General features: G+C 45.7%; 3 protein-coding genes and 1 long non-coding RNA gene across 4 annotated transcripts; 2 read left to right on the top strand and 2 right to left on the bottom strand.

Moving 5' to 3' along the window:
• Positions 1 to 14302: 14302 nt before the first annotated feature.
• LOC125747939 (nucleolar protein 4-like) lies at positions 14303 to 71951 on the top strand. Its single transcript, XM_049023601.1, has 11 exons — positions 14303 to 15192; positions 28816 to 28971; positions 32692 to 32803; positions 39025 to 39134; positions 54855 to 54999; positions 61973 to 62241; positions 62616 to 62801; positions 63207 to 63395; positions 64001 to 64120; positions 66300 to 66489; positions 66707 to 71951. The coding sequence occupies exons 1-11, from the start codon at positions 14854 to 14856 to the stop codon at positions 66910 to 66912; spliced, it is 2022 nt and encodes a 673-aa protein (XP_048879558.1). The 5' UTR covers positions 14303 to 14853; the 3' UTR covers positions 66913 to 71951.
• A 2265-nt stretch (positions 71952 to 74216) lies between these two features.
• LOC125747103 (tyrosine-protein kinase SRK3-like) lies at positions 74217 to 86567 on the top strand. Its single transcript, XM_049021861.1, has 8 exons — positions 74217 to 74893; positions 78668 to 78777; positions 79279 to 79442; positions 80139 to 80307; positions 83646 to 83804; positions 84294 to 84475; positions 85426 to 85579; positions 85690 to 86567. The coding sequence occupies exons 1-8, from the start codon at positions 74502 to 74504 to the stop codon at positions 85872 to 85874; spliced, it is 1515 nt and encodes a 504-aa protein (XP_048877818.1). The 5' UTR covers positions 74217 to 74501; the 3' UTR covers positions 85875 to 86567.
• On the bottom strand, positions 84386 to 93081 carry LOC125747114 (uncharacterized). Its single transcript, XR_007399174.1, has 3 exons — positions 93002 to 93081; positions 92646 to 92722; positions 84386 to 84514 (listed from the first exon to the last, which is right to left on the bottom strand). It is a non-coding gene; the product is annotated as an uncharacterized LOC125747114 (long non-coding RNA).
• Positions 93082 to 95246: 2165 nt separating this feature from the next.
• On the bottom strand, positions 95247 to 100328 carry LOC125747109 (leucine-rich repeat-containing protein 15-like). Its single transcript, XM_049021876.1, has one exon. The coding sequence runs from the start codon at positions 98515 to 98517 to the stop codon at positions 97282 to 97284; it is 1236 nt and encodes a 411-aa protein (XP_048877833.1). The 5' UTR covers positions 98518 to 100328; the 3' UTR covers positions 95247 to 97281.
• Positions 100329 to 102708: the final 2380 nt, after the last annotated feature.

Below are 102708 nucleotides of genomic sequence, written 5' to 3'. Positions count from 1 at the left end.
AAACTGTGTGGGCTTTCCTCACTACAGTGCAGTGTGTGGCACACTTCCTCCGCGCGAGCGTGTTTCCGTAGGCCGTTTCCTCATCCCCGATGGCTGCGCCCCCATCCAGGCCTGTGTGGGGACTGGGTGGTGGGGGTGCATGCTCCAACGCGGCTTCCTGCCATATTTCAGGCCTTGGCACCCGGCTGTTGGCTAATCTAAGGCAGGCAGGCTATGTGGCTTGCGCTCAGGAAGTTCCCCATCACCCGCTGTAGTAATGCTAACTGTTAATGTGGTTACCGTGGGGGGGCGGGGGATGTATGTGCGGTGAGGATTGTTGATCAATTTGTTGACCCCCCCCCATGTGTGGGAGCTGGAGGGGATTTATCTCCCTGTCACACACGGAGCTGTGAAGTCCTGGTGTGGTTGAACCTACACTGCAGGGGGAATAAGGATGTGACCTTTCACACACACACACACACGTACAGACACGCACACAGGTATTCATATCGTTATGGGGACTCTCCAATCATTTCTATGGACATAATACTAATCCCAGCGATGACAATCTTAACCCCTGCCAGTCATAACTTTAAGTAATCAAACAAAATACAAGAGTTTTGGCATTTTTAGTTGCATTCACAGATTTTTATTAAATTGAGAAAAAGTTCCCAAGACAACAAAATAATAGGGTTTTATCACGTTCTGGGGAAATTTGGTCCCCACAATGTAATAATTACAAAAACTGCACACACACACACACACACAAAGATGGACACAGATACACCCACAGACACACTCTCATTGACACACAGTTATATAGACTCATTCACACCAATACACACACACAAATACTCACAGACACACACACAAACACACACATATACAGAGACACACACTGACAAACACACAGATGCTCTGTGCGCATGTTCACATGCAAATAACACAACAATGCATTGATTATTAACCACATTAGTGGATGCCACACAATGAGAACTGCTGTTTCTCAAGCAGCGCCATCTCTTGGCCATTGATAACACTGGCTCAATACACCTGGACGCCTTGATCCTCTCAATGATTTACCAGCTGAGTGGACTCTGATCTCCGTCCACTGCCTGCTTCAGTTACTTAGTTACGAATCCCCTCTATAAGACTGAGCCCCTTGTGTTTCCGTGGCAACCACATCGCATTCTTCCTAAAGCTCAGCCTCTCTGTTAGTCCAAGCCTCCGCTGCCCCTCTGTCCCACTGCGGGGGAGGGGGACTTGGGTTTCAGCGAGAGCTGATTACGTCCCTCCCCTGTTGCCGCAACCTATTAATTAAACTCCCGTAGGGGGTGGTCCCTGTCCTATGAAAAGGGGAATCTATAGTCCTTATACTGCGTTCCTTTTGAACTCGGAAATCAGAAATTCCGAGATCCAGGTTGGAAATTTCAACCAGAACTCTCCCTGAAGTCGGAATTTCGACTCGGAAAGTTGAAGCATCCTCTGCAACCCTGACCTCAGAAGTCAAGTGCATACAGCATATACTGTTTTTTAGCACTTACATCTTTACATCTTACGTGCAAATGACCATGTAATATGTTGTTATCAGCTGATATTACTAACGATGGCTGACGATGAACCTGGCTAGAACTAGGGCCAGTTTTAGAAAGCAGGATATGTTGCTTAACCGGATAACTAGTCGGATTTAAGTGCTGGAAACTCCAGTGTTCGCCATGTTATTTCTTGCAAATTGAAATTTTGCATATGATTTTCCTGCAGTTAGGGGTGTCCCATGACATAGAATAATGTATATCAGCCATGTGTATGCTTATTTAAGCAAATGTTGATATCATTCAAATAAAGTGTCTTGAACTGAAGAAAAATCAGTCACCCTGGGCCTTCTACGTCCCCTGGAAATGTATACTCATCCCAAACCTGACTAGAGACATTTTACACAAACTGCCATTAAAACTCATCTCTGATATTATGACAAAATTGTATTTGAGCACTTTAATCAAAGGAAGTGAGAAAATGATCAACGTTCCACCACTGAAGCACAGCCCTTCAGTCACAACACTAGGTGGCAGTAGTGGACAAATGTTCCCGTCCAGCTATGTCCTCTGATAGGATAGCAGAGTGATGTGGTGACTACTTAACTGATTCAGTCATACTTTTTGTGTTGGTGTGAAGCTATAATGAATTCCTGAACATCTGTGTTATTTTCAAGCTGGTACTTACTGGTGCTTGCAAAACAGCCTTTTTCTTGGTTTCCTACAGACTGTGTCTCTAATTGGGAGATGTGCTGTTATTCTGGTGGGTTAAGCAAGGCAAGATGGCATCTGATCAAGAACAGAACAAAGTGCAGTTTATTGGAGGTTCGGTTTCAAACAGGATGGGTGGATGCAGAAGGGAACTTGTTTTGACTTCAGACTCCTGGCTCAGAATCAAGAGAGTCACAGAGCAGACAAGGAAATGGGAACCATCCTTCAAGTATTTAACAGAGGCTGAATTTTAGGTGAAATATGTACATATGCACCCATCTCAGATAGAATTCCTCAAATGGTAAGGCTGAAAGAAACGCCATAGTGATTTGTCAAGATACAGGCACGTTAAAATCTATTCACATTCAAACAACACAACTCACACTGTTAGCCAGACCCCAGTGGAAATGCTTTGCTATAGACATGCCTGGTGCACCATGGGTACTTGACCTGGTTCTGGTATGGCTGAATTTATTGTTCTGTACTGTTGCCGGCCCTGGTTGTGGTACTGCTCCTGTTTTGGTTACCACTGGAATTCGTTCAGGGGTATTGGTGATGCTGGATCTGATAAAGCTAATGCTAACCTGGGGCTGCATGTGATATCAGTTCTGCTGAATCTAATGCTAACCTGGGGCTGCTTGTGATATCAGTTCTGGTGAATCTAATGCTAACCTGGGGCTGCTTGCGATATCAGTTCTGCTGAATCTAATGCTAACCTGGGGCTGCTTGTGATATCAGTTCTGCTGAATCTAATGCTAACCTGGGGCTGCTTGTGATATCAGTTCTGGTGAATCTAATGCTAACCTGGGGCTGCTTGTGATATCAGTTTTGGTGAATCTAATGCTAACCTGTGGCTGCTTGTGATATCAGTTCTGGTGAATCTAATGCTAACCTGGGGCTGCTTGTGATATCAGTTCTGGTGAATCTAATGCTAACCTGGGGCTGCTTGTGATATCAGTTCTGGTGAATCTAATGCTAACCTGGGGCTGCTTGTGATATGAGTTCTGCGGAATCTAATGCTAACCTGGGGCTGCTTGTGATATCAGTTCTGGTGAATCTAATGCTAACCTGGGGCTGCCGGTTATGGTAAAGCTGGCGTAATAAAAAGAGTTATATCAATAAAACAACAAAACACAGCAATATAATAGATTTGCAATAAATAAGGAAGAGAAAGTTTACTGTAAAAGAAAAGATAAAAGAAAAACAGGTTTGAAACATGGCTCAAATAAATTGTGTGGTGCATATGCAAGGAGCAGGTGTCAAACTGTTATAGACGCATTTATTAACCTGATGGCTTGAGGGTAAAAGCTCTTTCTGAGACTCTGCCTGGTAAAGAGGTATTTGTTAGGGTGGATTGTGTCCCTGCTGATTTTGACAACTCTTGTCCCTTTATCGTCTCGGGTAAATATCCTGCAGGAGGGACAGATGAGATTTGTTGATGCATTCACCTGAATGCACTACCCTCTGCAGAACTTTGTGGTCCATGGTGGAGCAAGTACCAAGCCAGACTATGATTCCCGTGGTGAGGATGCTTTCTAACGATCTCGAGTAGTAGGCTTCCGAGAGAAAATGCCTGGTGAGACATGGAACCTCCTCAGCTACCTAATGGTGATTTTCTGCTACCGCCAAGAGCCGAGTCCTACGCTAGCTGTACCACAAAGGGATGGTTCTGTTGTAAATTATGCAATTATGCATGACTAAACTGAGCTGATTGCATCACCACCACCAGATTGGTTGAAATGACCAGTGAGCTGCGTCAGTATGCATGGATTATCTGAAGAAAAAGTAGGCATATTCTATATATTATCCATTATTAGCAGCATCACACATTGTGATGTATTAATGTATTCCTGATAACTTAAATTTAAAATTTAGTACCTAAAAAGTACTAAAGAATGGCTGAACAGAATGGATTCACAAAGCAAGTTTAAGCAAGCTAATGCTAATTCCCCTAGTGTTTAATGCTAAAATAACATGGTGATTCTCACCTACTTGCTAGTCGAAATGAATACATAGTAAATCATGAAGTACACTGTTTGAATAGTAACTAAGTGTCTCCTCAGTTTTATGTCACTGTTGTTTTCCAAACCTGGCAAGGCGACCCTTCTGCAGTGGAAAATTGACTAGTATATCTATGTGGTACAAGTCGGATACAGCCTGGTTCTTATATGCCAGTAAACAAGCACCATAAGATGGTACAGCCAATGTCTGTCTTTAGATACCAGAGTCTATACATGACTGGACCAGGTGAGGTCATCAGAAGAACAGACTCCCAGATATCTAAGGCTAATCGCCCTATCAACTTTGATATTGAGAGGGCAAAGTACACGGCTTGACCAGAGAACTATGAACATTTCCATGTACACATACGCAGAGTAGATATGCGAGGGTTGCGCTTGTGCAGAAACGCATGAACCAGCCTTTAACCTGACACTATAGTGTGAAACTGTCCACCTTGTCCAGGTAGGCCTGCTCATTGTGGTTGGGGATCGCGCCAACTACTACTGTGTTGTCTACAAATTTGACTATTTTGTTTGTCATGTGTTTGGCCACGCAATTTTGTGCATACAAAGAGTACAGCAGTGGGCTCAGAACACACTTTCAAGCGAAGCCAATACTGAGGGTGAAGGGAGCCAAAATATGGGATCCCACCTACCCCATTTGGGGTCTCCCTGTGAGAAAATCAAGATCCAGTCACAGAGGGGTGCATTCAGACTCAGGTTCCTGAGTTTGGAGAACAATGTAAGGGGGGCCGTGGTGTTGAAAGCATAACTAAAATCTATGAGCAACACTCTCACATAGTTCCCCCTGTCACTGCCCAAGTGGGTGAGAACGGTATGCAGGACGCTGGAGATGTTTGGGCGACAGGCAAACTGAAGCGGATCAATGGTCATGGAGAGGGTGGAACAGATATAATCTTTGACCAGCCTCTCGAAGCACTTCATTAAGCGGAACAGGGCCATAATAATTTAGACAGGTGGGGTTGGAAATTAGGACAATTGTGGATTTTTTAAAACAGGGGGGAACCACGGTACTGGGCAAGAATAGACTGAAAATTTCTGTAAACACCCTAGCAAGATTAACAGTGCAGAACCGCTTCTGCATGCACTGTCCAGGCCAGCTGCTTTGCTGCTGCTCACTCGCCACAGGGACATGCGGACTTGGTGCTCAGTGACAGTGACCACAGACTGGATCTGAGCTTCACTGGTACATGCAGCCCCAGTATCACCATCACCGCTTGCATCAAGGCAAGCAAGAAAGAAGTTCAAGTTGCCTGCCTGCAAGAAGTCAGTCGATTTACAGGGAGGGGTTTAATCTGTAATTGGTGATTGTACCTGAGTCTTTGCCACAGGCGTCGAACGTCAACCAAATGAAAGTGGGATTACAGCTAGTGCTAACCTATGACTATTGGTGCTGCTAGTTCTGGTAAAGCTAATGCTAACTTGGAGCTACTGGCGCTGCTAGTTTTGGTAAAGCTAATGCTGACCTGGGGCTACTGGTGATACTAGGTCTGGTGTAAGACTAGTAACTCTGTAGTTATGGTTGAAGTGGTTTCCCCCTTTGGGTGTCCTGAAAAGCGCTATATAAATATAACATTCATTCATTTATTCTACTCGGGGAAGTTGATGACCTGTCTGCATGGTGGGGGCGGGGGGATTTGAGGAAAGGGCCTAAGACTTTGTCCACACATACACAGTGTTTTTCCTCCTCCGTTGTTAAAAAAAAGAGCCAGTCCACATGAAAACGCACTGTCAAGAGCATGCCAACCCAGCAGGCGGCAATATAACTCCAACCGTAAAGCCATGTTGGCCAATCAGAAGCCTTATTACCAGTTCTGCTAAGCTAATAACAGCTAATGTAAACAGCGACCACACATTCTGAAGTCAAACAAAGTGGACAACGGCACACACTCTGATGTTACAAGCCAAAACTGTCTTTCTCTGTCTACTAGTCAACGTAAAAATGCAGTTTCTGAAAATTTTCCCCCCAGGATGGGATTTTTACAAAAGCTCCATTTTCAGTCGCATAAAATGCTGTTTGCGCGTGGACAAAAGACCAAAAGGCATAAAACAGCTATATTTTTAAAAATATGTGTGGACAAGGCCTAAGATTGAGAAGGTAGGAGGGAGAGACGGCATGAAAGAAGGAGTGGAAAAGATGGGGAAAGTGGTAGAAAAATAGAGGGGATGGAAGGAAGATAAAGGGAGCAGATGAAAAAGAAAGGGTGAAAAAAGGCACTCAGAAATGAAGACAGAGGCCAGTGGACAATAATCTAATATAATCATCTGCTAAATTAATGAAGAGCTTGGAGACAGAGCAGGAAATCCAAATATGAGAAAGCTACCTCAGGAAGCTGAACCATCAGCCATGTTTCACAAGCAAGGGAAACCGAAAAAACCTACAAATGTGCCCAGTGGCTTGGCCACATCCCCCAGTGCAGCCACTTCTAGCAGGGCACCAGCTGTCTGCATGCTACTGTGTCCATGTTCATTGCTCCTCCACATGTATGTCTACTGATATATGACTTGTATATGAGCTGTGATTGCCATGGTTACTGAGAAAGTAAGTACACAGATTCACATTGTGGAAAAGTGGACTTCCTCTCACATCTGAAATCAAAGGCAATCTACAGTGTAAACCCACAGCCGATAGGGATTTTACACATTCAGCCACACATATACAGACAAATTTGTTATAACTGTGCACACAGTCTTATGCACACAGACACACACACAAACACACAGCCACACAGTTACACACATAGAGACACAAACGCACACATATTGGATCCATCCATCTATCCATTCTCTGCTGCTTATCCCAATTCGGGTTGTGGGGGCAGCAATCTAAGCAGGGATGCCCAGACCTCCCTTTCACCAGCCACCTCCTCCAGCTCCACCGGGGAAATGTTGCTCAGCCAGTCAAGAGATATAATCTCTCCAGCAATTTATAGATGTGTCCCAGGGTCTCCTCCAGGTTGGGTATACTCGAAGCACCTCCCCAGAGAAGCATCCAGGAGGCATCCAACATTAATGCCTGAACTACCTCAACTGGTTCCTTTCAGTACGGAGGACCAATGGCTCTACTTTGAGCCCCTCCCAAATGTATGAGCTCCTCACCCAATCACTAAGGCTGAGCCCAGACACTCTGTGAAGAAAACTCACTGAACTGATCCACTTGTTGATTTCCTACTCCCTTCCCTCACTTGTGAACAAGACCCCGAGATACTTAAGCTCCTCCTCTTGAGGCAGTAACTCATCCCCAACCTGGAAGGGGCTATTCACCCTTTTCTAGTTGAGATCCATGACCTCAGACTTGGAGGTGCTGATTCTAATTCTGGGCACCTCACACTCAGCTGCAAATCACTGCAGTGCAGGCTGCAGGTCACAGCCCGAAAACGCCAACAGGACCACATCATCTATAAAAAGCAAAGATGTGATCCTGAGGTCACCAAACCACTCCATCCTCCATAAATGTTATGACGAACACCCATTGGGAATAAGCCTGGCTTATCACTGGTCAGGTGAACCAAACTCCCGCTCCATTTTTACAGGGATTTGATAACAACAGTGGACTCCGTACCCCACAATCCTGAAGAACCCCACCCCCAAAGGCCACAATCATATGCCTTTTCCAAGTCCACAAAACACATGTAGACTCTTTGGGCAAGTTCACATAAACCCTGCAGTACTGCTGGGGGGTGAAGAGCTGGTCCAGCCTTCCGCGGACCGTCCTCTCCAGTACCCTGGCATAGACCATCCCGTGGAGGCTGTGGAGTGTGATCTCCTTAAGTTGAAATACATCTTCTAGTCCCCTTTCACCCCCCAAATCTGCCAATCCAATGGCACTGTCCCCAAAGTCAATGTTATAGAAGCATGTCAACTAATACAGCCCAACAACATGAAGAACATTCAAGAACTCGGGGCAAATCTCCCCTGTAGCCCTACCTCTGAAGAGTTTCTGGACTACTTCAGTGACCCCAGCCCCTGTGATGGATCAGTCCTCCTCTTAGTCTTCCAACTCTACTTTCTCCAAGGAGGGCATCATAGCGGGATTCAGGAGGTCCTTGAATTTCTCATTTCATCACCTGACTATATCTCCATTTGAGGTCAACAGTTCTCCATCCCTGCTGTAAACAGCATGTAAAAAGCCTTGCTTCCCCTCCACCTGCCAGACTCTTCTTGAGAAGCATAATCTCATGCACGCACACACACAGGTTTGTAATTATATCTTTGTGGGGACTCTTGATTCATTTCTATGGGGAAAACTCTAATCACAGCATGACGATCTTAACCCTTACCCAGCTCTTACCTTAACCATAAGTAACCAAATAAAATATGAGACTTTTGCCATTTTCACTTTTTCTTAGTGCATTCACTGATCTTTGTGGGGATCTGAAAATGGACATTTGCCCCCCACAGTGTAATACACACCTAATCCACACAGATATACACACACAGTCACACAGACAAAAATCCCACACAGAGATACACAGACACACTGACACACACACAGACACACAGTCACGCACAGATAGTCACAGACACACAGGCCTGTCGCCCCCCTTATCTCTCCCTTACTAGGACCCTGAGGTTGCATGTGCTGCATGTTACAGCTCCCAGCAACGGCCGTCTGCCTGCAACCTCCGGGCGACACGTTTCCCTGGCAACACAGAGCCCCCCGGTGACACTCGGCCTTGGTCTGCACCCCACTATTCAGCCTCGCACAGCACGCAGCAGGTACTTGTGACACAGAATGACACAGTCGCGTGCTGCTAAAAGCCAAAGCTCCTGAGCCTTTGCGGTGCCCCCCCCCCCCCCCCCCCACCAGATCGACTCGGCAGGAGGGGCACCGGGGTTCTGGCCACACCGGGAGAAGCCGAATTCTGAGGCAGGGCAGCCTTCCGCCTGCTTGAGCTGCTGAAATCCAGCTGTATACTTCAGCCCGCGGCTCCCAGAGAGGGAAAATGAAGCTCTTCCTGAATACAGAACATGTCACATGTCCTTAGCAAAGAAGCATCCGTGACTGACTCAAAGAGGGAGGAAACCACGAGGCACACGGCAGGACTGCCACACTCGCCCTGGACGGACGTGGCTGCACACGCTCCCCCCTCTACAGCGACATATTTTTGGCTGCATCCCTTCACCATTATCACCCAGATTTAGTTGCTGTCATGAAGTCTTCATTTTGGCTGACCACAGCACCACCCAGCCCATCAGCTATCTGAGACAGGAAGTGGGGGTGTTGGTGAGCTACTCATGTGCAATGAGTGTGCACTTGTATATGTGCCTTGTGATGGACTGGCGTCTCCCCCCTCGTGTCTTGAACTCCCTGGAATGGGCTTCATGGTCCCTGCGTCCTGGATGAGAGGTGAAAAAGTAGCATAGCTCTGAATGTTGTATCAAGGGTGGGGATGGGGGAGGGGTGTAGCCCACTTGTGCACCTTACAACTGCAAGCACACCTAATTAGCAGGGAAGAACACATGATGTCTTCTGAAATCTCTACTTCCACCTGTGACTATCCAGTGTCCCTGCACAAGTGTGAATATGGACTCTTCTCCCCCACCCAGAAAAGAGCTAGCTCGGGGGGGTGGGGGTTAGGGGGAGCTTTTAAACTCATCTATTTGAAGGTTATTCTATATGTAAAAATGATTCTCATCGCTTCTACGTGGATGATATTGTCCGTGCTGTGAGTGTGTTCCATGGATAGTCTTGTGTTTGTATGTGAGAGTGTGGTTTACAAACTTGCAGTCCTATGCAAACCCAGCCCGTGTGTGTGTGCGGGTGCGTGTGTGGGTTTGCATTTACCAAATGTCCCCACAATGTGATAAAAACGTGTTATATTGACATTGTAGGAACCACTCAATATTATAAAAATCTGTGACTGCAATCAAAAAACTAAAAATGCCTAAAGTCTTTTGTTTGGTTACTGGTGGTTAAGGTTGTGATGGGATTAGGGTTTTTCCCACAGAAATTAAAGGATGGTCCCCACAAAGATATGAATACAAACATGTATGTGTGTGTGTGTGTGTGTTCGTGTCTGCATGCACGTGGTCATATGTGATGTGTGCATGTGCCCTTCAGTCAGACTGTGTGCACTGACTGACATTTGCATGTACATAGCCCCCCTGCTTGAGTGTGAGATTTCTGTGTTTATCTGACAAGCACAAAATCTCTCCTTTGAACCCTAGTGCACCCCAAGGATTGTGGACACTCTCCCTCTCCTACCCTCCGCTCTGGTGCACTGCTGCCATAGCAACAGCAGACGGAGCTGGCACGTCCCAGTGAGGTTCTGCACCATAGGATAGGTCCTGTGAGGGTGAGTAGAGAATAACTCGCCACTAAAAGCGACCATGTGACCTGACACCTGCTCCTAGCCTGGATGGCCCCATTGAGAGTGATGCTCTGATGCTTGCCAGCCTGGGACTGTATGGCTGTTGGGGGTGGGGGACATTTAGCCCCAATGATGTTCATTTTTGCATCTCCACTAGTGCTGTGCAGGCACTGAGCATCAAGACGTCAGGAATGGGACACTAGCTTGAATGTCATTTCTGGACAAGAACAAAGCCTGAAAAGAAACATGGACAATGCTGAAGAAGGCAGACGCCATTTCTTTTTCCATTGACATCAGATGCCTGTTTCAAAACACTACTTGCTCATATGATCTGTTCTACTAACACAGTGAAGAGTCAAAATCCTGACAAATAAGAGAGCAAACTACTTTCATGCAAGACAATACAAAAATGCCTAAGAGATTTGCACATCAAATCAGATACAAACTGAAGCTAACCTATGCTAAACGGATACTAAACTGATCCTAACCTGATACTAGCCAGTGTTCCCCCGCATTCGCTCAAAAATGTTCGGTTTTTCAATCACAAACTATGTAGCACAGCTGGCTGTAAAGCATCACGGGCTGGACTCTGCAACAATGACACAGGTTTCCATACCGTCCCACTGGAGAAATACCTGTAAAACAAATTGGTCTTGTATAGTATATACTGTGTTTCAATTTTACAGTACTCACAGCAAACTGCTGTTCTAAAAATATATTTTAAACAACATTGGGGGTGGCATGGTGGTGCAGTGGTTAGCACTGTTGCCTCACACCTCTGGGACCCGGGTTCAAGTCTCCATCTGGGTCACGTGTGTGGAGTTTGCATGTTCTCCCCATGTCGCCGTGGGGTTTCCTCCGGGTACTCCGGTTTCCCCCCACGGTCCAAAAACATGCTGAGGCTAATTGGACTTGCTAAATTGCCCGTAGGTGTGCATGCATGAGTGAATGGTGTGTGAGTGTGCCCTGCGATGGACTGGCCCCCCATCCTGGGTTGTTCCCTGCCTCGTGCCCATTGCTTCCGGGTTAGGCTCCGGACCCCCCGCGACCCAGTAGGATATGAGGTTTGGAAAATTGATTGATTGATGAAACAACATTGTTGCATATGCTCATCCACAGTGGTATGATAAAATACTGTTTAACCAAACATGAGGGCACATTTGAAGATGGTCTGTTATGGAGCAAGACCAAACCCTTTACCGTTCATTGTTCGTTGTCACACCAAAGTAATGGACACACAAACCTTCACAGTATGGCTTGGTGTGGCCAGAGGATGGATACATGACAGATGAAGACTTTTGTCCCAGGCCACACAGAACTCAGGCTACTTTAAAGTGGAATTTTTGATGTAAGCTAATGTGCCCAAATGGTACATTTGTAAAAGAAAAATGGCAAACCGAGTGAGTCCAGGTTTGATCTCAGTGATGGCTGTTGCTGTCCCCCACATGGCTTAGTCTCACCTGTGATTCTTGTAGCCTTGGCTGAAAACGGCCTCAGTCTCAGTTAAAAAAAAAAATCAGAAACAGTCTAAACTAAACGCAGCCTCATTCGAAGGCTGGACACAGTGTGTCACATACAGTTTTTGTCAAATTGTGCTTTTCCACTGCCATACAGGAACCAGGCCGCACCTGACCCATACCGCGACGAGACACAGTCATACCGGGGAAGTTTAAGCGCGATTCCAGCTCGCTTCGATTTTCCACTGCAGAAAGGTCAGCAACAGGAACGTAAAACTGAAGAGATGCTTGTTTACTGTTCACACGTATGCATTACAATTTACTATGTGCTAACTTCCACTAGCATGTCTGTGAGAATCGTTGTGTTATATTAGCATCAAACACTAGCGGAATTAGCTTTAGCTTGTGTACTTTTACATTACAAATCCAATCAATTCAGACATTCTGTAATACTTTTTCAAGTATTAGGAGATTGGAAATTTTAAGGTTCCGATTTATCAGAAATGCATCAATGTAATACAATTTGCAATACAACTAATAATGAATATGCCCTTTATTCCTTCAAATAACTCATGCCTATTGACCAATCAGATGGTGGTGACACAGCCAACTCAGTTTAGTCATGCTTTCGAGTCTGTTAGTGTGGGGATAGGTTGGGTACGGCTCACATAGTTCACTATAGAAAACCGTCTCTTTATGGTTCAGCTCAGGTACGGCTCAGTTCCTGGTAGCAGTGGAAAAGCACCAAAAATCAGTCTTTGTCAAAGTGATCCTTCTGTGAGCTCAGTCTTGGTTGTAGACAGTCTATGTCAAACACAGCCTCCCCCCTGTGGTCTCTGTCATCCAGCTGTATGAGCTGATCGCTGGCTGTGCTGATGGACTCCCTGAAGAAGGTCCAACCAGGGCAAATCAATAAGGGAGTGGAGGCCCAGCAAGTAGCACCCAAAATGAGGACACCACCGGGTGCCAGAACCTTCTGGAGTGTCACTGCTTTCTGGAGACAGATAGTCTGGGGGAGATTCAGAATTAACAAACAGACAAAGAGCACAATGTACAGACAGAAGAGTTTGAACAGAATAGCGATACTATTAGTCCCCATGAGTAAATACTCTTTCTGCCTACCTAAATTTGCTCTCCATCAGATACACATACAGGTGAAAGCCAGCTTTGGGGGGAGGGGGGGGGGATCACAGTGCAGGGTCAGCTGGCATGCAGTGTCCCTGGAGCTGGAGGTTAAGGACCTTGCTCAAGGGCCCACAGACATGTGACTATTCTGCCAAGATTGGGGCTTCAACTGGCAACTGACCGATTAAAGGCACAGAGGCTTAATGCACTGAGCGGCACACCACCCCCGAGGTCTTCGGGGGATTCAGTCAGGTAGTAACAGAAGCTGCATTATGGAATTGTGTCAAATGTAATTATGCCCCTGTGTCCTGGAAGTCTGAGGTGGGACAGTATGTGTGTGTATGCATGCATATATACATACACACACACACACGTATATATATGTATGTGTGTGTGTGTGTGTAAACAATGGGCTATGCAAATATGTGTTCAACAATTTGTATATTTACATTTATTAATTTTGTAGGTAAAATTATAGTCAATGCAACTGAGCTTCCTACAACATGAACTCCAACCCGGACAATGCAGTAACAGCCGGGAAAAGATGGCTTTAATGTTCTCAGACTAAATTACAATGCACCAATAGACACGACATCATCCGTCTCCTTCACCACAGCGCTTTGCTGTCGTAGAGTAGAGCGAAGAAAGAGATGAACTGAGATGGGACAGTTTTTGAAATGAACATAGTTATCCAAGTAGAAGCACTGAAATTACACAAAGCTTTGTCCTTCACATAAACAATTATCTGCATTCAGGTGCCATAAAAAATAACAGCAGCTTTTAGAAAAGGCGTTAGCAAGTGGACGACAATCAGTCATGTAGTGAAATGGTCTACTTGGTGGAATATGTGTGATTCTGTTTGTAAGTGAACATTACTGTCTTTCTATACGGAGATTCATGGGGTTCATTAAAGACACGGCTGTACTGGCAGGAACGCACAAGCGACTCATATTACATATTATAAAACACAATAGTGTGTGCGTGCGTGTGTGTTTGTCTGTCTATCTGTGTGTATGACTGATTGACTGGCTATCGGTGTTTGTGAATCAATGTATGTTAAAATCGCCAGCAGCACAAGTTAATTTGAGGAAGGAACAAAAGGAGACGCTGTAAAACGCGTGTTTCCGTTTTTTTTATTCAGCTGCCTTTCGGCTTGTCCCAAACACGGATTGTCCTTTCCTATTGCATTATTCCCCGGTTTTATTTTACTAAAGACTCTTGATTATTTAATTTTGCATATTACGTTCCCATGTCAACAAAAATATTGTATTTTATATCTGACAACATTTTTTTGCGGTTCAAAAAAATCCCGTGAAAGCTGTCAGGGGCGCGGCGTTACAAAAGTCACATTAAAGGTGGCCGTCATTTGCCTTTTGTTGTTTGCAAAAGGCTGCGTTTAATATTTCGTTGCGGAGACCCTTTGCGCACAGGTGGGGGACCCGCCCGGTGGGACGGCCCCCTCTCCCGGCCCCTCGGCGGAGGATGCGAGCGGCTGACATTTGCTGCTGCGGTTCGGGACGGGAGGTGCAGCGTCTCTGCAAACAGGTGTGATCCAGCGCAGACAAGCCGGGTCCCCGGTCCGACAGCAGACTCGCTCGGTGCTTCTCCGCGCAGCGGGACCAGGACATCTGCCTCCTACACGCCTTTCCAGTTTTCACATTATATTACTGCCGTCGCCGGCCAGCTCGTCGGAGAAAGGAAAAGAAGCGAAGCCATGACAAGTAAAAAATGTGCGGATATAACAAAACGGAGCCGGAGCCCCGTGGTGCTGGATGCGGAGATGTTCGGCGGGTTTCAGGACTGGTGCCTAAGGACCTACGGGGATTCGGGCAAGACGAAGACGGTGACCCGGCGAAAATACAACAAAATCATGCAGACGTTGCTGCAGGGCGACGAGCCGGACGGCGTGTACGTGGAGAGCAGTACCATAAACGCCAAATTCAAATTCTGGGTGAAATCTAAAGGCTTCCAGGTCGGCAGTAGCGTGCTGAGCGGGCACAGCCAAAAAGGGGGCTCCGGGAAGCCCGTCCTCTACGTCCCGGTCAAGTCCACGGTGAGCTGCGCCTTATTCTGCCGAACCGCGGGGCTATGGGGCGGCGTGGGCTGTGCCCGGAGTGTGTGCCCGTCCACACCGGGACCCACTGTACCTGCCTCGCCGCCCCCCGCCGTCCCTCTCCTCGATCTGTCACATGTATATCATCGCAACTCTCCGTGTGCCGTAGCGACCTGGAAAGTGCGGCTCGGTCCGGAACCGCGGCCAGAACCGGGCTGAATGGCTGCCATGGCAACGCCAGTGCCCCTTTAACAATACGGACGGGACGGGACTGGCGTCGCGGTGAAGCTTTTCTCCAGAACTGTCCATCCCCGTAAACGGGTTGGTACATATAGCCTGTGTCCTGGCATTATATGTTCTTTTTTGGTGGTTCATTCGGGCGCCGTCGTCGTCCCGGGTGCGTGTGGCGGCTCCCAGTGCCAGCGCTATGCCCGGCTACCGGCGTGGGGGCAGCGGCGGAGGAGGGGGGCGGCTGTCGTCGCCGGTTCTCCCTAGTGAAGTGGCGGACATGCAGCGGGACGTTTTAGCTGTAAATGTCACGTTGGGCAGTTTGGCCCCGACATGCCGAGACGTCCCGTTTGCCGGCGGCACCGGGACGTTTTCGCCGTAAATGTCATATTAAGTCAGACAGCCTGGCCCCGACAGAGCCGGTCTGTATCTAGGCGACACCGGGACCCCATGGCACATCGATAAAAGGCATCTTAAAAAAAAAAAACTCGACATTTATCTCAATAACATCTCCTTTTTCACCATATATGTAGCTATGCAATGCATTTATCTTTTTAACAGAAAGCCGCCCGCGATATGTGCCTCGACTGACTCGTATACCGGACACCCCCCACACCGGACCGGGTTGTCTTTGCGATTCATTACTACAGTGTGACAGCTAGGCCTGCGTTAAAAAATTATTTAACCATATAATTTTGCCCATCCGTGTCTGTGAAAACGACCCCTCTCGAGCCGAAGGAGACAAATTAACTAATAGACAGGGGACAGTGCGCAGTGGTGGGGTGGTGGGTGACTGGGATGGGGCTCGGTCATGGGGTTCGGTCCTTATCTGCCCGCCAGTGCAAAACCCTTCAGCGACTTAATGTGACATTGTGAGAGAAGTTGATTCAAAACCTTGGGTTTTGTACGGATGCTGTTGTCCTCCCGCCAATGGCAATGTGCCGCTGGGATCAGGCTTGAGCGGTCTCTTATTCTTTGTGTAAAAGTGAAACCCATGGAGCCCCCCCCCCCAAAAAAAAAAACATGTATCTTATTGCTAAGCCAATCTGAGTGATAAACCTGTTAACCTTAATTTACAGGCCTGAATAGATTCTTCTTCTTTTTCTTCTTCTTATTATTATTAATAACAACAGCAATAATAATAATTGTTATTATCTGTGAGGCATAATTTATTATCTCTGGGCTATCAAGCTTGTTACGAGCGCTGTCTAAGTGCATGAGGAAGTATAAGGTAACCAGAGTGCTGTTTAAAAGCATGGGGAAGTGTGAGGTAACCAAAATACTAGTTAAGAGTGAAGGTAAGAAGTAGGTAGCCAGAGTGCTGGTTAAGAGCAGAGGGAAGTGTGAGGTTATCAGAACACTAGTTTAAAGTGTGGGAAAGTGTGAGGTCACCAAAGTGCTGGTTGAGAGTGTGAGGAAGTTTGTGGTTAACAGAATGCTGACTAAGAGCATGGGGAAGTGTGATGTAACCAGAGTACTGGTTAAGAGAGTGGGGAAGTGTGAGGTAACCAGAAAGTTGGTTGAGCATGGGTGAAGTATGTACAATGCTGATTAAGAGTGTCAGGATGTGTGAGGTAACCAGAATGCAAGTTAAGAGTGGGGAAAGTGTGAGGTTATCAGAGCACTGGTTTAGAGTGTGCGGAAGTGTGAGGTGAGATATCCACAGTGCTGGTTAAGATTATGAATGAAGTGTGAGGTAACCAGAGTACTGGTTAAGAATGTGGGGTATGGTGAGGTGACCAAAATACTAGTTAAGAGTATGGGGAAGTGTGAGGTGAGGCAACCAGAGCAGTGGTTGGGAGCATGGATGAAGTGTGGGGTAACTAGAATGCTGGGTAAGAGTGTGGGGAAGTGTGAGGTAGCCAGAACACCGGTTAATAGCATGGGGAAGTGTGAAGTTATCAGAACACTGGTTGAGAGCATGGATGAAGTATATGGTAACCAGAGTAATGTTTAAGAATGTGGGGTAATACAAGGTGACCAAAATACTAGTTAAGAGTATGGGGAAATGTGAAGTTATCAGAACACTGGTTGGGAGCATGGATGAAGTATATGGTAACCAGAGTAATGGTTAAGAATGTGGGGTAATACGAGGTGACCAAAATACTAGTTAAGAGTATGGGGAAATGTGAGGTTAACAGAACGCTGGTTAAGAATTTGGGGAAGTGTGAGGTAACCAAAATGCTGGTTAAGAGCATGGGGAAGTGTAACTGTATTACTGATGAATGCTTTGGTAATAAACACACAATTTACAAAAAAATATTAAGTTAAACGGTGCTTTTTTCAAACATAAACTCCAAAGTTCATTTAATTGTTACCAAAGGGCCAAGTGAAAGCGAGAGTCGTTATGGACCAGACGGTTAGGTGACATCCTGTGCAGAATCGTCCCCAACCCACATTGTTATGATGACGACAGCCTCGCGTTAGCTCTCCATTCTAATCACCCTTTATCTTCCTCAAACACACACACACACACACACACACACACACACATACACACACACACACACATATGCACCAATAGGGTTGGGTACCATTTAGATATTATTGATTCCAAACTTGATTCCAAATTTGCTCATCAAATCTGGTTTTTATTGATTTGTGATTCTGATTACAATATGGTAAAAATGTCAAAAGTTTCAATAACAAGATACTTATAAAACACATTTATTCTCTTTAAAGAGTTCAGCTTTACTTGAAGCAGTTATGTCATTCCCATATTTTGTCAAAACAAAAACTGGGTGTTTCAAGATAAAATAAATAAGGTTAACAACCACACTCTGAATATTGGATGTCATTTTATGATTTCTGTTTAATCTGACTAAACTGGATGGTATGCAGGTCCGGTTTAAATGATCAGTAAATGGTAATTAAGTCTGGCTTTATCCATAACGCAGCTTATTACCAGAAGGTACATAAAGCTAAATTAATGAAGCAATGGCTGAATGAATATATGTACATTCCCTCGCATGCCATGTGTTTAAAAATGCCCACTTAAACCATGGCTATTGCACATTTGGCTTACATGTTTGTACATAAAGACTGGCTTTTCAGTTTAGCAACAGGTAATATCCAAACTAATGACTGGTTTACTCTCTTAGCAACAGAGTATTTTTGAATTTAAGATGTTGGCTTGGGTGATGTATAATTGAAATATTTGGCGGTATCTAATTTTTGAAACTGCCCAAATATTTCAGTCAGATATACGGTATTTTGACTGTGTTTTAAAAATATTCGGATATTTTTAAAACCCCCAAGATTCAGTTTTGCCAAAAGGAAATACTGTGGTATGCTGTTCTTCCATTATACTACACAAACCTAAATAGAAGTTGTACTAATAAATGCATTTTCGGTTCGTAAATGTAAAAATAATTTCAGGCACCAACATATAAGCAGAGGTGTCATGCATTATCCCTTATATAGTTGATTCAAAATGCGCTTGTTGGAATCAATACATGGAACCGCAAATGTCTCACGGCATTACCAGTTTAAAAAATTCTTCGCTTCTTACTGGGGTTCATGCAAAAAAAAGGCAAAAATGCGACTAAATCCTCCCACTCTGGAGTCCCGCTTATTGCCCATGCTATCATAGGGACTAGGGTGATGGAGACGTGCACTAATATTTAATTTGGATTCATTCATTCCTCCCAATAAATATATGTTTGTATTTAAATCATGAATTCGTGCCCCTCCCCCCCTACACTTTCAAAGCTGCTTGTACGCTGTTGCACGTTCATGTCCGTGGCTGTGACATGCAACAAAAAGTCCGTTTCAGGCCCCAGGGTCTGTCCCTTACCTGCGGCTCCTGGCTGCGTCTCTGCCCTGCTGTGCTTCTGTTTGGCCCATGGCCACGTTAAGGTAGACGAAGGGTCCCCAGTCCCAGTGGAGCTGAGAAGGGCAGCTGCGATGAGCCGAGCAGTCATTCCTGTAGGGGTAGGTCGCTTCTCTCAGCAAGGGACACCCTCTGTTTCCCTCCTTAGAATTCCCCCAAAATCCAAGCTAGTCAGATTTGTGCCATTGTGTGGAAAATGAAAAAAAAAAATCAAGTAAATAAAATGTATATTGCACAGTTCTTGTTACTTGTCCATCCCACCACAATTGTCTGAACAAACTGCTGGATCAATCTGTGATTGTGCACCAGCTTTCACCAGTGGCTTGTTGGTTTGAGCCTTAATATCTGTTAGCCAATAGGCTCCAGGTTGAAATAGCAGGATGGTACAAATGGCTTTCGCCTTTTGCTTTAGGTGTGTGAGTTTACTGTCGAACTGTTTGGACTTGGTTCTCTGGCCTCCTCCCTTCATCCTGGTGGCTGTCCTACTCACTGTGCTGACGCCAGGGGCATGTGGGGACAGTGACACATCACCCTGAAGATCTTCTCCAGAAAAGGGCTCAGAGTTGCACCTCCAGGCAGAACCAATTTAGCCAGTGCTGTGACATGCCCCATGCCCCCTCACCAGCGTGAAGAAGTTTAATTTCTTAAAAATAGGTAGCATAAGCGTCGTCATATTCTAGAAAGTACAGTGTAATAGATAGTCAATAAGCTTGTTAGAGCTAAACCGGCAATTTGACAGGTCAACCTTTATTGAGATCCTCACCCAACATTAGCTTTCATACATCAATAACGAGAATGATTTTCTTTGCTTGGCGTTTTGTGTCGACACGTTCCACATGTTCCCAGAGGGAATCCTTGCTGATTGTTAACAGAAGAAGGGCTCTCTTTTCCTTTAGTCTACTTGGCACCTTGTTCTTTTCTCCCCATGTCTCTTTGCGGAAGAACAGAGGGACAAGGTGTGGAAGTGAAGACTTGTCTGTGAAGTATACGGAATATCTGAGAGTCACCATCTTGGAATCTGCATTTAAAACTTCAATAGGAAAAGCATTACTACACTTTCTAAGCTGTGAAGGGAGAGATTAGTGTTGTATAGTAAAGCTACTAGCATTTTCTGTTCCTATGTTTATCCTCTGTTTCTCAACTGCAGACACACAGACACACGCACACACACACACACACAGACCACACCAAGTCAGTTAGGAGGAAGTATCCCCTGAATGTGGCTTGGGCCCCTCGGGGAGGTGGGCTGACCGTGAATGCCTGGGGTCTTGGTGTTGGGGGGCGGAGGGTGAGATAGGAGCCCCTCGCAGCCTCTAGGCAAAGCCCACATGTTCACTATATGTTCCGAGATGCGCGTGAACCCTTGTGCGTAGCATCGTCAGTACTAACATGGAGCGGAATTTCCCAAACTCTTGTTTTGACTGAATAACGTTCTCTTGGTGTGTGGGGGTGGCTTACACCAGAGTGAATCCCAGCTGGCACTGAGGGACCACTTCCCACTGCCATGTGTGCCTGGTGAACTTCAGGCTTTCTGTGAGCCTTAACATAAAGATAAATATGCAGTGGGCTCCCAGATGAGTAGTAGCACTGCATGGACAGACAGCAAACGATCGTGTGTTTCTCTTGATAAATGAAAGTAAAGGCCCCAGCTTTGTGTTCAGCTTCCTCTGCTCATGTGCAGGCTGGACTGTAACTTCAGCCACAGGCTGCAGGAAGTGAGACGTTGGTCGACCCTGTGTGTGCGGGGGTCCATATTTTTTGTGCTGTGCTGGGCAGCCCGCAGGAGGTCGCACGAATGGTCCGGCACATCGCCGAATCGACCACCCCACGTTTGAGCTGTTGTGTAATTCACAGTATGCAGCACCTCCGGTTCACTGCTCAAGAGCGCCTCCGTCTGGAGTCCCGGGTCAGACACTCCTCTTGCTGGAATTCGCTGCACAGGTGTCAGGCTGAATTCGCTGGCTGTGACGAGAGCAGATCTGCGACTACCGGTTGCCATGCCAACAGGAGCCCATAATTGCCCCTCTGCTACACTCTGAGGACTCGTACAGAAATCACACCCCATCCAGCTGTCACATTCTTGGGGAGGGGGTGGGGGGATGCCAAGCTGGTCTGTCCAGTCATAACCCCGGTCATACCTCTGTCTCAGAGATCATTGGATTGGTGCATTTCTCAAAACCTTAGTATACACATTCATTAAAAAAAAATTCCAAAGTGTTGAAGAGGCATGTCAAATGTGACAATCAAGTCAGTGCAACATTAGGGCAGAGGAGTGTCCGTACATGGGCTGGGGGTTCCGCTGGGTCGTTAAGCGTGGGGCCACGCTGGCCGATCTGCACCAACGCGGCGACAGGTAGCCTATAGTGGCGGAGCGTGCCAACAGTTTGTCATACAGGGCAAGAGCGGCTCTCCATCAATTCCATCGGCCTGCAAACACTGTCAGCTGTCATTTCATGGCGATCGGTCTCCCCATGGCATGCCCCACCTCCCCTACATGCAGATGGGGCAAAGCGGGATTGCATATGCACGATGAGAAAGTCTGTGTTCCTTAAAGGGGCAGCGCAGGAGGTCTCGTGATTTCTGAGGAATGAATCGCGTAAATCTGAGATGGGGTTGGTCCCAATTATGGAATGCTCAGCGGTGATGAAAGGCTAACATAGAGAAGCTTAGTGCTGCAGCCAGGCCTGCCGCCTCCTGGAGGGCATCCCCAAAGCGCCAGGCCTTAATACCATCAGCCATTATGGGTCTTGACATCACACTTTCATCAGATGACCATTAACATTCATTAAGTCACCCGGGTCACCGATTCTGCAGTGCCGTGTTTAATGCTGCCCCCTCCCCCGGTGTTTATTTATAACCCAGCGGGATGCAGAACTGGAGCACAGGGTTGTTTCGGGACGAGGTGTGACATGGTTTCACTTCACGCTGCCCCATGACCAGGAAGTCAGCCTCAGGCTCAGCCCCCTCCCTCCCAGGAAGGGGAATTCCTGTCAGACCACTGAACTAGTTATTTGACCTAAATTGTAAATGAGATATGCAGGTATAACTCATTTAAGCTGGTTAGGGTTAGGGTTATGGTTAGGGCACATAGATGAGCAGACACTGAGATCTGAAGCTCTGCCCCCCTCCACCCCCAGTGCAGAGGTTATTTTTAGACAGCAGCGCTGTCTGAATGTACTTCCTCTTTTACTCTTTCTGTTTAATTTCTGTTTGTCTGCTCACATGTGCCATTTCACTTCCCATTTAAGAACTTCACTGTCATTTCCTGTCATGTGACCTGTCATGCCCGTTGGGGTAAGTTACTTGAGCTGTTGAATACATTGGCTGGCTGACTGATTGACAGGTACCCGGGCGCTGGGCTGCTTTCCCGCTATGCCGCTGGGGGGCGGGTTAAAGGAAGCCCACTCATCACAGTGAAAGCATTACTAGGACTGGGCTGGATCTTTATGGGGTCTGACAGAAAACCACCCCCCACTCTGTGTGTATGGAGTCTGTATGCTCTTTCTATGTTGTGGGGAGTCTGCATGTTCTCCCTGTGTTTGGGGAGTCTGCATGTTATCCCATGTGTAATTCTTTGTGTGTGTGTGTGTGTATGTTTTAGCTATGTGGAACAAAATTAGGGAAGGCGCTATATGAAAATAAAATAAAGTGAAACAACTGGAACACTGACAGGCCTACAGATGTGAACATGTCCAGCATGTAGAGACACACGCATGGTGCTCTCAGATTTTGTGGTGCACTGGGGGCCAGTCTGTCGGTTACAGATGCACAGGAAGCATCTTTTGGACTCACAGTGGAATCGGCGGCGATGTGAATGGCTGCTGTCATTCTGTCACATTACCACTTTGATAGAGCACCCCCGTAAAGGCGGGGCCTGACCACTCGGGCTTGGTGCCTGAACGCCAAGTGACTCGCCCCGCAGCCAAACGCACTGTTGCCATGGAGAGGCAGCTCCCTCTGCGCTCTCAGCACAAGTGGGAGGGTGCAGACTGTGAGTGCATGCAGCCGCACAGACTGCAAGTGTGGCCCCGGTCCTGAGCTGCACCTCTGCTCTTCCTGGTGATGACTTTAGTGACAGTTGGAGCTGTTAAACCCCACCCCCGAGACACACACACACACACACAGATACCCAGGGGCAGGGGGGGGGTCACGAGCTCCCGGGGGACCCAACCTCATATGCAGATATTCAGGGGCGGGGGGTGGGATTACATAAAAAGACCCCCCACACACGCATAGATACCCAGGGATGGGGGGTGTGACACAAAAAGACTGTCCCATACAGATACCCTGGGACAGAGTCGTACACAAAAAGCCACCCCCCCCCCAGGGAGAGGGGATGATACACAAAGACACCTCTACACAGATACCCAGTAAGGGGGTGTTACACAAAAGATCTTGCCCCCGCACACAAAAACCCGGGGGGAGGGGGGTGTTACACAACAAGGCCCCCCACCCCCACAAATACCCAGATGGGGGGGTGTTACGTAAAAAGACCCCCACCCCACACAGAGATCTGGTGGGGAGATTTACACAAAAGATCCCCCTGCATAGATACTCAGAGTGGGGGGTGTTACACAAACCCCCAACACACTACCCAGGGGGGAGCCGTGTTATACAAAAAGCCCCCCCCCCACACACACACAGATACGCAGGTAGGGGGGGTAACACATAAAAACCCCCCCTCCCTTCTCATTTCAAGGAAGATGGTACAGCGGGACAGAAGCAGGACCTCCCCCACCTCCACGCAGCCGACCGCACTGCCCCCCCCGGCCCAGCTGCTAACGCCGCAGCATAATTAGATACCACGGGTTCTCATTAGCGCCACCCGCCTGCCTGTGAGTTCGCGCGCGTGTGCGTGTGAGTCCGCGCGCGTGTACATGCGTGTGAGTCCGCGCGCGTGTACATTCGTGTGAGTCCGCGCGCATGTGAGTCCGCGCGCGTGTACATTCGTGTTAGCGCGCATGTGAGTCCGCGCGCGTGTACATTCGTGTTAGCGCGCATGACCTGAGGCCCCCCGGAGCACAGTGTGCATGCCGCAGCCGCGATCCTGCTGCCTTTCTACACACGTGCCTGTTATTTATGATGAAAGATGATGGTATTCCTGATGAGAGTACCATTCATAAGTAAGTAATGGTTGATGACAGGTGGAGTGTGAACGGCCTGGGGTCCCTGGGGGGTCCCTTGGGGGGTTCCTGAGCTGTGGTCTGCGTGGGACTCTACACTGCCGGACCTCAGCAGGCAGATCAGGAGCTGGGGATAATGTGAACGAAATGAAAGAGTCTCTGCCTCTCTCCCACTCCCCACAGTGCCCACCCCACCAGCTGGTGGGTCAGGGGACGGTAATGATGTGATGTTACGTTCACAAGGTGCTCTCCTCTCCTCAGGGCTGAGTGTACCTGACTGTGTGTGTGGCTGCCTCAGCTCCTGGGACGTGGAGAGTCAGCCCCCCTCCCCCAGTGAGATGGTGACAGGTTGGGGGGGGGAGGTGTCAGCAGGGCTCACTGCTGGGTACACAGTGTAGCCAGCAGGAGGCGATACACTAACCGTTGGGGATTCCGTAACGGTTCTGGGAGTGCCTGTCCGTCCTGAGGAAACTAAAACAGAAGGAGCAGGCAGTAACAGAGCCCCCCCTCCCCCACAGCACACTACGCCTCCGAGCTGCGTGTGTGTGTGTGTGTGTGTGTGTGTGTGGGGGGGGGGGGGGGGGGGTGCAGGGGGCGGCAACCGCAGGCAGGGAGGCAGGTGGGGGATGGTTTCCTAGCAACAGAGCTGCTTGGAGTGGGACAGGCTGAAAGTGCCAGAAGACTCTAAGAGATAATAATAATAACAGTAATAATAATAATAATGACCATCATCGTCGGGGAATAGCAGAGGCCTCCATGGTTTAAGACAGAGTGTGAAAGAAGGGGGATGGAAAATGAGGTCTGTATTATCATAATGATGCATAAAACGGAAATATTAATAATAATAGTGATGTCAGAGCAAAGAGGAGAAGCGTGGCTGGACTGGCCTGGACCAGGCTCCGCCCTATCCCTGCTGCCATGGCAACGATGACTGCCTGGTGTTGGGAGGAGGGGAAGGAATAGAGGAGGGAGAGAGAGAGAGAGGATGGGAGCTAAGTGAGGAAGAGGAGGAAGGCTTCTGAGTGTGCGGTGGCCTCCTATTGGGCAAACTGTACCCCCCATCACAGTGTCCTCTGGGTGGCGCTGTGTGGGACTCTCTGGCTTTAATCAGCACTGCCACTTTGTCCACTATGGCTTGGGTGGCATCACTGTGCCCATTTATCTGATCTACCCTGGCAGAACATGGCTGTGCCCGTTGATCAGTCATGCCTTGGTGGCCCTACAAAGCAGAAAAGGCTGCAGGCCAGGGGCCCCTTTATGCCCCCTCCCCCTAAGCCTGTTGCACAGATCCTACTTTCAGCTCCAAGTCATGCGACACACTGTCCCACACACCTGCCCGTGAGGAACAGTGACAGTTTCTATAGCAACAGGGTCAGCCAGATGGTGAATGGGGGCTGTATACAGCTGTTTTTGTTGACCATTAAAATATCCATAAAACGAATGAAATGTCGTCATCATTATGCTCTATAAACCATAGAATAAAGCTACCATAAGGAAATTTAGGTCGTGTTCCTTACAAAAAACAAGCTGGGCTTATTTCACTGTCAATGTCACACAATCATGTTCCTTCACAGAAGCCATCATGATCATGGTTACACTGATGGTGAATCAAGAGTCTTAGGGCACAGCTGAGTGATTCGTTTGAACGTACAAGGTCTGTCCTGCCCATTAAGTGATTGGTAATATCAGGGTTTGTCACTGAGGCCGCCCCACCAATCGGTATAAAAGCACATGTTGCTCTTCTTTGAACATGGCCATGCAACGGGTTCGAATAAAGGCCATTTGCGATGCTGGCTGGAGTTACCGCCGCATAGCCAAGGACCTGAGATTCAGTCCAAGCACTGTAAAGTACATTTTAGACCGCCATGATGCCACCAATTCACAGCAGAACCGAAAGGGAAGAGGTAGGAAATAGACACTTTTTTTGAGAGAGAACAATATAGTGAAACGCCTGAAATTTGGGAAAAACACAAGAAATGGACAAAGGAAGATTGGTATAAAGTGTTGCGGACTGATGAGTCCAAGTTTGAACAGTTCGGCGACAAGCGATGATTGCATGTTGACAGAGGAAGGGGGAGTGATATAAAAAGGAGTGTCTCTTGCCAACAATTAAACACGGAGGGGGTAGTATTATGGTGTGGGGTGCCACTTCAGCCTCAGGAACAGGAGACTTAGTGAAAACTGATGGCATCATGGATAAGAAAGTATACCGCAACATTCTGCTGAGGCATGGAGTACCATCTGGGAGTCATCTTATTGGGCCTGGGTTCATTTTCCAAGAGGACAATGACCCTAAATGATGGACCGGTCCCCTCAAAGTCCGGACCTCAACCCCATCGAGCAAATTTGGGGCGAGTCTATGTGTATACATACAATAATGATCAGAATTATAGAGCGAGTGTCATAACTCTCAATAAGAGTTATTGTAACAGAAATAGAACAGAATGATATGGAGACTGTCTGTGGATCAGTTCAATACCGCAACTGATTCAGTTCTGCACAGGGCAAGTATTTGTCTTGACAGGGTCTCGTCCTCTGGGACATTGTGGACTGAGAGTCGCTCTGCAGTGACAAAGCCGCTCATCAGCAAGAAGAATAAACAGGCTTGACTCGCCGTTTGCTGAGGAGCGTGTCGTGGGGACGGAGAACGAGTCCAAAGTTTAATTTAGTTGGTTCAGATGGGAAACCTTATGTGTGGCACTGAATTGGGGAAAGATACGTGTGAAAAAGTCAGTATAGTTCAGCTGGATACGTGTTAGGTGTTATGGTGTAGGGCAGAGATGTGCAGTCCTGCTCCTGGAGAGCTACCACCCTGCAGAACTTAGCTACAGCCCTAATTTAACACACCTGATGCAGATAATCAGGTCCTTCAGTTAGAGCTCAGTATAAGAACCAGCTTAACTTCAACATAGCTGACTCTAATACTGATTACTGATTATCTGTATCATGAGTGTTAAATTAGGGCTGTACCTAAACTCTGCAGGGTGGTAGCTCTCCAAGAGCAGGATTGGGCAGCCCTGGTGTAGGGTATGTTCTCTGCAGCAGGACTCCGCCCTCCGCTACACAGTATGGTGAATGCTAGTGTGTCTTAGAACCTCCTTCGGCAACATTGGGTTCCTTCCTTAAGAACATCACAAAATCAGCCAGTCATTTTTATCCAAGGCAATGCCTCTTACCACACCGCAAAATGGGTGAAGCCATTCCTCAGGGCTGAGAACATCAAGGTGATGAAATGGCCAGCCCAGAGTCCTAGATCTGAACTCTATCAAGAAGCTATGGACGGTAACTGGCGACAAAATGATGGCAAACAGACCCACTACAGTTACCGACATGTGAAAGATAACTGAAAGATGAGGGGAACAGAAGTCACAGCAGTATGAGAAGTACGTCCTGTGGCCACTGATATGCCAAAGTCAATGAAAGCAATTTATTTGTAGGATTCTTCTGCAATAACATTGTAATTGTTCTCAAATTTTGATTGCAGGCCTTCTTCGAATTTCTTGTTTAAACTTTTTATTTTGTGACCTGGGATAACTTCGGATAAGCAGCTACATTGTGAATTACAAAAGTGTCACTCGTTCCCTTATTTTGATCGATACTCTCTATATATACATTTGTAAATTTTGGTTTTGAAATGGTTAAGATAACACATTCTGACAGACATCTAATTTTTTTCACTTTCAACATCATGCACCTTATTGCCTCTGTATTTAAAGTCATTTATTATTGTTCATAGTTGATTGTGTGTTTATTGTGTGTCATCTGCTGCGTGAAATGTTGCAACTGTTATGTGTGTGCGCTGCTCCTCTCCTCTGTGCCTTTTTAAGTGCCTCTCGGGGACAAATAAAGTTTTTTTGATGAGCTGTGGTACAGCAGCAGGGCAGGCCAGAGAGAGGACACTGGCAGAAGGACTCCTTGCTAACAAAAAAATCCACTGATTATCATTGAATTCTGTGGCCACAAAGGAGGTTATGGTGTCTATTCAGGCTCCTGCAGGTTTGCCTGTGTGCTCAACATTACTGATGACAGTTACCAGGAATTTAGGTTAAATGCCCTGAAATTTCAGGTGAAAGATGACAAAAATGGATCAGTTCGTGTTTTTTGCCTATCAGCAATTAGTCTGTGTTTTGGGTATTTCACATGTGATTTTTAAAACAAAAGTTCATTCATTTAAAAAATTATATTGCATTTTTTGTATGCGCATAAACAGACTCTCACCCACACTTTTTCCAACACAGTGTTCTGGGCCACACAGACACTTACACCAATCAAACAGCAACATAGATGTACTCAGACACACTGTGACAGGCAACAGCCATAATACTATTAATCTGTACACACTCCCACTCCATCCTCTAAATAGCCCTGTGACTTAAACAGCATATAGGACCAAGGCTTGCAACACCAGTCACTAAAGTAACTTTCTATCCTGCCCTGCAGTGTGCTGATGGCGGCTCCAGCACGGACAGCTCATCCCTGAAGCGCGTGGCTGTGGTGGAGGACTTCTTTGACATCATCTATGCGATGCACGTGGAGATGGGCCCGGACGTAGGCCGTACACCCAAGCATGCAGGCCAAAAGAAGACATACAAGGCGGTAAGAGTGGTAAACACTGTATATCAAACTGTACCCTCACATCCTCTTATCATTGTATATTTCATTGTATCCTCACCTCGACTAAACACTGTATATCAGTCTGTACCCCGACCTCCTCTAATTACTTTGTATCACTCTGTTCCCCCAACTCCTGTGAATTCTGTATATTAGCCTGAACCCCCCCCCCCCCTTAACTAAACACTGTGCTCCACCTACTCTACACATTAGCGTTTAAGTTGACTTCCCTTTCAACTGTAGAGCAATTTCGCATAATGTGTGTGTGTCTGGGATGGGGGGGCAAGGGTCAGAGGTTGCTTTGGTCAGGTCCCAGGGGGCAAAAGTCATATAGAGGTCACAATCAGTAACACTGACACAAATTACAAGGAGTTTGAAGGAAGAAGGCACTGGGTTTGTAGATAGTGGGGGAAAACCTGCCAATAATACAGTATGTGCAGAGGGTGGAGCTGGTGGCATAAGCCTGGTCTGTGTAGGGACAGTCAGATTAGGAGAGCAGGCAAGGCAGCATCCCATCAAACTCCTGTGGCTAAATGTGAGGAGCTCACACTCAGGAGGTCTGTCACGATTGAATGGGGGAGTGTTAGTGTTAGGCTTAGGAGTAAGGTTAAGGTTAGGCAGCATCTTCTCAGGGCAGGGTTGGTGTTAGGGTTAGGGCTAGGATTAGGGTTAGGCACCATCTTCCTGGAAGGTTAGTGTTCTGTGAAAAATGAATACATCCTTTTGTCTAAAATAGGATAGATTACTGTAATGCACTCTTGTCTGTTCTACCTAAGCAGTCTATTTCTTCTCTGAAACTCTCTCCCAGAAAACCTCAGAGCTACTGATTGTCTTACTACTTTCAAAACTAAGTTGATACATATCATTTCACTACTGCATTTAATAATCTACAATAATAAGTTGTTTTATTATTTTCTGCACATATTATAATCAGTTATTATATTAATTTATTTTTGAGAATATGGATTGTCGCTCTCCCTAGAAGAGTTAGGGGCTAGAATCCTCTGTGAGGCAGGGACTACAGTCCTGCAGGAACTCAGCCCAATTGTAGTTCCTCGGAGGTTTTCCCAGAACCCTTTTTTAGTACCTACTTCAGACTAGGTCGTTTTCGTTCGAACACAAACTACTGGGGAGGCGCTTACAGCAATAACTTGTTCATTGGTTGGAAATTGGAAGTTATGCGGAATTGCAGAGATGAGATATAATTAGAAGAGCAACAACTGAGCAAATGGAGTATTTTTTTTCCTTCAGTTACATTTCATAAATAATTTTTTTTTGTAGTGTCCCCATATTTCTGTATTGGAAAATTCAATCGATAACCAGTATACTTTTGTCTAATCTGCCAATTCCAGCAGTGAAACTTGCCAGCACTTACTAGCAGGAGAACATTACATAGTTTATTATTCTTTGGAAAATGAAAGATCAATCTGCTGACCAGATTTAATAAGAATCATAAACATGTTGCTGGTCGTATAAGTAAAATATAAACAGGCTGTGTCTGGTTTTGATCGATCCCTCCAATAACTAACAAATATCTAAGAAAACAACTTATATATTCTCCATTGCTTTGGTTTGGTGGTGTAGTTTCATAAGAAATTATGCATGAAGTTCAATTGTGAGGCAGGGACTAGAGTCCCCTGTGAGGTAGGGGCTAGAGTCCCCTGTGAGGTAGGGGCTAGAGTCCCCTGTGAGGTAGGGGCTAGAGTCCCCTGTGAGGTAGGAGCTGCACTCCGCTGTGAGGTAGGGGCTAGAGTCCCCTGTGAGGTAGGAGCTAGAGTCCCCTGTGAGGTAGGGGCTAGAGTCCCCTGTGAGGTAGGGGCTAGAGTCCCCTGTGAGGTAGGGGCTAGAGTCCCCTGTGAGGTAGGGGCTAGAGTCCCCTGTGAGGTAGGAGCTGCACTCCGCTGTGAGGTAGGGGCTAGAGTCCCCTGTGAGGTAGGAGCTGCACTCCGCTGTGAGGTAGGGGCTAGAGTCCCCTGTGAGGTAGGGGCTAGAGTCCCCTGTAAGGTAAGGGCTAGAGTCCCTTGTGAGGTAGGGGCTAGAGTCCCCTGTGAGGTAGGGGCTAGAGTCCCCTGTGAGGTAATGGACAGAGACTGGAAACAAAGATGCTGCATGGATTTAACGTCCAGCCTCGAGAGCGGACTGCCATCAAAGCACCTCACGGACCACCCCTTATAGCCTGCTCTAGATAAAGATGTTGGGTAACTGGCTCTTCTCCCTGGGGGTAAAGGTGTGGCAGATGGAGGAGGGGCTATCAAGCAGGAGGAGGGGCTATCAGATAGGAGGGAAGAAGGACCATCAGGCAGGAAGAGGGCCATCATACAGGAGGAGAGGGCATCAGATAGGAGGGAGGAGGGGGCATTACATCATCAGATAGGAGGGAGGAGGGGCCATCGGGTAGGATAGGGTGTCGTCAGGCCACAAGAGGGGCCATCAGGTAGGAGGAGGGGCCGCCCTGTTTTCTCCACTCGATCACTGAAGTTCCGTCGATGTGTGCACTTTAATTAGGACACACATGGGCTACTCTTGACTGACATTTCAACCTGTAAAAATACATTTTCTTCCCATGTGCTACAAGTCCTTATGATTGAATTCTGTTATTGTGGTTTTCGGGCACTTCATTAATGAACATGCTATTAGGTGGGAGGGAAATAAACGGTGTGTTTTCCCAGGGAGTAGTACTGGATTGCTCCACTGATTAGTGAATAGCCTTGTTAATTTATCATACCTAAATGGGATCGTGCCTGTATGCTTGTGTCAAATTGATCAGTACTGGCACCACAGATATTGATCAGTGCCAGCACCACAGTTATTGATCGGTCCTGGCACTGCTGATATTGATAGGTGCTGGCGAGTTGGTAATTGATAGGTGCTGCCACCATGGAAATTGATCAGAGCCGGCACTCTGGGTATTGACCAGTGCCGCCACTGGGATTATTGAGGTTATTGACGGTGTTTCCATGGCAGTCCAGGTGTGCAACAAACAACTTATTTATATTAGCAGATCATGGCTGTTACTGAGATGAAGAGGAGAATCTGACCACTGCTTCTTCTCACCTTTATTTGCTTATCTACTTATTTATACCACATTGCTGTCTACGAATCTTCCCAGTGAGGCAGGGGCTAGAGTTCCCGGTGATGCGGGGGCTAGAGTTCTTGGTGAGGTAGGAACTAGAGTCCCCTCTGTGGCAGGGGCAAAAGTTGCTGGTGAGGTAGAGGCTACAGTCCAGTGTAAGGTATGGGCAAGAGTCCTCTGTGTGGTAGGGGTTAGAGTCCCCTATGGAGAACGTTTTTTGTGCTTATTGTTATTTTTTGTGTGCTTATTTTAATTTATGTGTTTTTCTTCTAAAATGTCTGTAAAGCATTTTGTAAACCTTCTGATCAAAACAGTGCTATATAAATAAAGATTGATCATTTTGGCTTAGGGTTAGGATTATGGTTAAGCATCATCTTTCCAGGGGGAGGTTTAGTGTTAGGCTTAAGGTTACGGTTAGGCAGCGTCTTGCCGGGGTTAGCCTACCTGTGATCACTATTTCCCAGTCATGCTCAATATAATTATTATCCATTCATCTTCCAAGTGCTTCTCCTGTCCAGCGGTACAGGGGGCCTGTGACTGTCCCATGCAGGAGGGCATCTCCTGGCCACGATTCCAGTCCATCACAGGGTGGCGCTAACCCCACTGCACTTCTGTGTGTGTTCCTCCTGCAGATCGCAGAGACATATGCCTTCCTGCCGCGGGAGGCTGTCACACGCTTCCTCATGAGCTGCGGAGAGTGCCAGAAGCGGATGCATATCAACCCCAGTACCGCTGAGTTTAAAGGTGACCCCCACCGCGCCCTTGGCTCGTCTGCTGCACGCATGCAGGATCACAATGCATTCCTGGTATTCCTGGCAAGCCGGGTAAGGGGATGCTGCTTCTTAAGCTCCGTGGTCCTATGGGTCTCAGACTTACCTCATATCCAACAACTGATTTACTCTTGAGGCAACAGGTGAGCTGAGCTGCCGTTAGAACACAGAACAGCAGGCACTGGCTTTCCTGGGACTGGAACCACGTCCACCTGGCTCTCCTAACAGTGCCAGCAAAGTATCCCTCTCTCCAGCAGAAGTGCACTGTAATAACAGACCTGACGCTCATCACTGAAACACGAGTACTCCAGTGCATCCCAGGAGTACACCAGTAATGCTTAACCTGGAAGCAGCTAGTAACTGCACATCTGTCCAGAAGTTATCAGATGCTTGAAAAAAGTCAGGGAGATGTCCAGCTGTGCAGATGATGAAAGTATAGCTGCAAGGGTGCAGCCTGTAGTACCTGCAGCGGTGCAGTGTGCAGCCCCTTCCGCGTGGAGTATATACAGCAAGCCAACAAGCAGGACAAACATTAAGTGACGTAACCCAAAAATAATAATGATCTGCTAATTTAAGAGCGACTGGCAAGCAAGGACGCTGCACGGTTTTAGCCTCGAGCCCTGATAGCAGAGTGCCATCAAAGCATCACACAGACGACTCTTTATTGTATGTTCTGGATAAAGATGTTGGGTAATTGGCTTCCCTCCCTGGGGGGTAAAGGTGCACCAGGGGCCGTCCCGCTTTCTCCACGCACTCACTGAAGTTCAGTCGATGTGTGCACTTTAATTAGAGCACACGTGAGCTACTCTTGACTGACATTTTCACAAGTAAATAGAAATTTTCTTCTCATGTGCCACAAGTCTACATGATCGAATGCTGTTATTATGGTTATTATGGTTTTTGCGCACTTACGCAATGAACAAGCTATTAAGCGGGAGGGAAATAAACAGTGTGTTTTCCCGGAGAAGGGTATGGGATTCCTCCACTAATAATTGTAGTTTTGTTAACTTATCATATCTACACGGGGTGGTGCCTGTATGCAGGTGTCAAATTGATCAGTACTGGTACCACGGTTATTGGTCGATGCCAGCACCACATTTATTGATCGGTGCTGACACTGCTGATATTGATAGGTGCTGGCATATTGGTAATTGATTGGTGCTGGCACCATGGATATTGATCAGTGCCACCACTGTAATTACCGAAGTTATTGACTCTGTTTCGCTGGCAGTCCAGCTGGGCAACAAACAACAAGATTATGTTAGTAGATCATGACTTGTTACTGAGATGAAGAGGAAAATCTAAGCACTGCTTATTCTCGCCTTTATTTGCTTATCTACTTATGTGCAACACATTTCTGTCTAAAGGCAGGGGCAAGAGTCCCCGTTGAGGTAGAGGCTAGAGTCCCCTGTGATTTTCAGGCAAGAGTCCCCAGTGAGGCAGAGGCAAGAGTCCCCTGTGATGTTAAGGCAAGAGTCCCCAGTGAGGCAGAGGCAAGAGCGAGACACAATTGACTCAATACTCTGGTAACAGAGACCTTACAAGTAGGTGTGGCTGAAGCACAGACTCACAGTCCAATCTCACAGTCCCCCCTACCCCACAGGTGACTCCCAGCGCCCGTTGCTGTCACTTCAGCAGTTGCCCTGTCCGATGTTATTATCAGGTCCAGAATGTCCATAGCAGGCACCCAGCTCTGTTCTTCTGTGCGGTAACCTTCCCTATCTACCAGACATTGCAGTTGACCACCACATCACCGGGAGTCCAAGATGCCTCAAACAGTGTATACCAGGGAGCCGATGATGTCAAGAGGAGGTGATGGCGAAGGATGGTCGATCTAGGGGAGCATCAGACTGTAATGCACAGGCTTGAGCAGAGATATATGGAACACTGTGGAAGAGTAGTGCAGAGAATTTTGGGCATACTCGGCCCAGGGCAAGACCTGGCTCCAACTGGTTTGATTATCAACACAGTGTGATCTCAGAAGCCTCCCAATGTCTTGGTTGAGCCTCTTACATTGCCTGTCTGTGTACGTGTGACACTAGAGTGATACTGAAGGAGAAACTGAGGGTGATGTCTATTTGACAGCAGAATGTTCTCCAGAAACAGGCAGAGAACTAGAGTCCCCAGGCACTCATGATGTCCTATGGCAGGACGGAAAACCTGAAAAACAATGTCTGTCAACTGAGCAGAAGCTTTGGAAGAGGCACAAACTAGCACATCTTCGAAAAACAGTCTATAATGACTAGGAATATGATAAATCCCAGTCACTTATGACTACCTTTCGCTGAAATAAATTTAATCAAAGAAAAATAGAAATAATAATTTTTTTAACAAACCCACAAATGCCACAATTATTGGCACCCGTAGAAAGTTGGATTTTTTCTGACCCTTTTTACAGTTCTTTACAAGGGGTGCCAATAATTGTGGAGGGCACTGTATATACACGATAAAGCACTGATCTATGAGGTCTTGAATGATATGGAGAGGGGGTGTTAGACAGCCCAAAAGGCATCACTAAATCCCCGCAGTGACCATGGGTCATGATGAACGCCGTCTTCTATTCATTCCCCTTGTGAGTTCAGATCAGGTTGAAAGTACTCCACAAGTACAACTTGGTAAAATACCATGCTGACCTCACCTGCTCCTGCGAAGCAGGAATCAGGGGCAGTGGAAAGCTGAACTTCATGGTGACCTTATTCAATGCTCGGTAGTCAACAGGGACGTAACCCCCCTGTCCTTCATTTCGACAAAGAAGCTGGATGCCATTGGTGACGTGGATTGTCAAATGAACCCAGAAGAAAGTGCCTCCTCCACTTACTGGGTCATGATGGAGATGGATGGATATAGTTCGCTGCTTCTATGTGACATCTAGGAACGCGGAGGTCCTGACCGGTACAGTATGGGAATGAGAATCAGGTTGAGGTGGATGGAATGGGCACAGGGTGATAATGTGTCTGGGCTTGGCCACAGTATGCAGTCTCTGAAGATTATGCCACTAATGCTCAGTGTTGGGGTCAGGGGAGCCCTGCCCATCTGCATGGGTTTGGCATGATCCGAGCTGGTGATGTGAGGAGAATCCTGAAGCCCCAGATGGAACTGTCTGGAGGTACTTGTGTCATCATTGGTCTCGCACCATGTTTTCTAAGCAAACAGATGGCTGGAAATACTCTTTGAGGCCGAGGTATTTCCACAGCATGCCTCGATCTGTAGGTCAGCATTTATCCACAACTGATTGCCAGTTTCCCTCCCCAGCAACAGGTGATCGAGGCGTGCAGCACTCGGCTATGCTGGTGGCACAGTACAGTAGCCTAGCCCCTCTCCCAGTCATAAGGGAGATGATGAAGTTGACCTGGCTGGAGTCAAAAGCAAACTGCTCAGCGTTGTGCCAGAGATACAGCTGGAACTGCATCAGCAGCCCCTGGCAGTGTTTGAGAGATCCATTATAATGCTCAGGCATCAGGTAATGCCAGGATGGAGCCAGATCTGGAGGCACAGAAGCGGCAGTAAGCAGGGGATTCAAGAACTGAGGCAAGGTGGTATAAGGGGGGGTCTTCCAGGTACTGATCCAGGTGAGTGAGGGAACCAGGCAACGCCGCTCGGTCCACGGGATGACGCAGAATTCTGTCAGGGAGTACCTCAGGGTTAGGGGACCCAAATACAGAGCGACATAGAGCCAATACACTGGATGGGAATCAGAGTCGTGGACATAAGTGAAGCTGGGGAGTCTGTCCTGGTGAGTGAAATAAAAGGCTGGCACATATGCAAAGGCAGGGAGATGGTACACACACTCACACCGAGAGAGGTGAGCAGGGGAATAGGAGCAGCATACGCATCAAATCATACAGGCGGGAGTGCAGGTACTCGTAAAAAAGCAGGGCAGAGAAGTGCTCACTAACTGGACATCTGTCAACAGCCATTCGGACTGAGGAAACTCGTTAGAGTGCTTAAGGGGGTAAGACAGTCAAGGGAAACTAGAAATAGGAGTGACTTACAGCTGTCTCAGTACTCTGGTGAAGGAGACCAGACGAGGGGGTGTGGCTGCAGCACAGGCTCAGAGTCCAGCCTCACCGTATGTCTCCTGTGTCAAACGTCACCACATGGAGCAATAAGGCCCAGAAGGTGTTATGTACTGCACTCAAGTTCTTCATGATGCAATGACACTGGATATCAGATTTGAACCCTTTGGTTCGTATACGAGGCGTAACATTTTAAATGTTGCATATCAGTTAAACTGGATAATATATAGAGCCTTTCTGAAACCAGATTATTAGCAAATAGATAACACCAAAACTGAAAAGTTATTTCATATTTGACTGAAACACGTGTTAAATAGTTAAATATAAAGAAAAAAAATCATTTATTTAGAAAGATAAATCAGAAGTCCAACTTCCCAGGCTTAATGTGTGACACCAGCCATCCATCTTCCTACTACTTGTCCTGGCTATAGTTATGGGGGGGGGGGGGCTTGGAGTCTATCCCAGGCAGCATAGGGTGCAAGGCAGGGGACATGCTGGATTGGAAGGTAACCCATTGCAGGAAAGATACACTGTGGGTATTACAGAGATGCTAGTTAGCCTAACTGCAGGTATTCCTGCTGCAGAAGGTAAAACATGCAAACTCCATTTGCATGGAGGCTTCAAACACCCACACCGGAAGAACTGAGATACAAGGCACAACGCTACTCACACACCAAGTAAGTTTTTAAGTAAGTTTCCATTAAATCAGACTGGTTTTCTTCCCAAACATTGATTAGTAGTGATGCTTGGCAGGGATATATCATAGCAAAAGCATGTAAAATCTGAAAATCATTCATTTAAACAATCATTAAGCATTTATTCTGGGGAAAAGAGCAAAGAAGTCCCTCTAGTGGAAAAATGTGGAAAATTCAAGATTTTTTATTTGTCACATGCATGAATGTAGCAGTACGCAAGCAGTGAAAGGAGATACGCCAGACTGTGCAATAAGCAAGGCTTAAGGATAATCAAATTAAATAACATAGATTAACAAAATAAGTATTGAAAATATAGAAACATATTAAAAGTATGTAGAAGTTAAAAGTTATAAGAAAATATGAGAAAATATCGAAAGTGCAGGTTACAGTCTTGGCTTATTTAACTTGGTGGTGTTAAGATCCTAATGACCAGCTTCTCCTCAGCCTCTCAGTCCCGGCCATTAGGCAGCTACCTAAACACAGCCAGTGGGACAGTGTATGGCATGGGTGCTGAGCGTGCCTGATGTCCAGGAGGGTGGGTAGTGCTGTCCTGATGGTTTTTGTCCTGACCAATCATACCATCCTGACCAGGTTTGTCGAAGATTATGCTGGCGATTCCAGAATCATACTGTCCAGTGTGTGTACAACCAGTGTACAAATGAGTTTTAGCATATAATGCAAAACAATACCAACAGTGCTAAACTGGACAATATGTAGTCAGTGGTCCAGGGACAGTACTTGACAGTGCAGATAAACTGATGGAGTTCATTTAGATTGGTAGTTACTGCTGCTGTTGCTTCCCTGTATCTAAGGTCTCATGCACTTCTCCAACTTCGCTATGAGTACGTTGTGTGCAGTTATGGTTGCCACTTCATGCTGGATTGATTTTCTGTCTTTCTTTTTTTGTATTATATGCACAATTATAGACATATTGTGTATTATGACTACTTTATTGCAAATACTCTGATGAAATATTACCACCTTTAATTCACTGCTATTCACACTTTGTCCAGCAATCTAACTTCCATTTTCAGGCTGCGACTTCATAATGTGTTTTTGTATTCCTGTATTTTTTTTTGTTTTAAATTCACCTAATTTCATTTTCTTTTTTTTTTTTGCTTCAAAGTTTTATTTGCTTTGTTTTGTTTAAATTATTTGTGATACACTTTCTTGGCTTTGTTAAATTTTTGTAGTTACTTTGAGCTCTGGGAAGGCACTGTAAAATTGTAACATTATTATTATTATTATTATTGGGGTACAAACCAAGAGGTTTCATTATGGAAAATGCCACAAACTCTCTCAATCAAGAGATATTTTTTCACCCTGTACTTACATTTTATCTCCCCCTGATATTTATTATGGTTCATACAGTTTCAAAGAGTTCACTTTATATTACATGGATGTGCTACATTGATAATTTTATTGGCTGTCTATTTGCAGAACAGTAATCACTGACAAGCTGATTGGCTGTGTGTTCGTTACAGAGAACGACAGGCCGGCCCCATTGGTTCCAGACCTCATTGACTACAACATGCCGCTCACCGCCACCTACTTGAAGCAGATGAAGCTGCAGTGTATGAACACCAACGAGCAGGTTGGGAGACGGTCGCCAGTGGACTGTGCATTTGTGTTTGTGTGCTATGTGTGTGTGCAGCGCAGTGCTCTGGTGTTTCACAGAGACTCAAAAGCACCATGCAGGTGTGTGTGTGGGTGGGTGTGGCTTTATCAGATTACATTTTTTATACTATACAGTGCTACACTGCAACACTACCCACGCTCCGGGCGCTCTGAGCAGGCAGTGGCGGCCATCTTGTTAACATGAGCAGTGGAAACCAAAACATGAACTGGGTGGGACCGGCACAGTAATGCTGTTACTTTTACTTATAGCTTTCGGAAAAGGTTTCTCATGTTATTCTTGCAGTACCTAAAGTTGGCATAATAACCGGCTTTGCTTCCGCCAGGGACTAGCCGTGCAACGTATGACCTTCACGTCTGTACGTATGTTGTATATAAAGGCAATTTTAAACTTTGGCATACATACAGTAGGTGAGCAAACTTATAACAAATTGCACAATACTGATCTAGCAGGTCTTTTTTGCATCAGAACCAGGATAATAATTTGCATTAACAATCCTACTGGATCCTGAGCATTATTAGGTGAAATAGCTAGTATTCCGGAAAAAAACAGAGCAGCTGGTGTTTGGTCGACCTCAGTATTTTACTGCAGTAACTACTAGGATAACTAGCCACCTTGCATGGTCCTTCAGATGCAAAACATGCATCAAATGCAATGTATAACCTCCGGCCCTGTAGATGTGATATGTATGAAACAATGGCGCATTTGTTGCTCTCCCTCACTCTGCCACCAGGGTGCAGTATACACTCATTCTAGTCAGGAGAAATGAATTGATATTTAATTGCTATTGGCACAAGCATGGGCACAAGTACACTGAAGTGCATCTTGATCAACTTTAGGATAAAGTGAAGTCTAAGTGTAAGACATATAAATATATATATATTCACCGAAGAGCCAAAACATTATGATCAGCTGCATAATATGCTGTTGGTCCCCTGTGTGCTGCCAGAACAGCTGTGACCCACCAAGGCATGAAGTTAACAAAACATCTGAAGGTTTTTTGTGGTATTTGGCACCGAGATGTCAGCAGAAGACTCTTTAAGTCTCTTAGGTTGTGAAGTGGAGCCACCACAGGTTGGACTTGAGGCTCCAGTACATTCCAGAGATGCTCTATAGGATTCAGGTGTGAGTAATTTGGAGGCCAGGGCAAACACCTTGAACTCTTCACTATGTTCTGCAGACCATTCCTGGACAGTCTGTGCAGTGTAGCAGAGCACATTATCCTGTGAAGATGTCACTGTCATCTGGGAAAACCACTGCCATGAACACATGGTCTGAAATGACGTCGCAATAGGCAGCACATCAAAGTACCCTCCACATGAATGGCCAGACCCAGGGATTCCCAGCAGAACACTGCCCAGAGCATCAGACTCCCTCCACCGTCTTGTCTCCTTCCTACAGTGCGTCTTTGTGCCATCCGTTTCCCAGGGAACTCATTGAACCATGCAGCCTTCTTACACTGGTCCAAGGGCCAGTCCCAATGATCGTGTGCCCATTGCAGACCCTTTTGCCAGTGGAGATGGGTAAGCAATGGCACTCTAACCGATCTACGCGGCCGCATACTCAGCAGGGTGCGATGCACTGTGTGTTCGCACACAGTCATTTTTTCATGTGTAGTATTCAATTTTTCCCATCAGTTGTGCCATAGTTGTCCTTCTGTTGCCTCCTTTGACCATTTTCTGTAGATGCTCACCCCTGTTGGCTGGGAGCACCCCACAAGGCTTGCGTGTCAAAGTCGCTTACATGTTTATGCTTGCCCTTATCTCCTGCATCCAACTCATCATCTATCAAAACCAGGTTTTGGCTTAATATATTCCAAATCTTGATTAGCATAGTTGTTCTGAGTTAATCACCGCTATTCGCATCAAATGTTAATGGTCATACTGTTTTGGGTCTTTGCTGTACATACAGTTCAAAGTAAGCTTGGGGACTGAGCGCAAGGTCAGGCCATTATTCCGGAGCCCCTTGAGGGGTTAAGGGCCTTGCTGAAGGGCACAATGGAGATGTGACTATTCTGCCAAGACTGGGACTCAAACCAGCAACCTTCTGATCACAGTCACATTGGCTTAACCCGCTGAGAGACACACCACTCCTTTCTGCCAGACTAACTAACATTCTCTAACAGGGTTTATATTTTCAGACCCTTCAGCTCCACCACCACTGGGAGAGATTGGTGAAATTCACCCTCCACCAGTTGAAAACGGAACTGGGCAATATTGGTTTACTGTAATTACCTTAAAGGCAATAGGCACCATGTACATGCTTGGGAACTTATAGGTTTGAAATGAGTAAGTGGGATTTGAACGCGCATACTGGCGTGAAAATGAGTTCAAATGCAGCACAGGTGCGCATGCTAACAAACACTGCTTTGCAAACCTGTCTTAGTACAAGTGATGCTGTGCTTATTTAGGACGCTTTCATTGATGTCCTTTGGTGCGGCAGCGCAGAATATGTCGACGTCTTTTTTAAGTCTTAGCTTCAAAAGGCACGTATTTATTAAATTTTGGCTGATTATACAAAACTTGCTGATTGACGTATACTGGTGACACTTAAATAATGGAAAAACATCCCAACTGCCTCTTAATTAACCAGCAATCTGCTATAAATTAATTTATATTAATTAAACTAATTAACTGTTTATCTATCCAAAACTTCTGTCAGGCTAGCTTACTGGAAAAGGACGTAAAATTAAAAGAAAAAAAATGCACGATAATTTCATCCATCTTCCATAATCGCTTAGCCAGTAGGCTTACAGCGTTGCTATGGACCTATCCCAGAAAGCACAGGGCACAAGGCAAAGGACACTTTGGGCGGGATGTCCTTATTCTAAATTATTTAAAGAAATTGCACACTATAGCTATTGCATTACCTTTACACATAAAAAGTTGATTATAAATCATATACATATAACTATAGCAAACAAGCATATTCTTTAGTATTACTGTGTCTTGTTATGATCAGGTGAGCTGAATTATAGCACCTGAGTGCGCAAACCAGCGTGTACCTGCAACAGTTTAGATAAGTGAAGAATGTTACTGCTAAAAGCAGATTGCCAGCTTGGCTGCTCGCTCCACCTCAAGGTTTCAAAAAGGTTTTTTTTTTCTTAGTGGCTGTAAATCGAACAATAGGTTCTCAATTAAGAGAAAGAGCGCGGAGGAAACAAAGACTGAGAGAGACGCGATCGGAGCCGGAGCCGCCAATCAAAATTTAAAGGGATTCGCAGAATCTGCAGCAGCGGCTCCGCCCCGGATTATGACGTCACGTCACTGGTCCCGCCCGCCTCCGTCCCCGGCTGCAGGTCCGTGCGGATCGGACAGCGTCCCGTTTGTCTCATCAGCGTTATATTGTTTTCTTATACTGTTAATGCTGAAAGGAGAGGCGAGCGAAGGGGACAGGCATAGACTGGGCTGTGACACGCTGCAGGGATAAATTAATACGGCCGGCATCACGAGGTGAGCAGCCTGCGCTCAATACCTTTTTTGTTTAAATGCGTTTTTATTTAGTTTATTCTTGTATTTTCCCTAGCTATGGAAGATAAAACTGGACTCTAAAATTGACCCCCCCCGCTCCCTCCGCGCTACACCCTGCTTCCTCAACCCGGAGATAAAAACAGGCATGCAATTTACTGCCACACAAAGGGATGATATAAGCTAAACCTTTCTGTTGCGTCTTTTTTTCCACATAGGAATAAAGGCGCTTAGGGCATCATTTATTTCCTGTTGTTAGCCAGGCTTTCGGTCCCTATTTTAAGGGGGGAGGCTGGGTGGGGGTGTACAGAAGGGTATTGTAGGAGCCTAGTGAATGGCATCACTCTGCGTTTTATATATCCGAGTAAGGTCGTTCTTACAATTATGAATTGCCTTGCCTTTTAAAGTGACATGCCTTGCTTTACATGAAAACTTTTTATTACTGCTACTAAGATCAACATTGTATATGCAATAACAAATAATAGTATCACTTTACTGTTGTGGACCTTTAATAACTGTGTCTAATGCAAGAGTCAATCGGATGGAATCTTGTCTGTTTCCGGAAGAGTGTGAAAGCGAAATCGCAGCTCTATAATGATCGGATCCCACCCGTAGTTCTGCACCTCATACACGTGGTCACGACAACACCGATCTCACGCTACGGTCGCATTAAGACAATGGCGTGGCTTCGTCAAATATTCACTGCAGCCATGAGCAAGTTCATGGCGGAGCACATGTTTTTACTCTGTCACCGATAGGGAATTGCATTTCTAGTTTAGCTAGAAATGTCAGCCGTTTTCCAGAGCTGTCAGTTCATCTAAATTCAGTTAATAGCACTTTAAAAATTTTAGCTTCTGTTACGCAACGGTCGTTTATGTATATATAAGTCTAAAGAGGTATGTATGTTCGTGATCTGCCCTTATACATCATATGACTCTAGTTTTAAAATGTACTTTTCAATTGACTATACGGAGGTGTTTTGTACATAATTGCATTTTGTAGCATATCTGTTTATGTCATTTGTACTAATTATTAAGTTTAATAGTGTCTGACAGTTACATTCGCTAAATTAAATGAAATATTTATTAGCAGTATGGCTTATTATAATTACAGTACTGCCCTTGATTTATGAATGACATTATATATTATATGTCACTATTTTGCTGGGGGGTTGGGCTTGGAGCCAGCGTAGGACACAAGACTGAGATACACCCTGGATGGGATGCCAGTCCATCACAGCCCATCAGGGTACACCCTGGGTGATATGCCAGTCCATCAATGGGCACCGGGGGACACTGCCAGTCTATCACATTGCACTGGGGGTACACTCTGGGTGGGATGCCAGTCTATCACAAGGCACCGGAGGACACACTTGATGGGATGCCAGTCTATCACAGGGCACCATGGGACACTCTGGGTGGGATGCCAGTCTATCACAGGGCACCGGAGGACACATTGGGTGGGATACCAGTCTATCACAGGGGACTGGGGGACACATTGGGTAGGATGCCAGTCTATCACAGGGCACCGGAGGACACATTGGGTGGGATGCCAATCTATCACAGGGGACTGGGGGACACTGGGTGGGATGCCAATCTATCACAGGGGACTGGGGGACACTGAGTGGATTGCCAATCTATCACAGGGTACCGGAGGACACATTGGGTGGGATGCCAGTCTATCACAGGGGACTGGGGGACACTGGGTGGGATGCCAGTCTATCACAGGGGACTGGGGGACACATTGGGTGGGATGCCAGTCTATCGCAGGGCCCCGAGGACATATTGGGTGGGATGCCAGTCTATCGCAGGGCCCCGAGGACATATTGGGTGGGATGCCAGTTTATCACAGGGCACCGGAGGACACATTGGGTGGGATGCCAGTCTATCACAGGGCACCGGAGGACACATTGGGTGGGATGCCAGTCTGTCGCAGGGCCCCGAGGACATATTGGGTGGGATGCCAGTCTATCACAGGGCACCGGAGGACACATTGGGAGGGATGCCAGTCTATCACATGGCACCGCAGGACACATTGGGTGGGATGCCAGTCTATCACAGGGCACCGGAGGACACATTGGGTGGGATGCCAGTCTATCGCAGGGCCCCGAGGACATATTGGGTGGGATGCCAGTCTATCACAGGGCACCGGAGGACACATTGGGTGGGATGCCAGTCTATCGCAGGGCCCCGAGGACATATTGGGTGGGATGCCAGTCTATCGCAGGGCCCCGAGGACATATTGGGTGGGATGCCAGTTTATCACAGGGGACTGGAGGACACATTGGGTGGGATGCCAGTTTATCACAGGGGACTGGAGGACACATTGGGTGGGATGCCAGTCTATCACAGGGCACCGGAGGACACATTGGGTGGGATGCCAGTTTATCACAGGGCACCGGAGGACACATTGGGTGGGATGCCAGTCTATCACAGGGCACCGGAGGACACATTGGGTGGGATGCCAGTCTATCACAGGGGACCGGAGGACACATTGGGTGGGATGCCAGTCTATCACAGGGCACCGGAGGACACATTGGGTGGGATGCCAGTCTATCACAGGGGACTGGAGGACACATTGGGTGGGATGCCAGTCTGTCGCAGGGCCCCGAGGACACATTGGGTGGGATGCCAGTTTATCACAGGGCACCGGAGGACACATTGGGTGGGATGCCAGTCTATCACAGGGCACCGGAGGACACATTGGGTGGGATGCCAGTCTATCACAGGGGACCGGAGGACACATTGGGTGGGATGCCAGTCTATCACAGGGGACCGGAGGACACATTGGGTGGGATGCCAGTCTATCACAGGGCACCGGAGGACACATTGGGTGGGATGCCAGTCTATCACAGGGGACTGGAGGACACATTGGGTGGGATGCCAGTCTGTCGCAGGGCCCCGAGGACACATTGGGTGGGATGCCAGTTTATCACAGGGCACCGGAGGACACATTGGGTGGGATGCCAGTCTATCACAGGGCACCGGAGGACACATTGGGTGGGATGCCAGTCTATCACAGGGGACCGGAGGACACATTGGGTGGGATGCCAGTCTATCACAGGGGACCGGAGGACACATTGGGTGGGATGCCAGTCTATCACAGGGCACCGGAGGACACATTGGGTGGGATGCCAGTCTATCACAGGGGACTGGAGGACACATTGGGTGGGATGCCAGTCTGTCGCAGGGCCCCGAGGACATATTGGGTGGGATGCCAGTTTATCACAGGGCACCGGAGGATGCATTGGGTGGGATGCCAATCTATCACAGGGCACCAGGGGACACATTGGGAGGGATGCCAGTCTATCACAGGGCACCAGGGGACACATTGGGAGGGATGCCAGTCTATCACATGGCACCGCAGGACACATTGGGTGGGATGCCAGTCTATCACAGGGCACCGGAGGACACATTGGGTGGGATGCTGGTCTATCATAGGGCACCAGGGGACACTCTTGGTGGGATGCCAGTCTATCACTGGGCACATATACACACTACAGGAAATGCAGAGATGCCAGTGAGCCTGACTGCAACAGGCAACCCTTCAGTGCTGTACCCCCTGGTGATTGCACCCACTTTCTCAAACACGTAAAAATATGCATGAGATGTCTGTATGATGTATACATGTCAGAGAGGCAGAATGTGTGTGTATTCCTGTGCCTAGGCATACATATGTATGTTTCTGTGTATCAGTCCGTGACAACAATGACAACATGAATTTATGGGAGTGTCCAGTTTGGATGGTCAGTTAGCCCAGATCCAGGTCAGCAAGGTGCTGGCACAGGGTCAGGGATCTGACCCAGTGAGTTTGTGTGTCTGCGCCTATGTAGTTAGTACTTATGCTGTAGACTCTCTTTTGGCTGGAATCACCTATCAGCACAATGTCCAGGCTCATCCTGACTAGTGACCACAGCTAAGAGTCCAATGGTGTGTCACCTGCTCAGGTTATGGGTGGCTGTATGGGAAGGGAATGGCAGTAACACCTTTTACTGTGTCATCTGGACTTGCTTTGATCACATAAAACTATCCAAAATACCTTCAAATCACTTTTTCTGATTTGGCTGCACAGTATCTTAATCCCCCAGGCGTCATGCAGTGCAGAGTGTCCCGACAGCCCATCTTAATCCCCCCAGTGGTCGTGCAGTGCAGAGTGTCCCGACAGCCCATCTTAATCCCCCCAGTGGTCGTGCAGTGCAGAGTGTCCCAACAGCCCATCTTAATCGCCCCAGTGGTTGTGTAGTGCAGAGTGCCCCGACAGCCCATCTTAATCCCCTCAGTCATCATGCAGTGCAGAGTGTCCCGACAGCCCATCTTAATCCCCCCAGTGGTCGTGCAGTGTCCCAACAGCCCATCTTAATCCCCCCAGTCACCATGTAGTGCAGTGTCCCCACAGTCCATCTTAATCCCCCAGTCACTGTGCAGTGCAGTGTCCTGACAGTCCATCTTAATCCCCCCAGTAGCCATGCAGTGCAGAGTGTCCCAACAGCTCATCTTAATCCATTCCAATCGTCATCCAGTGCAGAGTGTCCCGACAGCCCTTCATTATGCTCCTGAGTCTCCAGGCAGTGCAGAGTGTCCCAACAGTCTGTCTTGAACCCCCAGTTCCTATGCAGTGTGGAGTGTCCTGACAGCCCATCTTAATCTGTCAAAATCGCTGGGCAGTATAGAGCATCCCAGCAGCCCGTCTTATGCAAAGTTCACACTACATTACTTTCAAAGTCGTCAAATCACTATACCGTTCATACTACACAACTTGTCTTCCTGTAATCGGAAGTCTTGAAAGACTACAGGAATGATCGGCGACGGGGATCACACACTACAAGATCTTTCACCGGGAGGAATCGTTGACCAGTCTGTGTGGTCTCCAAAGTTCATTCTGTCATGAAAACACACGCGAGAATGACATGGGGAAATGACAATTCAAGTGTCTACACACTAAAAACACTTTAATCAAATAACGTTTCATATGCTGGATATTTAGAAATGTGCTGCAAATTAATTCTATGTTGTATACATAGAACTTTAAGAAAACAGTATCGCATATCTTAGGTCTTTAGGAATAATATAATATAATTATAATATAATATAACATATCCTTGAACACTAAGAACAGTTTGTAAACAAACTGAAATTTTTACACTTTTTTAAACTCCTCCCTCGGGTTTCGCTTTACCCCTTGTCTTGCCCTGTCATTGGCTGTAGCTTGTTGTCGCATTCATTGGCTTTCGCAACACTTTGCACACTACAGGATTTGGAGTCACTGACAGGTCCATATATTAAGCATGCTAGGTATCTGATGGGCGTCAGCGTCACGGTTCACAGTTCATAGCGATCGAGTGCCGAACGAACACTGATTTGCCAGGGGTTTTGTTGGTAGTGGAAAATCAGGGCTAAAATCAGGTAGTGTGAACTTTGCATTCATCTGTCCAAGTTGCCGTGCAGTGTGCAGTGTCCTGACAGCCCTTCTTAATCCCTCCAAGTCACTGGGCAGTGCAGCATGTCCTGACAGCCCATCTTAATCCCCCCAAGTGACTTTGCAGTGCAGAGTGTCCTGACAGCCTGCAAGCCGCTCTCTCTCCTCCTCCTTTCTCTCTTCCTCTCACTCTCACCCCTGATCTCAGACCTTCTCCTGACAGACAGTGATATGTGCCCTAGCGTCTGAGATCTCTGTAGTAATGAGCGTTATCATGTGGCCCTGGTTTTTTCCAGTGCCCTGGAGATTCTCTCCCTGTTATGTAAAACATTTCCCAGGAGATAGTCACTGTCAGGAAAGTATACAAGAAGTTATCAAATGATAAAGGTACTCCTTGCCTAATTTGAAAAAAAGCCCTTGTACAGCAACACACAGATACATACACACACGTGGATCCGCAGTGGGCTGGGGGCTGGAAAATAGGGTTTACTTTGGATGCAAAAATATGTTTCTCTTGTTCTTGGATCTCCAGTGCCCTCCCTCCCTTTCCCCTCCCCTACCCCATACTCTTCCTTTTTCACTCCTTCCTCACCCCTCCCCCCAGTTGTTCTTTAATGGAACGCCCCACTTGGTTTCTAATAGGCCAGTCATTATGAGTCCCAGCCATCTAAATGCATTTCGGGGGGTGGCTTAATTTCTGTGGGGGTTGGTCTTTGTGTGCCAGCCAGGGATACATGAGGGTGGGGGTGCAGATGAGGAGGGGGAGGTGATTCCCAATAATGAAATGGGCGACCCACAAAGAGAACTGCACCCGTCCCTTACCTTTCAACGTATATCCATTAGTCCCCATCCGCTGACAGCATCCTGTCATAGTTCCATTGTTTGTCCCTCGCCCCCCTCGCCCCCCCACGCTGTGTCCTGTCATAGCTCCGTCGTATGTCTGTCATTGGTCCCCCAGGTAGTGTCCTGTCATTGCTTTGTTGTATGTCTATCAGTGGCCCCCCCCCTGCCCCCCAGGCCGCATCCTGTCATAGCTATTTTCACCCCCCCCCCCCCCCAAAAGGCTTCCGCCCAGCCCTCATGTAACACAGCATAGGAGATTTTTACATATTACATGAGATGCAGAAGAGTGAGTTTTTTTTCCCAGGGATCACTTTACCAGAAGGCAGCAGACTGAGGCCAGGCAGGGCTATGCTGCTTCTCTGTGTAATCAGTGGTTTTATCTAAAGTAGATTATAGACTTATTGAAATTTGCCGTGACCCATTCGCGTCTCTCTCTGCTGGGGCTGTTCGGGGTAATTTCCTTATTGGGATGGCTGGTGTCACAGAAGTAAAAGACCTGAACTGATGAGTGAAAACAGCTGCAGGTGCCGCTCCCAGGAGGTGGGGGGGCACTCACTGTTACATTATTACATATAAATAACTAATAATATGTGCACTGTGTACAATCCATGTGCAAGACCATGGACAGCAGCTGACAACGAAGATTTTGGAATGAAAATTAATTGAGGAATTAATGAAAAACATTCCAAATAAAGTTTTTATAAAACAGAACACTAAAAATTAGGATAAATACATTTGCACATATTGCATACACACACATATCTTTGTGGGGACTCTCCACTCAATTCTATGGGGAAAACTCTAATCCCAATATGACGACTTTAACTCCTAACCAGCTCTAACCTTAACCATAAGTAACCAAACAAAATATGAGACTTTTCCCGTTTTTAGTTTTTTGATTGCATTCACAGATCTTTGTGAGGACCTGAAAAATGGTCCCAACAATGTCAAAATAACACATTTTTACCACATTGTGGGGGACATTCGGTACCCCAATGTAATATAAACCTAATCCACACACAATATATATATTTTTTAGAATGTATATGCGCAGCGTGTACGTATCGTATACAGGACAGTACTAGATTCTCAGAGCATGGACATGCATCCCCCAACATAGCTGAGTTGCTTACATTGTCTGTTAGGTCATTTTATGCTGTCTGTTTTGTGGCTGATGTGCTGTTGATGAGCTGGTGCCATTATACCAGTGGGTTGGTAGTTGTATCCTGTGTGCCTGCATGTGTGTGTTTGTAGGAAGATGCATTTGAGGTGTGAAACTGACACGTCACCCCAGCAGGAGAAGCTCAGTCCGCAGGGGAGGAGCCAAGCAGCAACGTAAGCTTTTGTTGATGGGAGGACAGAGTGGTAGCAGTTCCGTTTCCTCCCTATGTGGCCGGTCCAGCCTCCTCCAGCTCTCAGGCTGCTCCACCTCCTCGCCTCACGGGCACAGTCACAGCGACATGTTCTGTGTTTCAATGGAGGCTCCCTCCTTTAAGAGCGTGACCCTGACGGTAATGAGCTCCATGGCAGGCAGGGGAGCAGGCTCACGTTACTGGCTCGTTTTGTTTGGTTTGTTTGTCTGCTGCTGTGTTTTCGTTCTTGTAGTCACCAGGCCACATGTTGTCTGAGGTTGATTGCGAGGTATTATGAGGTGCTGGATGTTCTCCTTTCAGAAATGTATCAAGTAGCGCTACCATTTGCCCGCTAGCTGCAGGGACATGTGCTCCACAAGGACGGCACTTGAAACATTCTTAACTGCCCTTCAGGACTGGAAATTAACTCGACCACTCACCTGAGGCAAGTCATTTAGACATAGGCCGAGTATAAAAACTGAAGAGTGTCCCTCTGCCCAGTAAAAACTGAACTAACCCAGTTAGCTAGTAGCAAAAATTCAGAAGTCCCACCCTTCTGGGTTTGTGAAAGAATATTATTAGTAGGTGGTCATTGTGTTTCTGGGGAGTCAAATCTACGGTGTTCAGGTTCTGCTCAGTGTCTCCTAAAGTCCAATTCCCATGCCAGCAAGATGGCTGTGCTTTTTAAACTTCACCCTTTCACCCTGGAGGCTTCTGGGAACAGCTGTGATGGTCATGGTTGATGCTGACTGGTTATTCATTGATTATTTGACAGTGCCCAGATTGAATGAGCAAGCACATGTTGCATTGTTCCCAGATGTGCATGTAGCTGTCACAGGTATTTATTTAATACTAGCATATCAGTTAGACACGCAGTGACATGAGACAGGAAATACTTCATTGATCCCAGGAGGAAATTCTTGTGCAAACAGCAATGAGATACATAAAGTGCACAGATATGAACATACAATGCAAAACAAAGACATCAAATATCAGGCCAGTGTTTCTGTCCTTATCTGTTGGTATCTTGCCACAATATTAAGCCAGTACTTGCCCTTGTGTTTTAGCATCTTGGTGGGATGTAGCATCAAACCAGTGCTCCCATCTTTGTATTTTGGCATCTTGTTGGGATGTAGCATCAAACCAGTGCTCCCATCTTTGTATTTTAGCATCTTGGTGGGATGTAGCAGCAAACCAGTGCTCCCATCTTTGTGGTTTAGCATCTTAGTGGGATGTAATATCAAACCAGTGCTACCATCCTTGTATTTCAGCATCTTAGTGGGATGTAATATCAAACCAGTGCTCCCATCCTTGTATTTCAGCATCTTAGTGGGATGTAGCATCAAACCAGTGCTCCCATCCTTGTATTTCAGCATCTTAGTGGGATGTAGCATCAAACCAGTGCTACCATCCTTGTATTTTAGCATCATTGTGAGATGTAAAGCTTTGTTTTATTTATCTGTTTAGCATCTTATGGGGATGTCAAGTCCATGATTCCATGATGTCTTTTAGCATCTTCATAAAGTCGACTGCTCCAGGCCCAAAGTCTGTGTCTAGCCAGAAGCAGCTCGCACACTTTGTACATGGATGAATAAGCACATAGGCTTTCAGTCCGGCATGGTAAAAATAGCTGTACTTCAACTTAGTCATTATTTAGAGAGGAGCTCTCCTCCACTTCCATTTCCAGCTTCTGCTGGCTTGTGTTTGCAGCTTTTTGGCTCCTCTGTATAATGCTTGTCTGAAATTCCGCTGTATTCTCTGGATATCCGGCTTGACCTGACCTTTATTTACCTTTTGTTCAGTTGTTTAGCAGTGTCGCGTCCATGGGAGTCGAGTCAGGAAACACCCCACACCTTTCCATTTCTCTCTCCCAGTTTACACACCCGTTCTGTCAGCACGCATCTGGGAGTCCTCCGTAATCTGTGGACGATGTTATTTAGCTGTAAATAGAGAAGTTAGAACAATGCGACCCCACCTCCACAGGCAATGTGTTGTCATCAAACAAACACGACAGTTCATTAGATACTCAGTACATGTGGGTCACATGTCATTAAGAGGCCGTTAATGAACTGGGGAATCGAGTATGGAGGGAGGGAGCAGCTAAGCTGAATTCAGGTTTGTGAATGAATGGCAGATTGAGCCCTGAAAGTCCCCTGTGGCTTGATGGATGTGCTGTCATGGTGCATTTTGCTCATCCTTGGAACACCTTACAATGGGCATGGAGGGCCATGTGGAGAAAACCCCACCCCAAAGTAACTCCTGTGGCAGATCGCACCGTCCCTGGCCCTAAATTCTACCACCAGTTGTGTGTTTCATATAGGCTCCGCCCCCTTCAGACATGATTGGTTGTTGCCATACAAGCCGGTCTTACACATGCATCTGTGACTGGATCAGTTGTATGGATGTGGCCATGCTCATGTTACATTCTGTGAGGCTGCTGTTGTCCATGCTATAACATTAATACCATTATAACATGTTGTGCCTGTAATGGCCAATCAGAGGTAGTGAGGCTGACACGTCGGTGCAGCATAAACGGGGTTATAAGAGAGAAGAGGCAGAGGAAGCTGCTGCTGACTCAGCTCTCACTGTGCGGGGTGGCAGTGAGGGTGGGCTGTCTTACTTATCATAAGCCCAGCAGCCCGCCATGCACCCCTGAGAAGCTTTTCATTCTGGCAGTGTCATAAATCAGCACACGGCTGATCCAGTTAAAGCCACGTGCAGCCGTCTTTATTCAATTTGGCCTTCCCAGGGAGGAAGACATCGAGGGCAACAATCCCTTATTGTGTGCTGAGAAAGCCGTAGGGCGCGGTCCCGCCTGATGTGAGGCAGATCAGTCGCAAGTATGATTCACTGGAGGAGTTCTAGTAGAGTATGGATTTCTATGAGTGCATTTCTAGTATAGTATAAATCTAGAAATGTTCCTAGTAGATCAACAGGCAACAGCCAGATTATGGAAAACAAACCTTTCAGAAACTAGGAAGTGTATTTTTTTTTACATCTTGAATTACAGAAATAGGATCTTTTTGCTATTTTCTTGAAAGAAAGTGACTTAGTGGACAAACAATGAACATGCACCTCCTGTTTCTAGACATAAATGTGAAACAAAACAACAATTCATTTTTTTAATAACAGTGTGTCTTCCTCTGTGAAGTTAAACCTGCCAGGATACAAATACGACAGTGACTCCCTGAAGTCCTCTAAAATCTAAATGTGAGAATGGTATTTTTTAGCAAGTATTGGTTAATTTTGGAGTACACTGATGAATATCTTATTGCTTAATAATGGCATACTGTATTCACTTTCGCTGTGCTATATTGTAGTATTATATTTTTCATGTTACAAAACAATAGTGTTGTCATATTCTGTGAACAGTAGGACCAAAGAATGGAACAATGTGCTTTTTTCCCCAATATGATTCGATAAACAGTATGGGGTTCATAATTTCATACCTCCACAATACCTAAAAAAAAAAAACTGATTACAAGAAAGCATGACTGTTGGGAACAAGTGTGCTACATCCAACATAATAAAAATATTCAAAAATGTAAATAAATAATATTATATAGCAGGCGTATAAACAAGTTTAAATGTAAATTTCCCATAATAACCAAAAGATAGGGACAAAAGGCAAACCTGTTTCTCTCTATGCGATGCTGGAAATAGAGCCTGCTTTCATTAAAAACTGCAGCGTGTAGTTTGAAGTGGCAAAAGAGACTTAACAGGAGCCACTGCGCCCTCTGCTGCGCCAGTGAAACTGGTTATGCAGTTTCCCAGTTAAAGCTTTATTTCAAAGGTTGTACAGCAGACCACACAATACAAATAGCTGGATGTTTGTACCACGATGTATTAAACTGTGATATATTTTCCCATCCTTAGTAGTACCCACCGAGAGCGTAATGAGCATAACGTGGGAAGGAATGCCCATGTCATCATGTGGCTTAACCGCCATACCAAGCCTGCCTGTTGTCAAAGGCATCCAACTCCTTGCAAATCAGGCCCGTCTGCCTTTTCCTGCAGTAAAAGTGTAACTGAGACGAATGCCTTGTGCTTTGCACTTCATTTACATGAGATTTTAATGTGGCACCGCTGGGTGTGTTGGAACCCATTGGGTCCGGCCCAGGTACCTGCATATTCTCCCAACGTTCAGGTTAAGGGCTGACTGTGAAGCTTCTGCAGCATGCAAGTGAAGGTGTCTGTTTACATGAAAATCCTGTCCCATCCACACTGCAGGCGGGCACCACCCTAATTTAATAAGTGGGTTTTGAAAATGGATTTCAGTGTTTTATTATTTATTAGTCCGTCTTGACCTCTGAATGTTTAGTGTAAGTGCTGGTGCTTATGCTTGATATAGATGATGTACTAAGTGAGACATTTACATTGCATTTATTTATATATTGGTGTATGTGCCTGATAGGACCTCTGTGTCCCGTTCAGCGTGTGCTTTAATGCAAATTCTTGGTATGGGTGACATTTTGAAATGATGATATATTGAGGTATGTGCCTGACAGGACCTCTGTGTCCTGGTTCAGGTCATTCTACTGTCCTTGCTGATTCATACCCTAACCCCCTCCTCTCTCATCTGTCCACCCACCTCCGGCCAGGATGACACCTCAGTGAGCAGCGAGGACCTCGAAATGAACGACCCCACGTGGATGTCCACCGACCGTGGCCCCACGTCGGACATGAGCCCCCCCCATCCTGGAGCACGGTCACACAGCCCTGAGACCGGGCATAAGGACGAGGATGGTAAGGCATCTCACTCCTCTCATGCTTTCGGGGGAACTCTACTGGCATGGAATGAATAGCCATGATGCTTGTGCAACAAACATACAAATATACACTTTTATAAAAATCTGGAAGCAAATTGACATTGTTTCAGACAGATAACATGCAGATAATAGGATCTGAGTATTTCTGACTATTGTGTACCTCATGTTTCAGCCTCAGTTTCGTTCTTTAGTGTATAATCTTTTGTACATATTCACACTAGCACACACAGCGTGGGTAAATGTGAGAGCCAGTGGGGGTTCTGTGAGTGGAGAGGAATGGCAGTTAAGGGGGGTCTTAGATTTGGGTCAAGCAGCCTCTTCCGTTTCAGTACTGACATGGATGTGGGTGGGACTGAATATGAATATTAGCAGAGTTGCTGGAAAGAGAACGGCCTTTGTGTGGAGGCTGGCAGAGCTGCTGCATTACGACAGGGTTTCTGTGAAGGGGGGTGCATTGCTGGTAAAGTGGGTGGGGTTTTGTGGATATGGGCAGGGCTACTGCAGAGAGGGTGGGGTTTGCGTGGAGATGGGCAGGCCTGTGGTAGAGAGGGTGGGGTTTGTTTGGAGATGGGCGAAGGTGCGGTTTGTGTGGAGATGGGCAGGGCTATGGCAGAGAGGGTGCGGTTTGTGTGGAGATGGCCAGGGCTATGGCAGAGAGGGTGGGGTTTGCGTGGAGATGGGCAGGCCTATGGCAGAGAGGGTGTGGTTTGTGTGGAGATTGGCAGGGCTATGGCAGAGAAGGTGCGGTTTGCGTGGAGATGGGCAAGACTATTGAAGAGAGGGTGTGGTTTGCGTGGAGATGAGCAAGACTACTGTAGAGAGGGTGTGGTTTGTGTGGAGATGGGCAGGGCTATGGCAAAGAGGGTGGGGTTTGTGTGGGGATGGGAGGGCTACTGCAGAGGGAGTGTGGTTTGTGTTGAGATGGGAGTGCTACTGCAGAGGGGGTGTGGGTTGCGTGGAGATGGGCAAACCTATGGCAGAGAGGGTGTGGTTTGTGTGGAGATGGCCAGGGCTATGGCAGAGAGGGTGGGGTTTGCGTGGAGATGGGCAAGACTATTGAAGAGAGGGTGTGGTTTGTGTGGAGATGGGCAAGACTACTGTAGAGAGGGTGTGGTTTGTGTGGAGATGGGCAGGGCTATGGCAGAGAGGGTGCAGTTTATGTGGAGATGGGGCAAGCCTACTGTAAAGAGGGTGTGGTTTGTGTGGAGATGGGAGGGCTACTGCAGAGGGGGTGTTTGTGGAGAACGGGAGGTTCTATTGTGGGGGGGTTGTGGAGATGGGCATGGCTACTGCAGAGAGGGTGGGTTTTTTTGGAAATGGGCAGGACTACTACAGAGAGGGTGGGGTTAGTGTTGATATGGGTAAGGCTACTGCGGAGGGGGGTTTGTGGAGATGAGTAGGACTACTGCAGAAAGGGTGGGGTTTGTGAAGATGGACAGGGCTACTGCAGAGAGGGTGGGGTTTGTGTGAACATGGGCAGGACTACTGCAGAGAGGTAGGGTTGTGTGGAGAGGCCCTGGGCTACTGTGGAGAGGTTGGGGTTTGTTTGAAGTTGAGCAGGGCTACTGCAGAGAGGGTGGAGTTGGGGTACCGTTTTGGGGTGGGACTGGAAATGGTAACATTGTCGAACGACAATATAAATAGCCTGCCTTTGAAACGCAATACAACCATCAATACAACCACGTCTTGAAAACAGGACAAATAATAATGGATGGATGCTTGGATAAATGAAGTGACCCAAGCTTCAACTGCGATCTTGTCGGAAGAACCATCAGGATAGCATAAAAAGAAATGAAGTATTTTGTATAATATATTAGGACCTAGGAATACTAGGTATTGGGAAATTCATAAATATTGCAATGTGATTTTGTTGTAATAAATATTTGGGGTATTTATAAAACAAAAAAAAAAAGAGTTCAACATAAATTTCACTACTACCGGGTTGTAGTACCATACTTTTGGTACTTTCTTTAAGTACCAAAATTAAGGTACCTTGTTCAGTGGAAAAGCATCCTTTGAAGACAATGCAGAATTATGAAATGCTTGAGTCTCCCTGGGGAAAAGTAGGAGCACTTGATTTGATCTAGCTGATGCAGAAGAACCATTGTAATTTAGTATTGAGATCGCATAGAGGTGTGAATCGAAATCACTTTCTTTTAACGATTAATTTTATAGTTCAAATGCTAGGTGTCAACAGCTGATCACAGGAAGGTATATTCAACATCATTTTTAAGTCAGTAGTGTGTGTTTTGCTTTGACTGATAGACAGACAATGTGTGTTGCGCTCTGGCTGACAGATAGACAAATGGTGTTTGTTGTCCTCAGTCTACTAGACAGTATGTTTGGCTCTGACAGACAGGCAGTGTGTATTGTACTCTGACAGACAGACAGACAGGCAGTGTGTGTTGTGCTCTGGTTGACAGACAGTAAGTGTTTTGCTCCGACTGACAGACAGACTGCATGTTGTGTTCTGACTGATGGGCAGTGTGTGTTGTGTTGTGCTCTGGCTGACAGTGCATGTTTGGCTGTGACAGACAGACAGTGTGTATTGTGTTGTGACAGACAGACAGGCAGCGCACGTTGTGCTCTGGCTTACAGGCAGCGCGTGTTGTGCTCTGACAGATAAACAGGCAGTACGTGTTGTGCTCTGGCTGACAGGCAGTGTGTGCTTTGCTCTGACAGACAGTGTGTGTTGTGTTTTAGCTGACAGACAGACAGAGTGTGTTGTGCAGATCAGCTGCCAGAATCCTTCAGAGTGAAGCCTCTTTAATCTCTGCATTTGTGTGTGTGTGTGTGTGTGTGTGTGTGTGTGTGTGTGTGTGAGAGAGAGAGAAAGAGAGAGAGAGAGAGAACAGCTTATCTGTTCTTTTCGAGATGTCTGGAAGAGACCACAAAACCACAGGAAATTGGTGGCAACAGATATGGAGGAATATGAGCATACTTTACACTGATTCAGCACTCTGCACCATTATTGTCTTATTAATGTCTTATGTGCAGTGTTCTTGGTAGTGGTTATCAGTGTAGTGCCCTGAGAGGTGGTTATAAGTGCAGTACTTTGAGCACTGGTCATATGTGCAGTCCTCTGAGCTGTGGTCATGCATGCAGTGGTTCTATGTACAGCGTTCTGAGCAGTGACAATCGGTGCAATGCTGTGAGCAGTGGTCATTAGTGCGGTGCTCTGAGCAGTGGTTATATGTTCATGGGTGCAATACTCTGCACTGGTCATTAAGAGTACAAATTGTTGGCCCCAAGGTGATTCAGTTTGATTATGATTATAGAGGGAACAAGTCGATGCACTGGAAATCTTTCATATCTATCACGATTCGGTTTGATTTATCAATAAATGTAATAAATTTATTTTGATAACCTAAATTCAAACTTTTGTAACTTGACCAGGGGGCGGCATGGTGGTGCAGTGGTTAGCACTGTTGCCTCACACCTCTGGGTCCCAGGTTCGAGTCTCCACCTGGGTTACATGGGTGCAGAGTTTGCATGTTCTCCCCATGTCGTCTTGCGGTTTCCTCTGGGTACTACGGTTTCCCCCCACAGTCCAAAGACATACAGAGGCTGATTGGACTTGCTAAATTGCCCATAGGAGTGCATGTGTGTGTGAATGTTGTGTGTGTGCCCTGTGATGGGCTGGCCTCCCCATCCTGGGTTGTTCCCTGCCTTGTGCCCATTGCTTCCGGGATATGCTCCGGACCCCCTGCGACCCAGTATGATAAGCGGTTTGGAAAAGGGATGGATGGATGGATGGATGTAACTTGACTGAAAAAAATCACAAATATTACCATGGGAACTTAATCACACATGATTAATGGAATACAGAAGAAAATATAATCTCAAAGCATTGATTTTCATTACTATTGTTAAACAGGAAGAACATGCCAGTGTAAAATTGTCAAAGGGTCAACTGCTGAACTGTACGGAAAAAAATTAAACACATTAAAGGAAGCAGTACCTAACTAGAGGGGGTAGGTGCTGTCATGCTTACTCTACCCTCCCATGTGCCAGTGCTGCCAGTGTGTCAGCTGGACGGGGTGGGGGGGGGGCGGTCCACTCGAATATGGGGATATTTTCCATGTGGAAATGAGGCAGAATGGCTGTCTGAGCCACCTAGTGGCTGCTTGCTGCATATGGGTGTATTTAAATTCTTGTGGCTGAGGGTGGGAAGGGGCCTAATGTTAAAAGCCCTCCCAATGCCATTTCCCTCACTTTCCTGTTCTGAAGCTTTATCTTTTAATGCTTTAAACTCTCATTTTCACTCATATTTCCACATTTAAAGAATGAGTCCCTTTGCACATATTCTAGCAGTCTGTTTACGTGAAGTTACACTAGTGGCCAAAAATTTGGAAACGGCCAGCATTTTTGGCATTATACTTTAAAAATGACTGCACGAATATCGCTGTTAATGTTTATAAACAATCAAAGAATATTACCAATATCATACATTGAATGATTAAATAATTTAACTGGAGCCACAGTTGAATAAAGTTCTGCAATCTCTAATAATTGGAAGTGTTTCCACAGTTTTGGCTACTGGTGTACTTGAAGTCCTGACCTCTAGATATGCACTCACAGAGCAGTGACCCTTCACTAAATATATGTTTCAGGCTGATGGGGCTTTTCCACCAGCATATAGGAACTGAGCTGTACCTGAGCCGTTCTGCAAAAAGAGTCTAGTTACAGCACGGTTCCAGCTCGCTTTGGTTTTCTACTGCAGAAAGGTCGGGCCGATAAAGACGTTGCCGATTTTGGAGCGGCAGAGTGATGTAAAACAGAAAAGATGCTTATTTACTGTTCACACGGTGTACATCATGATTTACTATGTGCTAATATCTCCTAGCACATATGTGAGAATCGCTGTTATGCAAGCGTTAAACGCTAGTGGAATTAGCATTTGCCTGCGTAAATTTGCTTTACGAATCCATTCTGTTCAGTTTTTCTATACTACTTTTTGAAATAGAATGTTGGAAATTTTTAAGTTCCACGTTTTTGAGAATGCATCAATACATAGTGATGTGCAATACCACTAATAATGAATAATATATGGAATATATACCCTTTTTTCTTCATAATCCATGTGCAGAACATCGATGTAGATCAATCATACAGTGGTGACACAACCAGCGTGGTTTGGTCACACTTATGGCCCTGCTAGTAAGCTGGGCCGTGTCAGCAGGGGTACGGCTCGCATAATGTACAATGGAAAACGGTGATGTGCAGTGCAGCTTGGTTCTTGGTGGCAGTGGAAAAGTGCTATAAATGCCACTATATTAGGAGCTTACAGTGAAGAGCATGATCTTTCACAGTGCCCTCTGCTGCTTGCAGGTGGCATTGCACCACATCCACATGGCACCCATCGAGTTTGTGCGTGTGACTCGTGCATGTGCATGTCACGTGATTAGTTGTGACTCGAGTTTGTGACTCAAGTCGCACTTGAGTCGCTCTTAAATTCACTTCCGACTTCATTTGCAGCTTGTTATTTTCTGATTCGTAAAACGCTCCCCAAACTGTAATGGCGTTAAACACATCACACTGTGCAGCTGTGCACAGAGCATTGCTGCACATTGTGATGTGCGGTAAGTGTGTGTGTCTGTATATACAGCCAGAGAAGCGTGATGTCAGGCGATATCAACAAACAACACGCTTCTTCTGTTTTGCCACAAGTACAAATTTGGACTCGGTCAGGCAAAGCACAGGATATTCCAGATGTTATTGCGAGTTTTATTTTGCATTAGAAGGGACCACTAAGAAGTAGGCATGGCTTAACCTGTGTCATAAATTATATATACATTGTTTTGTTATACAGTGACACAGGTCGACATCTTTAACCATAAATCTGATAATTTAGCAGATGTGTCCCAAAAACACCTTTTTGTTTCTGACATACCCTTCCAAGTCAATCTGTAATTTCTTACAACTACTTGACTTGACTTGACTTATAAACTGCCCGTACCTCTTCGTTGTGCCCCATGTTAATTATCTGCCGTTCCGTCACGCAAATGTAATGGTTTTTAATAAAGTAAAAACACAATGCCAGCAAATAATCCGATTCAACAGTATTATCTCTGACCGTTTATCCATAACTAAAAGAACAGTACCACTGCATACATTATATTAACTTTTAAACATGGAGTTTGTGGTGCCACTTGCATAATCATTTATTCAAGTACACATCGATTTTATCTATTAACTGTTTCTGCTTTAGAATTATATGTAAAAATGAGAATCAAGATTTACTTTAACCTGCACTTACTTTAGCAGCGTGACAAAGGGGGTCTGGGTTGTACTCATTCATTAACCAATCACATCACTTTAACGTAGTTGGGGGCGGAGCCCAGCATGGTTTGGTCTGGCTCTAGAGCAGGGCCCATCTGACATGCTTTCAGCGCAGCAGTTTGTGCAAACACGCACGGCCCAACTCAGGATTTTATGGCGATATCTCCTGCGATGGATGTCTTCATCATAATGTTGTTTTTGAGAAAGTATTAATTTTAACATCTACATTTGTAAATTCTTACAAATTTTGTATTGCTCCAAAGACATTTGAAATGGCAATTGCTTTGAAGATGTGTACAAGCCTAAGGAACTATGAGACAGCAGTTTGAACTCTTCAAGTCCTGATTCCCATTTAGTCGCAATTGAAAAAAGCAAATAGGCAGTAAAATTTTTGATAAACAGTAATGTCAAATTGGAAGCACGTTTGAGAATTGGGACTTGATTCGGACTCTAATTTTGTGACTGGTGAACATCTCTACCCCCCCACAAGAAAGAATCATGTGACCGCCCCCTCACTGACGATGTCCAGGGCGACTGTCCTGCTCATTTATATACCGCGTTCGACTTTTTCCACATGTGTTTCTGCGTGTTATTATTGCACTTTGCTATTATTGTACATGGTGTGTCCATGTTCATTCTCTCACTTCCCACCCCTCTTCTGCCACTAGACGACTCCTCCTCTGAAAGCGGCAGTGCCAATGGGGTGCCCTCGCTGACGCCTCCCACAGCGGCCGGGGCACCCCCCCCTGAGGCCGAGGTGAATGGGGGCGGGGGCGCAGCACCGCTGGACTTCAGCACCACGTCCTCCTCACCCTCCTCCGAGGAGCAGCAACCCATCAACCTCGCAGCTGACCACACTGTGCCCGACGGCCTGCGCAGGAAGTACCCTGGTGGGCCTCCTCACGCCACGGAGCTGCGCCTGGACTATGGCAACAAGGTAGGGACAAAAGGCACGGGACTGGATGAGCACTGAGAGTTATCTGAGAGATATGCCGGCAAATGCCCTCAAACATCAATGAGCAGAATCATTGCTAAAGGTGATAATCAGTGGTACGTTTATCACAATGGTTTCTGAACATTGGTTTACTTATTGAAACATATTGAAATCTGTTGTTAGGTTTGATTTGTTTGTGTAGAAGTTGGTGACACACAGTTGTCATTTAAGCCCTGATAAATAAAAGCATGGAATTGTAGGTGTGCTCTCATTTTTCCATGACTCTAAATAGACTATGATGAATGTGACTGTTTTGCTCATCGGCGTGTGTGGGTGTCTGTACCATGTCCATTCCTGCGTTCCTTTCCTGCACACAGTCCCCTCAGTACAGCTCAGGGAGTTACGACTCTGTAAAGACAGAGGTGAGCGCCTCCGCTGAGGACCTAAGCACGGGCCGGGTGCAGGCAGTCGACGACGACGATGACGAGCACGACGACCACGATGACAGCGACAAGATCACCGACACAGAGGGCCTGGATCCCGAGCGGCTGAAAGCCTTCAACGTGAGGGCATAAGTCACCCTGGCGGCTTCTACCTCCTCATACACATCATTCTCTTACAGTACATTACAGACAGGTTTGCACTTAAGGCTGCAAAATCATGGGTTTGTTACATAATATCTTATTATACTGCTGAGTTGTTTGTTTTACTGTAAGCCTTCCACAAACCTTATATCCATCCATCTTCCGAATCTGCTTGGAATAATGTTGACCCAGATGACTTGTGGAGCCTGTCCAAGACTGTGTAGTGTAGAAGACAAGGAGAGACCCTGGGCAGGGTCTCATTATACTGATTAATGCTGGGAAATAGTATTATTAATGCAGCAGACATTTTGTACCAAATTGTAGGTGGGAAGTGTGTCACCTTTTAAAGCGACTGTGTCCAGACCACCTGCTGCTCCTCCCTAGATGTTTGTGAGGCTCTTCGTGGATGAGAACCTGGACCGCATGGTGCCCATCTCCAAGCAGCCCAAAGAGAAGATCCAGGCCATTATTGAGTCGTGCAGCCGGCAGTTCCCGGAGTTCCAGGAGCGAGCTCGCAAGCGCATCCGCACCTACCTCAAGTCCTGCCGCCGCATGAAGAAGGGTGGCATGGAGGTGAGGCTGTGGTGCATTACCATGTAATGCTCTCCCATTGGCTAGGCCCAGTCAAGTGCCATTGTGCCATTGGACAGCACATTACCTTTGCATTAGCAAATGCACCATCCCTAATCCTATTGATTAGGACCAGTTGAGTGCTGCTATACTATTGGATGGCACATTGCCCTGACATTACTGGCAGCATCTCTCTGTCCAATTGGGCGGCACCCTGCCTAGATGTGTCCTTTGTGCCTGCTCTCTGCACAGTGCCCAGTCAGTTCTGCTGTCCAGTGATATGGGTGCAGTACTCAACAAACACGATCGCATTGACCATAGTCACGTTCACACTACTGCACTGACCTTATATACATATATGATGCCACGCCAACCATACACACAGTGATTACTATCCCAAAGACAGAGTGCGTTTCCTTCTTCTTCCTTGAACACACGGACACAGACTCAGTGAGTGGCTACTCTCTGCAACTGGCTGTACACTGAGACTAGTTGTACACTGTGACTGGCTATCCGCTACGGCTGACCATACACTGAGACCGGCTGTACACTGCAATTGGTGACGCACTGTAACTGGCTGTTCACTGAACCTGGCTTCCCTGTCCCAGACGCGGCCGACACCGCCACACCTCACCTCTGCCATGGCTGAGAACATCCTGGCTGCAGCTTGCGAGAGTGAGACACGTAACGCAGCCAAGAGGATGCGGCTGGACACCTACCAGCCTGCAGTAAGTGTGTGTGTTTGTATATGTGTGTCACTGTGTGTCTGTGTCTGTATATGTATGTCACTGTGTCTGTATAAGTATGTCACTGTGCATGTCTGTGTGTCACTGTCTGTGTCTGTATATGTGTGTCACTGTCTGTGTCTGTATGTGTATGTCACTGTCTGTGTCTGTATATGTATGTCACTGTGCATGTCTGTGTCTGTGTCACTGTGTGTCCACATATGCATGTGTGTGTGTGAGCCTGTCTGTCTGTGTGGGTGAGTGTTTGTTAGTGCCAGTGAAACTGTAAGTCTGTGTGAGTAGGCAGGTTTTGCTGTTTTTGTGGAGAGAATTTTTGAGAAACCTATCATAGTCTGCCAAAACAAAAGCCCTTTATTTAAAATCTCATCTGATTGAAATAAAATAATTCAAAGACTTACCTTCATCATCATCATTTTCCCACTGCTTTTTCTGGAGAGAGTTGCAGCTTCCCAAGCAGATCAGACTCAAGCTCCTTTTCTATGCTTGCAGACTATATGATTTTGGGGATCCCTAGATACTCCTGGGGGTGCCCTGGTTCCCCTGCCCAGGGAGGGTTTGAAACTTTTCTGAAATATTTTTATTCATTTCTGAAACCGTTTTTACCTTTTATTCGGACCATAATAAACCATGGATAACTGAAACCATAATTGATATGGGGCTGCCACTGTAAAAATTTGCCAGTTTCATTCGGCATATTTCGTAAAAATATCTTCATGTACACATTGATGATTTTTCGCATTGTAATCTTTTTGTTTTTAATCTTTTGCATGTTTGTATGCTGCTGAGCATTGCTGTGAATGTGTTGTGGTGTTTGGTGTACATGCGCTGTGCATGCTCCAGTGTAGGCACATGTTACTATCTTTATATGAAATAACAGTGAAATACTGTGCCATTGACTTTACACAAGGTTTTTGTTGGTCAATTACACAACTGCTTTCCGCTGCCCCATGATAGCAGTGCACCAACAACACACCCCATTCCACCTCATTTTAAAACTGACAAGCCCATGGGGCCCTCAGATGGGCACAAGTACATCTGCTATTCAGAAATCGATGAGCACTGGACAGGAGAATGACAACCGCATCAGGCTCATGCTAGCCAAGATACCTGCGTCAGGCCTGGCATCGCTTTGTGTCGGATGTACAATGGGGCCCATAGACTGAATAGTAAACTGCAACCATCATCTTCCAATATATCTCTGGCTTCACCACCAGTTTGCTCAGTGCTTCATGGCCTCAGATTTGGAGGTGCTGACTTTTATCTCCGCCGTTTCACACGCACCATGAAGTCGCTGAGGTACATCCTGGAGGTCATGGGTAGATGATGCCAAAACTACAATGTTCTTAAAGGATTTATCGGTACATTGCTTTATTGTAACATGTACAGTGAAGTTCTTACTTGCATGCTAGTACACAGATTCACAACAACCTCACAAGACACACAGGACAGTAGACATTAAGTTTAATCCTGTAACGTGAGCAGCATCATCACTGGACCAGCTCTTTACACACAGCAGAGGAGTTTAAGTATCTTGGGATCTTGCTGACGAATGTGGGAAGAATGAAGCAGGAGATTGACAGGCTGATCAGTGCAGCATCAGCAGATATGTGGCCATTTTATTGGTTCTGGTGAAGAAAGATTCGAGCTGAGAGGTGAAGCTTTCGATTTACCGATCGATCGACATTCCTACCCTTTCCTATGGTCACAAGCTCTGGCTATTTCTTAAAATAATGAGATTGCAGATACTAGCGGTGAAAATAGGCATCCTGTATAGGGTGTCTGTGCTCAGCCTTAGAGACAGGGTGAGGAGCTCAGGCATTTAGGAAGGCCACTGCTCCTCCGCATTGAAAGGAGCCAGCTAAGGTAGTTCAGACGTCTGTCTATGGTCCTCCTGGATAGCTCCCTAGGGATGTGCTTTGGGCATGAGAACACCTGTATATCCCCTCTGAGGAGCTGGAGGAAGTGGCTGGGGAGATGGAGTTCTGGGCATCCCTGCTCAGACTGCTGCCCCCGCTAGCCAGACCTGGATAAATGGCTGAGGATGGATGGATGGATGGATGGGTGAATGGACAGATTCTATATTCTATAGGTCTTCTTGCTAATCTGTATATGTAGTTTTCCGTATCCTAAGTGCTTATTGCCCCCTCCTGTTGCCCCAAAGGAAGAGCAGATTGCCCTTGACAAACCCAGTCTGCGGGACCCAGCCACGCTAGCACACTCTGCCTACTCCCTGGCCGCCTCCGTCTACTCCCAAGAGCAGCTCTACACCAACGGCGGCCTCAACTACAACTACCGTGGTTATGGTCCACAGCACACCACCCCTGGGTCCACTGCCACCCCACAGACTAATGGTAACTGCCTTTGGCCTGCATGCACCGGGACTCCGTGTCTGTGAAACCATCCAGTGCTTGCCATCCAGTGCTTGCCATCCAGTGAACTTTCTGCTGCACCCAGTGTTAGGGTCTCTCATCTGGTAGATGGGTTATAGTGGTCACTGTTGGGCACCGGGTCTGTTTTGGGGGGCTGGAGGCGCACTATAAGTAATAAGGATTATTATTATCTACTCAGGGCCCACAGACCTCAGCATGAAGTCCATGGCGCCCGGCAGCTCCAACAGCCACGGGCCAGGTGGAGGGGGAGGGGGTGCCTCGGCTCAGCTGAGCGCCCCCGAAGTGGCAGCAGTGCGGCAGCTCATCGCCGGTTACCGCGAGTCGGCAGCATTCTTGCTGCGCTCAGCGGACGAGCTGGAGAGCCTGATCCTGCAGCAGAACTGAGAAGCTGCCCCAGCCCCCCACCCCCCAAAAGCACCCGCCGTTCATCACCCATCTACCCGCACCCCATACATGCACAGACAGTGCCATAAACGCACAGATACACTCACGGTCATACACACACTCGCACAGAGCTACACAAACGCATAGCCATAAACACAAAGACACACACACACAGCCACACATAGAAATACACAGACGGAGACACGCATAGAGTCACACATAGAAATGCACAGACAGAGACGCACAGAGTCACACACGACAGCCCACACCTGTTTAGGAACAGTTTCTGCTCCGTAGTACTTTGTCTGACTCAGAAACACACACATCACAGAAAAACAAGGAAACAAATGAACACAGAGTTGAGTAATGCATTGATAGAGATGAGACTACCTAACGGAGTGTCAGCCGCCATCTTGGCACCCCCCATTTTCCCCACTGGGTGGCGCTGTGTCACACTCGCAGCAGACAGAACAGAGGAGGCCGGGACTGGCATGCGACAGGACCATCCGCTTTTGTCTGCATTTTATACAAGCTGCTCCCAGCCTCCTAACTGGCATTTTACAAAGACAATGATACTTTCAAGTCAAAAGAAGGTTGTTCTAATTGACCCAGTCCGTGTCACAACCTGCTGACTGAAAGACGGCACTCCTGGGTGCGGAGGACGAACATCTGCCAAGAAGCAAAGCGTAAAGGAGGAAGAGGAAGATGAGAAGGTCGGCCGTGACCTGTACATAATCTCTCGGTGTCCCTGCACTTTTCACACCCCCCCCCACCCCCCGTGACTCAAGCCTCCTGCCATTTCACACATGAAGATACCTCAGAACCACAGTACTCACTGTTTTTTTTGCGCTTTTTTTCCCCAGACTTGGTGTTTAAAAGCAACAGTTATCTCATTATATTTTCTACAAAAAGGAAAGATTTAAAAAAAATGCTGAGATTTAGAAAGTTCAAAAATATAATTTCTATGATTTGACTTGTAAAGGGAAAGCTTTAGCATTGCTTAGACCCATATGTATATATTGCAGCTACCAGTTATGGTAGTCATGCTTGGCTATGAAAGCCTGGAGTCTGGCGCCCCCTATAGATCTGAAACTGCATAGGCTTTGGTCGGTACTCCCTGAGCCCCCAGAGTGGCTGGATGTCTCATCCTGCAGACTTCAGCACCGGCTGTTTCTCTGATCTCTGAAATGGCGCCTGGATCGGCAGCGGTTTCCTGGCCGACGGGGTTGCCATGTTTGGGGGGATTTGCTGTTCCTGCCCCACACAGCCGGCCCTTTGCTCCAACACCCACGCAGCCCACTCCCCCACTCCCCTCGGCCCCTCCCCACTCTCCCGTCGCATGAGTCGGTTGCGCTCTGCTGCGGATAAGCAGGAGCGACGGCCTCGTTCCCACGCGGCCTGCCGCACCTCGGTTGCTGCTACGAACCTGTGGACCTCAAGCCAAGACTGCTGGTTCCTGCACACCTCAAGCTTGCAAGAGAAAGAAGGACAATGCAACAAAAAATGCAATTGACAACAAAGCCAAAACTGGAGCTGATAACACAACAATCTAACGCTTTGTTCTTTTTCACTTTTGTCCTTCATTTTTATAATTGAGACAGTCTGCGATTCTCCAGGACGGACTCCCCTTACGCCACCTTCACCACAGCGCCCGCACACTCATTGGCTGCCTGAGATCTTGGGCGGCTCCTCACAAGTCCTCACTGCCCAGTTGCTCCTGGTGACGCCCCATCGCCTCCCTCTGTGGTCCTAATATGACACACATGGATGCCCGCTGGTGGCCCACAGGAAGACTGGTGTCTTTCCCCACCAGTCACTTAGCTGGATGCTTTCCCAGCTCATGTTCCTTGCTCTTCGATTGCTTGTTGGGCGAGGTACTGCAGTAAAGATCATTGTCAGCGAATATTCTCATGAAAGAGAGTCCAGTTTGATAAAAAGATTAAACGCATCAATCCCATGGCTGGCCAGTACCTCCAGTGTGTGTGCGTGCGCGCGAGTGTGTGTGTCCGTGCGTGTGTTTGTGTGTGAGTGTGTAAATGTACCTGACATTCATTGTAGTTCTCCTGCACTGTGTCTTTCAAACCCGCAGCACGTTTGGGCTGCACCATGAGCATCGTGTGGCTTGGGTGGGGGTGGGGGGGGGGGGATGTTGACACTCGTGCCCTGCTAGCTGGCTGCATCACATTCCTCTCGTAGACTGAGACTCTCGCTGTGACTTTAACGTGTAGCTCTTGCAAAAAGCCAACTCATCCCCAGTGACACTAAACTCATACATCACCAGACACACAAAAATGGCATTAGACAATCCTGGACGTGTAGCGTGTCTCCTGTGCAGCATTCTGCTTGCTGTGCCCCCCACCCTCGCTTCCTGTGTGCTGGGCTGTCACATCATGGTAGCATAAGTCCTTCAGACCTGCTCACGTGGGACATGCAAACAGCCTCCAGCGCCCTGTCACCGGTTTCTGTTTTTAAGTGGTATTATTACACTCTGATTTTTATATATGTCTATATTTACAGAATATATTTATAGAGTACTGTTCTACCCCGAACGTCTTTTGTACGACGCTGATTCACAGGAAGAGTTGCCTTGCCGTCCTCTTCACACATTCCACAGCTCGGCCACTGGTGCAGCTGGCATCTCCCAATACCATCACGCTGGTCACCTTGTGCAGACCCAGCCCAAATCCTTTGGGAGGGGTACAGAGGGGGGAAGAATTATTGCGCTTTAAAAACTGCACAGAGGGTGTGACATGTTGCTGTAACAGCCGGCAGCTCTTGTGGTATGATGCCCCAAGAATCAGCGGACAGGGCTTCCATATGCAAGTGGCTCCTAGTATCACATGCTAGTGCGATCGGTCACAGATTCTGAGGAAGGAAAGATGGGTGGGCAGACGTGCTTTCTTGTGTGTGACCAGCCAGTTCTGTCACGGACGCTGGGTTGGTCAGTTTTCTCTTTGCAGCAGGATCACAAGCCACTTGAGGCTGTACAGGCTCGCTTGGGAAGGGTGAGTGTCTTGCGGGGGTGAGGGCAAGGGGGCTGCTTCCTCAAAAACAGTTTTAAGCTGTTGAGTAACTGCAGATTAGTCAATCGATGAGCCTTGTAAGGGCTATCCACCCAGCGAGTGTGTGTGTGTGTGTGTGTGTGTGTGTCTGTCTGTCTGTCTGTATGTAAGAAGTCGCCAACCAGGCATGGTGTTGGGTCAATCCTCAGTTGAGATGTTTCCTTTTTCTTTGTCCAGAGTATTGATATATATAAGTACTTATATTTTCAGAGTTGGAGCCTCACTGCCGCTACCTGCTCTCTGTCTGGGGTCAGATGTACAAGTCAGAAAAAATAAACTTTTTATTTTTCTATCAGGGCAGTGAACAGCTTCAGTCAAATCAATATGGTTCAGACCATAGCCTGGTCTATTCTGTAATTTGCCAGTGAGTTAAGGTTTTATGGTCGGTTCTGCTCAAGAATTTCATCTTTACATACCAGAAGCTGATGGTATTAACTGTTTCTCTATTTATACCTTATACTAATGTAAAACTGTATTTATACTTTATACCAATGTGAAACTTTGTAATTTTTCCCTCCCAATTCTGGACTCAGTCGAAGTGTGATGTTTACATGTACAGATTTTTGCAATTGGTTTGACTTTGTTTTTCTTTTTGTTGTCGTTGTTGCTGATGATGTCGTTTGTTGCCCTGATTCTCTGTCCCGTCTCCTATCCCCCAGACTGTATGCATTTATTCAAGAAACCTTGCGAAGTGCCGCCACACTCAGATAGGATGGCATCACACTTCAGTGACTTTAGAAGGTCACTGCAGAGTGTGGCGAGCACCCAGGGAACACTGGCAGTTTCCTCATTTTCAGCTAATCGAGACCTTGCCACTACTGGGTTCTTTCATTTCGGTTATCAGGAGCTAGTTGCTAATGTCGGCTCTCCGTCTCTCTCTGTCGCTCTGCACCTATGCATTCTTAAGGAGATGTAGTTTTGTCTGTAAGATGAACCTTCAGTTGAAAAGTTCTACCTGCACAAACACATTCAGAACTTGGAACTTTTAAATCTCACAGCTTTAATTTTTTTTTTGTTCCCAATTCTAAGGTCTCGATGTAGCAGGTCTCTCGTCACCGATGTTCCTCAGTGAATTAGAAGCCATTAACAGCCCCTGGATCGTGTTTGCCAGGGGAAACAGAACCTCAGGAAAAGATATTCCCCAAGAATTTACTTTTTTAAAAACACGTGTCTTACTGAATCAGCAGTCCACCCTCCCTCTCTAATTCCCAGTACCCTGTAATTTATGACAGATAATTATTCGTTTTTATATTTATTGTTGTGTTACGACAGTGGATCCTTTTTCCAGTATGTGTGGCTAAATATCTGAATTACAATGCAGTGCTTTTCCTGTCTAATCTGGTTCAGTCTGGCCTGAACTTATCCTGTCATTTCCAATCTGTTCCAGTCTTCTCCAGTCATATCTGATTATGTCCAGTCTGGTCTGGCTATTATTTCTTTCTCTGATCTGACACTATCCGGCCTAAACTAGTCCAGCCAGCTCATTTCCAGTCTGGTATCTGGTCTTAATCAGTCATATCGGTTTTTTTCTGATCTGATCTGGTTATGTTCAGTTTGAACCAGATGTGTCTCTTTAAAAAACAGGTGTCTTATTGGATCACTAGTCCATACTCCCAATCAAATGCCCAGTACCTTGTAATCTATGACCAATCATTTCTTTTTGTATTTATTATTGTGTTATGACAGTGAATTCTTTTTCAGTATGTGTGGCTAAATATTTGAATTCTTTAGAAAGTGTTGATATATACATATAAATATATATGTGCAACAAGTAAAAGATGAATAAGAAAATACAAAAGCGTTTATTTCTGTTTGTCCGATGCAAAAATTTTGTGGTGGGCCTTCCTGCCACCTACATATCACTCAGTTGATTGGAGGACCGTGATCACGTGTGTTTCTCCCTCACCAATCAGTGGGAGCTGATTTTTGTGTCACAAAAGTAACCCAATAAAATAAAACAATTGCTGCCATGTCAAACAGACCCCAGCATGTTGTCTTTTGTTGTGAGAGATGAGTTTGTTGGTTCACACAGTGATTTCCCCATGTGAAATCATCATTATATAATTTACCGTTATAATGATGTTCTACATGATTTCTGTATTACTGTTAGGCTGTAATTATGATGACAGGAATGTAAAAACACATTTGCACCCAGTATTTATAACCCGACTAATTAAAACAGAATTAATATGGGATTATAGAGTAATGACAATGGGACATTCTTTACAGATGTTAGGTTATTAAAATTCTGATTTTTTTTTTTCCATAGGAAACAAATGACTCCTACAAGAGCAGATTCACCAGTGTGCATACCTTCAGGTCACGTCCCATTTTTAAGCATTAATTTTAGTGAAAATGTAGAAATTTAGAGCATCTTTACTGTCCACCCATCTGCCGGACAGAGGAACAAAAAATCACTCTGATGGCTTATGGTCAAAAACCTCTCTGCTCTGTGCAAGTGGTTCTGCGGCCTGAAAGGTCTGTCACTCCAAGATGGGATCTGGAGACCCGAACGAATACTGCACCCAGCTTCCATAACTGCTTATCCAGTGAATTTAGGGAACTTACATGTTCAGAGGGATATTAACAGGTACCATTAATAGAGAATCTGCCGGCTTTCACACGTCGCCAGGGTGTTGCTGGCTCCTTCATTTGGCTCCTTAGTTTCACAGATGGTACCACGTTTTCAGGCGAGAGCAGTCTGCCTGGCTGCTATGATACACTCCCTGAAGGCATCAACTACAGGACAAAAAGTTTGATAATGTTAATTCATCCAAAATGGAAACAAGATTTCAAGGGAACAGAGCCACAGAAACACAAAACTAAATCCTCAGTGCCACTCGAATTAACATGCCTGTAGACAAACCATGGGACGAAATCGTAATTTCTGTGAGTGAAATACTGACCTGAGAGTCAACACGGGCTCTGTTCTGGAAATAACATGCTTCTGGTGCTAAAGAACATCTGCATTGCTGCGTCTGATATGTCTACGTATGAAAAACGGCAGCAGTTGTTTGATCTGTAATACTTCTGCCATGAACCATGTTATACGATGGAGATGTTCATTTAAGATTATCGTACAGCATCAGCATAGCCAATATGATCAGCTACAACCATGCGATGAAATGAACGGCCTATATGGCAAGCCATGACCAGGTAACACTGTGACCAGTCTACCAGTCCATCCCAGGACACAAGGTTGGGGGACGCCCTGGACAGGATGCCAGTCTATCACAGAACATAAGGCAGGGAACATCCTGGATGCGATGCCAGTCCATCATAGGGCACAAGACAGGGGGATACCCTGGATAGTATACCAGTCTATCACAGAGCACAAGACAAGAGACACCCTGGAAGGGATACCAGTCCATCACAGGGTACAAAGGAGGGGAAACCCTGGATAGGATGCCAGGCCTGTGGAGAGCAGCTCGGCAGATATGAATGACCATTTCACACAGAGATACTGAGGGATGAAGAGACCAAGCTCCTTGGACAGTCTTTCTAGTTGCCGCTATGACACATCACAATATGTGAGATTTAATAAACCTATTAGCCATACACGGCCAACTTCCTCAATTGCAATTGGCTGCTACTACATAGTGGCACTGGTGCTTTCACGTGATAGGCTCGTGTCCACTACTGCTGTCACATGATTAGCTAGTGTCCACTAGATCCACATGTAAAAAAACAAGAACGACATAAAAACAAAATGCTTCATTATTAAAAGAACTTCCCAAGTAATTCAATTTCTGAAAGTTTTGCTGTTCATTCTTTGGTCCCAATTAATAAATATTTACTGATCAGTATGGAGTGAATTTAAATTCGGTGTCTGCATGCAGAAATATGGATTTAGATTCTTGAAACCTACAGTGACTTCAACAGAGATGCCTATAGCAGTGCGTCACAAGGCAGGTGAGCACGGTGGGAACGCATGGGAGTCCAGGAATCAGAGGTAAACGCGGGGTTTATTAAAGGGATAACACGATTGGGAGCACAGGGCAACATTAGCGGGGTGGAGATGTTCATGACAAGACTAGGGAAACACAATCACATGTGGGGTACCGTCCACAGTGACGTCCAGGGGAGGAGAACAGTCAAAGCAAGCAGATGGTGCCACTGATCACTGCAAAAATACGAATGTGGCTGTCAGGGCATCAAAAACAAAAGACAATGCAGTTAAAAAGACAATGGCACAAATAGTCTGATCAGAAATTCTGCATATAAGTTGTCATATAATGTGACTAACAGCCAGAAAAAAATTTTATTCTAGCTGTTAAAGATTCTGCTTTGGAAAATGAAAATGGACAGAGCTGCATGTTGTGAAGGAGTGAGAATGAAAAACGGAAACCATGAAGAATTTCTTATGAATAAAAGTAAATGAGGAAGCTTGGTGAATCACCCTTCCTGTCCCCAAGACAGACGCTTGGTTTTTGGCATGTCATGGTGCTGTAGCTCCTGCGTCCATAACTGCTGAATAAGGGGACAAACGCTTGTCAATTTTGGTAAAGCTTCTTCACCTCTTGGGACATGTCCGTTGGCTTCTCCTGCCTCTGGAACCTCTGTGAATGCTTCAGCTCCTCAAAGGCTAATGGGGATGACAACGTCGAGAACTGGGGAGGAGCTGATAGTGCCGTTAACAGCAAGGACAGTGTCGTCCCAGAAACACAGCAGGGACCCGCACATGCTGCTGTATCAGGTCCCGGGTGTGCAAAGAAATCAGACGTCTACAAGGCTCTGTGGGCATTCGAAGCCAGGGAAAAGCAGGAACTGTCCTTCTGCGAGGGCGACCTCTTTACAATTATCGACAATTCTGGCGGATGGTGGACTGTTGAGAAAATTGGCAGGCATGGGGAAACTGTAGCCACAGGAATAGTCCCGTACAATTACCTAGCAAGAGAGAAGACTTTAGAAGCACAACCGTGAGTATCCCAAAGATCAAGCATCTCTGATGGTCTTGCTAATCTGTCTGCCCTTTTCTAAAATGTTTTAAAAGAAATTAATATAATCCAACATGTTTTCATAAATTACATGTACTGTAATTGTGAGTCATCGTAAAGCTTGGAAGCTGATAGAGGAACTACAGAGTTTCTCCACCAATAAGAATTTCACAAACAGGCAATATGAGATTCCAGGCATCACATAGAGAATGTGACTGAATTGTTTTACTGCTCCCATTTGATACTGGGCACCATCGTGTGACTGGTTTTTAAAACACTTCCACAGAGGAAAGAATATGAAATAATTCAAAATTCCAAAATTTGTCCTAAGCTATGATTTTGACTCAATCAGATTATTAAACACTGGGATGCACTCATTCAATAAATTATACATAACCCTCAAAGCTTCAAGCATGGATGGTGTGTGGCTCAGTGGGCTAAGCCTCTGTGCCTGTGATTAGAAGGTTGCCAGTTTGAGCTCAGCTTCGACAGAAGAGTCATATGCCTGTGGGCCTCTAAGCAAAGCCCTTAACCCCCAGCTCCAGGTTTGCCACTTGGTGACTATCCCCTCACCATGACCTTTAAGTTTGTTCTCACCCCAGAGCAATATTCAAGTGATATATACACTTAAGTATTAAAGCAATATCTACATTTAAAAACTGAAGTGATGTCTACATTTAAATAACAAAGTGATATCTACATTTAAATATTGAAGTAATATCTACATTGCTAGCAATGAGGCCAAAAAGTAAAGGTGTCACTGGATAGAAGCCGTATTTTCTTTTGTTAATGGGTTATTTGCTTTATACATGGAAGACACCTTGCATGCTTCATTGTTTGTCCTGTATTTTATGTTGCGCTCCTCCCCAAGCTCATCATCTCATAAACAAACATAATGACACTAATAAACCTTGAAACGACGCCTACACGACTATAGTTATAGATGCCCCTTTCCCACCAAAGTTCATTAACCAACAGGGGTTGTACAATAAAACTGAAACACTGGCCAATATAGTGTTTGAGGTTTCACACCTATACATGTGCAGTGTAATGGACGGTCTTCACCATTCGCACATTCCATCAGTAAGAGAAGAATGCGAAGCTTGAATCAGCAGAACAATAGCACGGCTGTACAAAAAATACTGCAGTCCACACAACATAATGGGAGTTCAAAAGAAGACAAATTGTTGCTGCATGTCTCACTGGTGCATCTGTGACTAGTACAGCAAGATTTGTGATGTAGAGAGCCCTGGTATCCAGGGTGATGTCATCATACCACCACAAAGGATGGACCACATCCAGTGGGAGTATCTGTGGACACAAGAGGAAGCTGACTGAAAGGGATATCTGGGTACTAACCCAGATCCTATCAAAAAAAAACATCAAACCACAGCTGCCCAACTCACTGCAGAATTAAATGTGTACCTCGATTCTCCTGTTTCCACCAAAACTGTTCATCAGGAGCTTCACAGGGTCAATATTCATAGTCGGGCTGCTATATTCAAACCTTTGGTCACTCGTGCCAGTTCCAGACGTCGGCTTCAGTGGTGTCAGCAGCGCAAGTCTTAGGCTATGGACAAAGTCAAAGTAAACTTTATTGTCATCTCTGCTATATACTGTACAGGTACATAGAGAGACGAGATGACGTGGCTCCAGTTTGTTTTCAGTGCAGACGAGAGAAAGACATGTAACAAATCGGCACGTGGTAAACAAAGTAAATAAATATAAGGTATACAAAAAAAATACTATACTTGGAGATAGAGGTAGAGGAGGTTATAATAGTTATGTATGGAAAATGTGCAAATAAGTGGCAGAAGTGCAAAAATGCTTGTAGCAGAGTTTGTGTGTAACAAATTGAAATGTATTGTTCTCTGAATCCACTTTTACTGTCTTTCCCACATCCGGGAGAGTTACGGTGTAGAAAGCCCCACAGTTGTTTACCCAGAGTGCAGCAGGGGGTGAATCAGTGATGATTTGGGCTGCAATATCATGGCATTCCCTAGAACCACTACTTGTTCTAGATGGGCATGTCAATGCCAAAGACTACCAAACTATTCTGTAGGACCATATTCACCCAGCGGTTTAATCATTGTACCCTGAAGGTGGCGCAATGTATCAGTATGATAATGCACCGATAAAAACAGCTAGACTGGTGACAGAGTGGGTCGGTGAACATGAAAGTGGAGTTGAACATCTCACATGATCTGCATAGTCACTAGATCTGAATAGTATTGAGCCATTTTGGGGTGTTTTGGAGGAGTCAGGAAACATTGTCCTCCACTTGCATCACGTAGTGACCTGGCCACTGTTCTGCAAGAGGAATGGCTCGACATCTCTCTGGCCACTGTGCAGGACTCATATCTCTCATTGCCAAGATGAATTGAATAGAAGGCCCTGCAACATACAAAAAAAATTATTATGATCTAAAACCAGATGTTTCTGTTTCATCATCCAACCCCTTTATTTCCTGGTTCTGAGTTCATGAGGCTTTTTGACTGGGAACTTTTGTAATGTTGCTTTCCCACCACACAACAGGAACTGAAACCTTTATGTTAAATAAGCATGGGAGAGCAAAAAGCTCATAGGTTAGACTTCAAACATAATTTCATACAAAATCCCAAGCCACCCCAAAACCATGTAGGATGAGCAAATTGTTTTGTTAGTTATTTGTTAGCTATTGGGAGAATCGATTGTGCCGTCATGACAAATCATGACATGTATTGGTTCAAAAGGGGAGACAGATTTTATTATTTTTTTTCACGGCACGTGATGTTTAGAATTCATAATTAAATCTGGCCAGCAGCTTGATCTAATTAATAATAACAATAATGATAATATTAATAATAATAATAATGATAATAATGTTGGTATTATTATCAGCAAAATGTACTACCCAGTAGTTCCAGGTCAAGAAAAAAATATCTACTCTGGAGTGAAGATTAAAATACCTCCAAGGAACATGACAGAAGTTACTGGCTCCTTAAAAAAGTTCATTTGGTGGGAGGACCCCCCTAGAGTTATATCCAGGGGGGGCAGAGGGGCATGGATACCCTGGGGGTGTCAGAGGGACATGGATACCCTGGGGGTGTCAGAGGGACATGGATACCCTGGGGGTATCAGAGGGGCATGGATACCCTGGGGGTGTCAGAGGGACATGGATACCCTGGGGGTGTCAGAGGGACATGGATACCCTGGGGGTGTCAGAGGGGCATGGATACCCGGGGGGTGTCAGAGGGACATGGATACCCTGGGGGTGTCAGAGGGACATGGATACCCTGGGGGTATCAGAGGGGCATGGATACCCTGGGGGTGTCAGAGGGACATGGATACCCTGGGGGTGTCAGAGGGACATGGATACCCGGGGGGTGTCAGAGGGACATGGATACCCTGGGGGTGTCAGAGGGACATGGATACCCTGGGGGTGTCAGAGGGACATGGATACCCTGGGGGTGTCAGAGGGGCATGGATACCCTGGGGGTGTCAGAGGGACATGGATTCACTGGCTTTTACTATATAATAATATTTTAGAATTAGCCCTTGCTATGTGTGCACATGACTATCTTACCTGTCTTCTCGGAATATGCTCTGTGTGACCATAACCTTAATTACTTGAGCAGTTACTGAAAAAAAATAATATATATATATATATATATATATATATATATATATATATATATATATATATATAAAAAAACAGTAGAAGATTATGACTGTATCCCAAAATATGTATCCTGATAGATTTGGTTAATTTTCAAGGTGGTATTTTGGGAAGCTAAGCCGACTGGAGTCTATGAAGTATCTTTCAGGCGTGGAGAACTTCATGGTGCGGATCAGCGAGAAGGACGCCATTGACCTTGTTCTCTCAGGTGGGCAACACTCACCGTGTTTATCTCCTAATAGTAATGCTGAGCAGTGTTGTGTGCTAGAGGTGGGTTTCATCTGAGCTCTGTTTAGAAGAGTCCACATGCAGGGAATCTGTCAGCTATTCATCCCATGTGTGAGCTCAGTACTCAGAGAAACTGCCTGACTTTGTGAATACCTAGGTTTTGGTGTAAAGATCTCCATTGGATGTAGGTCAAAACACCACAAAAGCTAAGACATGACTGGGGCGTAGCAGTGGATATTCTTATCTATTGCAGTGAAGTACTTTGGGGTTCATTCAAGTACTGGCCATGGGGTTCATGACGACCCCATGAACTGTGAGGCATCTTTTGCTTCTTTTGTTTTCCCTTCATTTCTCTTGTTTAACCCAATCCAATATTTTTCATTTGTCATGCCTAGCTGGTGTTTTTCGAACATGACAGCTTACTTTATGAATTATCCATGTTTGTTTAATACTCCTGCTGCCCTGGGTCTGCACCCCACAGTGAAAATCAATGGAAAGATCAAACACTTCAGGATCTACCAGACAAGAGAGAACAAGTTTTACATCTACCCGAGCCGGTGCTTCCTGAGCCTCCTGGACCTTGTGGACCACTACAGAGAGAACTGTATAGCTGGCACCTACAAGCTTGGCACACCCTGCACCAGGGTGAGTGGTTGTGCAAATTATGGTAACAGAAGCCCATTCATCAGAAGCCTGAAAACTGGAAATAGCCCATGCACATGCAGTTTGTGTGTGTGTGACTCTGTACTGCTGAATAATATAGTATAGTATAGTATCACGGCGTAGCGTATAGTATAGTAAAATTTGAAATTGTCCTCATTTTGTTGGTTGGTGTCAAATTTCACACTCAGTGGTTGATAGGTGTCCATGAGGTGACACCCCTCTGGTCATGGGTGACTTCAGTGCAACCACTGGTGCTGACAGGGCTGGCTATGAGGGTTGTGTCAGTCCCCATGGGTCTGGTGTCCATGGTGACAGTGGCTCCATGTTCCTTGACTGAAATAAGTTTCACAACCTCACCCTCTGTGGTCTTCCTACCCAACCTAACACAGTCAACACAGTTAAGTCAAAGCTAGATAAGATTTTAACAACTCTGAGCCATTAGTTAAGTTCTCCCCAAACTAGCTTGATGGGCCGAATGGCCTCCTCTCGTTTGTAAATTTCTTATGTTCTTAACAGCAACACAACAACTAATCAATAACTATTAACAACTTAAGAACCTATTAAGACTATTCAATGACCAGTAAGTGCAAATGGAAGAGCATTCAAAGAATGTAATCAACCATATGTAATTTATGTAGGTAAAAATATGACTGTTTGGATGTTTCCCCCATATGAAAGCGGTGTCCCGCACCCCAAGACCTGTCCCACACCACGGTGGATAAGTGGGAGCTGCCCAAGGAAGAGTTCATCGTACAGGAGAAGCTGGGCAACGGCTGTTTCGCTGACGTTCACAGGGGCATGTGGAAAGGTCGTGTCAGCGTGGCTATAAAGATCCTGAAGAGCGATGGTAAGTATAGGCAATACTTGCATACCAAACATACTGAGCACGGCAACATGGATGAGAAACTGAAAAACCTGTGAGATTAAATAGTACACAAATACTTGCTATGCATTGTTGAGTAAGTCATTAAATCTAATAGAAAGCTTTAAAAAGCTGTTGAAAATGGAATGATACTGAAAATTGTGAATTAAAAAATATTTTTTGTGAATTAAAATGTTTTGTTGTAAGATCACCAGATTGCATTTTGATGTTTTGATATTATTCAAGAATTAAGGCTGTAACATATTTTTGCGAATATCTTGCAAACTGTTTATAAAAGGGCACCGCTTATATTCTGCATGATGATTCTGAAAGAAAGACATTATGCTTTGCGATGCAGTCAATGGTCTGAACCTTTGTGACGCAGAGTTATTAGTTAACATGCGTGATAAAAGAGGCGTGAGTGCAGGTGTCTAAGCATTCGGTAGCTTTTTTCTCTTTAAAAGGTTTTAGAAACTTGTGATAGCTATCAGTCTGTATGAAGAGGAAGGAGATTACACATGTTTCTGTTACCACATGCTTCCGAAGCATTTGACACATTTGCAGTACTAGCTTTTCTGTCTCACTGTCCAGCATGCAGTTTACATGCCAGAGATCAACAGCAGAGACATGAGGCCTTATCACTCTTATATCCATATGAAGCAGGCCAGCTTTTCTCAGCTGGGCAGTGCTTAGGCAGGTGGCATCCAAAAGTGATACGATGAGAACTTTCAGCTTATGGGTGGCACAGTGGTAAGGTTGTTAACTGTCAGTGTAGGAGGTCTGAATCCCACCTCCGCTCTGTGGTTGTGGAGTTTGCATGTTCTCCCCATGTCATGTGGATTTCCTGCTGTGTTAAAAACATGCAATTAGGCTAATTGTTGTCTCTTTGTACGGTGTATGACTATGTGTGTACATAAAAAGGGTTACCAGCTCTCACGCATCTCATACAGGGACGGATTACGGACCAGGCCAGCGGGGCCGCTGCCCAGGGGCCCGTGGGGCCCCTAGTCCAAAACAATTTGCAATGCTTATCAACAATGTATTTTCGTTTGTCTATTTTGGAGGGCCTACATTCTTTGGTCCTCTGCCTACAAGGGCCCCCGACCCTATAGGGAGGGCGTTTGGCTGCCAAGGGCCCTTGAATTGTGGTGGTTGTGGTGGTGCTGGTGGTGGTGGGGGCCCTTGCGAACGTTTTGCCCAGGGGCCCACACAACCCATAATCCGTCCCTGATCTCATAACATGATGTCTGACTCTCACGATCACGCAAGAAATCTTCTGGCAGATCTATATTAGTTTATTATAAACCTAAAATGAGCTACATGAAAAAAATAACTTGGGTAGTTTGCAAACCCTACAGACAATTTGCAAGGTAATAAAACTGCAATATGCGTTTTAATTGAGTGTGCAGACTTGTTTCAACATGAAAAAGTCACGCCAGGCAGCTGAGGGAAGTTGGCAACCCTACTGTACATATACCTTGTGATGGACTGGCATCTCGTCCGGGGCGACCCCAGCCTTGTGTCCTGTGCTGGATTTTTAGTTTGTTTTTTTTTTATTTTTATTTTAAATTTTATTCAGAAAATTTTGCGATTTGATCAGTGGATTATGTGCATGAGCAGATTTATGGGGTTCGTAGGCTAACATGGCTAGGAAGAGGGAAAACCTACCGGGGTGGGGGGGTACTGCTGGTAAAATTTGCCAAGTGGGGGTGGGCTCAGTCGTTCAGCCCAAGTGTAACCATTTTTCCCTTGTCAGGCTGGGGCCCTGACGTTTGCCAGCACCGTAGGCCATCGCCTATGCATTACTCCGGCCCTATTCATAGATACAAAGTAGAAAACAGAATAAATGATCACAAAAGTGGTGTTGCCCCTTTCTCATACGCGTATACAGTAACCCCCTTTCTAAAAAAGTTGGGACGCTGTGTAAAATGTAAATAAAAAACAATAAGCAATGATTTACACGTCATATAAACCCATGGAAAGAGGACAAAGACAACATATCAAAGGTTGAAACTGAGAAATATTAATGTTTTATGACAGATTTACAATCAATTTGAATTTAATGCCAGCAACACATTTCAAAAAAGTTGGGACAGGGCATGTGTGACACTGTGTTGTATCACCTCTTCTTTTAACGGCACTCAGGAAACATTTTTTTGGGGCCAGTTTTGAAAGTGAAAGGTTGTCCCATTCTTGCATGACATAGGATTTCAACAGCTCAACAGTTCGGGGTCTCCTTTGTTGTTTCATGACATCTAATGCTTTCAGTGGGTGATACGTCTGGACTGCAACCATGCTGTTGTAATACACGCAGAATGCAGTTAGGCATTGTCTTGCTGAAATATAGAAGGCTTTCTCTGAAAAAGACATTGTCAGGATGGCTGCATATGTTTCTCCAAAACCGGTACATGTATATATTGTTCAGCATTAATGGTACCTTCGCAAATGTGCAGGCTACCCAAGCCAAGGGCACTAATGCACCCCCATACCATCATGGATGCTGGCTTTTGAACTGTCCGCTGATAACAAGCCGGAGAGTCCCCACCTCTTTAGCCCGAAGGACGCAACGCGCACAATTTCCCAAAACAAAATTTGGAATTTTGATTCATCAATCCACAGGACAGTTTCCCATTTTGCCTCAGTCCAACTTAAATGAGCTTAGGCCCAGAGATGTCAGGCCCAGAGATGTCAGCATGTTTAGATACGTTTTCTTCTTTGCATGCTAAAGTTTCATCGGAAATGTGACTGAGCCCATGCAGTAATTTCCAATATGGAATCATGTCTGTTTTAAATGCAGTGCAGCCTGAAGACTCCAAAGATCACAGCTATCCAATATTGGCCTTGTCCTTTGGGTACAGATATTTCTCCAGATTCTCTGAATCCTTTAATGATATTATGTACCGTAGATGATAACATTCCCAAATACTTTGCAATATTAAGTTGAGGAACATTTTTCCTAATTTGTTCCACTATTTGCCCACACAGTCTTTCACAGAGTAGTGAAACTCTCCCCATCTTCACTGCACAGTGACTCTGCCTCTCTCCAAGACTTCTTTTATACCCAATCATCTTACTGACCTGCTGCCAGTTAACTAATTAACTAATTAGTTGTGAGATATTCTACCGGGTGTTTTGTTTTAGCATTACACAACTTTTCCAGTCTTTTGGTGCCCTGTCACGACTATTTTGGACTGTGTCTAACAAACATACGAAGCTATGGGCTGTGCCCTCAAAGTGCCATTTTTCTGAAGTGCACATTTACAGAACATGTAAATAGTTGCAGCTCAGGTTGACTGACTGATATCCCACCCCACCGCTCCCAGAGACTCTGAACATAAAGGATTTCCTTTTGGAGACCCAGATCCTGAAGAAGCTTCACCACAGGAATCTGCTCACCCTCCTGGCGGTCTGCTCTATGTCGCTGCCATATTACATCATCACAGAGCTGATGGAGAAAGGCGACCTGCAGAACTTCCTGCGGGGTGTGTGGGCCGGCGGCCTGCTTCAGTGCCATGAGTGATGTATACCGTTTCATAAGCAGAACGATAAAGAGGTTTAAGCTGAGAACATGGAGTTGTATGGAATAGAAGGGAATGGAAGAAAATCAGAAGAGAATAGATCATAACAAAACATAACAGAAAAGAACAGAACAGATGACAACAGAGGATAAGACAGAAATAATAGAAAGTACTGGGATGTTTTTGGGAGTCTATAGACTCCCTGCCCCCATGACCTTGGCACCCCGGACCCATAGCCCACTTAAAGAGTTCCATGTTCTTCAGTTTTGGGGTTTGGGTTCCCAGCATAACTTCACAGACTGTGCCTGTCAGACTAAACGACACTTAGATCCATATGTGATTTGTAATCTGAGAAATCCTGATTGTGGTCTCTGTGCCTGATTCTCAGAACTTTATAGAGAACTGAAAGAAGGAGGTGGCTTCGTTTACTCAAATGTAGAATCCACTGTGCAGGTGAAGAGGGGCGCAGCTTGAGCCTGCCCTGCTTAATAGAGATGGCGGTCCAGGTTGCTGACGGGATGTCCTACCTGGAGTCCAACAACAGCATCCACAGGGACCTGGCCGCACGCAACGTGCTGGTGGGGGAGGACTACACCTGCAAAGTGGCTGACTTTGGCCTGGCTCGAGTCGTCAAGGTCAGCGCCGTCACGGAGATGCAATACCCATCCATCAAACTGCATCGAACACAAAAGGAAGGAGAAAAGAAAGCAAACACTAGCAGGGATGATGTCTGTGATTAGAACAGCTAAGCAAGCCTAAGGGTTATAGTTGGTGCCGTAGCTGATAAATTTCAAAACACAAAGTGCCTTTATGACCATGTGATGTCACAGGATTCGAGCCAAACTACTGAGTTTCCTCATACCACAGAGTGAAACTGAAGATTACAATTAACATGTCACGTCCTCTTGGCTCAAGGTCAATCTGCCCTGCGCACACAGCAAAGGACAGACTTCCCCTCTGCAGGACTGAGGCAGTCCAATGACGAACAGAGAGAAACCATCCCGCTTTATGAGTGTTACGAGTGTCATACGCTGTGTTTGACACATTAGTGTATCATTTTATTCCAACACTCAGTACCTATAGGATCTGACTTGTCATGGAAATGGTGTGTTTGCATAGTTGTCACCATCAGTTATCTTGATTCTTGATATATTACAACAAAGAACAAAAGTTTACTATGACTATTTCAGGCTGTGGTCCTGAATGCCTGATGAGTTTACAATCCATTCAGAGGCCTAACAAGTTTGACTCTTACTGAAAAATTACACACAACTGAAACATTTAATAACAAAGTGGTTGCATCACATTATTATTACACAGGTCCTGGAATATTGTAAAAATTATTTTAGGAAATAATTTAAACTATAGTGATTAATTTTAGGTGCATGCAGTGAGGTAAGTGTTGTTGTCTGAGGCCTGCATTAGGTTGAATTGCGGCATCGCATTTCTGCAGCGGCACCTGGCTGCGGCTCAGTTCCTGCCACTCCTTTAGGGAGCACTGCTGTTTGATACTAGCATTGCTGTGGCTGTACCCTTGAGCACAGCGTTTAACTTTGAATACCATCCCCCCCACCCCCCCCTCCAGGAGCCCTTTTACATCTCCAACACCAGGAAGATGCCCTACAAGTGGACTGCTCCCGAGGCCATCAGCCACCAGCGCTTCTCCATTAAGTCCGACGTCTGGTCCTTTGGGATTCTCCTGTACGAAATCCTCACCTATGGCGCAGTGCCCTACCCGGGTGAGCAGGGAGCACCGTAGTCCAGGAGCTCATCCAGGAGCTGCCGCGCTCCTGCCCATCTCTGAAGTCTGGCCCTGACTCTCTCTCCTGTCCTGTAACGCCCCCTGTAGGTACTACCAACACCGAGACGTACAATCTCGTCAGCCAAGGTTACAGGATGCCTCCTCCACCCAGGTGCCCTGACAACATCTACAAGATCATGCTATCCTGCTGGGATGCCAAACCAGACCACCGGCCCAGTTTCATGGCCCTTAGCTACAATCTGAACCACATAAACCTCTCTGAAGCGGACTGAACGCAGGATATCCAGTGGAAATAAGCGCCGTCGGGGACTTACTGGCTCAATAAAGGTTCAAGAATGCTGCAGCGCTGCCTGGGGGCAATCAGGTGAGAAAAACAGGCTGGATTATGGGTACAAGTGTGGAAGGAGATGTTCTCCTGGCTCTTTGTACCATGCTGATGCTCTCAGAGTTACAGCAGTTCACAGACACCTTCTCAGAAATACTGGCAAGACACATTCTGCAGAAGTGCCACTTCATGCATCAAATTACTGTCCTCTAGATTCTCCATTATTTAATGTGGTTGCCCAACAGTTGTGTTTGCTGGACCATCGCTGCGAAAAAGGTTTTTGGATGAAAATATATATTTTTACACTTTACAGCTTTCAAACTCTGCGACCGTTTTGCAAATCATGTTTAATTTTTGCTTTTATATGGTACAGTGGCTGGCCTGAGGATTTTGATGCCTTGTGTGAGCATTGAAACACTGTTGTGAATCCCCGTACATTTCCAGGACCCTGATTCACTTTGGGATGGAAGTTTGGTCACATGAAGGTGACAGCTGAATAAATGTAAGTTTTCAAAAAAGCCAGACAAGGCAGTATGTACCTTCATTATAATAGAGAAGGGTGTGTGTGTGTGTGTGTGTGTGTGTGTGTGTGTATATATATCATATATCGGTGTCTGGTGTGGGACACCGAGCGCCGCGGGGGCGCCGATACTGTTGTAACGGACTTGGACGCCGACCGCGGGGACCGGGAGGACGAGATCCCCCCGCCCGTAGTCTCTACCCCCCCCCCCCCCCGCTCCCGAGCCGGGCCGGGACAGCGGGCTGACAGAGGAGCCTGGCCCGGCCGCGGCTGGGCCTGCTGGCGGCAGCGCAGTGAGTGACTCCGCACCTGCTGAGCCTGGCACTGACCCACCTGTGGACACACCACACCGGAACATCCCGAACCTGAGCTGGACCTGCACTTACTGGATTCTGATAAAGATTATGAGGACTGATGACTTGGAGGACTCACAGGCCTCCATGGACTCCAGCACCCCTGTAGGTAGGACCAAGGTTTACTCTCTTGAGCAGATCTGTTTCTTTCTGGACAGCACTAAAGGCCAGAGAAAACCTAAGATAGAGTGCTATGTCCCTACTAACTGTTTTTAGCTTCATGTACGATGGCGATGAGGAAATGTACTTTTGACGAGCTTGATAAACAGAAGCGGTACAGATTGAAGAAGCTGATGAGCACTGTTAGGAGTGTGTTACGCCACCGCTAGCAGTACAGTGGGTTTATGTTCTATGTTTTTTTTTTGTCCTTTATTAGCTCTTTTTTATGGCTTCGTTGATTTTTGGCTCGCTAAATATTAACGGGTGTCGCAATGCTTCTAAAAGAGCTGCGTTTTTTGATTATATTGCTGTAAAAAAGGTAGATGTTGTATTTTTACAGGAGACTCACAGTGATGAGGGGAACCAGGCTCAGTGGCGGGCTGACTGGGGCGGCCAGGTTGTTTTTAGTCATGGCTCTTCTGTCAGTGCTGGGGTCGCTCTGCTGTTCTCACAGAGGGTCCCAGTCCTGCGACCGGTGGTTACAGAAGTTGTTCCTGGGAGGCTCCTGCGTGTTCAGTTTTACCTGCATGAACTGTTGTTCTCGTTTATTAATGTGTATGCACCAAATGCAGGCTCAGAACGGGTGTCCTTTTTTTACAGATTTAAATACGTTCTTAGAGACGCTGTCACAGGAGAGCGTTGTTGTGGCTGGTGATTTTAATTCTACTCTGGAGCACGTGCTCGACAGGAATCGCGAGGAGCCTCACCCTGTTTCAGCTTCTGTTCTGCGATCTGTTATTGATTACCATGGTCTGACTGATGTGTGGAGAGACCATTTCTCAAAGTGCAGACAGTATACCTGTGTGAAGGTAACATGGTGTCTGCTGCTCGGCTGGACAGGTTTTATGTAAACTATCGGGAGAAGGGCAGATTTTTCAGCTGTGGCATTGCTCCCTTCCCTCTCTCCGATCATCATTTTGTTTCTGTTGTTTTCTCTTGCACTGCTTTCTCCTCGCAACATTGCTACTGGCGTTTTAGTAATAAATTAGTTCAGGACCATCACTTTGTACGATCTTTCTCTTTCTTCTGGGTGGTGTGGAGGGAGAAAAAAATCACAATTCAAATCCCTCAGTCAATGGTGGGATGTCAGAAAAGTGCAAATTAAGTTTTTCTGCCAGAACTATGCTGCATATTTCCAGTCTGAACTACGGAACCGGTTTAAAAGACTGGAGGATGAGATCTTGCGGCTGTGCACAGGAGCAGAGCCTGGCAGGGTGGGAGATGCTGAGGCCCTTCAAAGGAACCAACTCCTGTTGAAAGACCTTCTGGTGGAGAGAGGGGCTGGAGCGTTGGCCCGGGCCGCTATACGAAGGAGACTGATATGGACGCCCCCACCGCGTATTTCTTTGGATTGGAGAAGCACAGGGAAGAGAGAAAGACCTTTCGGCACTTGATCCTCCCCGATGGGCGTAGTACGTTTGACAAGCACGAGATTTTGCAACATTCCATAGCCTTTTATGAGAACCTGTTCTGTGCTGAGGCCTGTGATCAGTCAGTGGCTGATCAGTTTCTTTGAGACTTACCGAGTCTTTCAGTTGCAGATGGAGGTGTGCTGGAAGAGCCTTTGTTACTGATGGAACTTACTGCTGCTGTCCACGAGCTGTCAGTCGGGAGAGCACCAGGTCTGGACGGACTGACCGCGGAATTTTATAAATGTTTATGGCCCCTGATTGGTGAAGACTTGTTCTGTGTTTTTCGAGAAAGTGTTGATATGGGCCTTCTTCCATCCAGCTGCCGGAGGGCTGTTCTAACGCTGCTGCCCAAGAAGGGGGATTTGGGACTTTTGAAGAACTGGCGACCGGTCTCGCTTCTCGGTGTGGATTATAAGATCTTGTCCAAAGCTCTGACTAACCGGCTGAAAACGTGTGTTTCGACGATCATTCACTGGGATCAGTCTTACTGTGTACCAGGGCGTTCAATTTTTGATGACCTTTTTTTAGTAAGAGATCTTTTGTCCTTTGTGTCAGAACGAGGTTTGGATGTAGGTCTGGTCTCTTTAGATCAGGAAAAGGCATTTGACAGAGTGGACCACACCTTTCTGTTTAAGACCCTTCAAGCCTTTGGTTTTGGTCCTAAGGTTGTTTCCTATATTAGGCTCTTGTACACCAATGTGTGGAGCCTCCTGAACATTAATGGCTCTCTCACCAGGCCTTTTCCTGTCACCAGGGGGATACGGCAGGGCTGTGGGTTGTCTGGGCTGCTGTACTCACTGGCGGTGGAGCCGCTGCTTCAGGCTTTTCGAAGGCGTCTCCTGGGAGTTCCGGTACCTGGCATCAGCCTTGGAGGAGGAGTGACTGTTACACTTACTGCTTATGCAGATGACGTCACTGTTTTTATCAGGTCCAACATATGGAGGTGCTTACAGCACTTCTTGGTGACTTCCAGCGTGCCTCTTCTGCTCGCGTCAACTGGAGCAAAAGCGCCACTTACCTGCTGGGCCGATGGCCCGGGCGGGGCCCTCCTCAGCTGCCACAGCAGTGTGTATGGGGCAAGGATGGTATCAGACTGCTGGGTCTCTACCTGGGAACTGAGCGTTTCATGGACAAGAATTGGAGCAGATTGGTTGACAGGATTACTGGACGGCGTTGGCTGTGGGTTTCGCCCCAGCTCTCATATCGGGGGAGAGTGCTGGTGATTAATAATTTGGCTGCCTCGATGATGTGGCACCGACTCATGGTGCTGGATCCTCCGATGGACCTGCTGCATCAGGTTCAGAAGGGGTATACTGATTTCTTCTGGAATGGGTACCACTGGCTCCCTTCGGGGATTCTTCATTTGCCAGTGTCTGAAGGAGGGCAGGGCCTGGTTCATCTGCTGAGCGAGGTCAGGGGGATGAGGCTCCAGTGTGCACAGAAACTGCTTTACAGCACCTAACACCTGCCGTGGATGCATGTGGCCCTCGCCCTGCTCTGCAGCTGCGGAGGCCTTGGATATGATAAACAACTGTTTTTACTTTCTGGAGATGCACCTCAGCTTATTGGTGTGCATGGTTTTTATGCTTCGGTGCTGAACGCTTGGCGCTTGTTCTGGGTGGCACGGATGGAGAATGACCATTATGGCCTTGAGGAACCACTGTTTCATAATTCCTTTTTTTCTTCGCGGCTGAAACTTACTAACTCGGTTCATAAGATGCTTGTGGAGTTGGGGGTCACAAGGGTTAAACATGTTTTGAATGCTGAGTCTGGACACTTTTTGTCACCTGCCTCACTTGCTGCCCAAGTGGGGTTCCAGTCTGTGAGAGTGCTTGGACACCTTTTACATGCACTTGAAGGTTCTTTTCCCCCACCCTTTCTGGACTATTTACAGTGGGTTCTGGGTCGAGGTGCGACCTGCCCTTCCTTCCCAGAACTGTGTGTTACCCCGTTGGTAGCTGTTGATCACAGTGACTGGTCACATCCTTTCCTTTCGGTTCTTGCGGGATATCCGGTTCTCCCTGGCAGGGAGGAAACTCCTGTACCATGCTGCCGTTAAGTCTTTTTTCTTTCATGACCTGAAAGGGCGGCCAGATACGAAGTGGAGGCCCACTTGGCTGGTCAAGGGGAGTTTTTGCCGTCATGGAGGCTCCTCTATAAGCGACCGCTTCCCAAACGTTCAGGGGACTCTGAACTGAATCCTGCACTGCATAATGCCCACCAACAGTTTTGTGTCTCGGTTTAATGTTAATGTTGTGTCTCAGTGTTTGTTCTATAGTGCGCGTGACACTGTTTTCCATACCTTCTGTCATTGTGCCCGACTGGCACCCCTGAGTGGGCTGCTGGGTCGCTGGCTCGTTGGTTTGGGCATCATACTCACCGATGCTGTTTTTATTTTTGGATGTAAATGTTCCAAACCTCGAATGGCTAAATATTGTTTGGCAAATTTTATTATTGCACAAGCGAAATTGTCCATTTGGAAGACTCTACGTCTGCGTCAAGATATATATATATATAATCAATTAAAAAAAAACTACTGAAAGGAAAACAAACTAGTCCATTGGCACGATGATTGCCTGATGTGATGTGATCTGATCTGCTATGGACAGCTGACTTTGCACAGAAAGGTGACCGAGAAGCACAGAGCACTATAGAAAGTTCATAAGCCTGAACTTGAAGGGCAATACGCTACTATCTGTTTTACCTTACATGGAAAATAAATAAGAACATGAACATGGTGACCTAGCAACTTGCCCATAGGTGTGCATGTGTGAGTGACTGGTGTGTGAGTGTGCCCTGCGATGGGCTGGCCCCCCATCCTGGGTTGTTCCCTGCCTCGTGCCCATTGCTTCCGGGATAGGCTCCGGACCCCCCGCGACCCAGTAGGATAAGCAGTTTGGAAAATGGATGGATGGATGGAATACCAACTCTGGCAAACAACAACAGTTGCAGAGTTCTGTAATTTATAACTATATACCTCATATAGTTATGATATTAATTTCTTTCATTTACCACTACACACTTCAATAATTACTTGTTACTTAAATTAATAACAAAACGAAAAAATCTGCTATGGAATTACTGTAGTGTTTAAACAGTAACTGCTACCAACATGTGGAAAATTAAAAAAAAAAAAAAAACTCTCCTGAATCCTGTTTCTTCTCTCAGCTACACATTTCAAGCATTCTGTTAATTGCTGACAGCCAGTGTCTCAACTACCGAACAGGGGTGATCACGAAGTGTGATAAACGCCATCATTTTCCATGTGAAATCTTTTGATTTTGCCCTGTCTGAACGGAATTTTATTTTGCTATGAAACACTTTAGTTTCTGATCAAGTAGTTATTAGATATTGATGGCCAATTGTTACTGTATCAGCCGATACCGATAGTTGGCTGATACAATCGGTGCATCTATGACAAACTCTCAGATGACTCAGGTGGGAGGTATAGGGCTTTGCCCATGATGTTTAACAGAAGGAATGGTCTGCCGTTGACCTCAAATTAGGGATATAGTTGGGTGGTGAATGGGGTGCTTTGGGGACCGCCTGAATCCCACTGAAACCCCTTCCTTGGATGAAGTAGAGTGGGGTAGACTCAGAGGTGGACAGTGAGGTCACTGAAGTAATTAAAAAAACCTTTCAGTGGTACGACCCTGGGGGTATATGATGTTGAGGGGCTATCTTAGCTAACACACCTCTTTAACATTGCATGGAGGTTGCCTTTGGATTGATTGGGGTGGTGGTCCCAAGTTTTTAGAAAAGGGACTGGAGGATGTGTTCCAACTTTAGTGGGATCTATGTCGGGGTACTGGAGTAGTGAGTCCATCTGTTAGTTGAACCTCAGATCCTGGAGGAGCAATGCAGATTCTGTCCTGGTCGTGGAATATTGGACCGGGTTTTTACCCTCATAGGGATATTCGAGGATTCATGGGAGTTTGCCCAACCAGTCTATATATATTTTGTGGTCTTGAAACAGACAGCTTCATGGCTGTGACCTTCAGTGTGAACTGGGGCGATTTGTGGCTGAGTGTGAAACGGCCGGAATTAGTACAGCACTGACAAGCCTATGGCAATGGTTCTCAACCGGAAAAGGGTGAATAGTTTGAGTATCTCAAGGTCTTGTTCACAAGTGTGGGAGAATGGGAGAGGTTAAACAACAGCCAGATCGGTGCAACATTACTTGATATTCATCCAGTTGTATACTGTTAATTTTCATACTTAGCAGTTACATACCTAGCGATCTACAATGTTAATGTTAGACTGTTCACACTTACCTGTTGCTCACATAGCGTTCCTTTATATCTATTTTTTCTTTCTCTGGTTTCACTCCAATTCAATGTTGTCATCTTGACTTGCACAACAGAAAAAGATGAAAAAGCATCATCAGTGTCCAATTCGAAGTGCACATCATCTTCCAAGTGTTCCACAGCCAGCGCCACTGCAGCAGCTAGAGCTGCGGGGTCACATTCGCAGAAATGGAGCTAGAAATGAAGGATCTAGATTCGGAAAAGGCTACACGAGAAGCAGATCTACGAGCACTAGAATCTGAAAAAGCAGCTGCTGCTGTCACTGCAGAGGCTGAAGTTTTGGAGGCTGCAGCCGGAATAGAATGTGAGGATATGCGTCGCACCAGGAATGGCATCTCACCACAGGCACAGTGATCAGGGGCAAACGTAGAACATCAGGCTCAGATCAGCTTCGACCCCACCCCACTCCACCCCACTCCACCCCACCCCACCCCACCCCACCCCACTCCACCCCACCCCACTCCACCCCACCCCACCCCACTCCACCCCCTTTAGAGACAACCCCAAATACTAGAACAGGAAACCCCTGAGTTAAGCCCGAAATACAACCATGACGTCTTGCCCACAATGACAAGGCACTTACAGCAGGGGACTTCCCAGCATCAGAGCACTCTAGCTCACACCCACACTCCTCCTCCTCAAAGGTCTATCAGAAGCAGGGTTCTTCTTCATTCAGGCATGCAAGCTATCCAGACCATTTCCCTAGGAACACACAGGACTCTCCTACTGCTCCAGCCACTAATATGACAGACTTTGCTAAGAATGTGGGCCGCAGGGAATTAGTCACCACGGGACTTACTAAATTTGATGATCAACATGAGAACTTCAGGCCATGATCATCCTTTTTCAATGCTACCCAGAGCTTAGAGCTAACACTCACATTACTGATGGAATAACTAGGAAAAAAACCATTAGAACATGTTAAAATAATCTGGGTGGTCTATGTCACCAACCCTAAAGTCAGGCAGGGAGTAACACAGGAAAACTAACAAGAAATATCTATCCAAAGGATTCAACTAACACACAGCAACGTAAGATACCAACCACACAGGGAAACAATCAGCAAAGTTATGGAATAGCAAAACACAGGTGGAAAATCAATTAACATGCTACGGAAATGGAGAACAAAAACAGGTTAACAGCACTCGGACAAAACTAGGAACAAGTACAAGCAGAACATAGTTAACCCAGGCATGAATAGGAAGTTGAAAAACAGGAACACAGAGAGAAAAAGAAGCCCAACACTAAGGAAAATAAATCCAATATAAATGAACTAAAAGGTGTGACTGGCCTCAAATTCATGACCAGAGGGGCTCAACCCCAGAGCCACATGATCAGCCCCTTTAGTTTTACAACAGCAAAGGGAGCAGTCAAACACACTAGGGACTAAGGCTACAAGACAGAGGGAGGAAGCAGGGTGAGCAGCGACACCTGCTGGCCAACAAGGGACAAGACATAAAGGGCAGGGATGGATGGACACTGACCCTGAAAATACCCCCACCAGACGTGTAAACACTGGGTGTACAAGGGTACTACCAGGATCATACAGACAGGGAGGACAAAACCAGAACAACAGCATTATATAAATGTGACAATCATCACTCCTTTGGGATCTCATGGGGTGCTGTTTTTCATTCACAGCTAATCCATGTACTTTGCATTAGCAGAAAATTATTTTGAATTGTATTTTTGCTCTACTTTTTGAGATATGAGCAAATTTGTGCGTGACAGCACAGGATTGGCCAGCATCCAGCTTCCTGGGAGTAATTATGGTTAAGGATTATTCTTGTTAAATGTGGTACATTGTAATGTACCATAATGTATGTAATATGGGTTAATGTTGCAGTTGCTCATGTTGTGCTGCTGTGGGACTGCAGATCAATACAAAGAGAATGCTAAGGGAAAGCTGCCCAAAGTCCAGGAAAACCCTGATAAGTGGAAAACGTTGATGACCTGTGTCTGGTGTTGAAGTAAATGAATGAATAGAAGGGATTTCACAAGTGATTATGCAGCACTTTTTTCAGAAATAATTATTAGACAGTTTAGAAGGAGGCCTCACGTGGCATTTGCAGTTCAAACTGTGTAATATAACTTTACGTGTTTATACAGTAAGTGCTATGTTCCTAAGACTAGTGCTATTTTCCTTAAACCTCGAAAGCTGGATGGTTGAACTCAGCCCTTGAAGTCAGCCCCAGCCTTAGTTAGGCTACCTGCTGGCTCTAAGTGCTGTGTGCCCTGTGGTAACCTGGGACTTCACCCAGGGTGCTCTCCTGCCGTGTGCAAACAAGCAGGTGGAAGGTCGGCAGCTTCCATTTAGCCTAGTTCTTTCTTACCGAATGACCGCGAAGCACTGCCATTTCACTGCGCTATAGCGCCATCTGCTGGTGAGGGAGTAGTTTTTTTTAATTAAGATGAAGTAAACATTTTGTTGGGAGGTGTTGTGGTTAGGATGGTCACCTCACACCTCTTTAGAGCAGGGTTTGAGTTTCATCCCCAGTTCTACGTTTGTGGAGTTTGCATGTTCTCCGCATGTCATCGTGGACTACAATTTGAGTTAGACACATAAGCTAAATTACGACAAACATTTATTACATTAAAAATCTATGTAAGACTTTTCTTCATTGGGTACTTGAAACAGACATGCAGCAAATAAAGTTTCTGTGAAAACAATTTCATACATTCATTCATTGGCTAAGTTAAGTAGTTGCACAGTATGACACCTGTATATACACAGTACATGACCATGGATGGATGGATAGATAGATATACTGTACTGTATGCATGCAGAAGGTTGACACATTGATTAAAGTCCAAGAACAACAATTTTTGCATGCAGTAGCACACATTTACAGTTTTTTACAATCGCTATGACAGTTTTTGCAATACATTTAACAAGTTTCCTAAACTCTTAACAATTAGCACAACATCCGTCTTTATAGGCTATACAATTAACACATTTCTTGTTGCTATGATACAAAATGCATACAGTTAACACCAATTTAAAATGCTTGAACTTCTTTTACACACAAGCTCAACCAAGACCAAAACAATGTAATATTACAGTCAAATTTACAAATGCTTTCACACTGTATGTCAGAACAGATAACATCATGCTCTAAACATAACTTATATAGGCTAAAGTCAAAGTGAACAGCTGTTCATATTGTGAATTGAAACACAAATATATTCCCTGTATTTTATTCCATTGCCAATTAGAAACAACTTATTGCAGTTATGGAAATATATAAATCACAGCTGATTCCCATCTAGGAACCACAATCAGGTGTTGAGGTTTTTCCAATCACATAATCATATGTTCTAAAAGAGGACTCTTTGGGCTGATCTTATGTGGAAAAGGAACAATATAGAGCAACAGAAAAAGAAAAAGAAAGAAAGAAAGAGCCTGCACAAGGGACGAGTACCAGGACAATTTAGAGGAGTGGGACAAGGTAGAGGGAGAGGAGTTAGAATGCAAATAAAAGTCTGTACTGCAGCAGGTCTGTGTCTGTATTTTTTTTTTACATAAACTGTACATTTTATAAAGGTACTCTGAGATGGTCATTAATTTTTTTGTATTGAATTTCTGCAGCAAAGGAAACAAAATGCATGCATTTACTAACCCAACAAAACAAAAATGTAGAAAGGCTTCAAATATAAGGGCAGACCTGACACATAAAATAATGCAGTTTCTGTAATTTCAGCTGATGATAGTGTTTTTTTTTGTCAGTGTGATTGACTAAATGTTCTGGTGGAAGAGAACATGTGTTAGTGTTATCAATAATTATTTGATTTTAAAACACGTTTGCAGTGTTTTGCTAGACATAGTGTACTGTGGTAGTTTATTATTGTATTTTGAAAATTAGTTTTGAGGTTTAGTGTACAACGTGTGATTTTGAGCATGAAGTTAACCGTTTTGTCAATTGTGTGTTTTAGGTGTGTTGGTGCGTTTAGGAAACTTGTTAAATGTATTGCAAAAACTGTCATAGAGGTTGTAAAAAACTAAATTTACTCAAGGTGCCAACATATGCACAAATTTCAAATATACAGCCCATCAGTAATAATCACTGTTAATAAGTCCAGGTATAACAAGTTGTCTTTCAGATGATTAACACAGAGCAGGCAGCTATTGATGTAAGCTTCTGCTAGTTTTAAATTCCCAAAATTGAAGGGACCAGTAAAAGGAGTAAGTAAATAAAGCCAGGATTATTGGGCAGATTATCTTATTTGATTGTGTAGAAGGATGGATAGGAATAGGATGTGTCCATACAAGCAAAGCTCTTCTGCGTTGACTGAAGTTGTGCAGGTTGTCTCTGGGTTGTAACAAAAAGAACAGGTGAAGGAAGGCCAGTTGTTGGGTGCTTCTCCGTGGTGGTTACTGGGGGACTGGTGGTATTTGTCAAAGTGCTTAGCAGTGTTGAACTTGTAGGCATAGTTGTCAAAATAGTGGCTGTCGATTACAGTACATCGTTCCCATTGTTGTTGCCGTAGTTGCAGTGGTTGACATTGTGGGTGTGGGTATGCTGGGTAATTCACTTGTCTGTGTAGTGATGGAGGTTGTAGCTGCAGGGAATGTGCTTGTCAGTTTGACTGAAGGTGTTGTTTTTTAGGTGGTGTTAAACATGCTGATTGTTGTCGTGGGAGGCAAAGTAAACGTACATACCAGCTGGTCCTCTTTTAGGGACTCAATAATTTGTCCTTTTAAATGTTCTGGGCTTGCACACTTAAGACTTGAGAATCTAAATATATTTGACTTGTTTCGTTTCATCCATTGGAAGAGAGGTATGAACTTGCAGTCACAGTTCCAGGGGTTTTTTTCCAGATGAACTCGACTGATAGAAACAGAGTCAAATATTCCTTCTGGGAGGTTTTTCAAATTATTACGGGACAATTTAAGTCTGTCAAGGTTTTTGGATTCTGCAATAGAGCCAAATACATCTTTTGAAAGGGCAGCGAGGTTGTTTTCACTGAGATCAAGCTCCGTTATGTTTGGCATCATCCCAAAGAGAAAAGGTGGAAGACTTACTAGTTGGTTGTTTTGAAGTCTTAATGTTTTCAATGAAGAAAGATTCATAAATATCTCATGAGGCAATTCAGTCAATAGATTATCTTCCAAATATATTTTTTTCAAATTAGGTTTATTATGAAATAGTTTTGGGGGTAGAACACTGATTTTGTTGCCCTGTAAAGCAATCTCTTTAAGGTTTGTTAGATTACTAAAGATCTCATCTGGAATGATGCTAAGCTGATTGTCATAGAGTCTGATGATTTCTAATTTACTCAGTTTTTCAAACATCTCTTTGGAGACAGAAGTGATGGTATTCCTGCCCAAATGAAGTGCTTGTAGGCCATCCAGCTGATCGAAAATTCCTTCATCAATTGAAACAATTTCATTCATGTTCAGGCCCAGTTCCTTCAGCTTTTCAAGACCATCGAAAAGTCCTTTTTCCAAAAATTTTATTTTGTTGTCTTTTAAAACAAGCTTCTCTAGGCTTGGCAGATCCTGAAAAGCTCCCATTGGAATTGATGTTATTGACGTACTTATAAATTCAATTGCCTTCAAGTTATGTAAACCTTCAAATGCACCTGCCTCGATGGTTGTGATAGGAGTAGAAAGGAATTCCAGATTCTCTATGTGAGACATATTGATAAAAGCTCTTGGCGGAATGGTGAATATTTTGCTTTTGAAAAAGGATATACTAGTGATGTTGCTGTCCAAAGTCTCTGGGATTTTGGTTACCGAGTCCTTATAGCAAACTTTATTGGCCTCTTTTCCAGCTGAACAACACAGGCACACGTCATACAACGCAGGCAGAAGGAGAATGTAGATTTGATAATTCATATTTGCCTAAAAAAGAAACATAAAAGTGTATTTATTAAATTTAAATTGACAATACCAAGCATATACTAGCAATCAAACAACAGCTTAGGGTTGATTACTTCAAGAAATGTTAAGTTTGCAGTAGGCTACTTTTGTTTTCTTTACTATGACATTTCAGTCTCGATAATTACTCAGTAATTAAGAGTTTGGGACTTATGATGACACAAGAGTAACAGAAGGCTGAAAGTTTGAAAAACTTGGCACAATGGCATGAGCTGAATATATTGTTCGATAGACATCAGTATTTTCTCCCGGAAATCGGAATGTACACTGAAATCATACTTCTCATGTCAGTGAGGTTGGCATAATAACCTAGATACCAAAACAATCATCTTTCACCGTGAATGAAATTTCATCATCTCACATGTCCGCAATAATAACTGCACTTCATGTTCCCTCCTGATCTCCTTGCACATCACTGCTAGTTAGAGTGACATCAGCACCTGGATGGCCGAACGCCCCCTAACTGAGGTGTCTGAGACAGAGACACTTTCATCCCTGCCTGTGCTTTGCACAAAACTCTCACGTGATTATGTAAAATCACTTAGATTATCTTGGAGGAGAACACTGGCCACCACTTGAACATAAAACCAAATGATCAAACAAATGGGTAGGAAAACCTTCTTTGGTTTTTCTAAAAGGAACAAAATCTGATGTTATTCGTATCTCCTTGACAATCTGGTTCAGATAATGATTCAAAAAACCTATTTAAAACTATTAAAATAGAAATGAATTCTGTTGATGGGGCGGCATGGTGGTGCAGTGGTTACCACTGTTGCCTCACACGTCTGGGTTCTTGGGTGAACCTGGGTTCGAGTCTCCGCCTGGGTCACTTGTGTGCAGATTTTGCATGTTCTCCCCATGTCGTCATGGGGTTTCCTCCGGTTTCCCCCCACAGTCCAAAGACTTGCTGAGGCTAATTGGACTTGCTAAATTGCCTGTATGTGTGCTTGTGGGAGTGACTGGTGTGTGAATGTGCCCTATGATGGGCTGGCCCCCCATCCTGGGTTGTTCCCTGCCTTGTTCCCATTGCTTCCGGGATAGGCTCCGGACCCCCCGCGACCCAATGGGATAAGTTGTTTGAAAAATGGATGGATGGATGCGTGAATTCTGTTGAAATGTTATGCATTTTGAACCTCTGCTCTATGAGTATGGAGCTTTCCTTCCTCAGTCCATAGACGTGTAGATAAACTCATTGGTGAAGCAAGTTTGCCTGTAGTAAGTAATTACCATGGTGCATGACCATGTGTGTGATGTTGAACATAGTGGCTATGGGTGTAAGGCAGGGAATAACCCATGATGGGGCACCAACCCATTACAGGGCACATTCACACACCATTCACTTATACATGCACACCTAGCAGCAATTCAGCAACTCCAATTAACCTCGTTTTTGGACTTTGGGGGAAACTAGAGGAGCAGTTTCTAGAGGAAATCCCAAAACAACACAGGGAGAACATGCAAACTCCACACACACACAGCCATGGCAGAGACACCTAGTGCCAGAGGTGCGAGGTAACAGTGCCAACCACTGCACTACTGCACCACCCCCTGCAGAAAATTGTAAATTTAGTAAATAGAAATCCACAGTACCAATTATATACCAGCAACCTATTCGATTATTTCAGATATGCTAATATGGATTTTTTAAGTGTGTCATGTCTGCACAAGTAATTATCTTCCTACATTACTGGGAATATTTAAACACAGATTTATTTTGGCAAAGAAACACATACTTTTGTAACTTTTCCTCTGAAGGAATTCATAAAAACTCATCAAATAAATGAAGGACTCATCTTACCTGTAAGTTTAAGTCTCTTGCAGTTAGCCGACCACTTTAGCAGATGGAGAAAAAGAGAGAGTAAACAGCTTAATATGAAGTTTCACGTTGATATCTGCTTATCTTCCAAAGCAGTCCTCCAGTTCTGCACCATCCCGTCATGTGATCTAGCAGAGTTCCTACCCTTCTGCTCTTAGTGATAAGCAGATGTTGCTGTCTCTGTACTGTGCAACTGCACACTAATTACGTTCACATACATACCAGCATTTTGGAATTAACCTCAGCACGCTGAATATTATTGACTCACAAATGCACATGTGCACATTGACACATTGTTACTTGATGATTTCCATGGAAAACCTTTTTCTTTTTAAAAACTGCTGGGCCTGGCTAAAGTTTGAGCGTTTTACTACGGTACAGTAGTAAGCAGTACACTTCTCATACCAGCGTCTGGCAGGTGGTTCTAGCTGCCACAGATAATATAGAATAATATATAATAATAATAACGATGATGGTGAAATGTTATGTATTTTGAATTGCATCTTCTGGTCTGTGAGTGAAAGAGAAACTTCTATGGTTCTTTCAGTTCTATGGTTTTATGTATCAGATCATAATAAAAATAATCATCTTGTCCTTTCGCGGTTCTGAAATTATTTAAATCTAACCTCAGGTCTAAAACAACACACAACAGATTCCACACAACAGGTCATAATTTTTTTCACAAAATGAAGCCAAAATGGAGAGGCAATGTGTGAAAAACTAAGTACACTCCATGACTCAATAGCCTGTAGAACTACCTTTTGCAGCAATAACTTGAAGTCATCGTTTTCTGTATAACTATTAGTCTCTCACATTGTTGTAGAGGAATTTTGGCCACTCTTCTTTACAGCACTGCTTCAGTTCATTGAAGTTTGTAGGCATTTGTTTATGCACAGGTTTCTTAAGGAACTGCCCCAACATTTCAATCAGGTTGAGGTCTGGACTTTGACCAGGTCATTGCAACTCCTTCATTATTTTCTTTTTCAGCCTTTATGTTGTAGATTTTACCCAATTTCGGCCAAGCTTTACCTGTTGGACAGATGGCCTCAGATTTGACTCTACAATACTTTAGTATACAAAGGAGTTCATGATTGACCCAATGACCCTAAGATGTTCAGGCCTTGTGGCTGCAGAATCAGCCCAAATCACCCCTCCACCACCATGCTTGACAGTTGGTATGAGGTGTTTGTGCTGATATGCTGTGTTTGGTGTTCGCCAAATGTGGTGCTCTGCCTCGTCGTCAAACACCTCCACTTCGGGCTCGTACATCCAAAGGACATTGTTCCAGAAATCTTGTGTTTGTTCAGATGCTACTTTGCAAACCTAAACAGTGCTGCCATGTTCTATTTAGAGAGAAGGGGCTTCCTCCTGGCAGCCCTTCTAAACAAACCATACTTGTTCAGTCTTTTTCCAATTGTACTGTCATACACTTTAACATTTAACATGCCAACTGAGGCCTGTAGATTCTGAGATGTAGCTCTTGGGTTTTTTTCATTTTCTCTGAGCATTGCATAGTCTTACCTTGGGCTGAATTTGCTGGGACGTCCACTCCTGGGAAGGTCAAATTGTTGGGACATCAAATTGTTTGGAAATGGCCTTGTAACACATCCCAGACTGAAGGGTAGCAACAATAACTTCTCTAAGATCATTGATGTTTTTTTTTTCCTTGGCATTGTGTTAACAACATTCAAATGCTGCAGACTAGCAAAACTGCCAAAACGTCTGCTTTTATAGAGGTGGTCATACAGTACTTGCTGATGATCAATTAATCAAGTGCATTTGATTAGCAGCACCTGGCTGCTAGTTACCCTCTTAATTGCTGTGGAAGCATTAAGGGTTCACTCTGTCATACTTTTGATGCATCAATTTTTCACACAATGCTTCTGCATTTTGGCTTAGTTTTTGTTGAATAAATAATGACGTGGTGTAATATGTTATGTGTTAATAACGGGCACTTTTATTGATCCTCATGGAGAAATTCTTGTAACACTCCCCCAACTTGCTCTCTGTGTGTCCTGACACGTAAAACCCTCGAATCGGCAGAAGGTGCACTTTCATTTCCGTGTAACTGTCACGGGACGCTGGAAGCCGGTAGGGCGAACAGGCAGGCGAGCAGACAGGAAGCAGGCAGACAGGCGAATTACGGGGCAAACTGGGGTTTTAATAAGGGAATCGGGGGAACGGATAGCGGGTAACATCTGACGCGACTAACATCAATGACAGACAAGGCAAACAGGTAAGACCAGGACTTAAATAAGACAGGACCAAGCAAAGTAAATGGACAAAGCTGGAGACGATCAGGGAAGTACACGTGGGTAATCAGGGGGCGTGGC

Source organism: Brienomyrus brachyistius, chromosome 8 (genome assembly GCF_023856365.1).
Source record: "Brienomyrus brachyistius isolate T26 chromosome 8, BBRACH_0.4, whole genome shotgun sequence".
NCBI classification, from domain to species: Eukaryota; Metazoa; Chordata; class Actinopteri; order Osteoglossiformes; family Mormyridae; genus Brienomyrus; species Brienomyrus brachyistius.
Note: the sequence above shows the minus strand (reverse complement) of the source record. Positions and strands in the feature narration are given on the sequence as shown.

Coding starts and splice junctions, on each gene's coding strand:
- LOC125747109 (XM_049021876.1), bottom strand. CDS start 98,517: ATGAATTATCAAATCTACATTCTCCTTCTGCCTGCGTTGTATGACGTG.
- LOC125747939 (XM_049023601.1), top strand. CDS start 14,854: ATGACAAGTAAAAAATGTGCGGATATAACAAAACGGAGCCGGAGCCCC. Junction 39,135..54,854: donor GTATGAACACCAACGAGCAG/GTTGGGAGACGG, acceptor ACCTCCGGCCAG/GATGACACCTCAGTGAGCAG. Junction 64,121..66,299: donor TGGACACCTACCAGCCTGCA/GTAAGTGTGTGT, acceptor GTTGCCCCAAAG/GAAGAGCAGATTGCCCTTGA.
- LOC125747103 (XM_049021861.1), top strand. CDS start 74,502: ATGTCCGTTGGCTTCTCCTGCCTCTGGAACCTCTGTGAATGCTTCAGC. Junction 79,443..80,138: donor TTGGCACACCCTGCACCAGG/GTGAGTGGTTGT, acceptor CCCATATGAAAG/CGGTGTCCCGCACCCCAAGA. Junction 80,308..83,645: donor AAAGATCCTGAAGAGCGATG/GTAAGTATAGGC, acceptor CACCGCTCCCAG/AGACTCTGAACATAAAGGAT.